Below are 130242 nucleotides of genomic sequence, written 5' to 3'. Positions count from 1 at the left end.
TCAATTTCACTGCATTAGAATTATGAAGGATGAATTGTGTGAAGTTCTTTTCTTATTCAAGAGGTTAATAAAGTAATTATTTCCAAATGCCGATACCAAAATTCATGCCGCTAGTTCTACATTCTGGATTTCTACTGTTAGTATAGATCTCCCAGGGTGAACAGGAGGTCAAGCCAAGGTGTCATTCATTGATAAAAGGCAGTAGATGATTTGATGCAAGTAGGTGACCCAAAAGCAAGCATTTAATTGTGCACCAGTGGGGGGTGATGTGCAGGTAAGGAGATGAGTCCCACTGAAGGGTCTCAGTCCAAAACATCAACTGTACTCTTTTCTATAGATGCTGCCTAGCCTGCTGAGTTCCTCCAGCATTTTGTATGTGTGTTGTAGATTTAATTGTGCAAAAGCCCTGTTTCATCAGATTGTAATTAAGATGTTCTTGAATCAAGAATTGTAGTTTGTCTGTAAATCACCCAAAACCATAGGACATAGGGGCAGAATTAGGCCATTTGGCCCATCATGTCAGCTCTGCCATTTGGCCATGGCTGATCCATTTCCCTCTCAATCCCACTCTTTTGCCTTCTCCCTGTAACCTTGCACACCTTGACTAATCAAGAATCTTTCAACCTCCGCCTTAAGTAAAACCAATAGCCTGGCCTCCACTGATTCACCACCCTCTGACTCAAGAAATTCCTCCTAATTTCTGATCTAAATACGTTTGTAGATGTCCCTCTGTTCTGAGGTTGTGCCCCGATTCTAGACTCCCCCACTATAGGAAACATTCTCTCCACATCCACTCTATCCAGGCCTTTCAACATTCTCTGAAAGTTTTCGATGATTTTAAGTTCCCTGGCCCCCACTGCTTTATTTTCACCATGGATGTCCAGTCCCTATATACTTCCATCCCCCTCCATGAAGGTCTCAAAGCTCTCTGCTTCTTTTTGGATTCCAGACCTAACCAGTTCCCCTCTACCACCACTCTGCTCCGTCTAGCGGAATTAGTCCTTACTCTTAATAATTTCTCCTTTGGCTCCTCCCACTTCCTCCAAACTGAAGGTGTAGCCATGGGCACCTGTATGGGTCCTAGCTATGCCAGCCTTTTTGTTGGCTTTGTGGAACAATCCATGTTCCAAACCTATACTGGTATCTGTCCCCCACTTTTCCCTCGCTACATTGACAACTGCATTGGCGCTGCTTCCTACACGCATGCTGAGCTCGTTGACTTCATTAACTTTGCCTCCAACTTTCACCCTGCCCTCAAGTTTACCTGGTCCATTTCTGACACCTCCCTTCCCTTTCTAGATCTTTCTGTCTCTATCTCTGGAGACAGCTTATCTACTGATGTCTACTATAAGCCTACGGACTCTCACAGCTATTTGGACTATTCCTCTTCTCACCCTGTCTCTTGCAAATGCCATCCCATTCTCATAATTTCTCCATTTCCACTGCATCTGCTCTCAAGATGAGGCTTTTCATTCCAGGATGAAGGAGATGTCCTTTTTTTAAAAAAAGGACTTCCCTTCCTCTACCATCAACTCTGCTCTCAAATGCATCTCTCCCATTTCACGCACATCTGCTCTCACCCCATCCTCCTGCCACCCCACTAGGAATAGGGTTCCCCTTGTCCTCACCTACCACCCCACCAGCCTCCGGGTCCAACATATAATTCTCCGTAACTTCCGCCACCTCCAATGGGATCCCACCACGAAGCACATCTTTCCCTCTCTCCCCCCCCCATCTGCTTTCCACAGGGCTCTCTCCCTACGTGACTCCCTTGTTCATTTGTTCCCCCCATCCCTCCCCACTGATCTCCCTCCTGGCACTTATCCTTGTAAGCGGAACAAGTGCTACACATGCCCTTACACTTCCTCCCTCACTACCATTCAGGGCGACAGTCTTTCCAGGTGAGGCAACACTTCACCCGTGAGTCGGCTGGGGTGATATACTGCGTCCGGTGCTCCCGATGCGGCCTTCTATATATTGGCGAGACCTGACGCAGACTGGGAGACTGTTTCGCTGAACACCTACGCTCTGTCCGCCAGAGAAAGCAGGATCTCCCAGTGGCCACACATTTTAATTCCACGTCCCTTTCCCATTCTGATATGTCTATCCACGGCCTCCTCTACTGTAAAGATGAAGCCACTCTCAGGTTGGAGGAACAACACCTTATATTCCAACTGGGTAGCCTCCAACCTGATGGCATGAACATTGACTTCTCTAACTTCTGCTAATGCCCCACCTCCCCTTCGTACCCCATCCGTTATTTATTTATATACACACATTCTTTCTCTCTCTCTCTCTCTCCTTTTTCTCCCTCTGTCCCTCTCACTATACTCCTTGCCCATCCTCTGGGCTTCCCCCTCCCCCTTTCTTTCTCCCTAGGCCTCCTGTCCCATGATCCCCTCATATCCCTTTTGCCAATCACCGGTCCAGCTCTTGGCTCCATCCCTCCTCCTCCTGTCTTCTCCTATCATTTCAGATCTCCCTCTCCCCCTCCCACTTTCAAATCTCTTACTAGCTCTTCCTTCAGTTAGTCCTGACGAAGGGTCTTGGCCCGAAACGTCGACTGTACCTCTTCCTAGAGATGCTGCCTGGCCTGCTGCGTTCACCAGCAACTTTTTTGTGTGTTGCTTTCAACATTTGATGTATTTCAGTGGAATCTCATCCCTCATTCTTCTAAATTCCAAGTACAAACCTAAAGCCATCAAATGCTTCTCATACAATTAGCCTTTCATTCTTGGAATGATTCTTGTGACCTTTCTCCGAACCCTCTCTAATGTCAGCACTTCCTTTCTTAGATAAGGGGCCCAAATCAGCTTACAATATTCTAAGCGAGGCCTCACCAGTGCCTTATAAAATCTCAGCATTACAGCCTTGTTTTTATATTCTAGTCCTCTCAAAATGAGTGCTAATATTTCATTTGCCTTCCTCACCACTGACTTAACCTGCAAGTTAGCCTTTATGGAAACCTGCACATGGACTTCTAAGTCTCTTTCTGCCTTGGATTTTTAAAGTTTTCTCACCTTTTATAAAACAGTCTATGCTTTTGTTCCTTCTACTAAAGTGCATGATCATTGACTCCCAACACTGTATTCCATCTCCCACTTTTTAACTCATTCTCCTAATCTGTCTATGTCCTTCTGCAGTCTGTCTGCTTCCTCATCACTACCTGCCCCTCCACTTGTCTTTGCATCATCGGCAAATTCCACCACAAAGCCATCAATTCTATTGTCCAAATCTTTGACATACAATATTAAAAGAAGTGGTCCCAACTCCAAGCCACTTGTCACCAACAGCTAATCAGAAAGGGCTTCCTTTATTCCCACTGATTGCCTTCTGCTAGAAATTCAAGCAACACACATCAACGTTGCTGGTGAACGCAGCAGGCCAGGCAGCATCTCTAGGAAGAGGTACAGTTGACGTTTCAGGCCGAGACCTTTCGTCAGGACTAACTGAAGGAAGAGCTAGTAAGAGATTTGAAAGTGGGAGGGGGAAGGGGAGGTCCGAAATGATAGGAGAAGACAGGAGGGGGAGGGATGGAGCCAAGAGCTGGACAGGTGATTGGCAAAAGGGATATGAGAGGATCATGGGACAGGAGGCCCAGGGAGAAGGAAAAGGGGGGGGGGAACCCAGAGAGGGACAGAGGGAGAAAAAGGAGAGAGAGAAAGAAAGAATGTGTGTATATAAATAAATAATGGATGGGGTTCGAGGGGGAGGTGGGGTATTTGCAGAATTTAGAGAAGTCAATGTTCATGCCATCAGGTTGGAGGCTACCCAGAATATAAGGTGTTGTTCCCCCAACCTGAGGCTCCAACTTAACTCTACTCACCAGGATTCTACATCTTCTGATCCTATGTCACCTCCTCCTAAGAATTTAATTTCATTTTATACCAACAGAATCACCCCGCCTTTTCTGCCTACCTGCCTGTCCTTTTGATACAATGTGTATCCTTGGATGTTAAGTTCCCAACTATGATCTTGTAATGTTGAATCAGGTTCGCGGGTCTGGCAAGTGAGACAGGAAATGTACTGAATTTGAACAGGTATATTAATCATTTACTTACAAACAGTTAAAAAAAAAATTGACCAAGCATTCATGTTCCTCAAGTTACAAATCTGAAAGTTAAATGCTCAACAATCACTTGTACATTCAATAAATGCACTTAGTTAAAAGTGTGTGCAGAGCATACCTTCCCAATTGTCATGTGCATCCTTGCCTTAAACAAGGGAAGAAGAGAGCAAACCCCTTCCTTGTGCTATTTGAAACTGGACACTAGGTATCTATCCAATGGGAAAAGCAGCTGCAGCTTCCAAGCTAACCAATTACGATGGGAACAACTTCCAACAATCAGAATAAGGCACACCCTCCCAGGATAGAACACCTTTCAGCCACAACTTGGTGATGCCCACAACGTCTTACCTGCCAATCTCTAACTGCACTACAAGATCATCTATCTTATTCCACATACTAAGTGCATTCAAATATATCATCTTCAGTCCTTTTCAGTTTTGTCCCCCTGTTACATTTCAGCTCATCCCACTGACTGCAATTTTGCCCTGTCATTTGTCTGTCCTTTCTGACTGTCTCACTACATTTATGAGCCTCTGGTAAGGTGACAATGGCAAATTCTGAACAGTCCTTTGAATTTGTCTACCCAATCAGTGGAGTGTGAGAAACTATTCCAAAAATGCATCCTTAGCAAAAGGAGAACATCATAACATATTTTTTTTTGCTTCTTCCTGTTAAGTCCACTTTTATTGTTCTTTCCAAGAGTCTATTCAATTAATCAGTTTTCCAAAATGTATTTTATAAGACTTGGAGCAGAAAAAGGCCATTTGTTTAAAAAGTTTGTTTACCGTTTTTGAAGATATGACTGATTATCTGTCTTGGTGCCCTGTTCTTACACTCTCTCCACTTCCCTTTATTCTATTAATACCCAGAAATGTTGATCCATTTAATTGAGCTCAGTAACCTGCTTCTTTTTGTCAACCACTTTTTAAGATGATGCACTGTGATTACTGATCAATTACTCAATATAATAATTTCTTTTGGTATCTTCTCTCTATCTTTTTTCTCGTTGATTTTTAAAATCACCATAGCCTAAAAGGAAATTTGTAAAATCTTGCACAAACTCCAGACTGGAACAGGGAAAAGTATCTTGCAGGCCTTGAGTTTGGAGGATTATTGGAGCAAGAAAGTCCCATCAGATCACCATCAGCCTCCTCTCCCACTGCACACAGAGGAAGGCATTGACTGCATGAGCAATTTCCACATGGAACTCAATCCACACAGAGGGACCTACTCCATCCTCTGAACAACTGCCTGGTTCAACTGTAATTAGCTGACAGGACCTTCACATTCTGCTTCTCAAAACACTAGCATGGATCATAAGCACATTCATGAATGTATCTCTGATTATATTTAGTGAAATAGCTATTTTCAGTGGTGGGCAGCTCATCTGGTGTCTCTTGAGAGGAGCTGATTTTTTTTTGTGCTTTGTGATTATCTTTTCCACCTATCACCTCTCAGCTTCTTACTTCATCCCACTCCCCCACCCACCTGGATTTGCCTATCACCTTCTTGCTTTTATACTCATTCGCTTCCCCCACTCTCTTATTCTGGCTTCTTCCCCCTTAATTTCCAGTCCCAATGGAGGGCCTTAGCCCAAAACATCAATAATTTATTTATTTCCATAGATACTGGCTGACCTACAGAGTTCCTCCACCTACTTGGGTGTGTTGTTTGTCCTCAGACCAACCATGTTCATCAGATGATCTTCCCTTTGCGATTGGTAATCCTGGCATGGTAGACTTTCAATAAGATGAGCAAATTGTATGCATACACAATTTGTTTGATGTATTTTTGGCATAAAAACCACCAATAGAAATCAAGAGTTCCTTCAATCTTTACAAATTTCTCAAGCTCATCAGTATACAATGTTTAACACAGGGGATCCCAACCTGGGTCCCATGGACCTCTCAGTGGTAGGGATGGTGTCCACGGCATTAACATGGTTGGGAACTCCTGGTTTAACATCTATGTGTCGACAATGAGCTGTTGCAGAATACACAAGAATCAACAGAAATAAGCTTATTCAGATTCTTGTTGAGCTGAATGAATAACTTTTCTATTTCTCTGTTAGCAAAGTTAAAAATTAGAATACTCCAGAGTATTCTCTAACCAGGCAGTATGTTCAAGTTGCTCAGCTGGTGTTTCCACTGAATGAATCCAATCTGGCATTGCTGACTTGGTCCCTTGAGACATAAAGTCCCTGATAACATAGAGCTGCCACTTCTAACAAAATCACAATCGGGTTTATTATCAGTGACATATGTTGTGAAATTTGTTGCCTCGAGGCAGCAGTACTGCACAGTATATCAAAACACTATATATTACAATAAGAATATATATAAATAACCTGGTGCAAAAAGTCAGCAATATGGTGAGGAAGTGGTCATGGACTATTCAGAAATCTGATGGAGGAGGGATAGAAACTGAGTATGCATCTTCCGGCTCCTGTACCTCCTCCTTGACGGTAGGAATGAGAAGACAACATGTCCTGCACATTGAGGGTCCTTCATACTCCCTTCTTCAGGCTACTCCCCCATGATGGAGCTGGTTGAGTTTACAATCCTGTGCAGTGTCCCCTCCATACCAGATGGTGATTCAACCAGTTAGAATGGTCTCCGCCATATGTGTAGAAATTTGTCAGAAACTTTGATGGCCGACAAATCTCCTCAAAACTCTGATGAAACAGTGCTGGTGTGCCCTCCTTGCAATTGCATCTATGTGTTGGGCCTATGGTTCATGAATCAGTGATGTTGGCACCCAGGAACTTAAAGCAGCTCACCCTTTCCACTGCTGATCCCCGGTGAGGACAGGTGTGTGATCTTCTGACTTCCACTTCCTGAAGTCCACAATCCTTGGCCTTATTGGCATTGAGGGTAAAGATGATGTAACCCAACCAGCTGATCTATCTCACTCCTGTAAGCCTCCTTTTCACCATCTGAGATTCTGCCAACAGCAATTGAGTGGTGCCCGGTCACAGCCATGAGTGTACAGAGGGTAGAGAAGTGGGCGAGGCACTCATTCTTGAGGTGTGCCTGAGTTGCTGATCAGCAAGGAGGGGATGTTATTTCCAATCCACACTGACTGTGGTCTCCCGGTGAGGATATAAAGGATCAACTTGCAGAAGGAGGTTCAGGTTTTGATGATAGTTGATTAGACCTGAGGAGGTGATGATGATGAACGTTGCTGCTGTGTATTGATCACATCTCCTGATGTAGGTATTGCTGTTGTCCAGATCATCCCAAGCCAAGTGAAGAACCAGTGAAACTGCGCTCACTGTAGGTCTGTTGTGTCAGTAGTTTAAAACAGCACTCAAAGATATTCAAGCAGCAAAGTCAACAAGTGAAGGGGAAAATCTGAATTATTTTCTCCTGCACATGTTCAAAAAGCAAAAATCAGTTTTAGTGCAAGTTTTTTTAAAATCAAAGTCAGTAATTACCTGTGAATCTAATCCAGTTTTCCATATAGACTCTACTTTTAAATATCTTCAGTTCGCAATAATCCTGAATAATTCAAACCTGGAGGAGACCGCTCAAGTCAATGTGTGCTGCGCTCTTTCTATTGGGGGCCATAGCAGATTTCCTGTTCCCAGCCACACCTGGCCCCACCTCTTACCCCATGATATCCAGCATTTGCCTCACTGATAAGAATGCAGGATTTGCTTTATTTATCACATGTACATTGAAACAGACAATGAAATATGTCATTTGTGTCAATGACCACAGACTGGTGAATTGCTGAGGTCAGCTCACAAGTGTCGCCATGCTTACGGTGCCAACATAGTATGCCCACAACTTACTAACACTAACCTGTACGTCTTTGTAATGTGGGAGGAAACCCCGAAAAAACCCGTGCAGTGACAGGGAGAATGTACAAACAAACAGCAGTAGGAATTAAACATGCAAAATTGTGGACCTGAGGGCAAGATTGCTGTATTGGAGGGAAATGAGAACCTGTTGAATTCCATGTCTGACTTAAGACAAGGTTTTCTCCCAGCACACCAGATACAGTGATCATCCCTGAAGGCTTCTTGATTTACAGAATGGACTGAACTGTTGATTCGGAAAAGGCAAAAAGAGGAGGTATGTGTTTCATGATAAGCTCTCGGTGGTGCTCCGATGTGGCAGTTTTGTTGAACTTATGTTCCCCCAGATTTAGAACACCTAATAGTCAAACGTCATCCTTTCTGTTTACCTAGAGAGTTCTCATCTGTGATCCTGACTGCACTTTACATGCCACCAGCGGCTGACCATAATCAAGCACTTGCACTACTGTATGATGCCATCTCCTAACAAAAAACAGTCCATCCCACACATTTCAAATCATAGTTGGAAACTTCAACCAGGCGTGTGTGAAGAAAACCCTGCCCAATTACCATCAGTGTATAACCTGTAGCACCAGAGGTCCCAATATACTGTGAGCAGGTTTGGGTCCCTTATCTTGGAAAGATGTGCTGAAACTGGAGAGGATTCAAAGGAGGTTCATGAAAATGATTCCAGGATTGAATGGTTTGTCATTCCAGGATTGAATGAAGAACATTTGATGGCTCTGGGACTGTATTCACTGGAATTCAGAGGTATGAGTGGTGACCTCATTGAAACCTATCGAATGGTAAAAGGCCTTGATAGAGTAGAGGTAGGGAGGATGTTTCCTGTGGTGGATCAGAGGACACAGTTTCAGAATAGTGGAGTGTCCTTTTAGAATGGAGATGAGGAGGAATTTCTTTAGCCAGAGAGCGGTAAAAATGTGGAATTCTTTGCCACAGGCAGCTGTGGAGGCCAAGTCTTTATGTACGTTTAAGGTAGAGGTTTATAGATTCTTGATTGGTCAGGGCATGAAGGGATACGAGGAGATGGCAGGAGATTGTGGCTGAGAGGAAAATTGGATCAGCCATGATGAAATGGCACAGCAGATGTGATAGGCCAAATGGCCTAATTCTGATCACCTTATAGTCTTGCATTGAACCACTGTTGCACTAAACCACTGTTGCACCAAGATAAGGAATACCTACCGTCCATGCTCAGACCACATTCCAGTAAATTGGATCATAGGCAGAGGCTAAAGAGCAAAGCTCCAGAGATTAGAAGGTGGTCATGGGAGTCAGAGGACCGGCTATGGGATTGCTTTGAGACAGTTGACTGGGCCATGTTCAAAGGCTCTTCTGGGGATTTGAAGGAATACACCATGGCTTCAGTAAAATAGTTGTAGACCAGTGTGTTCCCACAAAATCATTCAGAGTCTTCCCCAATCAGGATCCCAGGATGAACGATGAGATCTGAATTCTGCTGAGATTCAGATCAAATGCATTCAAGTCTAGTGACCAAGAAAGTTACAAGAAGTCCAGATATGATCTTTGGAAAGCCATCTCACAGGTGAAGTGGCAATTCTGGACCAAAACTTGAATCAACGAAGGATGCCTGACAGTTGTGGTAGGGCTTGAATACTATCATTTCTTATAAAAGTTAAATCAAGTCACGTAAGAGAGAGTGAGATTTCACTGCATGGAGGAACCATCACGAGCTCTCCGATGACCTTCTGATTTCAGTCTCTGAAGCTGATGTGTGAACAGCCTTCAGGAAGTTGAACCCATGAGAAGCATCCAGCCGAGATGGGGCAGTGCTGACCAACTGGCTGGTGCGTTCACTAAGAATTTTAACCTCTTGCTTTGGCAGTGTGTGGTTTCCCCTGTTTCAACCAGCCTTCAATAATACCCGTGCCCAAGAAGAACATTGTGACTTGCATCAATGACTATCACTTACATCCACAGTGATGAAGTGTTTTGAGAGGTTGGTGATGAAGCATATCAACTCCTACCTAAGAAGTGGCTGAGATCCACTCCAATTTGCCTACCGGAGCAACAGGTTCACAACGCTTACCATCTCATTCGCTCTTCACTCAACTCTGGAACATCTGGACAGCAAAGATGCATACATCAAGATGGTCTTTATCGACTAGAACTTACCATCATCCCTGTAAAACTATTCAATAAGCTCAAAGACTTTGGCCTCAATACCTCCTTCTGCAATTGAATCCTGCAATTTGCTGACTTGCAGACACCCTTCAGTTCAGATGGAGACAACATCTCCTCCACAAACTCCATCTGCACAGATGCACCACAAGGCTGTGTGCTTTGCTCTCTGCTCTAATCGCTTTACACTTATGACTGTGTGGCTAAGCACAGCTCCAGTGCCATATTCAAGATTGCTGAAACCACCATTGTCGTAGACCAAATCAAAGGTGGTGACAAATCAGCATAAAGGAGGGAGATTGAAAATCTGGCTGAGTGGGGTAATAACACAACCTCTTTCTCAAAGTCAGCAAGACCAAGTAGGTTACTATAGACTTCAGGAGAAGCAACCCAAAGGTCCAGAACCAGTCCTCATCTGAGGATCAGAACTGGAGAAGGTTAGCTACTTTAAATTTGGTGGGACTCTCTTGGGCCCAGCATGTAAGTGCAATAATGAAGAAAGCAAAACAGCATCTCTACTTCCTTAGAAGTTTGAGAAGATTCAGCATGCCATCTAAAACTTCAACAAACTTCTGCAGATGTATAGTGGAGAGTATATTGACTGGCTGCATCACAGACTGGTATGGAAACACCAATGCCCTGGAATGGAAAATCCTCCAAAATGTAGTGGATTTGGCCCAGTCCATCACGGGTAAAGCCTTCCCCATCATTGAGCACATCTACACGAAATGCTGTTACAGGAAAGCAGCATCCATCATCAGGGGCCCCTATCACCCAGGCCATGCTCTCTTCTCACTGCTGACATCAGGAAGAAGGTACAGGAGCCTCAAGACTCACACCACCGGGTTCAGGTCCAGTTATTACCCCTCAACCATCAGGGTCTTGAACCAGCAGCGATAACTTCACTCACCCCATAACTGAGCTGATCCCACAAGCAACAGACTCACTTTCAAGGGCTTTTCATCTCAGGTTCTCGATATTTATTGTTTATTTATTATTGTTATTCTATTTTTTGTATTGGCACAGTTTGTTGTCTTCTGCACTCTGGTTGAACGCCCTAGTTGGGTGGTCCTGCATTGATTCTGTTTTGGGTTATTATTCTATAGATTTACTGAGTATGCCCACAAGAAAATGAATCTCAGGGTTGTATATGGTGATATATCTATAGTTTGATAATAAAATTCACTTTGAACTTTGACTGGATATGTCCAGCACTTCCATAGAAGGGTAAAATCCAACTTCTGGCTTGAATTTTAAAGCTCTAAAGTTACATGGAACCTCTAAGAAGCTACAGAGTGTACAATTGGAGAACTGTGCCCAAATCACATCCTGTCCCTTGAGGGCACAGATATACTTTAGTTAGGGTGAGGTTATTTCAGTAGACTGGATAACTTGGGATTCCTTTCCATGGAAGGGGGATGGTTGAGAGGAGACTTGGCAGAGATCTGAAAACGCTTGTTGAATTAAATTTTTTTGAATTTATTGAGATACAGCATGGAATAGGCCCTTCTGGTCCTTCGTGCCTTGATGCCCAACAATCCCCCAATTTAATCCTGGCCTAGTCACGAGACATCATGCAATGACCAATTAATCTATCTACCGGTACACCTTTGGACTGTGGGAGGAAACTGGAGTACCCGATGAAAACTCTCACATTTATGGGGAGAATGTACAAACTTCTTACAGGCAGCGGAAAGAAATGAACCTGTGTTGTTGGTGCTGTAAATTGTTATGTTAGCCACTATGCTTAGGGTAAAAGTGAGTTCCTCCAAGAAGTCCACAATCTTGTTATAGGGTTTGGAGGCTTGCATATCTCAATAACCTCAAGAGCTATGTTGCCTGAAGTCAGGGCCTTGTGCTTTGACTCTACCAAATAGGTCAAAGGGTAGAGGCCAGACCAAAAGTGGTCCACTGGTCCTCCAGGTTCGGGGCGTCAGTTCAGGGCTAACAACCATGTCGGGTAAAACAAAATTGTGACAGAAACAACAATGAAGAATCCTCCTACATCTGTGTGTGACGGTATTCCTGGAGTCTATGCTCAGAGGTTGTGTGGCTGACAGTAGTGAACACTGAGAGGAAGCAACTGAGATGAAGGAAGCTCTGAACACCACCAAGACCAAGAGCAAAATTTGTTTTGATGCCCAATGACAGACAGAGAAGGAGGACCTTCATTGCTGTCCTAAGTGCCAGCAGTGTAATGGGCAGTAAGAAGTTAGAAGTAATGCGGGGTGGGGGAAGAGACAGATCTTTTTACCTCAGCAGGGGAGCCCAGGACCTGAGAATAAAGTTTTTACATGATTAGTGAGGGATTTGGGGGCAAAGTGAGCACACAAATGTTATGCGCTGAGTTTGATTTGGAATTCAGTCCCTGAAAATGTGGTGGATACAGGTTCTGATGTGACTTCCAGCAGAGAATTCAGGGAGAAAAATCATGTTTTTTTAAAAAAAGTCATGGCTGTGGGGAAAATATTGGAGTGATGATACTGATTGGATTGTTCCTCAAGGATTCCACTAATGATGAGGGTAAATGACTGCATCTCCTGCTGATAAAATTCAATGAAAGGGAAAAGATTTGCTACTGGATTATTAGATGACTGTAGCAGATGTGGTGTTGGTGGTGGGGTTGGTTTTAAATGTTTCAAGGGAAAGTGAGTGGTGAAAACAAAGAGTACTAATGCTCAGGTTTAGACTGGAAGGAAGACTGGAGAGGTTGATGGGAGTTAGTCAGAATATCAAGGGTAGCAATGAGGTTATGAGGAGCAGGTACAGAGTAGATTGATAGTGTGTGTTAATGGGGTGTAGGATGGTACGGAGAAAGATCAGAGAGATAGTAGAGGACTTCAGATGGAAGGGGATTGAATCTGTGGATTATGGCAGGACAGGTTTGGGGGCTTTCCTTTCCTTTCTTGTAGATGGAACAACATTTACAGGTATGTCTGATTTAAGGTTAGTTATCTAGATCGATGCTCTTGAGGAACATGAACATTTCTTGGTAATGTTACTTTAAATCTGTGAAGATGGTAGCTTGTTATGTGATCCATTGGTCAACAGGGTGTCACTATAGCTTTCTGCAGAGTACCTAAAACACCAATTAGATGTCCGCAGTGGACATGTCCATTTTACATCCAGGAAGCTATATGGTTGTGTTAAACCTAGAGGTTTGACTGCATCACTTTGTCTTTAGGTTTTAAACACATCCATGTAGCTTTCCAATATACTAAGAGAAGAGCTGGGAGTTTCTTTCAATCTCTTTGGATGGAGAGCAGTTGATTAAAATCCATCCGAATAATTGCTTGTATATGTAGCTTCATCATGCTGAGTGACTTGGGGAGCAATGGTGCTCCAACAACCTTGCACTCAATATCAGTAGGACCAAAGAGCTGGTTGTTGACTTTAGAAAGGGTAAGATGAGGGAACACAATCCTCAAAGAGGGATCAGAAGTGAAGAGAGTGAGCAATTTCAAGTTCCTGGGTGTCGAGATTTTTAAGGATCTAACCTGGTCTCAACATATCGATGCAGCTATAAAGAAGGCAAGGCAGTGGCTATATTTTATTAGGAGTTTGAGGAGATTTGGTTTTTCACCTAAGACACTCAAAAACTTCTGCAGATGTACCATGGAGAGCACGTGGATGGAGGGCTACTGCATGGGATTGAAAGAAGCTACAGAAAGTTGTAAAATTAGTTAGCTCCATCTTGGGTACTAGCCCTCGTAGCATTCAAGACCTCTTCAAGGAGCAGTGCTTCAGAAAGGCAGCGTCCATTATTAAGAACACTCCCCCCCCCCGGCCCCCCAAATCACCCAGGACGTGCCCTCTTCTCATTGTTACCACCAGGAAGAAGGAATGGAAGCCTAAAGGCACTCAGTCAACAATTCAGGAACAGTTTCTTCCCCATCCCACCCCCCACCATCCAATTCCTAAATGGACACTGAACCCATAAACACTACCTCACTTTCTTTAATACTTCTGTTTTTGCACTATTTTTAATTTAATTACTTAAAGTGTAAAACCTGATTCTGATTCTGGTGAGCAGCACCTAATTGGTAAGGCTGATAAAGTTTAATGACAGAATTTACTGAAAGATCCACACATTTAGTATAAGTGCCTGGAGCCCAGAAATTGGAGCACCGTTGAGAAGAACAGCTTCTATTAGAGGAGGTGAGTAGCATTCCACTTTTGTTTTGCCTTACTCTTGTAGCTGTTTAGCAGGCTTGAGGCCCAATAAGGAGTGGGCCTTTCATGTAAAGCAGGGGCAGACCTTAACTCATCAAAAGTAAAGGTCAATGATATATTCATATCAGGTATTGTGATAGAAATTATGTCAGTCTTGCATTTTACATTGATTGGCCTTGCTGCACAAATCCAGTAGACATTGTGAATTCCCTGTGCCATTAGGTTTCTGAATGGACAATGAACCTATGTTCACTATCTCTCTAACTTCTTTTTCCCTCTCTTTGCACTACTTGTTTGTGTAATGCCATGGTTCATATTTTTACTGTTAGGCTGTATGTTTTTCATTTAGCAGTTCTGTAAGAGTAGTCTGTTCTGCTGTCAGCCTTTTTGGGTTATTGTTGAAGATGAGGAATGTGTGCCACCCAATTAGGATGGTAGAATTATGGGGAGATTTTCTTGGTGAGGGACACTAAGGTTGGTCTTGGGGTTTGTTTCTGATTTGGTGGGAGATGAAGAAAGAAGACGTTGGGGAGAACCGGTCGTAGGATACGATTCAATGAGAGACCTGTTTGTTTGAGATAGATTGCGAGCGATGTTTGGAAGATGGTGTCTGTTTTCACACAGACCGAAGACCCAGTCTGCGAAGTAACAGAGAAGTACAAGATGAGCTCCAACTTGTACACATTTGACTGTTTAATTAGAGTGGGCCCTTTTTGTTTTTCTTTACTAACTCTTTAGTTAAGATTCATAAATGTAATTTATTTAATCATGTGCAACATACTGTTTGTTATTTCATGGTACTAATTTGTAAAAGGATAGCAAATTACACAGCATCCACACAAACTGCAGTTTGGGCGGGAGAGCTGTCTCAGTCTCATGAGTTTGGCGGGACCAGATTATCCAGCCAGGGAAACCATGGGGTGTTTTTATATATATATATATAATATTTTAAAAAATTTATGTCTCCCACTGTGCTGCTGCCCCAAAACAACAGATTTCATGACAGATGCTAATGATATTAAACTTAATTCATATACAGAGAGGACTTCACATAAATTCACAGGATTCTGTTATGTATCAAAAAATTTGGTTATTGGGGTTCCCATGAAATTTTTCTTTTTCAGATAGCATTAAAAAAACTGTTGTTATGTCATAGATTTAATGACCACGCTGTCACTTCTAGCCATAATTTACAGTGGCAGAGAGTCCTCCATCAGAGGGCAGCAGCCTCTGTTGGGCTTCTCAAGTGAGGAATGCCTTGTATTTCTGAGTAGGATTTATGACCTGTCACTAGGGGGTGCAATTTTCACAGTTATCATAAAACAACACTAACTTATTGGACAAGATGCCATTAGATTTAATCTGGAATTACAATTTGCTTTTGATTTTTTTTCTAGTTTGACAATTTACAATCTGTATTTCCTGCTGATGTGAGGTATCGAAGGACTCAGTTATAACTGGAATAAGGATTTGATATTGGAATTTGACAAGGTATTTTTTTGATTTAGAAACATAGAAAACCTTCAGCACAATACATGCCCTTTGGCCCACAAAGTTGTGCCAAACATGTCCCTACCTTAGAAATTACGAGGCTTACACATCGCCCTCCACTTTTCTAAACTCCATGTATCTATCCAAAAGTCTGTTAAAAGACCCTATCGTATCCACCTCCACCATCATCACCGGCAGCCCATTCCACGCACCCACCACTCTCTGCATAAAAATAAATCACTCCCTGATATCTCCTCTGTACCAACTCCCTAGCACCTTAAACCTGTGTTCTCTTGTGGCAACCATTTCAGCCCTGGGAAAAAGCCTCTGACTATCCTCACGATCATAGTCATACTTTATTGATCCCGGGGGAAACTGGTTTTCGTTACAGTTGCACCATAATAATAAATAGTAATAGAACCATAAATAGTTAAATAGTAATTTGTAAATTATGCTAGTAAATTATGAAATAAATCCAGGACCAGCCCATTGGCTCAGGTTGTCTGACCCTCTAAGGGAGGAGTTGCAAAGTTTGATGGCCACAGGCAGGAATGACTTCCTATGACGCTCTGTGCTGCATCTCGATGGAATGAGTCTCTGGCTGAATGTACTCCTGTGCCCACCCAGTACATTATGTAGTGGATGGGAGACATTGACCAAGATGGCATGCAACTTAGACAGCATCCTCTTTTCAGACACCACCATGAGAGAGTCCTGTTCCATCCCCACAACATCACTGGCCTTACTAATGAGTTTGTTGATTCTGTTGGTGTCTGCTACCCTCAGCCTGCTGCCCCAGCACACAACAGCAAACATAATAGCACTGGCCACCACAGACTCATAGAACATCCTCAGCATCGTCCGACAGGTGTTAAAGGACCTCAGTCTCCTAAGGAAATAGAGATGGCTCTGACCCTTCTTGTAGACAGCCTCAGTGTTCTTTGACCAGTCCAGTTTATTGTCAATTTGTATCCCCAGGTATCTGTAATCCTCCACATGTCCACACTGACCCCCTGGATGGAAACAGGGGTCACTGGTACCTTAGCTCTCCTCAGGTCTACCACCAGCTCCTTAGTCTTTTTCACATTAAGCTGCAGATAATTCTGCTCACACCATGTGACAAAGTTTCCTACCATAGCCCTGTACTCAGCCTCATCTCCCTTGCTGGTACACCCAACTATGAAAATTTCTGAAGATGACAAGACTCTGCAGTAGTTGATGTCCGAGGTGTAAATGGTGAAGAGAAAGGGAGACAAGACAGTCCCCTGTGGAGCCCCAGTGCTGCTGATCACTCTGTCGGACACACATTGTTGCAAGCACACGTACTGTGATCTGCCAGTCAGGTAATCAAGAATCCATGACACCAGGGAGGCATCCACCTGCATCGCTGTCAGCTTCTCCCCCAGCAGAGCAGGGCAGATGGTGTTGAACGAACTGGAGAAGTCAAAAAAACATGACCCTCACAGTAGTCGCTGGCTTGTCCAGTTGGGTGTAGACACGGTTCAGCAGGTAGATGATGGCATCCTCAACACCTAGTCGGGGCTGGTAGGCGAACTGGAGGGGATCTAAGTGTGGCCTGACCATAGGCCGGAGCAGCTCTAGAACAAGTCTCTCCAGGGTCTTCATGATGTGGGAGGTCAATGCCACCGGTCTGTAGTCATTGAGGCCGCTGTGGCGCGGCGTCTTCAGCACAGGGACAAGGCAGGACATCTTCCACAGTACAGGAACCCTCCGGAGCCTCAGGCTCAGATTGAATACATGGCGAAGTACTCCACATAGCTGAGGGGCACAGGCTTTGAGCACCCTGGTACTGACACCATCCGGTCCTGCAGCCTTGCTTGGGTTGAGACGTTTCAGCTGTCTTCTCACCTGTTCAGCTGTGAAGTCCACCGTGGTGGTTTCGTGTGGGGAAAGGATATAGTCATGAGAGCAGGGTGGGAGACTGTGAGGACGGGTAGGAGGGGAGAGTGGAAAATGTGTTGGTTGGGGGCCGACAACAGATGGCTCATGTGGGCGATGGGCAGGGGCCACAATATCAAATCTGTTAAAGAACAGGTTAAGTTCATCGGCCCTGTCCACACTGCCTTCAGCTCCTCTGTTGCTAGTTTGCCGGAACCCAGTGATGGTCCTCATTCCCCCTCCAGACCTCTCTCATGTTGTTCTGCTGGATCAATGCCTCTCATCATCTTACACACCTCTATCAGGTCACCTCTCATCCTCCGTCACTCCAAGGAGAAAAGGCTGAGTTCAGTCAACCTGTTTTCATAAGGCATGCTTCCCAAACCAGGCAACATCCTTGTAAATCTCCTCTGCACCCTTTCTATGGCTTCCACATCCTTCCTGTAGTGAGGCGACCAGATCTGAGCACAGTACTCTAAGTGGGGTCTGATCAGGGTCCTATATAGCTGCAACATTACCTATTGGCTGCTAAACTCAAACCCACGATTGGTGAAGGCCAATTGATGCCTTCTTAACCACAGAGTCAACCTGCACAGCAGCTTTGAGTGTCCTATGGACTCGGACCCCAAGATCCCTCTGATCCTCCACACTGACAAGAGTCTTACCATTAATACTATATTCTGCCATCAGTTTGACCTACCAAAATGAACCACTTCACACTTATCTGGGTTGAACTCCATTTGCCACTTCTCAGCCCAGTTTTGCATCTTGTCAATGTCCCGCTGTAACCTCTGACAGCCTTCCACACTATCCACAACACCTCCAACCTTTGTGTCATCAGCAAACTTACTAACCCATCCCTCCACTTCCTCATCCATGTCATTTATAAAATTCATGAAGAGTAAATGGTCCCAGAACAGATCCCTGAGGCACACAACTGGTCACCGACCTCCATGCAGAATATGACCCGTCTACAACCACTGTGGGCAAGCCAGTTCTGGATCCACAAAGCAATATCCCCTTGGATCCCATGCCTCCTTACTTTCTCAATAAGCCTTGCATGGGGTACCTTGTCAAATGCCTTGCTGAAATCCATATACACTACATCTACTGCTCTACCTTCATCAATGTGCTGAGTCACATCCTCAAAAATATTCAATTAGGCTCGTAAGGCACGACCTGCCCTTGAGAAAGCCATGCTGACTATTCCTAATCATATTATACCTCTTCAAATGTTCATAAATCCTGCCTCTCAGGATCTTCTTTATCAACTTACCAACCACTGAAGTAAGACTCACTGGTCTATAATTTCTTGGGCTATCTCTACTCACTTTCTTGAATAAAGGAACAACATCTGCAACCCTCCAAACCTCCGGAACCTCTCCCGTCCCCGTTGATGATACAAAGATCATCGCCAGAGACTCAACAATGTCCTCCCTCGCCTCCCAGAGTAGCCTGGGGTACACTTCACTGGGTTCTGGCGACTTACCGAACTTGATGCTTTCCAAAAGCTCCAGCACATCCTTTTTCCTAATATCTACAAACTCAAGCTTTTCAGTCTACTGCAAGTTTTCTAGATCTCTAACATTACCTAGCTCTCTGAACCTTTTGTAAGCTGTTATTTTCTTCTTGACTAAATTTATTACAGCCTCTGTACACCACGGTTCCTGTACCCTACCATAACTTCCCTGTCTCATTGGAACGTACCTATGCAGAACTCCACACAAATATCCCCTGAACATCTAAACCCCTTGCTCTAGGGAGCTGCCAATCAATATTTGGGAAATTAAAATCTCCCATCACGACAACTCTGTTATTATTGCACCTTTCCAGGATCTGTTTCCCTACCTGGTCCTCGATATCCCCGTTACTATTGGGCGGCCTATTTAAAAAAAACACCCAGTTAAGTTATTGACCCCTTCCTGTTCCTAACCTCCACCCACAGAGACACAGTAGACAATCCCTCCATGAAGTCTACCTTTTCTGCAGCCATGACACTATTTCTGATCCACAGTGCCACGACCCCACCTCTTTTGCCTCTCTCCCTGTCCTTTCTGAAGCATCTAAAACCCGGCACTTGAAGTAACCCTTCCTGTCCCTGAGCCATCCAGGTCTCTGTAATGGCCACCACATCATAGCTCCAAGTACTGATCCACGCTCTAAGCTCATCCGTTTTGTTCACAATACTCCTTACGTTAAAATAGACACATCTCAAACCATCCATCTAAGCGCGTCCTTTCTCTATCACCTGCCTATCCTCCCTCACACACTGTCTCCAAGCTTTCTCTATTTGTGAGCCAACTGCCTCTTCCCCAGTCTCTTCAGTTCGGTTCCCACCCCCCAAGAATTCTCGTTTAAACTCTCTCCCAGTAGCCTTAGCAAACCTCCCCATTTGTTCAAATCATTAAATTTGATGATTTAATGTCTGTTGAACTGCCTCTTAGCCACAGCAGCATAAAATACCCCATTTTGCAATACCAGGTTATTATAGAAATTTTCCTAACTTTGCTTCCATAGAAAATAAAACCAAGAGCTGGTTTGTTAGGGCTTCATCATCATCTCTGCAAGTTTAAGTCTTCTGCTGATACAGTGGTAGTTAAATTTCCCTCTGCATATACAGTATTTGGTAGGAAGGCAGCATCAACCAGTTTGCCTTGACTGCAAAGAATATTCAGACTTGATAGAAAAGAGTCTAGTGGAATTTCTATTTTTGACTTTGGCTGATGTAACTGGTCTGTAAATATTGCACGTAATATTTCCTTTAAATTGTACTGAAATTGCTACAAATTCACACTGAATGCAAATTGCATTGCAACAATAAGTGTATGGAATTTGGGTTTGGGGAGCTGTAAGGTAGAATCAAGGCATTTTTCAAAAAAAATGCTCTGGATCTGGTCTCAAAGACTTCTAAACAAATCTCCATGCTCAGAGCAAGCACTTATTGTGCTGTAGTCTGCGCACCCCTGGATTGGATAACCCAGTGCCCGCTTGGTCCACCTGAATGGCTGAGGCCTTGATCAATGCACAATCGTTCAACCACAGGTAGCAATCCTTGTTTCCAGAATGGTTTCGGCAGCTAGATGTGCAATGCTCCCAGACTGAATTGCATAGCTAAACTTTTAAATCTGTGAATGCTTTTGAATAATTTTTAATATTTTGACTGTCACACTATTAAAGATTTAAAAATTAAAGTTAAATTGGCTAGTCACAAAAAAAAACTCACAACTTATTCCAAAAATACTCATTATATTCAGGCAGCATGTACGGAGGGGAATAAGCAGTTGACTTTTTGGGCTGAGACCCTTCATCAGATCTCCCCCAACTTTCATTCCTCTGCCTCGATCACATCTGAAACATCGGAACCCTGGAATATTAAGCTGCCAGTCCTGCCCCTCCTGTAGCCAAGTTTCACTAATTGCTACAACGCCATAATTCCACGTGTCAATCCACGCCCTCCACTCATCCGCCTTCCCCCCAATACTCCTAGCATTGAAATGTATACACCTCAGAAGATTTTTACCACCACTCACAACCTTTCTATTAGTGGATTTGCTTGAACTTTTAACATCATTTATTTTCACCCCAGCCACACTGTCAGCTCTGGCACTTTGGTAGCCATCCCCCTGCAAATCTAGTATAAAGCCCCCCCAATAGCATTAACAAACGTCCCTGAAAGGATATTGGTCCCCCTGTAGTTCAAGTGTAACCCATCTCTCTTGTACAGGTCCCGCCTGCCCCAGAAGAGGTCCCAATTATCCTGAAATCTGAAACCCTGCCCCCTACACCAGTTCCTCAGCCACTTGTTCATCCTCCAGAGCATCCTATTCCTACCCTCACTGGCACGTGGCACAGGTAGCAATCCAGAGATTACCACCCTTGAGCTCCTGCTTTTCAACTTCCTACCAAGCTCTCTATACTCACTCTCCAGGACCTCCTCACTCTTCCTTGCTATGTCATTGGTACCGATGTGCACCACGACATCTGGCTGATCACCCTCCCACTTCAGAATGTCATGCAAGCAATCAGAGACATCCTTGACCCTGGCACCCGGGAGGCAACAAACCATCCTGGATTCTCTGTCCCGACCACAGAACCTCCTATCTGCACCCCTAACTATCTGCATCTGTATTCCACAGATTCACTGCTGTCTGGCTAAAGAAATTCCTTATCTTTGTTCTAAATAAATGGCCCTCTCTTCTGAGGCTGTGCCCTCTGACCTAGACCCACCCACTATAGGAAACATCCTCCCCATATCCACTCTGTCTAGTTCATTCAATATTCAATAGATTAGCTCACACCTTCACGTCTTCCTGCTCAAAGCAAAACTCTGTAGTTTTTCAGTCACTCATAACTGCCCACCACTAATGAGTGGTAACTGCACAGTAATGTAACACATACTCTTGCCAGTGCCTTTGCTTTTGAAATGCTTTTAAATAGATTTTCTTTGTCCTACATCACAGAATCGACGCTTGTAAAAGAAAGGCAGCCATGTTTCATTGAAATAAATAGAATTAGTTCAGATCTGGCACTTTGCTTTCCACAAGTCTGTGAAAATATTTCTCAACACTGAACTGTACCTCTCCAAGATATGCCAACAAGAGCAAGTCGTGGGCAGGGAATCCAGCAGTGAGTAATTCACTCCGCAAAGATCGTTTGCCATCTGCAAGGGTCAAGGCAGGATTGTGATTGAGTCCTTCCCATTTACCTGGATGAGTGTAACTTCAACAACTCTCAATAAGCTTAGTATCATACAGGCTACAGCAGCCTCTTTTGCAGGAACCCCATCCATCATTATTCACACACTTCAGCACTGATGCAGAGCAGCAGCAGTTTGTACCATCTGTCGGGTGCATTTCAACAACTCGGCTGACTCCTTGCATGGCACCTCCCAAACCCATGGCTTCTACATGCTGGAAGGGGCAAGGCTGGCAAAATCCTGGGAGCAATACCAACTAGAAATAGTTGAATGGTGCCTGAGGGAGGAGCTTCTTCAATCAGAGGGTGGTGAGAGTGTGGAACGAGCTCCCAGTTCAAATGGTGGCTACATGTTTGATTTCAACATTTAGGAGAAATTTGGGTAAGTACATGGATGAGAGGGGTACGGAGGGCCATGGTTCAGGTTCAGGTGCAGGTTGATGGGGCTTGGCAGAATAACAGTTTGTGATAGACCGCTCAAAAGGGCCTGTTTCTGTGCTGTAGTGCTCTATAACTCTATAAGGTGCCCTCCAATTCACATGTCATTCTGAAATGGAAATGTATCATTGCTCCTCCTCTGAGCCGAAATTGTGGAACACCCTCCACATATTAATGGCCCTCAAGGACTGCAGCAGTTCAAGAAGAAAGCTTGCATCCTGACTCAACCTGCGAAGCTCACATTCCTTGAATGAATTTAAAGAAAACTTCAGCCACCACATTCCGATAAGTACTGCTAACATTTGTGCTAGGTGGAAAACATCCACACTTCCTGTCTGCAACATTTAAAACATGGCATACTTTGATGGGGTGTGTTTCTTGTAACTTTTCGATATTAGACTAGTTACAAGCAATTTATAGTCTTCAAGGTTAGGTGACTTGCTTCACTCCACAGATAGGTTATGGATTTATAATTCTTTAAACATGATTTTTCTGAAGCTGGAATTTAAAAAGACTTCTGTAATTTTTTTTAAAAAAAGGGACTGGTATTGAACGATAGTGATTATAATTTGCGACATCACTTGCTACCCGTAATGTCAATCTTGCACGCTACCAACTTTACAGACTACTTCGGCTCATTGGTCACCTCAGCCTTTGGCTTGGACATTGTGATAAGTTGTTATTGATTGATTTTGCAAGCTCTGTGCATGCTCAGTATGTGGACTAATTTAAGTTTCGTCCAATTGATATTCACTTCTGGAACAAACATTTCAGAAACAGCTTCTTTCTCTCTACCATAAAATTTCTGAATGATCTACTAACCCACAAACACAACCTCATTATTCCTTTAATTGTGGCATTTATTTTTCGTAATTTATGGAACTTTGCACTGTACTGCTCCTGCAAAACAACAAATTTCATGTCATAGGTCTGAATTAATCAATCTGACTATTTAAAATACTGTATTATATTGAATCACTGTTATTTATCCTCTTTGGACAAGTGGAAACGTCCTAATTTATTTATAAGACTTTTTAAATATATAAATTTTTTTGAAAATACAAGTTGTATTTTGCCAGGAAGTATACTAAAAATACTTGGGCAGATGCCTTTATTATATCCATTGTCCATGTTACAAATTTATAATTTATTGGTTTTTGCACAACAGGAAAATAAAGAAAGCATTACAAACTATTGCACATTTACAATATAAGAATTAACAGTTTCATTAAAAGTCTTTTGCTATACCCGATACATGAAAATGGTATTTCAGTTCGTCTGGAACGGAAAAGGCTACGTTTTCTCTTCATATAAATCCAGAGACACCTTACACATTTTTTTTTTCTCTGGAAGTTCACTGGATTGAAAAATGCACATTTGTTTCACAATTCATCTCAATTCCATAGACATTTATATAATGGAAATATTGAACAGGCTTTTTGGAGTGATTTTTTTTTTTCACCTAACCTGACACGAACATTTTACATTGTAAAGAATCTGACCCAATTCATTTCTGAAATGTAGAGCTGGACTTTAAATTCCAGGATGTTATCTTTTGAAAGTTTATATATCCTAATCTTGAGGAGAATGGTTAGTAGCGGAGACAGATGGAATTAGTGAATAATACAAAATCTTTTATAAATGTAATGCATAGGCAATTCACCCTCTGTACTATAGTCAATGTGATTTATTTTTTTTTCTATCAGAGTTTGGATTTATTGTTGTACTATTTGAGGACTTTGCTCATCACACAATTATAAAATCTATATGCAGTAACATTTCTTAAATGATACCTTTTTAATAGGTGCCATGTGGAGAAATCAACATTTTCACTCCAATAAAATCAGGAATGGAGGTGCTACCTCTTTACTTTTTTTTAAAAACAAGATCTGTCTTTTTCTTTTAAATACACGACTCAGCATACTAATACCATAAAAACAATCCTCATATTTGCCTCACACTTTCTGTATTCTTAGTTAGTCAGTAATTGCAGGTTAAATAGAATGCTTTGTTGAATATTACAAAGTCTGTGTAAACAGAACAGCTTTTGATTCATTTGGATAGCCAAATTATAAATGAATAGAATTACAGAAAATAAGTTCTGAAATATACCTGAATCTTCTGGAATCGTCAAACTGACGATTGTCGTTGCTTTTAATTGATTATTTCTAGATATGGCAATGATTACTAGTAAAACTTTCCTCTATCATATCAGTTTTTATTACAATATTTATTTCCTAAATTGGAAAGGCCTGCTGACTTTACACATTTATGAGCCATGAGTGCCCCATTTTTAGTTGTTGGCATAAGGCAGGGTTCCCAACCTTTTTTATGCCATGGACCAATATGATTAAGCAAGGGGTCCATGAATCCCAGGTTGGGACACCCTGGGATAAGGTATAACAACTATTATGAATGAAGTACTGGCAAACTTCCACTGACAGTTAAAGTACCCACGAGCCACCTTTGGCTACTGTGTATCACTCATCCAGCTAGGTCCAAATTTGAGACATATCTGCAGGACTTCTCTGTTTCTGTGAAGTACCATGTGGGTATCATGGGAGAGCTGTGTAGTGATTAGGATCAAAGATTAAATATCAATCACCTGGAGTTCACTATACCCCCACCCGGCTAGCCATCTTGCATTAGAAATTTATTTGCAACTGGCACTGTTTTCATAAATGAATTTCAGAACATGTTGATACAACTTCTGCTTCCATCCATTGCTCTTCAGAGCAGTCAGCCTTCATACCAGCCTAGATTAAGTTTTGCATAGAAGAGATAGTGCGAGTGGGTGTGGTCTTATTTTGTTGATGTTGCCTAACATTCTGTTTGCTCAAGGAAGAAAGAAAGGCTATATACATAGTGCTGTTTTGAACTTCAGGATTTTCATAAATGTTTCACAGACAATGAATTGCTTTTCAAATGTAGTCACTGTTGCAGCAATTGCAGGAGTGAACTGTGCAGGAGTGAACGTGCACAGCAAATGCCCATAAAAGCGATTTGTTAATAATCAGACCATTGGATTTAGAGATGAGGGTCATAGGTCAACTTCTCTGCATTTCTCCAAAATAATGCCGGTGATCCTCAAAATCATCATAGGTGGCTTCTTCATGTAGAATTGTGATATACAGGTTTAATCTGCTAATTTGATTTTTCCATTTTAATTTCTTCTATGGTTGCTGCTGGTATTGCCCCTCTGTGGCTGTGTAAAAGTCTTCGAGCAGTCCTTTCAGGTATTCAAATGTCGGACGGTCTTCAGCGCTGTTTTTCCAACAATCCTTCATGACATCATAAAGCTCCTGTGGACATTCTTCAGGTCGTGGCATACGATAACCACGCCCAATAGCGTTTACAACTTCTGTGTTGGACATGCCTAGATGAAAGAAAAGTAATTTTTCTTAGACAATGTCAGATTTAAAAATATAATTAAAAGCATCAATAAGTTTGCTTCTGATAAACATTAAGACACAAAATAAATCCAATGTCCATTGAAGTGCCTGAGTGATAACAGTTCAAATATTACTCATGTAGTAGAACTTCTAAAGTTGTGCGTGTTATTCAGAAAAAGCACAGGTAGATGGGTCCAGGATCAGATAGTTAACAATCAAAAATTTATGATATTGGCTGCATATTTTACCTCAGATGATTTTAAAAAACATATACTATATAGCAATCTGCAACAATATATGTAGTTTAATAAGTGCTCGCTCCATTTTATGTAGTTGTACTTAAAATAAAAAGATTAGGTTTTGCCTTTGGAAACCAGGCGACAGGACTAAGGACACACCATATCCTTTGTTGCACCAGTTTTAAATTTTACTTCTCCAGAAGATTACCCCAAGGCAGTGATGCCTTTTTGGAATGAGCACTGGTTACGGTGTCAAGGTAGATCAAGAAATGCAAAAGAACAGCAGTGATCTCTTCTCTGCCAGGGAAACTGTTGGGATCAGAAAAAGTGCCTCTCAAAATCCTGAGCCCAAAGGAAATATTGGTGTGCAAGTTCTTGACTTAATTCTCTAACACTCCAGCTTTCCCTCAATTAGGACTTTGCTGTCAGAACAGTTTCCTTATGAAAAGCATGAAGCCAAGTTGTTAAAAATGGGGTAAGTTGTACACCCAGAATCAGACTTTCCTCAGTTCTTATTCTGGCATGAACTCAGTGTCCTGAATGGCTTCCATCTATATCATAAGGAAGTATGAAACTATACATGATGTTCTTCATGTTCAAGGGGGATGCAGCAAATACAAAACCATAGCAAGCTGTACACTATTCACACTGAGGCCTCACATACATAAGCAGTGGGCTAGAGAGTGAGGAACACAAGTTATGTGATATTGCTCAGAAGAGCAGCTAATGAAAGAGAGTAAGTGCAGTGTAAAAATAAATCCCTTCTTGTATCTCTACTACTTCCTCTTTCTGCAATTTAAAATAGCTTTACTTTTCTCATTTTAAATTTTGATGAAGTCAGTTGACCAAAAGGTTAACTTTGCTTTTCTCTTTGTCTGTTTCTCTCAGTCTGTTTGCTTCATCTGAGGAGCTAAAGTCATGAGGTAATTATAAAAAAAAGAATGAGCTCACTAAACAAACCAGGCAAAATTATCAATGATCAACACACGCACAAAATGCTGGAGGAACTCAGCAGGCCAGGTAGTAACTATCAAAAAACGTAAATGGTCAACATTTCAGGCCAAGACCCTTCACCAGTACAGGAAAATTATCAATAATCTAAACAAAACATAGATATGCAGAAATAGTAAAAGTTATTATCAAATATACAGAAGAGTACTATGATGTATTCAACAAGATGATGTGCACTATATGTTAAAATAAAAATCTCATGTGGTCTGTACATAATGTCTGTGTGGTGAAAAAGGCACAATAGCTCCTCTTTCACCTCAGCTGGTTGAAGAAGTTTGGTATGGGGCCCCCCCAAATTCTAAGGACTTTCTTTTGGGACACGATTGAGAGCATTCTGCCTCCACGGGACTCTGCAGGGAGTGGTGCAGACAGCCCAGTGCATCTGTAGATGTGAACTTCCCACTATTCAGGACATTTACAAAGACAGGTGTGTAAAAAGGGCCTGAAGGATCATTGGGGACCCGAGTCACCCCAACCACAAACTGTTCCAGCTGCTACCATCCGGGAAACGGTACTGCAGCACAAAAGCCAGGACCAACAGGACCCAGGGCAGCTTCTTCCACCAGGCCATCAGACTGATTAACTCATTCTGATGCAACTGTATTTCTATGTTATATTGACTGTCCTGTTGTATATAATATTTATTATAAATTACTATAATTGCTCATTTGAAAAGAGATGTAATGTAAAGATTTTTACTCATGTATATGAAGGATGTAAGTAATAAAGTCGATTCAATTCATTTCAAAATGTTATTATTTAAAATAACAGCTGGATACATTTGAAATAATATTGTATTTGATGGCAGGAAATGATTGGTAAGTTGATGGAGAAGATCCTGAGAGGCAGGATTTATGAACATTTGGAGAGGCATAATATGATTAGGAATAGACAGCATAGCTTTGTGAAAGGCAGGTTGCACCTTATGAGCCTGATTGAATTTTTTGAGGATGTGAATAACCACATTGATGAAGGTAGAGCAGAAGATGTAGTGTATATGGATTTCAGCAAGGCATTTGACAAGGTACCCCATGCAAGGTTTATTGAGAAAGTAAGGAGGCATGGAATCCAAGGGGTCATTGCTTTGTGGATTCAGAACTGGCTTGCCCACAGAAGGCAAAGAGTGGTTGTAGATGGGTCATATTCTGCATGGAGGTCAGTGACCAGTGGTGTGCCTCAGGGATCTGTTCTGGGATCCCTGCTCTTTGTGATTATTTTATAAATGATCTTGATGAAGAAGTGGAGGGATGGGTTAGTAAATTTGCTGATGACACAAAGGTTGGGGGTATTGCGGATAGTGTGGAGGGCTGTCAGAGGTTACAGCGGGACATCACTAGGATGCAAAACTGTGCTGAGAAGTGGCAGATGGAATTCAACCCAGATAAGTGTGAGGTGGTGCATTTGGTAGGTCAAATACGATGACAGAAAAGAGATTTTTTACGGTCTCAAATAAGTACATTTCCTAAAAGTCCTGATAAGAATCTATTAGATGTAATTTTTAATTTGAAATCTTTTTATAATGGATCTATATCTAATATTTATAATATACTGTTGGGAATGAGAAGTGTTCCTTTACATAAAATTAAAAATCTTTGGGAGCAAGATTTACAGACTTCAGCTTGTGAGGAAACTTGGAATCAAATTTTTTAATTGGTCAACACTTCATCATTATGTGCTCGCCACTCTGTCCTACAATTTAAAGTGGTCCATAGGGCCCATATGACCAAGGATAAGTTCTCTCGTTTTTAATTTAGATATATTGCCGTATTGTGATAAATGTAATAATGGAGAAGCTTCACTCATTCATATATTTTGGACATGTCTGAGTCTTGGAAAATATTGGAAAGAAGTATTTCAAACTTTCTCAATACTTTTCAAAGTAAACTTTGAGCCTAATCCTTTGACTGCTTTATTTGGTATTATTTGAGGAAAGGATATTATTTTGGAGCCATCTGACTTGCACATTTTGGTTTTTATTTCTCTTACGGCCAGAAGGACGCTCTTGCTTAAATGGAAAGATGCGGCCCCTCCTATTCACGCTCAATGGCTACGTGATGTGATGTCACGTTTAAATTTAGAGAAGATTCGATGTTCAATCTCTGAATCTAGCCAAGACTTTCAAGCATTATGGGGACCTTTTTTGAATTATTTTCAAAACCTTTGATTTGCTGTTAAAGCACAGATGATGACTAATTTTTTTTTTTCCTTTTTATCTTTACTAATCCGCTTCGGTCTTGGTAGTGGGTTAGATTTTTTTAATATAATAAAATTACTATATTTCAATGTTACAAATTAATTTGTATGAATATAGGGTAAGGAGCCTTTATAATGTATATTTTTGTACTCTTATGTAAAATTAATAATAAAATTGGAAAAATAATATAGTATTAATGTTAAGACTTGGTAGTGTGGCGGATCAGCGGGATCTTGGGGTCTGAGTCCATAGGACACTCAAAGCTGCTGTGCTGGTTGACTCTGGTTAAGAAGGCATTCGCTGCATTGGCCTTCATCAGTTGTGGGATTGAGCTTAGTAGTTGAGAGGTATTGTTGCAGCTATATAGGACTCTGGTCAGACCCCACTTGGAGTACTGTGCTCAATTCTGGTCACCTCACTACAAGAAGGACGTGGAAACAATAGAAAGGGTGCAGAGGAGATTTACAAGGATGTTGCCTGGATTGGGGAGCATGCCTTATGAGAATCGGTTGAGTGAACTCTGCTTTCTTTCCTTGGAGCGACAGAGGATGACCGGTGACCTGATAGAGGTGTATTAGATGACGAGAGGCATTGGTCATGTGGATAGTCAGAGGCTTTTTCTCAGGGCTGAAATGGCTAACAGGAAAGAGCACAATTTTAAGGTGCTTGGGAGTAGGTTCAGAGGAGATGTCAGGGGTAAGTTTTTTTACACAGAGAGTGGTGAGTGCGTGGAATGGGCTGCCGGCAATGGTGGTGGAGGCAGATATGACAGGGTCTTTTAAGAGACTCCTGGATAGGTACATGGAGCTCAGAAAAATAGAGGGCTATGGGTAACCCTAAGTAATTTTTAAGGTAAGGACATGTTCGGCATAGCTTTGTGGGCGAAGGGCCTGTATTGTGCTGTAGGTTTTCTTTGTTTCTATGAAATATATTGTGGAAATTTACTGATGTGGGTTCTGTCAATATAAACTTGATTCAGAATGCGAAGGGATTACTACATAAATGATTGGTTCCATAAGATCTTTAGAAGATCAGAACAAAACCAAAGAAAATTATATGAAAATGCTATTCTTATGAATAAATGATTGCTTGAAATTTGGCTGTGTAGTAGGATGAAGGATTGAAAAAAATGGAAATCTTAGATGACAAGTTTTTTTAAACCAATTTGCATTATTCTGGTGGTTGCTGTGTGTAAGTGATCTTTATGCTGTGATTCCACATGCCGACTATGTTGTCTCTCCAGTACTTCTGATGCCTGCTTCCTGAGGCCCTCGGGTATTTCTGATCCCTGCTACGTATGCTGCATTTTATACTTGAGCAGCAAAAAATGAAACATTTTTAAAAACGCTCCAAAGAAGCTCAGTTCCAGGAAGGTCTTTTGTTTTAAAAAAAAGTGTGAATTAACCTAGATTCTGTTGAAATTTTACTGAAGTAGATCATAGCACTAATACCAAGAACAGAAGAGTAAAACAGGTTGTTGGTGATCTTGTGGCAATTGATGGAGCTTTAGTTCACTGAATATCAATGCTTGTGTTAAATAGAAAATAACCCAGGGCAATTCTGAAACAACTTTTCATTAATTGCCTTGGAATCAAATACAATGTTTCACAAAAATATATGCAATTGTAAAACAATAAAAAATAAATTTGGTGTTCATCCATGGGAAGGATTTCAATACATCATAGGAGAAAGAGAAAAGAAGATTAGACATCAAGCATGAAATAATGCACTACTTTTTCAATTGGAGGCTTGTCCAGTTGTTAGGCTTAAGGAATTAAAGGAGCATGTAACTTTAAGTCATTTCATATTTTTTCAAAATTTAGTTACAAGTGATTAAGAAAGAAACTGTCTCAAAATACCCCAATCATTTTGAAAGATATTGTTTTCCTATGTTTGTTTACTTCTCATAACAAAACGGGAATTCAGCTTATTCTAGTTCTCAGAACATCCCCAGGAGTCCCATTTCCCCCACTTACTTGATGGTAACATTTTCTCTAAACATGTGGTTTAGCTTCTAAGCACAGTAGAACCAGTTCTACTGACAGGAGAAGGGGCAAAGGTGGCTTAAAACCAGTCGCTTCAGGCAGATTGGGCTTGCCAGCTCATCTAGGAGAAGGAAAACTGAGCTCAAGCCTCCACTATCTTGCAGCTATACCCACTCATGAGGAAGAGTTCGGGAGTAAACCCCAAGGAGAAATCTAGTGCTGGAGTCCCTAAGGTAGTCCTACATTGACTTCGATGCTGACTGGCAACTCCTGCAACACGACTGGTGCCACATAGTATCAGCCTCTGCCGCTGAGTGGAGGGGGATGGCCTGCTACATGGGCAACAGCTTGCTCTCCATATTGGCTTGCGTATGGACACTTGGACGGCTAGGACAGAACATCCGTAGTTGACCCCGACCGACATAGGGTCTCAATTCTATAGATTGACATATTTAACTGCACTTGTACAGGAATAAAATTCCAAAGGCATGAAGGATATAGTATGAAAAGAATGTCCTTCAGTCCACTGTGTCTGTGCTGACAAAGAAAAAAGTTTACATTAATTCTTTTTTACATACTTCCCGTATACTCATCAGAATCCCATCCCCCAGCACCATCACTAAACATACACTTACACACTAGGGGGAATTTACAGTGGCTAACTAGCCTACCAATCTTTGCAACATGGAAGGAATCTGGAGCATGCACAGGAAACCTATGCAAACTCTACACAGATATGACCTCGGGTTGGGATTGAGCTGAACCACTGGTCTTTAGCAGCTCTATTAGCTGTGTGGCTATGCCACACTAAGAATGCAAGATCTAGTTTATTGAAGGTCATTATCTTATAGGGGGATGTATTAATCTCAGAGGAGTTTAGATTATATGTCTTTAACCTCTTGCTTCGGCAGTTTCAGGTACCCATCTGTTTCAAGCAGGCTTCAATTGACATCTATGAAGAACCTGGTGGCCTGCCTCAATGACTAATATCCAGTAGCACTTGCATCCACTGTAAGGTTGAGAGGTTGGTGATGAAATATACAAACCAACTCCTGCCTGAGAGCAACTTGGATCCACTCCAGCTTGCCTACAGTCACAACAGGTTAACAGCAGACGCCATTTCATTGACACTTCACTCCATCCTGGAACATCAGGACAGCAAGGGTGCACACACAGAACTTAGAAATCTACAGCACATTACAGGCCCTTTGGCCCACAATGTTGTGCCGACCATGTGAACTACTCACATCAGGAAGATTTTCATTGACTACAGCTCGGCATTCAATACCATCATCCACACAAAACTAAACGATGCGCAACAAATCAAAGCCTCCTTGTGCAATTGGATCCTCAGTTTCCTCACTTTCAGACCCCAGTCAGGTCAGATTGACAACATCTCCTTCACAATCTCCATCAGCAAGGCTGTGTGCGTCTCCCTCTGCTCTACTCGCTTTACACTTAAGACTGTGAGGCTAAACACAGCTCCAATGCCATATTTAACTTGTTGATGATACCACAGTCTTGGCCAAATCAAAGGTGGTGATGAATCAGCATATTGCAGGGAGATTGAAAACTTGGCTGAGTGCTACAACAACAAACTCTTACTCAATGTCAGCAAGACCGAGGAGCAGATTATTGATTTCAGGAGGAGGAAACCAGAGGTTCCTGAGCCAGTCCTCACCCAGGGATCAGAGGTGGAGAGGGTCAGCAACTTTAAATTCCTCAGTGTCATAATATCAGTAGATCTCTCCTGTGTCTTGCATGTAAGTGCCAATATGAAGAAGGCGCCTCTACTTTCATAGAAGTTTGTGAAGATTCAGCTTGTCATCTATAACTTTGACAAAGTTCTATAGATGAGTGGTGGAGAGTAAACTGACTGGTTGCATCACAGTCTGGTATGGAAACGCCAAACAGAACAGCCTACAAAAAGTAGAGGATACGGCCCAGTCTATCACAAGTAAAGCCCTCCCCACCATTGAGCACATCTACACAGAGCACTTTGGCAGGAAAGCAGCATCCATCATCAATTACCCCCCCACTGCCCAGACCTGAACTACCAGGTTCAGGAGCAGTTATTACCCCTCAGCTATCAAGCTCTTGAACCAGGGGGGATAACTTCACTCACACATCCCTGTTCCCACTGAACTGGACTTAATTTCAAGGATTTTTCATCTCATTCTTAATTTTATTGCTGATTTATTAATATTATTTCTTTTTTTTCTCTTTGCAGTGTTTGCAGTTTGTTGATTTTCATTTGCACATTGCTTGTTGTTCACCCGGTTGGGTGTGGTCTTTCATTGATTCTATTGTGTTTTTTGTATTTACTGTGATTGCCTGCAAAAAAATAAACCATAGGGTTGTATTTGGTGGCACATACTGTATGTACTTTGATAATAAATTGACTTTGAACTTTGAATGTTAAAAGCAGGCCTTCCTCTCTGTAGAAGAAGGATTTGAAATCACTAGTGCTGGGGAATCCCACAATGACTGCTTGGTAAGGACTGAGGAACTTGTAGCTTGATCTGGTGCTGGAGCCACATGATTCTGAGAAACCCTGCTATAGGCTGAAAAATTCTGCGTTCATTGCAGCTCTGAGCTTGGCCCGAAACTATTTTTTACAGTGTTAGTGGTAAAGTTAGACTTCCCTAGTAGAGTGTGTCCGGCAGAAGTTGAGGTTATACTGATAAAGATGATAATTACACTAATTTGAAGAAAAAGACACAAATTCTTTCAGAAACAACTAGGGTGTGACAGAGAATTTTTATAACAGTAGAAACCTATCAATATGCAGGCATGTTCCTGGAAATTCAAAATACTCTGGGGTAGCAACTGAATTAACAAATATAAAGGGGGCCTCTGGCACAGAGTCTGGCCCTGTTGCTCAGAAGGGCAGGGAAAGGAAGAGGATGGCAGCAGTGATAGAGTACTCTATAGTTAGGGGGTCAGACAGGCGATTCTGTGGACACAGGAAAGAAGCACGGATGGTAGTTTGCCTCCCAGGTGCCAGGCTCTGGGATGTTTCTGATCGCGTCCACGACACCCTGAAGTGGGAAGGAGAACAGCCAGAGGTCGTGGTACATATTGGTACCAATGACATAGGCAGGAAAAGGGAGGAGGTCCTGAAAGCATACTACAGGGAGTTAGGAAGGAAGTTGAGAAGCAGGACCACAACGGTGGTAATCTCAGGATTACTGCCTGTGTCACGTGACAGTGAGTATAGGAACAGTGAGGTGGAGGATAAATGCATGGCTGAGGGATTGGAGCATAGGGCAGGGATTCAGATTTTGGGATCATTAGGACCTCTTTTGGGGCAGGAGTGACCTGTACAAAAAGGACGGTTTGCACTTGAATCACAGGGGGACCAATATCCTGGCGGCAAGGTTTGCTAAAGCTATTGGGGAAGAGTTCAAACTACGATTGCTGAAAAGGCAGAGGAAGAGGCGATTGGCTCACAAGTACAGAAAGCTTGTTGACAGTGCGAGAGGGAGGATAGGCAGGTGATAGAAAGTGACGTGCTCAGACCGATGGTTTGAGATGTGTCTATTTTGTTGCAAGGAGTATTATGAACAAAACAGATGAGCTTAGAGCATGGATCAATACTTGGAGCTATGATGTTGTGGTCATTACAGAGACTTGGATGGCTCAGCGACAGGAATGGTCACTTTGAGTGCCAGGCTTTAGATGTTTCAGAAAGGATAGTGTGGGAGGCAAAAGAGGTGGGGGTGTGGCACTGCTGATCAGAGATAGTGTCACGGCTGCAGAAAAGGAGAAAGACATGGAGGGATTGTCCACTGAATCTCTGTGGGTGGAAGTTAGCAACAGCAAGGGGTCAATAACTCTACTGGGTGTTTTTTATAGACCACCCAATAGTAACAGGGACATTGAGGAGCAGATAGGGAGACAGATTCTGGAAAGGTGTAATAATAACAGAGAAGAGCTGTACTTGATCTGGTATTGGGAAATGAACCTGGTCAGGTGTCAGGTCTCTCAGTGGGAGAGCATTTTGGAGATAGAATTGTGATCACTATCTCCTTTACCATAGCATTGGAGAGGGATAGGAACAGAGAAGTTAGGAAAGAGTTTAATTGGAGTCAGGAGAAATATGAGGCTATCATGCAGGAACTTGGAAGCATAAATTGGGAACAGATGTTCTCAGGGAAACATATGACAGAAATGTGGCAAATATTCAAGGGATATTTGTGTGGATTTCTGCATAGGTATGTTCCAATGAGATAGGGAAAGGAAGGTAGGGTACAGGAACCGTGGCGTACAAAGGCTGTTGTAAATCTAGTCAAGAGGAAAAGAAGAGCTTACGAAAGGTTCAAAATACTAGGTAATGATAGAGATCTAGAAGATTATAAGGCTAGCAGGAAGGAGCTTATGAAAGAAATTAGGAGACCCAGAAGGAGCCATGAGAAGGCCTTGGTGGACAAGATTAAGGAAAACCCCAAGACATTCTACAAGTACGTGAAGAGCAAGAGGATAAGACATGAGAGAATAGGACCAATCAAGTATTGCGATGGAAAAGTGTCTATGGAACCGGAGGAGATAGCAGAGGTACTTAATGAATATTTTGCTTCAGTATTCATTACAGAAAATGACCTTGGCAATTGTAGCGGACTGAAAAGATTGAGCATGTAGATATTAGGAAAGGGGATGTGCTGGAGCTTATGGAAAGTATCAGGTTGGGTAAGTTACTGGGACCGGATGACATGTGCCCAAGGCTACTGAGGGAGGCGAGGGAGGAGATTTCTGAGTCTCTGGCAATGATCTTCGCATAGCCCATAAAATTATAGACCGGTGAGTCTTACTTCAGTGGTTGGTAAATTGATGGAGAAGATCCCGAGAGGCAGGATGTAAGAACATTTGGAGAGACATAATATGATTAGGAATAGTCAGCATGGCTTTGTGAAAGGCAGGTCGTGCCTTATGAGCCTGATTGAATTTTTTGAGGATGTGAATAAACACATTGAAGGCAGAGCATTAGATGTGGTGTATATGGGTTTCAGCAAAGCATTTGACAAGGTACCCCATGCAAGGCTTATTGAGAAAGTAAGGAGGCATGGAATCCAAAAGGACATTGCTTTGTGGATCCAGAACTGGCTTGCCCACAGTGGTTGTAGACGGGTCGTATTCTGCATGGAGGTTGGTGACCAGTGGTGTACCTCAGGGGTCTGTTCTGGGATCCCTACTCTTTGTGATTTTTATAAATGACCTGGATGAGGAAGTGGAGGGATGGGTTAGTAAATTTGCTGATGACACAAAGGTTGGGGGTGCTATGGATAGTGTGGAGGGCTGACAGAGGTTGCAGCTGGACATTGATAGGATGCAAAACTGGGCTGAGAAGTGGCAGATGGCGTTCAACCCAGATAAGTGTGAGGTGGTTCATTTTGGTAGGTCAAATATGATGGCAGAATATAGCATTAATGGCAAGACTCTTGGCAGTGTAGAGGATCAGAGGGATCTTGGGGTCCAAGACCATAGGACACTCAAAGCTGCTGCGCAGGTTCACTGTGGTTAAGAAAGCATAAGTGCATTGGCCTTCATCAATTGTGGGATTGAGTTTAGGAGCCGAGAGGTAATATTGCAGCTATATAGGAGCCTGGTCAGACCCCACTTGGAGTACTGTGTTCAGTTCTCGTTGCCTCACTACAGGAAGGATGTGGAAACCACAGAAAGGGTGCAGAGGAGATTTACAAGGATGTTGCCTGGATTGGGGAGCATGCCTTTTGAGAATAGGTTGAGTGAACTCGGCCTTTTTCTGCTTGGAGCAACGAAGAATGAGAGGTGACCTGATAGAGGTGTATAAGATGATGAGAGGCATTGATCGTGTGGATAGTCAGAGGCTTTTTCCCAGGGCTGAAGTGGTTAGTACGAGAGGGCACAGTTTTAAGGTGCTTGAAAGTAGGTACAGAGGAGATGTCATGGGTAAGTTGTTTTTTTTTGTGCAGAGAGTGGTGAATGTGTGGAATGGGCTGCCGGTGTTGGTGGTGGAGGCAGATACAATAGGGTCTTTTTAGAGACTCCTGGACAGGTACATGGAGCTTAGAAAAAGAGAGGGCTATGGGTAATCCTGGGTAATTTCTAAGGTAAGGACATGTTAGGCTCAGCTTTGTGGGCCAAAGGGTTTGTATTGTGCTGTAGATTTTCTATGTTTCTATCTATGTTTGTAAAAATAGAGCATTCTGGAAGAGGCTAAGAAAGTGAGACAACTACAACGGAGAGGGAAACAGAGTTGGTGCTTTAGATTAAGGATTCTTCACGAGAAAATGGAAAAGTGAGGACACAAGCATGTTTTAAATTGCAGAGGGGAATAACATGGAGAAAAGCAAGGGAAATGTACAGCAAATCTGAGAAAAAAAATGATTTTTCCCTAAAAATTTCTGTAATTGCCCAGAACGAATATAAGATGCTGTTTGACAAACTTAAATAATGTGTTGGTGAAAAGTGTATAAAGCCAAAGATGAAAAGGTTAGCGGGGAATTTCTGATAGTGAACTAAAATAACAGATGATTAGAATCTTGCCTGGAATGGAGGGCTGTAGTTATAAGAAAAAACCGTATAGACTGGGTTTATTCTCATAGATGCATTTGAGGCTGAGAGTGACCTAATGGAGGTTTACAAACTTAGGGCAAATAGGCAGTGTTTTTTTAATCCCAGGACAAGGTGCATGGTGAAGAATAATAATAATTTTTTTTTATATACAGTGGGTGTTCTATTTCGAATTGCATTAGTTATGTTGTATTGAACTCTCTTGCACTGAACACAACTTCTGACGCTTATGGCCCAAATGTTGTCTTCCATTTGAAACATTGCTAACCATATAATGTTTGTTGAAATTATTTTATAGGATTATCTTCTGTTCAGGCTTATTAGCAAGCGCTATAGAAGTCACAACAGAAGGTTTGCAATGGATTTTGACTTTTTGCTACTTTATTTTTGATAAAATCTCCTCCTATCTAATGATGGATAAAAAGCTCTTAGACAGCACTAATACAATTCTATGTGCTCTAATATACTGTCAGCAAACTCAGGTTTGGTTTGATTCGATCTGTGCAGACTTATCTGGGGTATCATAATTGACTTCAGTACTGAGGAGCAAGAGCAAAGGCATGATTTGTGAGATTGTTAATGGAAGATCTCAACTGGAAATTTTCATATATGAATGCTGCACTTGTACTGCATAGAACATAACAATGGTATTCTTTAATCAAAGCCAGTTATAGGTTTTTGTAAGGGTACTACCTTGATCTACCAGTGGGACTGTCATGTGGAAGCTACAGTGTAAATGAGAAAAGAAAGTGGAAAGCAAAGAAGTTTTGCAAGAGAAAAATATTGACACTGGATTTAGTTTCACAACCAGAAAATTATCATATGGTGTCCAGCAATATTATAAGAGTGAACAACAACTGCTTAGTGTTGACATTCTTACCTGGATATGGAATTTTGCCGTAGGTGACTATTTCATACAGGAGTATTCCAAATGACCATACATCTGACTTAATTGTAAAAGATCCATAGCTTATAGCTTCAGGTGCAGTCCACTTAATTGGAAATTTAGCTCCTAAAACAGAAAGTATACAACTTTTGTTATGTTGCAAGCACCTGTCTGGATGATATAGTATCTTCACAGTCAACAATCATCAAGGATGCTAATTATATTCAAAGTAATTTTTAATGAATGAGTATTTTGTTAACAGAATACCTTTTGTTTCCAAGTACAAAGTACCTGAATGTTCATTGAAATGAATAAGTTAGGGTTATTGGACATTGACAGTAGCTTCTGCCAGTAGTTCAGTACTTCCTTTTAACTACTCCTGGGTTAAATGAATAGGAGGATGACTAGAGTGAGGGTAGGACTGATCAGGGATACAAGAGGAAACGTGCCCAGAGTCGGAGGAAGTAGGGGAGGTCCTTAATGAATACTTTGCTTCTGTGAGAGGGACCTTGACAAATGTGATGACCATGCAGAATAGGCTGATATGCTGAAACATGTCAACGTTAAGACAGGGGATGTGCTGGAACTTTTGAAAAACATTGAGGTAGGTAAGTCTCCCGAGCTGGATGGGTGTATCCCAGGTTATAAGAAGCGAGGGAAGAGACTCTCCATTGAAGCTGTCTCTCCTGCTTAGCCCCTTCCAGATTGTTCTGTTTTTCCTTCTCTTATACTTGTTAATTTAACTGTTACCCCAGAATACTTCGAATTTGATTTTGAAGTATACTTTCAGGAACATGCATATTGTTAGGTTTGTACCATATTACAAAAAAACATTTTCTCTATCAAGAATGGTAATAGGGATAATCCTGGGAATTATAGATCAGTGAGTCTTACTTCAGTGGTGGGCAAATATTTGGAGAGCACTCTTAGAGATAGAATTTATGAGCATTTGGAGAAGCATAGACTGACAGTTTATGCATGGCTTTGTCAGGGGCAGGTTGTGCCTCACGAGCCTGAATGAATTCTTTGAGGAAGTGACAAAACATGATAATGAAGGTTGAGCAGTGGATGTGGTGTATATGGATTTGAATAGGGCATTTGATAAGGTTCTCCATGGTAGGATCATTCTGAAAGTCGGGAGCCAATGGATTCAGGGAGACTTGATTGCAAGGATTCAGATTTTGGCTTGCCACAGAAGGCAGTGGGTGGCTGTGGAGGAGCACATTTTGTTTGGAGGACAGTAAGCAGTGGTATTCTGCGGGGATCTGTCCTAGTATCCCTGAGCTTTGTGATTTTTGTAAGTAGCTTAGATGAGAAAGTGGAAGGGTGGTTTAGGAAGTTTGCAAATGACATGAAGTTTGGTGGTGTTGTGGATAGTGTAGGATGGGACATTGACAGGATGTGGTGCTGGGTGGAGAAGTGATCTGTAAAATTGTGAAGTGATGCACCTTGGAAGGGAATTGAGTTCAAGAGCAGTGAGATGATGTTGCAGCTATATAAATCTCTGGCTAGACCACACTTGGAGGATTGTGTTCAGTTCTGGTCCCCTCATTGTAGGAAGGACATGAAAGCTTTAGAGGTAGTGCAGAGGAGATTTACTAGGATGCTGCCTGGATAAGAAAGCATATCATATGAAGCAAGGTTGAGCGATCTGGAGTGGAGGAGGATCAACTGTAACTTAGAGGTACAAGATAATATGCGGCATTGATAATGTGGACAGTCAGCACCTTTTTCCTAAGGCAGAAATGGCCAATATGAGAGAGCATAATTTTAAGGTGATTGTGTATGGGGGGGGGCGGGGGGGAGGATGGGGTAGGTGGGGAATGCTAGAGGTAGATCTTTTTTCAGTGAGTCATGGGTGCATAGAACACATTGCCAAGGCTGGTGGTAGAGGCTGACACATTAGGGACATTTAAGCAACTCTTAGATAAGCAAAATTTTGCCAATTAGAATAAGCCAACATCATCACAAGATGTCGTTTGAACAGATAAATAATATTTCATTCTGTGGCTAAAATTTTCTGTCACTTTTTATTTTTGCAGATTGCTGATTTTACATAGAAACATAGAAAATAGGTGCAGGAGTAGGCCATTCGGCCCTTCGAGCCTGCACTGCCATTTATTATGATCATGGCTATTTTCATGATAAATAACATAAAACAATTATAAACTTGCAGCTAGTTTAAGGATTACATTTAAACCATTCGATTCACAACAGTCTGGGAAAAAAACAATTGGCGGAAAATTAAAGCAGTTTAGGTATTAAAGATATATTCATGTTGTCCTTAGGATCCATAAAGTGAAAGCAGATCTTTAGGCACTGAAGCATACCCTTTATGCGTATCTAACAAAATTGGAGGATGGGAACATTGAAGGAAAATTCCTCTTAAATTCCCAAAGCACCACTGGAAAAATGTCAGATATTTTTCCATATATAACCTAGAAGATAAATAACTCATTAGTTATGGCCATTTATCATTAACCATTTTAGTTTCTTTATATTGTTGATAGTTTAGTGGAATTAGACATTCATAAAATTGCTATCAGTTTTGTAGCTCAGGCAGTTGAAATGTACCTTCTTTGGCTGTGTATTCATTATCTTCAATTATTCGTGCAAGGCCAAAATCGGCAATTTTGCACATCAGGCTGTCAGATACTAGAACATTAGCTGCTCTAAGATCTCGATGGATGTAATTCTTTCTTTCAATGTATGCCATTCCCTCTGCAATCTACAAGAGAGCAAAGTACATTTTAGGGGTTGCCATATCAACAAAGCAGTGCCATGTAAGATTGTAAACAATAGATGTGATGGCTGCAAAGTAACCCGATCTGCTATACCAGTTCATAGGAGGATCTAATTGAGCAAGGAAAATACTGTAGAATAGTAATGATGATTAAAATGGAAAACTGAGGATTAAATAACCCTTCAGTGGGCTTTATGCACTATTGATCCACACTTGGTTTTACAATACACAATGAGCAAGCAAAGGAAACAGAAAACAGGAACTTTAAAAATCCGCTGTACAAGAAAGAGCATTGAAAGAACTTTGTATGCAATGTCAAAATTGCATTTAAAGAATTAGGAAGGTTCAGCCTATGAAATGTAGTCTGTCCCCTTTGTTTTTGTTCATAAATCTCAATATAAAATGGAAAACAGCAGTTAAATCCAAGAGAAGCTTCTAATACATGGGGTAATACTTTTGCATAATTAGTGACAGAATCTGTTAACTGTGGATATTTTCACATAATTAAGAAAAGGAAATAATTAAAGATCTAAACCGAGAACAGAAGTGCTGGAAAATTTCAACAGCTCAGCCTCTGAGAAAGAGAAACACTTAACATTGTAGATATAACTAATTTATCCCGCAATAATGCAGTAAACAAGTGTACAGAGTTTAAAGTTACAAAGTAGTTTGGATGAAAATGATTTTCTGCATGAAACACCAGACATTAAGTTACCTACTTCAACTTCATGGACTACCAGTTTCATGTTACCTTGTCAAGACAATGTATGAGAGATATTGTGAGCTATGCTTAATGACCAGCAACAAATTAGCAAAGGATGGCTCAGCAAGGACACAATGACATGACAAACATTAACAACCAGGAATAATATATCAATTGAATGACCCCAATTCAACCGTTGACTGGTCATCTCACAGAATTTTGAATTCCATTTTAGAACCAGGATCAAATTGCCGCTATAACATCATCTTTTTCTTAGATAATCCCTTACAATTGATGATGACTTGCTTAGAACTAAGGAGAAAGGGGAACTTATCAAGGACAGAGAGGAAGATAGAACTTGTTGGAAGGAACACTTGAAAGAGCTCCTCAACCATCTATGATTCTGGGAAGACCAATGAGACCAATGCGGGATGAATTTGGAGCAAGAGGTACTTGATGGGAAGGAGATGTGGGTAGTTAGGAAGATGATAAGCTTCCTCTACCACTTACAATGAGCTTCTGTGTGGTCCCAATAGACTTCAGGTTCTTAATGCCACCCTGAATTCTCCTCTATTTTGAGCAATCAAAATCTAAGAAGTGCCCTGAGTTAGTGGATATTGCAGTCTTTTAAGGGGACTCTGAAAATATTCTAGTACCTTTGCCTCCTTCCACTAACTACAAAGGAGCCTAGAATTTATTTCGCTAAAAAATAGATTAGAACTTTCATCATTATTCAAAGGAAAAATGATAGCTCTAATCAGAGTCAAATACAAGGTTCCAACAGAAGATTCAACAACCTAGAGCCCAGATGGTGGATAGAAAGAATGTAACAGGTCCAGCAATTTACTAATAACCATGATCTGCAGAATCTACAGTGCGTATAAGGTCATCGTCGGCTAAAGCATCCAAGGGACCTCTTGTTTAGAACTAAGAGGAGAGGGGAACTTTTCAAGAACAGGGACGAAGATAGCACTAGTTGGAACGAACTCCATCAGAGTTTCTCCATCATAACTTTGTCCTTGAAAAGAATGCAGTCTGTTGAATTCCACACCAAACTCTTAACTCTGACTTTTCCACCACGCTGAATGACTATCTGTGAAAAAGGCCTTGTCCCAGCTGAAAAGCTAGAAGGCCCAATGAGCAGATAGCATCGTGCTGATGTTCTAAAGCATGGTAGAGAGGAACTTTACTTCCTGCATATATGAATAAGTGATAGGTTTGTGACTAGAGGAAACACCAGGGAAACTCAGAGACATTGTAATCATGACCATTCACAAAAAGCAAGGCAACTCTAATAACAACAATTATATTGGGGTATGGGATTCTATTTCTCATGCTCCTCAACTTTAAAAAGGTATGGTGTGCCTACAATATCTATAGGTAAAATATACTCTGAGATGTGTTATTGAATTACCCTGTTCCTGGATGTGATTGTTGATTTCTGTTGTTAGATACAGTACCATATACCAGCTTGGGGTAGTAGCACAAAGCTATAATCAGGAATGGCAAAATCAGTCCAGTTCTTCAAGTTGTTACTTAATGGGTATAATCTTCTATTAGCGGTATCAGGTATGACTCAATTATTTTAATTCTATAAGCTCCTTGAAATCAATAGTTTAGTGATCCCATCTATGCTGCCACAGGGAAAAAAAAATGCTTTTAAATGTGCTGTCTTCCTGTACCTGTAGAATTCTACCCCAGTTTGAATGAACAGTTTCAGAAAAGCACTGAGAAAGATCTAACACATGTAACTACTTTAAACAGAAGGGATTCTGCAAATGCTGGAAATCCAGAATAACACACACACAAAATACTGGAGGAACTCAGCAGATCAGGCAGCATCCTGAATAAAGGAATAAAGAGTCAAGGTTTCAGGCCAAAGCCCTTCACCAGCACCTATGTAACTTTTGGCAGCCTTTTCTGTGAGCATATATTTTATCCTTTTTTAAATAGGAAGAAAATAAATTGAAGTATTAAGGCAAATATTACAATGATTTTGACAAATAATGCTCTATTTCCATATTTTATTCAAATGGATAATTGCCCTCATTCAACTCTAAAACTGCAAGTCACATTTGGATTATCACATCATGGCAGGAACTATGAACAGCACACGTACGAGGGTTGATTGGTAAGTTCGTGATGTAAGGTAGAAGGAGTCAATTTTAGAAAACCTAGCGCATTTATTTTTCAACATAGTCCCCTCCTACATTTACACACTTAGTCCAGTGGTCGTGGAGCATACCGATCCCTTCTTTGTAGAAGCTGGCGTTTTGGACCTCCAGAAGTGGGTTGTATAATTCATCTCGTTCTACCTCAGGTCGCGAACTTATCAATTGCCCCTGCTGTGGACCACTTGGATGTCCAAGACGCTCTTGTTACATGCACGTGCAGTTCAACTCTTTGAGTGGTAATGCAGAAAGTTTGAAGTTAATAACTCATCTTCTTCTACCTTAGGCCACAAACTTATCAATCACCCCTGCTGTGGACCACTTCTACAAAGAAGTTGTATGCTCCACGACCACTGGACTAAGTGTGTACATGTAGGAGGACTATGTTGAAAAATAAATGTGCTAGGTTTTCCAAAATTGACTCCTTCTACCTTGGGCCACGAACTTATCAATCACCCCTCGTACAATATTGGAGCTACTCAGCATCTCTGGAGGGGAATAGAAAGTCAATGTTTTGGGCCAAAGCCCTTCATTAGGACTGGAAAGGAAAGGAAAGGGGAAGAAGCCAGAATAAGGAGGTGGGAGAGGGAGAGGAGCAGAAGTTGGCAAATGGGGTGGGGGGAGGTGGGTGGGAGGACAAAAGAAAGGGAATTATATGAGAAGCTACAAAATGATAGGTGACAGAGGCTGAAGGAGGAGAAACATGACAGGAGAGGAGAGTAGACCATGAAATAAAGAGAATGAAGTGGGAAACCAGAGGGAGATGATGGGCAGGCCACGAGTGCGGGGGAGGGGAAGAGAAGGGCTGAGAGGTGGAGGATACTTGGGGAACAGAGATGAGTGATTACTGGATGTTAGACAAAATGGTGTTCATTCCATCATGCTGGAGACTATGACCAGAAAGAACATGAGGTACTGCCCTTCCAACTTGCAATTGACCTGATTGTGCCAGTAGAGGAGGCCATGGACAGATGTGTCAGTGTGGGAATGGAAATTGAAATGGGTGGTGACTAGGAGATCCTGGCTCTTGTGGTGGACAGAGCATATGTGCTTGACGAAGCAGTCTCCTAATCTGCATAGGTAGTCTCGCAAATGAAGCACCACATCACGTGGAAGGACTGCTTGGGGCCCTGAATGGTGGTGAGGAAGCAGGTATGGCACTTGTCATAGTTGAGGGTTAAGTGCCAGGAGGGAGATCAGTGGGTAGGGATGAGTGAACCGAGGAAACATGAAGAAAGCAGGGTGGTGCGGAGGAGTCAAGGATGTGCTTTGTTGCTGGATCCCGTTGATAGCAGAAGCTGTGGAGAATAATGTGTTGAATATGGAGACTTGTGGGGTGTTAGGTGAAGACAAGGGGAATTCTATCCCTGTTGTGTTGGTGGGGATGGGGTGAGGGCAGACTTGCTGGAGGAGATGCAGGTGGTGGCAGCATCAAAAGTAGTGGAAGGGAAACACGCTACTGGGGGGGGGGTGGAAAGAGGGCATTTCGGATGCCCTGGAATGGAAAGCATCCTCCCAAGAAGTGGAGCCGGAGGAACTTGGAGAAGGGAATACTGTTTTCACAAGTGACAGATTGGGAAGAGGTATAGTCAAAATAAATGCGAGAGTCAGTGGGTTTGTAAAAGATATCCATAGATATTGTCTCTGGAGATGGAGACAGAGAGATCAAGAAAGAAGAGAGATGTCAGAGATGGATCATGTAAATTTTAGAGCAGGGTGGAAGTTGGAGGAAAAGTTGGTGAAATTGACTATCTCAGCATGGGTGTAGGAAGCAGCTCCAGTGCAGGTGTCAATGTAGTGGAGAGAGAGTTGATGAGAGTTTCCATGTAGGCTTGGAACATGTACTGATCCCACTTTGCTGATGAAAAGGCAGGCATAGCTACGGCTCATGCAGGTGCCTTTGCTTTCCCTCATTCTAGTGGCCCTCTCAAATCCTTCCCTTCCCTCTCCTGCCTCAGGACCTGCTCATCACCTCCCTCTGGTTCCCTTCCCTTTACTCCATTGTCCATTGTCCCCTCCTATCAGATTCCTTCTTCAGCCCTTTCCCTCTTCTATATATCACCTCCCAGTCTCTCAAATCATTCCCTTTCATTCCCCCATTCCCTACCCACCTACCCCCATGCCCCCCCCGGTCCCACCTAACACCTGCTGGCTTGTACTCCTCCCCTCTGCCCACCTTCTTGTTATGGCTTCTGCCCCTGCCTTTCCAGTCTTGATGAAGTGTGTCTGCCTTAGGCTACTTATCTCCCTCCATAGATGCTGCCTGATCTGTTGAGTTCCTCCAGTATTCTGTGTGTGTTGCTCAACTGCAGAATCTATTTCTCCACGACAGGAACTATACTTCTGTGCACTGCTTAGTACACGAAAGCATGTAAGTGAAAAACTTGTGTCTTTATTCAGAAAGAGGATATTGTATTACAGAAACAGCACTGTCAAATGGAAACCCTTTCAATATCTCTGCTTCCTAAAGTTCTGTAAATCTTTTTTGCATATCTCTGGCAGTGTAATACAATCTTTGTGAGGGTGTAATTAAGGGAGACCCTGCCGAAAACATGCAAGGGCTGCTTTGCCACTGGTTAAAGGGGAACAAACTGAGCAGTTGCAGCCTCTGGTAAAGAGTTTCAGGAAATCCCTCCTCCAAAGTCGCAGTTTTAATTTATTCCTCCCTCTCCTCTTAACACCAGAATGGGACTGAACAGGAAAGGAGATGGGAGGGAGTGAAGGCAATGGAACAGATTTATCAATTACAATTGTAGACTAGTTTACGCTTTGCTACGTTGATCAAGTAGCAGGGCCTTGAAATTGTATCACATACAGTACGCTTCAGTGATATTTAGAACAGCACATCATCACTCTTTTTCCAGTTCCTCTTTTGGGAAGTACTAATGGAAATTATGATCACAGTGTTATTTTTGCTAACTGACATGTTTGAACAGAAGTAGCAAAGTTATTATTAGTGGTGAAATGACTAGAAATCTTTTCTAAAGTACTAAAGAACTCCTAAAAACATGATTTTTCTACAAAACTGTCATCTTAGTATAGCAATGACTGCTTTCATTACCAACTATAGTTTCCATCTAGAACGGGAGTTGTTTGGGGAAAGGTTCAGGGGGGACTGTGAACTTGGATGGGGGGGGGAAAATAATTTTGTCTTTATTTTCCCTAACCTCAATCTGAAATTTAGTATTTTCTTCAATTATTAATGTAGGCAACAAACCACAGTACTATAAGCAGCATCTGTGACTTTGTCACCAATAGAAATTATAGATATTCTCATATCACATTACAGTTGTTACAAATATATCAAAATAACATTTATGGCAGGCTCATCACTACTTCAAAATTAGACCCGCCGCTAGATTGGACATGATCGCAGTCTTCCTGTCTGCAGATGGTAGTGCGACGTAGCTGGTCACCTATCGGGCAGCCCGGCGATTAGATGTCCACCATGTTGCTTTGTCAAAGACCTTCCCACAGTTTAATGTTCTTATTGAAGCTAAGTGACAACAGCTGTCACACTGATATGTTTTCACTAAAATAAAATTTAATTTGAACTTGCCTATATTTTAAATGTATAGGCTTGTTTTTTTAATGTGTCAATAAAAAAGCACATATCCATCCTCCCGCCACCCCACGAGGAATAGGGTTCCCCTTGTCCTCACCTACCACCCCACCAGCCTGCGGGTCCAACATATTATTCTCTGTAACTTCTGCCACCTCCAACGGGATCCCACCACTAAGCACATCTTTCCCTCCCCTCCCCCTGCCTTTCTGCTTTCCGCAGGGATCGCTCCCTAAGTGACTCCCTTGTCCATTTGTCCCCCATCCCTTCCCACCGATCTCCCTCCCGGCACTTATCCTTGTAAGTGGAACAAGTGCTACACATGCCCTTACACTTCCTCCCTTACCACCATTCAGGGCCCCAGGTGAGGCGACACTTCACCTGTGAGTCGGCTGGTGTGATATACTGCGTCCGGTGCTCCCGATGTGGCCTTCTATATATTGGCGAGACCCGACACAGACTGGGAGACCGTTTCACTGAACACTTGCGCTCTGTCCGCCTGAGAAAGCAGGATCTCCCAGTGGCCACACATTTTAATTCCACGTCCCATTCCCATTCTGATATGTCTATCCACGGCCTCCTCTACTGTCAAGATGAAGCCACACTCAGGTTGGAGGGACAACACCTTGTATTCCGTCTGGGTAGCCTCCAACCTGATGGCATGAACATCGACTTCTCTAACTTCCGTTAATGCCCCTCCTCCCCTTCTTACCCAATCCCTTATTTATTTTTTTTCCCTTTCTCTTTTTTTCTCCCTCTGTCCCTCTCACTATATCTTCCACTGATGCTCCCCTCTCCTTTCCTTTCTCCCTAGGCCTCCCGTCACATGATCCTCTCCCTTCTCCAGCCTTGTATCTTCTTGACAATCAACTTTCCAGCTCTTGGCTCCATCCCTCCCCCCTCCTGTCTTCTCCTATAATTTTGGATCTCCCCTCCCCCTCACACTTTCAAATCTCTTACTAGCTGTTCTTTCAGTTAGTCCTGACGAAGGGTCTCGGCCTGAAATGTCGACTGCACCTCTTCCTAGAGATGCTGCCTGGCCTGCTGCGTTCACCAGCATTTTGTGTGAGTTGCTTGAATTTCCAGCATCTGCAGATTTCCTCATGTTTGCGTGTTAGTACTATATCACAATTGTTTTTTTAAAAAAATGTGATAACTGTATTCCAATATAATTGGTTTCTTTTGTAATCCTACACATCTTATTTTATATATTTAAATACATTATTCTGAGAATGGGGCTGTCCATAGGCTTCACTGGATTGCCAAGGGGGTCCATGGTTTAAAAACGGTTAAGAATCCCTGCTCTCGAAGGTGACATAAACAAACAAATAAAATTAAAGCAGATCCCTGGAAAAGTTGTTACCAGTCCAAATATCCTTACAAAGTCCTCCTCATGAATTGCTGGGGGACAGATGCAGAGCAAGCAACCACCTGATAATCATACCAACATCTCAGAGCCCTGTATCATAATACCTGGTCATATCCCATTCCATAGACAAGATGGACCCAACCCAGGTGGCAACAAAATAGTATATTGGCAGAAGAGAGTACTCCAAGAATCGTCAGCATTAGCTCTGGACTTCTTCCAGTGTTATGACATTAGGTCACTTGCAAAGAGGTGTTCTGCCTACAGTGGATAAATAAATTAGTCCTCCTTCAGGCTGATCAAACTTTGAAAGTTGGCATGAGAATGATTAGAGCACAGATTCCATTCTGAGTGGAGGATTTCAGCTCTCCATCATCAGGAGTGCCTGAAATGGCCCGTACCTGAGGGTGCAACAGCAACAGTACGTCCCTGAAGTACCAGCCATTTCAACAAATGGGGTAAACCTCAATGACATCATCCTCACCCATTCATCTCTCTGTGATATCTTTACCAGGGCTCCAAACAGTCTGCACAAAGAACCATTGCCACTTACTTCATGGAAGTCATGAAAGGCCAATAAATGCTGGCTTAGCTGGTGACAGCAAAGGTAAAGTGCTGAATGATCTATATAATAAAGGAGTGGTTAAAGTACAATCACTGAAATAATTGTACTGTATGTGAAGTGAAAGTTAGGTGCATCATTCAGATTCTCTTGGCAGCTCTGACTCAAAACCCACAGTGTAGTTCGCTAATATCATAAGCAGATCATCTGCAGAACACCTGTAGAAATTACTGTTACATATGATCTATAAATAATAGATTTTTTTTGCATAATCAACCACCATTATGGGTTTGTGGGGCTGCCAACTCTTGAGAAATAATAGACTTAACATTAGTAAAGCTTCAAGCAGCCCAGTAGGCTTCAAATAGAGCTTTGATATCCTGGGAACATTCACCCCATTAATTTGAAAGGGCTCATGTCGTAACAGAGAAACGATAACATATGAACTCCATACATTAGTTATTCTCTACAGAGAAACGATAGCACATGAACTCCATATGCCAATTATTCTCTCCCAATAGATAAGTACAAAATAGATTAGCAATGGTAAGGCAGTCAGGTTGATCAGAATTTTCAACCACAAAACCATTTGTTACTTTGACACTACGCCCATGAAATTCCAAGGAGCCACATGTCTGAATTAAATGGTGCAATAACTGTACACGAAAAACTAACGTGCACACCGTAGCCTTCCAATATCTGCTTGGTCTAATTTTATTTTATTTCTCATTTAATATTTTTTCTTAGCCTTTATTTTAGCTAAATATAAATTACAGCGCTCTCTATATCTCTGTATTGTTCACTGCACTGTCGCAAAAAGGTAAAATGACTAATTCACATTTTCCTCTGCTCTTCAAACAACTTCTAGCCTTTCATACAGTCTCACACATGGAAAGTAGAATGCCTGTGAAACTTCCAGTAACTGGCACAGTAACAAAGTCTTAAAGACAAATCAAGCAAGAAATCGCTAGAGTTGGCTTGCTCCGTTTCGCAATGAAAAGGAATGGCATCTGACCCGATTTAGACCAAATGTAGGTATCGACAACAAAAAATGATTTTTTTGCAATATGACTCGGGAATAGAATACTAATTTCAGTTTGTTCATTACATTGTATCCAGAGGATCATGGAGATCTTTGGTATTTTGTGAATATTCTGAGAAATTGTAATTTCATTAATATACAACAGCTTCCTGTCATTAATGGAGAAAATCATTCTAATAGTCAAAGATATACTCAGCCAAAAAAATACTGAAGGAAAGATTTTAGAAAGTAAGTTAATGAGAACAAAAGCTTTGTTTTTACAAAGGTAAAGGGTCAAAGATTTAGGGATGGAATTCCAGACTGAAGGCATGGTTACAATAATAGTCTTAGAGCAATACATGACAGGAGCAGGTCCATGCCAACCAAGGTGCCCACCTAAGCTAGTCCCATTGACTCCGATTTGGCCCATATCCCTCTAAACCTTTCCTATCCACATATTGATCCAAATAACTTTTGAATATTGTTATTGTACCTACCTCAACTACTTTTTCTGGTGGCTCAGTTCATAGATGTTGTGTGAACAAGTGGCTTCAGGTGCCTTTTAAATCCTTTCCCCATTACATTATTTTCCTTTCCCTGGAGAATCTGAGTATTCATCCTATCTATGCCCTCCATGAATGTATGCATCTCCATAAGGTCACTCCCAGATTCCTACATTCCAGGGAATAAAGTTTTAGCATGCCTTACCTTTCTCTCTCACTCAGGCCAACAAATTTAGGCATCATTCTTTTAAATCTGGGCTGAAAAGGTGGAAAGGATTGCAGGGAGTGGGATAAGGAGGTTGGTGGATGTGAGAAACAGCAGGGAACTGAACGGATTTAAGCAACAATAGGAATTTTAATTCAAACATATTTAGTAGTCAATGAAAGTCAGCATACCCTCAGTAGGGACTTTATTAGATAGATCTGTGCACCTGCTTATTAGGCAAATATCTAATCAGCCAATCATGCAGCAGCAACTCAATGCATAAAAGCATGCAGATATAGTCAAGAAGTTCAGTTGCTCTTCAGACCAAACATCAGAATAGCAAAGAAGTGTATTCTAAAGGATTTTGACCATGGAATGATTGTTGGTGCCAGAAACTGCTGACCTCCTGGGATCTTCCAGACACAACAGTCCCCAGAGTTGACAGTGAATATTGTGAAAAATGAGAAAACATCCAGTGAGCAGCAGTTCTGTGGGCAAAATTCCCTTGCTAATAGAGAGGTCAGAGCAGACTGGCTCAAGCGACAGGAAGGCAACATCAACTCAAATTATTTAGAACTACGATGAGCTGAAGAGCATCTCTGAATGCACAACACACAGTGGATGGGCTGCAGCAGCAGAAGACCTTCAATGTACAGTGATACTCTCAGTGGCCGCTTTGTTAGGTACCTGCTGTACCTCAAGGTGGAACACACAAACCAAAAGTAAAATACAGACACAGCCCCAGTGCTGACCCACCATCAACCTCAAAATATCAAACCTCAAGGGAGAGCAAGTACTCTACACATTTTATTTAATAAAGTAAGGCGACAGAGAATTAACTCTTCCAATGGTCCAGCAAATCAACACTAACGAAATATTCACTATTAGTTATGAAGAACCTGCTGAAAAGCTGGGAATGAGTGTGGAATCTTGTTCCTGCAGAACAATGCCCACCATTGCTTAAGGTCACCAATCAGCACCTGCCAAACCATTGGAATGGTATTCCAAACCAATCAACTTCATTCACAGTATTCAGTATCTTTTATCACCATTCCCACTTTCACAAAGGTACTTCCAGAAATTATAGAGCTGATACCAGGATGTTGTAAATCAAATGGAAAAGGTGGAAGCTTCAAGGGAAATCCTTTCTGTTCTCCCTGGATCTCTGCTCCCTAAAATCTTCACCTATACTCTCTGCCACCTGACTTAATTCTTTAATACACTAGCTGCTGCATTGTCTCAAAAGATATGCCATGCATGTCATAACTCATTCTAAGGTAAGTTCAACCAACATCGAGTGGTCACAAGCTCTGGGATTCCAATTCCAACCTCTCTACTCTCTTTAAAAAGTTCACCTATGATTAATATTTCACGTGACATGGACTTAAGCTGTACAGTTTATTCCATAAAAACTTTATAGTGTTTCTGAGCAAAACTGATAGTGCAGCTATGGAAACCTCACCAATAATAACAAGCTGTCGGTATCCACTCAGCAACCACTTTATTAGGTACACCTCAACACCCTGCTCGTTAATGTCTCATCAGCCAATCATGTGGCAGCAACTCAATGCATAAAAGCATTGTAGGCACGGCCAAGCGGCTCAGTTGTCATTCAGACCAAACATTGGAATGAGGAAGAAATGTGATCTATGTGACATTGAGAGTGGAACAATTGTTGGTGCCAGATGGTGGTTTGAGTATCTCATGGGCTTTTCAAGCCTAACAGTCTCTAGAGTTTATAGAGAGTCATGTGGGGAAAAAAAACAAAAAGAAAACATCCAGTGAGCACAAGTTATGTGGGTGAAAATGCCTTGTTGATGAGGGAGATTAAAGTACAATGGCCTGACTAGTTCAAGCTGACAGGAAGGCGACAGTAAATCAGATAACCACTTGTTGCAACAGTGGTGGGCAGAAGAGCATTTCTGAAGGGAAAACACGTCAAACCCTGAAGTGGATGGGCTACAGCAGCAGAAGACCATGAACAAACACTGGCTGTCCATTTTATCAGGCACCAGTGGTACCTAATAACGTGGCCACTGTGTGTAGATGCAGGGTTTGACGTGCAAGTTAGTTTTCGGGCAATAGGCAACATGCTTTACTTTGCATTCCCAACTCACTAAATAACCAAGCACCCGGATTCTCAGTTTTCAAAATACTAAACTGAGAATTCATGAGTGTCTTCACAAAAGGCCTTGACTGTTATGATTGCAAGGATCAGTACAGTACCATGTTCTGGGCACATTTAAAAACTTTTCTTCTGTTTTCCTCAGGTTAACCTTGGCAGAAAATTGAAGTCTTCCTGAATATGATGTGCAGGTAAATGAGGAAATAGTGTTTGATCCTTTTTCTGACTTAACTTCTCCAAACAATAACAAAAAATCATCAGTGGTGGATTGTAGAGATTTTAACCAAAACCCAGGTGAGGATTTCAAATGCAGATGTTCTGTTAGTACAGTACAGGAAAGAATTTGCTTTCAAGTTTCAACCTTTTCCGTTTCATAAGGATATTCTGGTATCAGTTCAGCCAACAACCGGAAGCACATTTATGAAAAAGAGAGAGGTGACGACAAGACGCACTATATCCTGTTAGTGAATTAGTTGATTCCTATTACTCTTAGGCTTTGTCAGATCCTGTACAAGAAAGGATTATGGCTGAATGGAAAGACAAATACCACTCCCACATAATGAACAAACCAGGTCCCACAAAAAGGCAGTGTACTCATTTGTCAAATGGACAATAACTCCAGATTCAATGGCATTTTTATGGCCAAGGCTCCTACTACCAATGTTCTGAGAAGGGGTGTAGACATCACCATTTACCAGAAACTCAACTGAACTGACCACACAATAGGAGTGACACATCTTCTGACTGCCCTATATCTTTCTACTATCTACAAGGCGAAATTAAGAACATGATTGAATACACAGAGGAAATACACAATAGGACAGAGCAAATAGTCTGGACTGAGGCTCCATCAATGTACATTCCCGCCAGCACCAGTAAACTGTGGCTACACCGTGCACCAACTACAAAATGCATTTACACAGACTGTTCTGACAGTAACTCCCATTCCAGTGACCTCGAACGCAGGGAGGATTAGGACAACAGATGCATAATAGTTGCATAGCTAATAGGTCTTCTGCCTCATAGTGTTAGAGACTGAGTTCTATCTCGACTTTAGCTGATGGGTGTGTGAGGTTGACATGTTCTTCCCCTGACCATATGATTTTCGTCTAGGTGCCTTGGTTTCATTCCACATAAACTTCAGGTTGGTATGTTAATTGGCCACAGTGAGTTGCCCTTAACGTGCAGATGAGTGATAAAATTTAGGAGGGACTGATGGTAATGTGAGATTAATTTAATTTAGGATTAGTGTAAATGGATGGTTAATTGTCCGAGTGGATTCAATAGGCCGAAGGGTATGCTTCTATGCTGTTTCCCTCTTTGACTCTATGATCACCACCTGCAGGCTCCACAAGTTGCACACCATCCTAAATTGGAAGTACATCACTTGTCCTAATCCCTGGAATTTCACCAGAAGGACCATAATGGTGAGCTGCCTCCTTGGACCACCATGTGCTCAAGGACAATTAGGGATGAGAAATAATTGTTGGTCTTTTAACCCCACAAATTAATTAAAAACCTTAACAAGGAGCAAGAAAATACTACAGGTAAATAGATGCCATGGGCACACCTGATTGAGGTAAAGCAATCCTCAGTTCAATGCAGACTTCTGGTGCTGTCTCTAGTGTGTGTGTGCATGTGTCTGTGTCTGTGTCCGTCCCCTCCAGGTGCTCTGATTCCCTAAGCATCCCCAAAATATCTTCAGTTTAGCAGGTTAATTAGCAATTATAAAGTTGCCCCTGGTGGAGGTGGGTAGAATTAATAGAAATGGTAATAGATGACAGGGAAAATTGGTTGGGGAATGGGATTGCTATGTGAATCAGCATCGACTGAATGGCCTTCATCTATATCATAAAGAAAAATGGAACAGAGTCTATTTAGCAGTTTGTCCCTCTGTCTACATGGATTTGGCTAGATCACAACAACTAATTTAGAACCTGTGGATTAAGAGTACAACGTTGATATCATAGTTTCTTCTTCTGTTACCTTAACCTTCACTGCATTGAAATTGTGATTCTCTAAAGCTGTATACTGTAGCAATTGACATTCTGCCATTTTGAGACAAAGGAAAATGTCTGACACTTATGAAAACCTACTTGAATACAGGTTAATGCCATCGACAGAGGAAAGGAATGTAAATAGGAAGAGGAACATTCAGAAATGCTTGAATGAACTCTAGCCACAAAGAATTTTTGCTGAAGAATTCAGCCAGCCCATTAGTACCAGACACCTACGGGAGGCTGGAATGCAGAGGTAGATTGAACAGTGTTCAAGGGGAAGTGGGAGCAGGAAGACTAAGTGGCAATGTGAAAGCATGGGAGATGGATGAAAACTCCCAGAAACACAGATTCTGCCAAATTTAACAGCAGCAGCTCATCCTTTTCAAAATGTTGTATTCTAGCCAAAGAGATGTGTTTCCTAGCAAAAGGTGACTGAAGTCAGTCCTATTCATTTGAATTGAAGTGAGAGGAAGTCCGCATTTTGGAGGGGGAGGCGGGAAAAGAACCTGGCTGATAGCTATCTGTTTCACTGGGATCTTTCCACAAAGCAGTCTCTTTCTGAAGTCAAAACTGTCAGCTCCATTTAAATGGATTCATTGAATTCATGGAAAGTCAGCATTAAATTTAAATTAGATTCCCAAATGTGCTGGTCTGGATTTAAATATTATAATGAATTCTTTGGCATGGAAAGCTACTGGCATGCAAATACAGCCGGTAGTTGTTGGAGTGACAACAGACACATTCAGGACAGATCTGGGCATTGATTAATCTATTGACGTTTTACTGACTGGTGCTGAGAATGTTGTGATTGAGCACATTTTGCTCTGAGGTGAAAGCATGGAATAACATCAATCTTAACTACTGGCCTAAGCATCTTGACAAGAAATTAACTATGGAAAAAAAAAGTCTAATAGTTACAAAGCCTGGCATTCATAATCTATGGTCATCAAGAGAACTGCTATTTCCCAAAAAAGCACCTTTCTGGAATAAAAAGCTAAATGCCATCACTGTGGTAATGAAAGGAGGAAATCAGTTTGATATTGCTTGGACATATAAGACTTTGAAAAAACTGAACACACTTTATATAAAGGCACACAGAAGATTTGTTCTGTACAAAGCTAAACATTTAAAATGGGTATTATTTTATGTTATGTACCCCTGGGGTTCCTTTTTGGCTGTGGACTGTCACTTTAAGGCACAAGAAAGAACTGAGACTAACTTATGGATTTCTGCTAAGAGAGAGAAAGGGGCAGAATCTGTCTTTCAGCTCATGTTTACACTTTTACAAGGACACTGACTACTGTCAGCTTTTGGGTTGCCATGAAAAGAGAGAGGTGGAGTTATTTGATGGACAATTGATGTTATGGTTTCTCTGCAGCATGTTTACACTTTGCAAGGACACTGGCAGCTTCCAAGTTCTTACGGATAGGGAAGGGAGGAGCTGCCTGATGGACAGCTGGTGTTCAGCCTGGGGAGATAAATAGAAGGTCAGCTGTTAGACCCACAGACACATGGTTTTGGACACTGAATGAGTTTTGTTGGGCCCACAGAAAAAGTGGGTTTTGGAGGATCGATCGGTGGGTCGATCAGTGGCTCTCGCAGTGTGAAAAGGGTGTGACCGGTGGGGAGTTATTCGTGTGTCCGACCCTCGCCTGGGTTGATAATTCCACCATAGAAGAACGGTCCCCTTTGTTGTGGTCACAGTCCGTGACTTCTAAAGGATTTCGGAGGACAATGGGAAGATCAACAGCGTCAGCTCACCTGAAGACTCAAATCTCTCCCTCTCTCTCTCTCGCTCTCTCTCTTCACCCCCCCCATCACTACTCAACTCAATACCACGAACTGAACTGAACTTTACCCATCATCGTAAGACTATCTATTTACCCCTAGACTTGAAGAAGCTTGGTTTTCATATATTTCCACACTTAAATATAATCATTGCTAACCTGTTTGATATATCTGCATTTATATTACTGTATTGGATAGTTACTAATAAATACCATTAGTTAATAGCAATACCAGACTCCAAAGTGTTTTCCATTTCTGCTGGTTCTTTAACCCGTCACGGGGTGTGTGACACATATTTCCATAGAATTACTGACCTGTGCTGAGAAATCTATCATTTTTGGTAAGGTAAGTCTTCTTCCTTCATCAGTCTTCAGGAAATCTAGTAAACTACCTGTGATTCAAAACATGGACTCAATGAACAAAAGGTTTAAAAGCAGCAAGTAATTGTTTATTTGCAAAATTTCAGTCTTTAAATTCCAGGAATTAAAATATTTTGGTTCAATAAATTAAAGAAGTGAATTCTGAAGTTATATAATAACATTTATTTCTTTGGTATTTGACTGCCATTTGTAAGAATTACTGAAGTAATAGAAAATGAAGAACACATTTTTGTATTTAAATGCAAAATGTGCACATGGCCTTTTTAGAATTTATAAGCCATATATAGGCATCATTCTAATTGTTGCTCTCAGGGTTAGTGCATCCTGGTGCTGAGAGTGTCAGCCCTTCCTTAGTCAGTTGCAGCAGCCTTCTCAAGTCAGAAGGCATCCAGGATTGATACTACCTAATGGTATGGAACAGCATCTCATGTTCCACTTGCGTGGCTTAAATTCCAATGGTTAAGAACATAGCATTTTCCAATTTAAGGTAACGCACACCCATCCACCTACTGCCTTTGTTCACCTTCCATCCCCTTGCCCTCCCCCATTTGGTTCCAGCTCTTACCTGTCTCTATCAAACTCCACCAACCCCCCTCCCCCCCAGACCTTCATACTTTATATGCTGATATTCCCCCTCTCTCCCCAACCTGATGCAGGGTCTCAATACCAAACATCAACCTTTTGCCTCCAAAGATGCTGCTCGCCTCACTGTGATCCTTTAGCAGATCCTATGTTGTATAACTCTAATTCAGTACTAAATTCCAGCAAGATCAGGGATGTGGTTATTTCACAGTAAGCATACTTTAGAATTAATTACAGAGAGTAAGCCAAACCTTTGAGGAATCATTGACCAGCTTTTAGAGTCCAAACTGACCTTTGCCCATAAATTCAGCAATAATGTAGATTGGATCTCCCTTGGTCACCACTGCATAGAGCCGCACCAGTCGATCATGTAAGAGCTTCTTCATCAGATTAGCCTCTTCGAGGAAAGCTTCCACAGACATGCTGCCTGGTTTCAAAGTTTTGACAGCTACTTTTGTAGTATTGTTATAGTAACCTGAAACAAAAAGCAATACAAGCTCTGAAGGAAATCCAGCAAGGGCAAATTAATCCACATCTTCTACTACATTGTTCCAAGCCACTTTTTGTTTATTAATATAAATTTAAAAAGTATTACATAGGATTTCAGTTAATTGGGATGCATCAGGACCAGTACATTTTGGCCCAGTTAAGTAGGTGCCCTATTTAACCACAGTTTCATGGAAATAGCTAAAAAGGTATAATAAGAAGACAACCCGAGAAACAAATTTAGAATTTAAATGAAATGCAAAACAGTTTAGAAGTCATACTACAATATTATAAAACTGTATCAGTACCTAATAGTTATCCACACAGAAATTAATCCAATGTACACAATGAACAAAATCAACACAAGCACCTAGAACAGATGATAATGGGTTGCCTTCATACAATGCTTTCAACCATTGCATCCTCCAAATCTTAATTTTCATTGTAACATTCAAGATAGTTGTTTATACCTTTAAATTCTTTGTAGTTTCCAAACTTATTGAAGTAGTGAAATGGTTTCATTTTCAATCCCTGCCGTTTCTGGCATCTGCAGCCTGAATGCTTGAAGCTGCAGTTAGCAAAACAATTTGGCACTGTCTTGCTGCCTATTTCTGGCCAACCATAAGTGACAAAAATCACTGCTTTTTGAACACAAACACACGCAGCTGACTTGATTTTAAAACTGTTCGCTCGTAGCATGGTGTAGCATCTAACAGCGACGTAGGGTGCAAATTGTGCTAGTTGGAACTTATTTGGCAACAGTCTCCTGCCCCAATTAAGTAGCATAGTGTCCCAAATAAATGTAAGGAATCCTGGCAATTTTCTCAGTTAATTTTTGTTCTTTAAGAGTTGTCCCAAATAAGTGGTTGTCCTGATTAAATGATGGCCTAATTAACTGGAATCTATTGTATTTATTTATCTCTATTGACATCCACATGAAACCTCCAGATACGCTTAGAAGATAATTAGAGCAGATAATTGTGTTCAATGCCAGGAACCAAGGATACTATAGGACGGTGTCACAAGCAGTTCCGTGGTCTTGCATGATTAAGGTCCATCAATCTGTTTTCAAATATGGCCTCTACTGGAACTGATTTGGATACTCCACCCACCCTCATACCCAAAGCAAGGCTGCAAGGGTCTCATCACAACTCAGCTTGTATCCACTGCCAACTCTCTGGCCAGGCCATTGATCAGAATGTTTCATTCCCTCTTGAAAGCCAAGGTGGCAAACACAATTGAAGGTGTCAACGTCCATGTACCCCACCCTCCTGATTGTATCCCACTACCCCTTCAAATCCTCTGATCTAGTAGCTGGAGATGACTCCTTTTTATTTATCATTCACACCACTATCCTTGTGTCTTTTTTCTTTTAGGAAGCCAACCAGTGACAGGATACTGCGGGAGGAGAGAGAAGCAGGGCGCTGCGCATGCGCAGCCCTCCAATGAAAAATGATATCGAAACTGTTAAATAGGGGCCGTGGACAATTCTGATTTGATGGAGATGGACGTGAAAGCACAGAGGAACATCTGGAGAAATTTCTGAAACGCTCATTCGCTGCTGTCATTACTGCACGTTCGGGAATCAAAATCCTCGGCCTCAAAATCCCCGGCTTTGCCTGCTGTTGGCGACCATGAAGGAGGTCGAATCGTTCGGATAGAGATGGTGCTCAGTACTCTGTGTAGGAGAGCTGATCAGAGCTCGAAGTTTTCGGATGACTCAGAGTCGGACCATGGTCGGGTATGGCAGGGAGAGTTTTTCTTCCTTCTCTCCGTCTGTGTGAGATGTGGGACATTTGAGAGACTTTGAACTTCTACTGTGCTCATGGACTTCTTCATCAAGTTATGGTATTGTTGCACTGTTGTAACTATGTTATAATTATGTGGTTTTGTTAGTTTTTTTCAGTCTTGGTCTGTCCTGTATTTTGTGATATCACACCGGAGGAAATATTGTATTATTTCTTAATGCATGCATTACTAAATGACAATAAAAGAGGACTGCGTGTCTTCATAGTCTAATACCTTGGCAGCAGCAATGAAGGGAGCCATACCGTGAAACTTAATAGATGGTTGTGTAGGGAATGCATGTAGTAATGCTGTAAATGGGTGGCCGGTGTCTTGGATCTTACAGTGGGCAGCCTGCACACTGAATTCTCCTCTTATGGGTAAGATGAAAAACTGGATAAACCACCTATAGAGGTTAATGAGTAATCACAATGAAACTCCAGGTCCGTTAGAACTGCCAGGGATATGTTCAATGAATGAGGATCAAGGAGAAATCAGCAGCATCTTGCACATGACTTTGAAGAGAACTTGTGAAATCCTTTCTGGGATGGAATTAGTAGTCAACTCTTTTTGCCCACTTGTGGACTCCAGCATGATGCATGCTGATGCCACAGTTACCATGACAGCAAGCAGCAACATTTACAAACATTTGTAAATAGTTTTTGATCCAAGGGGAGGAAATAAAACCTTCTAACTCTGACTCCTTATCTTTTTTTCTCCACCCTGCTGAAGGGTCTCAGCCCAAAATGTTCACTGTACTCTTTTCCATATAAGCTGCCTGGCCTGCTGAATTCCTCCAGCATTTTGTGTGTGTGGCTAGAGGACAAGGTGAGAGGGGAAAGATATAAAAGGGATCTGAGAGACAACTTCTTCACAGATACTGTTGTGTATATAGAACAAGCTGCCAAAGTAAGTGGTTGACTAGTGGTGCTCTTCAGGGGTCAGTGTTGGAACCACTGCTTTTCAGTGTTTCTCATGATTTAGATCATGGAATTGCAGGCAAAGTTTGTGGATCATACGAAGATAGGTGGAGGGGTAGATAGTGCTGGCGAGGCAATGCGATTGAAGCAGGACTTAGACAAATTGGAAGAATGGGCAAAAAAAGTGGCAGATGGAATACAAGTGGTGGGAAATGGATGATGAAGCATTTTGGTAAAAGGAACAATGGTGTAGACTATTATCTAAATGGGGAGAAGGTTCAAACATCAGAGGTGCAGAAGGACTTTGGAGTCATCGTACAAGACTCCCAGAAGGCTAATTTGCAGGTTGAGTCTGTGCTAAAGAAGGCAAATGCAATGTTGGCATATATTTCAAGGGGGTTAGAATATAAAAGCAAGGAGATAATGCTGAGCCTTTATAAGATACTAGTCAGACTGCACAGAGTACTGTCAACAGTTCTGGGCCCCATATCTCAGAAAGGATGTATTGTCATTGAAGAGAGTCCAAAGGAGGTTCACAAGGATGATTCTGGGAATGAAGGAGTTAAGATATGAGGAGCATTTGGCAGCTTTGGGCCTGTACTCACTGGAATTTAAAAGAATGTATGGTGATCTCATTGAAACATACCGAATGTTGAAAGGACTTGATAGAGTGGATGTGGAGAGGATGTTTCCTATGGTGGGGGTGTTAAGAACTAGAGGGCACAACCTCAAAATTGAGGGGTGACCTTTTAGAACAGAGGTCAGGAAGGTTTTTTTTAGCTAGAGAGTAGTGAATCTGTGGAACGCTCTGCCACAGACTGCAGTGGAGGCCAAATCCATGGATATATTTGATCTTTTCTTGATCGTTCAAGGCTTCAAAGGATATAGCAAAAAAGACGGGTGTTAGAGGTTAAGTGGTATCTAGGATCAGCCATGATGGAAGGGCGGAGCAGACTCAATGGGCTCTCAATGGCCTAATTCTGCTCCTATGTCTTATGGTTTTAGCCTCTTGAAACAGGTACAATAATAACTTTAAGAAGACATTTGGATAGGTACATGGCTAGAAAAGGTTTAGAGCAATATGGGCTAAATGTAGGCAAATGGGATTAGCATAGATGAGCATCTCGATTGGCATGGATGAGTGGAGCCGAAGGGCCAGATGTGATTTATATTTTGAGTAGGCAAACGTACACACCACATACATTATGTGAGTCCATATGTTTGTGTGGTAGCAAAGAGCGGAATCATCAAAGCACAAAATACAATAGCCATTAGTATAGGAGGAAACTCAGTATCACAATGGATTCAAACATCTCCTTCTTTTAGAAAGAAAAATACCATGAATTTTTTAAAGAAAATTATTCTAAAGAATTTGATTCCTTGTTAAACATCTCCCCTACTGGAGGAAGTAGTTTCTCTGCATCTACCTGACTGGATAAAACATTTTAAAGACTGCAGTTTGACCACTACAAGGATGCATAGTGGTGCAAGTGGGAAAGCTGCTGTCAGCATGGACACCACCTTGGGTTCAATCCTGACCTCTGGTGCTGTCTATGTGGAGTTTGCACAATCGCCCTAAGTCCTATGTAGGTTTCCTCCCACCTCCCATATGGCTGAGGGCTGATAAGTCAACTAGCACTGTAAATTGCTCAGAACATAAGTGTTTGAACTAAAGGCTATGTAGGGTGAACCAGTTAGAAACAAAGAAACATAGAAAACCTACAGCACAATACAGGCCCTTTGGCCCACAAAGTTGTGCCGAACATGTCCCTACCTTAGAAATTACTAGGTTTACCTATAGCCCTCTATTTTTCTAAGCTCCATGTACCTGTCTAAAATTCTCTAGACCCTATCATATCTGCCTCCACCACCATTGCCGGCAGCCCATTCCATGCACTCACCAATCTCTGAGTAAAAAACTTACCCCTGATATCTCCTCTGTACCTACTCCCCAGCACCTTAAACCTGTGTCCTCTTGTGGCAGCCATTTCAGCCCTGGGAAAAAGCCTCTGACTATCCACACGATCAATGCCTCTCATCATCTTATACACCTCTATCAGGCCACCTCTCATCCTCCGTCGCTCCAAAGAGAAAAGGCTGAGTTCACTCAACCTATTGCTGGAAAAGTTAGAGTTATAGAACATAGAAATTTACAGCATATTACAGACTTTTCAACCCACAATGTTATGCTGACCATGTAACCTATTCTAAAGACTGCCTAAAATTTCCCTAGCGCATAACCCTCTATTTTTCTAAGCTCCATGTACCTATCTAAGAGGCTCTTAAAAGACCCTATCGTATCCGCTTCCACCACCGCCGCCAGCAGTGCATTCCACGCACTCCCTACTCTCTGTGTGAGAAAAATTACCCTCGGTCCCGGTACCTATTTACAAGCACCTTAAATCTATGTCCCCTCGTGCTAGCCATTTACCTTTTTCATCTTGCTATCTATATTATATTCTGTCTTCAAATTATAAAATGAACCACTTCACACTTATCTGGGTTAAAGTCCATCTGCCACTTCTCAGCCCAGTTCTGCATCCTATCGACGTCTCACTGTAACCTCTGACAACCCTCCAGAAATCACAAAGAGGAGGGGTTGCAGAACAGATCCCTACGGAGCACCACTAGTCACCGACCTCCATGCAGAATACAAACCACCTACAGCCTCTTTGCCTACTGTGGGCAAGCCAAGTCTGGATCCACAAAGCAAGGTTTCCTTGGATCCCATGCCTCCTTCCTTTCTGTCGCATGAGCCAGCATAAACTTGATGGGCCAAATAATCTCCTTGTATGTCATAAGGAAGTATGGTGTCTTAAGTTTTGCAAGACACAAGCCAACTTTATGCAATTTACTCTTCTGATTCAATCTTTTATATTTTATTATCAGCTGAGCCAGTCTTCACTTCCTTCAAAGCCAATGCAGCTTCCTTGAGCTGTGATGCAGAACACTGAATTCAATATTCCAGATGAGGGCTGGCCACTCTGCTCAACTAATGCATCACATCCTTCCCTTTATGTTCTGGCACAGGGAGTAGGAAAAATGTCTGTCAGAATCCCACCTCTGAAGTCTTATATAAATTCAAGCAATGCCTTCATTCAATGAAAATATTGATTGGTTACTTCTTATATCATACTATGCTGATAGACTTCTTCAATACCATAGGTTTGGGAGACTTCAAACCGCAGCACTAAAGAACACATAATTTTCAGATTCATTAGTAATGTGCCCCTTTTCTTCTGTATTTATTACCAATGACTTTTGTCTACACTTTATCATCCATCTCCACCTTCAAATATTTTGTTTGGCATATTATTAATTAAAAGATCTTCATATCTGCATTTATAACTTGCCTTGTTATCGAGCATTCATCTTTCCTTCACCAGCTTATCAACATACTTAATCATTTAATTTTCTGCCATAGAAGTTGTTCCTCTGGATTTCCTCTGCTTAAAGCCATTTCCTTGATTAGGATTTTGATCCTCCCATTTATACACTCCTCCAGTTTACTGTTAACTTTCTTAAACTTGGATGGATTATAAGAAGAAAGCTGGAAGGAGAGAGAGAGAGAGAGAGAGAGAGAGAGAGAGAGAGAGAGAGAGAGAGAGAGAGAGAGAGAGAGAGAGAGAGAGAGAGAGAGAGAGAGACGGAGGCAGAGAGAGAATGTGTGAGTGTATGGGGTCGTATATGGATAGTGGAACGGGAATATCTTTGACAGAGTGATCAGTTTGGCATGGTGATGTGCCATTTATAAATACAGGATCTGGATGTTTTTCTATATTAAAGAAGCTACATAAATATAACTTTTGCAATTATTATTTTAAATTAATTTTTTATTGTTATTCAATAACCATTCATCTGTACTGGAGCTTTTAGTTCTATTTACTCCCCCCACCAATTAATATTTACTTTAATTATAATTCAAATAAGTGCACAGAAGGCAAATAATGATTCATTTGCATCAACTGGTCAAAACTGACTTCAGAGTATATTTGTGAAATCATCTGAGCTTTAGCAGCAAATAGAGAGTGAAACTAGCTGAAATCCAAATAAGATGAAAGCTTTTCAACAAATCATTCTTTTAAACATGCTGGAATATAAACACTATCAGATAAAGTGTAGTTCAGGAAACTATTCTGTTCTCAGTAAGTCAATATCAGATTACATCCAATAAGAACTATGTTGCCTTAACATGGAGATGTTTCTCAAGGTGTTTCTCAGAAATACAGTCAGAAACGGATAGTACCTACCGCATACAAGCAAGCAAGTGTCAAATACAATGAGTCATACCTTGCTGACCTGAACTAGTTATATATAATGATATTTACATTCTCCCTAGCTCTGAACCAACTTGATCAGGAGAGGGATGTCTATCTTACTGATGCAATGGGACGGGATAAGCTGTGGATAAGCTTTAAGGACCATCTCTGGAAGCTTTGATAGGTGAGAGCGATCAGAGTTCTTAAAATGTCTCTGAACATACATTTAAGACTTTTTGTAAATGCTATACACTGTAAATACTTGCAAGATTGAGATTCATTTATTTATCACATGTGCATTGAAACATACATTTAAATGCATCATTTATGTTAACAACCAACACAAACTGAGGGTGTGCCATGGGCAGCCTGCAAGCGTTGCCACAGAACCTTATACTAGCAGAGGACCTAGAATCTTATACTAGGTCCTCTGAAATGATAATGCTGAGGAATTTAAGGTTGCTACACTCTCTGCCTATGACCCCCCCAAAGAGGTCTGGATCATAGTCCTCTGGTTTCCACCCCCTGAAGTCAACAATCAGCTCCCTGGTCTTGCTGACATTGAGTGAGAGGTTGTTGTGGCACTACTCAGCCAGATCTCAATCTCCCTTCTGTATGATGATCTATCACCACCTTTGATTTGGCCAATAATAGTGCTGTCATCAGCAAACTTAAATATAGCATTGGAGTTGTGCTTAGCCTCACAGTCATCAGGATAAAGCGAGTGGAGCAAGGGGACTGATGGTGATTATGGAAATGTTGTTGCCAATCTGAACTGACTGGGGTCTGAAAGTGAGGAAATTGAGGATCCAGTTGCACAAGAAGGTAATGAGGCCTAGATTTTGCAGCTTATTGATTAGTTTTTAAATGATGATGGTATTGAATGCAGAACTGTAGTCAATCCTGATGTAAGGATTTTCACTGTTTGGGTGTTCCAGGTTTGAGTGAAGGGACAATGAAATGGCGTCTGCTGTTGATCTGTTGTGATGGTAGGCAAAATGAGCAAATCCAGATGGCTCTTCGGGAAGGAGTTGTTAAGTTTTGTCATGAACCTCTCAAAGCAGTTCATAACAGTAGATGCAAGTCATCGTGGCAGGTTACAATATTCTTCTTGGACACCAGTATAACTGAGGCCTGTTTAAAGCAGGTGGGCACCTCAAACTGTCAAAGCGAGAGGATGTCAGGAAAACTCCAGCCAGTTGATCAGCACAGTTCTTTAGTTCCCAGTCTGGTACCCGATCTGGGCCAGATACACTCCATGGGTTCAGCCTCCTGAAGGATGCTCTCATGTCAGCCTCAGAGTCGGAAGTCACAGGGTCATCAGGGCTGTGGGAGTTCGAGAGGGTGGTTGCATGTTTCGTCAGTCAAAGCGAGCATTGAAGGTATTGAGCTTATCTGGAGCAAACCCCCGTTGGCACATATGTCATCTGGTTTTGCTGTGTCGTGGGTGATAGCATTCGAGCCCATCACAATTTGGTCCAGAATTGCCACTTCACATGTGGGATGGCTTTCCAGAGGTCATTGCTGGGTCCCTTATACTTGGTCGCCAGACCTGAACGCCACTGACCCGGCCCTCAGCAGATTGCAGATCTCTTGGTTCATGCAGGACTACTGGTTAGGGAAGACTCTAAGTGATTTTGTTGGGACACAACTGACTTTATAAAGTCTGTGACAACTGTGGCATATTCATTCAGATTCTCTGATGACTCTTTTAACATGGCCCTGTCCACTGACACAAAGCAGTCCCATTGCCACTTCTCTGCCTCCTGCAACACTTCTTCACCGTCCTTACCTCTGGGGCCTTGCTCTTTAGCCTCTGCCAGTCTGTATGCAAGTAGGAGGCCAGCCAGATGGTCAGATTTCCCAAACTGTGGTCTAGGCATCGAACAGTAGGCATTCCTTATGGTATTATAGCAATGGCCAAGTGTTTTGGGACCCCTGGTGCTGCAGGTGATATGTTGATGATAACTGGGCAGAGATTTCTTCAGGAAATCTCTGGCAATGATTTGAAAGGCGTTGGTGTAGGCTGTTTATTGTTTATTTATTGATGCATGTTTAACATCGGCCTTTGGTGGTATATAAACTGCAGTCAGGATCATGGAGGAGAACTCACTTGGTAAGTAGATATCCATCTACCAGCGTCGTTTGTCTACATTGTCGCTGGCCTTCAGATACTGAGGAGAGACCTTAGAATCCGGCTTGACCTCTAATTCCCCACATCTGTGTCTCTTTTAGTCATCCATGCCATGTATAGTAAAATAAAGAGCCTTCAGGCTGACTTGACTATATAAGGCTGACCGCTAACTCTCCTCTCTGTCCCCAAAACCATCCCTATGAAGCTAAAAAAACAGCTAAGTCAGAGCCATGACCTTGATGAAGCCATCTTGTTTCATTGCTGTTGTACTGCAGAACATTGTAGGCATGCGATGTTGGCACTGGACTGTGCAGTGACACTTGTGTGCGGTCTCAAGCACATCTTTATGATGTGTTGGTTGTTAATGCAAACGATGCATTCCACTGCATGTTTTGATGTACTTCTGATAAATAAAAGAACCTGAAGATTTATAAAATAACCTTTAGGATTAAAACAGAGTTAGACACAAATACTAAAAAGATTGCTTTCTTCTCCACAGTCCCGTACATTCCATTGAAATTTCAATGATTCTGCTCCAGGTCTAACTTGTTAAGGAATGTAAGAGCACATTCCTCATTTCATAAATTGTTGGGAAATCCTGGGAAAACTAATGCTTGCTTTTCAGTGGCAGAGTATTTTGACAGATGCAGGCTTATATTGTCAGCACAGCCTGAAGGCTCTTTACTTTACTATAAATGGCACGGATGACTAAAAATTGCTAGATTTATCTCAGTAAAGTATCATGAAATTTGTGTAATATTTTTATGGGAATGATCACTTATTCAAACCAAAAGTTTTTTTTATCTCTGTTCTGTAATTGCCAAAAAAATCAGCACATGCCACATCTCTGTCCTTAGTTCTATATGAGTTATTAATGAAATAGATCCCAGCTGCTGCTTGTCGTTCACACACAAATAAGTGCTCACACTCAAATTAAGCTACAACTGGAATGAGTGAAGTATGATTTAAAAAAAAGATAAATTTATAAGGTTTGTTTTGAAAATTATTAATACATCATTACCTTAATTGGAAGAAAAACAAATGGAAGCTGTTGAACATTGGCATTCTGGGTAGTTAATATATTTTTATTTATTCAGTTTTCAGGATCTGGCATTGCTGATAGGGTCAGCTGCCTTCTGGAATTGTTGTGGAGGAGAGAGATCTGGAATTTCTAAGTCAGCTTGAAGTAGAACTTAATAATGCAGGTGCACCCATACATTGGCTGCCTTTGCCCTTCTTGATGATAGAGGAGTTGATGTTGGAGCAACTTTGGTGAAGAACTGCTGTACATTTTGTAGAAGGTACACATAGGAGCCACAGTATGTTGGTAGTGGAGGGAATGCATGCTTAATTAGTGAATAGGGCAATAGTCAAATATTTTCTGCTTTGAGCTGGGTGGTGTTGAGCTTCAAGAGTTCATCCTACACCAATCCACTGCACTCATAACTTGTGCTTTGTAGTTGGTTGGAAGGGTTTATGATATCAGGTGCCAAGTCTGTTGCTGCAGGTTAACCAGCCTCCGAGTTTCTATTGTAGCCACAGTTTCTGATTAGTCTAATTGAGTTTCTGTTAATGATGGAGGATTTAGCTATTCTAACACGACTGAATACAAAGGGGACTTGGCTAGGCTCTCCTTATAGGAGATGATTCTATTTCCTGCCACTATTGTTCCTGCAAATTCTCAGACATTAGTACATCATTATTACAGACTTCCAACCCAAGCACACACAGAGAGACTTCGAGACTTCGAGACTTCGAGACTTCTGCTACTAGCTTCTGCTTCACATCACCAATCCAATGTTGGATCCAATTTTCCAGCTTGCTTTGACCTTCTGGATCACGCTACCATGCAGGATCTTGTCAAATGCCTTACTAAAGTCCATGCAGATAACATTTACTGCCCTGCCTTCATCATTCTATTTGGTTGCTTCCTCAATGAACACAGTCAATTTATTGAGTTAGAATTTCCTCCTCAAAGTCGAGCTGACTTTCCCAAATCAGTCCCTGCCTTTCTAAATGATCATATATCCTGTGGCTTGGAATTTTCCAGTAACTTTCTGAAACTGATGTAAGGTTCACCATTCTGTAGGTACAAGGCTTATCCCAGCTGACCTTAAATAAAGGAATAATATTAGCTATCTTCCAATCTTTTGGCATCTTGCCTATGGTTAACAAGGGTGCAAAAAATAAAATCTCTATCAGAGCCCCAGCGATCTCCTCTTTTGTTTCCCATAGCAGTTTGGGATTGATCTCACCGGGCCCCAGTGAATTATCCACTCTGTTTTGAAAAACATAAGTATATTCCTCATCAGTATATTTTTCCCTGAACTCGATCATCCATGACCTCCTTGGTAAATACAGACAAGCTGTGTTCATTTAGGACCTCACCTGCAATGCCTGGCTCCACACACAGATGACCTTTTTGGCCCACTGTTTCGCTGGCTATCCTCTTGCGTCATAGTAGTGTAGCGGTTAGCCCGACATTATCACAGCTCGGGATGTTGCGTTGGAGTTAAGAGTTCAATTCCAGCCTCTCCTGTAAGGAGTTTGTACATCGTTCCCATGGAGTGTGTGGATTTTCTCCAGGTGCTCTGCTTCCTACTCACAGTCCAAGGGCATACTGGTGAGTAGGTTAATTGGTCATTGTAAATTGTCCTGTGATTAGGCTCGGGTACAATTTGGGGGGGGGGCTGTTGGGTGGTGCAACTCAAAAGGATGGAAAGGCCTGCTCTGTACTGTATCTCTAAATTTAAAAAATATTCTGTGAGTTTATCATACAATTGTTTAGGATTCTCCTTAATCTTACCTGTGAAGGGTATTTTATGATCTGTCTGCCCTCCTGAATTTCCTTTTTTACATTCCTCAAGGGACTTACTTGATTACTTTTGCCTGTACAATAGGTTCTAAAGGCAATGTAAGTATCCATCGCTGACACTGCCCATCTCTCTGCCACTATACTCTAACCTGCGTGCGGGACAACATCCTTTTAGAAACTGTGATGGACGACACTGGCATATTTGCTGTAAGGTACTATTCTGTGGCAGCTTTATAAAGGTGCTACTTGAGTGGTCTGTGGGATAACTCTGCCCTTTTAAACACCACTCTTCACATGCCTTAGGGGAAGGATGATTTTTCTCTGGCTGAACTTGGTGCTTAGGTCGGCATCAGGTGGTCTATTCCATTTTATTCGCTATTTGCAGTAATGCTACAACCAGCTGGTTTGCTTGGCCAACGTTCAACTGCATTAGGAGATCTGGAGTCGCAAACACGCCAGACCATAAAAGAATGGCAGGCAGGCTTCTTCTGAAAGTCATCGGTGGAAATGAACAGGTTTTATGACAATCCAGTGATTCTGTCTTTATTGATACCAATGATTTTTAAATTTCCAGATTATTAAAAGACTTTAAATTTTATACCTGTGATGTTGAAATTTGATCTCTAGATTGCTGTGTCCAGACCTCCAGATACTGGAACTTAACCTTAAATTGCCAGCTAAAGGCTGGTTCTACTAAGACCAATGGTTTGATGTGCAATAGTTACAGATCAATACCATAGCAAGTACGTCAGTTCTGACAGTCTTTTAAAAATAACCAGTTTTCTTTGTTGTGTGCAAGTCATGCAAAGAAAACCGAGAACGCAAAGGAATAGTCAATGGACATAGCAAACGGAAATGTACAACGTCATTTTATGCAATGCAACCGTTGTAACAACAATCCCAAAAGGAAGAGCTTCACCCAGTGGACACGTCAACTTTCCTACGCAACTCAGAGGAAACATCCTGTCCTTCAGACTACTCTGCACATTTGATGTCTAAGCTTCCTGGAATACTGGTTGCTTTACCAGTGATAGCATGTTGTGAAATCAGTGTCTGCTCATTTGTGATTTCGTCCTGATCTCAAATTGGGGAACAAACAGCCAGAATATACATCATTTGAACTGCTGAAATATTGAACTATTCAGGTAAATTATTGAAGGATTAAATTTAAAACTTCATCCATATTCCATTTGAGTGGATTATCTGAGTCCATGGTTTCTCATTACTGATTATTACTGCATTTTTAAAATCTATCGAGCTACACTTTAAAAAATGTGTATAACATGTCCCCTTTTTAGTGATTTTAATATAAATATTATCCCATAACCTAATTGATCTGCACCTGTTTAAATAGCTGCATTGTATTCACCTTATAGTTATCAATATTCAACAAGCAGTAATCAGCAATCTGCTCAATCTGAGCAAGAAAGTAAGCAAATAAATAGTGAAACAACTAAACTGGGTCATAATTATTGAAAAGAGATACACAAGGTAAGACAATACTTCATGCCATACAAGTTTAGTTAGTGTACATCTATATATACTCCGAGGCAGCAGTATGAACAGTTTATTTCAGACAAGCTTTTTATTACTCCCCCAGTGTGCCAGCAGTAAATTAGGTTTAATCATTCCCTCCACCCCCCCCCGCCCCCCGTATATTTACTGTCTATATGAGCTCAAGGTTACATTGTAATCCATGACCAAGTCCAAAAATACCATCTACTGGGTCCTTTCATAGAAATTAGATTTCAGCTTATTCTGTCTCCAGAGTGTTGATCTTTTTCCAGTCTTTTCAATTTCAGGGTAAGTAATGAGAAGAAATGTAGTCCTGAATTATGATAACATTGAACATTAATTATATTTTCTCTGACTCCTAGCTCACCGCCCTGCCCATCCAGCATGGTACATATTCTACGTGTAAACTCGATAGTCATGAGGTAAGATATTCACTGTTCTCCTTGTTTACTGGAAGATTAGATACAAAAGGCCTAAAATCCAATGGGCAGATGTTTTACTCTGTCACTGCATTACAAAGCACAGTCCTGCTTATGTACCTACACACCTGGAAACCAAGTTCCAAGTCATCAATGACTCTTACATTGTAACTCGTGAAAGGGAAACCTTCCATGAAACCTTCAGTAGAAAAAGGACCATCACCAACTTGCCTCTGCCACACAGCACCACATGACAATCCAGATGCCAAAAGTTACCTTCCATATCTCACGGGTGACCTCTCAGCGAGGAAAGACACCAAAGACAAAATTCATAACCGTTTTCTGTTCACTAGCACAGCCCTTAACCAAATGAAGGAAAGAAAGCTTCAAAATCCAGACCCCAAACCTATAATCAAGGTGATAGTCTACCAAGCAGTGAACCTCATCCTCCTGCATGCTTCAGAGACATGATCATTCTACAGTTGGCACCTGGAAGCTCTGGTGAACTATCACCAATATTTTCTTTGCAAAATTCTCCAAGCTGGTAAAATAAACAAACCATCCTCTGACAGGCTAACATCTCCAGCTCAAGGCTCTGACTGCATTCGGCCAACCCTAGTGAGTTGAACTTCACACAAAATTGTATTCCTGATGCCAGATTCCACATCCAAGCTCTCTACTCCAAGCTGCACCACAGGAAGAGATTCCCAAGAAGAGAAAATGCCTTTCCGAAGAAGTGTAGTATTCTCACATAGGAATGCCTGCCCTATGACTATCTTTAAAATGGAGCACCCTATAAGGTACTAAGCAGCCTGAACTAAAGGCCATTGGCAAAGCAGAAAGTATTTGCAAAAATCACAACTTTCTCACCCACACCAGTAAGATCCTTTCATTCCATCTGTGGATCTCATACCAGATTCTTCATTTACTCTGAACCCAGAAAATGGAGTGGAAACAGTTCATCTTACACCTTTATTCCTTCTACCAAAGTGCATGACCATACACTTCCCTACACTATATTCCATTTGCCCCAGCTTTGCCAAGTCTCCCAATCTCTAAGTCCTTCTGCAGCCTCCCTGCTTCATCAACACTATCTGCCTTTCCACCTGTCTTTGTATCAACCACAAACTTGGCCACAGAGCCATCAATTCTGTCATCCTAATCATTAAAATATAACATGAAAGGAAGCGGTCCTAACACCGACCCCTATGGAGCACCACTAGTCACTGACAGCCAACCAGAAAAAGCTCCCTTTTATTTCCAGTCCGCCTCCTGCCAATCAGCCAATCTTCTATCCATGCTAGTATGATTCCTGTAATATCATGGACTTTTATCTTGTTTAGCAGCTCATTGTGCAGCACTTTATCAAAGGACTTCTGAAAATCTAAGCCAACAACATCCACTGATCCTTTAAGGAAACCATGCTGACTTTGGCTTACTTTATCATGTGCTTCCTGGTACTCCAAAACCTCGTCCTTAATAAAAGACTACAACATCTTCCTTACCACTGAAGTCAGGCTAACTGGCTTATATATTTCCTTTTTTTGTCTTCGCCCTTAAGGTGTGGAGTGACATTTGCAATTTTCAGTCCTACAAACCATTCCAGAATCCAGTAATTCTTGAAAGATCACTACTAATGTCTCCACAATCTCTTCGGTTACCTCTTTTAGAACCCTATAGTCCATATGAACCAGATGACCTTTAGACCTATCAGTTTCTCAATCACCTTCTCCCTAGTAATAGCAACTACACCCACTTCTGCCTCTGACACACTCAAATTTAAGGCTACTGTAGGTGTCTTCCACAGTGAAGACTGACACAAAATACCTATTAAGTACATGCGCCATTTCTTTGTTCTCCATTACTATCTCTACAGCATCATTCTCCAGCAATCTGATGTCTACTCTCACCTCTCTTATACTCTTTATATATCTGAAATATCTTTTGGTACCTTCTCTTTACGTAATTGGGCACCTTACATTCATATTTCATCTTTTCTCTCCTTATTGCTTTTTAAGATGCCTTCTGTTGATTTTTAAAATCTTCCCAATCCTCTAACCTGCCAGTAATTTTTGCTATGTTATATACCCTCTGTTTTGTTTTTCTGCTATCTTTGACTTGTTAGCCATAGTTCTGTCTTCCTCCCTTTAGAATACTTCATCTTTGTGATGTATCTATTCTGCACCTTCCGAATTGCCCTCAGAAACTCCAGCCATTCCTGTTCTGCCGTCATCTTTGCCAGTGTCTTCTTCCAATTGACTTTGGCCAGTTCCTCTCTCATGCTTCTGCAATTCCCTTTTCTCCACTGTACTATTGATACATCTGACTTTAGCTTCTTCCTCCCAAGGGTTCCTATACCTTAATCTCCCTAATTAAATCTGGTTTCTTACACAACACCCAATCCAGAATTGCCTTTTCTCTGGTGGGTTCAATCAAAAGCTGCTTAAAAAAATCTTGTAGGCATTCTACAAACTCTTTCACTTGGGATCTAGCACCAAATGAATCTTTCCAATCTACCCGCCTATCGAAATCCCCCATGATTATCGTAACATTGCCCTTTCTAGATGCTTTTCTATCTCCAATTTTAATTTGTACCCTACTTTCTGGATACTGTTTGGATGCCTGTATATAATTCCCATCAGAGTCCTTTTACCCTTGCAGTTTCCTAACATTATCCACAAGCATTCTACATCTTTCAATCCTATGTCACCACTTTCTAAGGAGTTGATTTCATTTTTCAACCAATAGATAGACCCCAACCCCTTTTTCTACCTGTTTATCATTTCAATACAATGTATATCCTTGGACATTAAGATCCCAGCAAATTATCTTCTTTCAACCACGACTCAGTTATGCTCACAGTGTTATACCTGCCAATTTCTAATTGTGCTAACAGATCATCTACCTTATTCCATATACTGTGTGTATTCAAATATAACACCTTCAATTCTGTATTCATCACCCTTTTCAATATTGTTGTGCTGATTCTGATGCCAATTTAAAACTAAATGTCACCTTTCTTTGTGAAATTTTACTAATTTCTATTAATTGGTGAAATTTTAACATTTAAGTAGGAGATTTTGGAGAAAGAGGCTATCCAAGAGGACACAGCCGTAAGACAAAGAAATCAGGATTTGGCAACCAGAATAAAAATACTATCCCAAAACATTGTATCACTCCATAATAACCATGTATAAATCTTAGAAACATAGAAAACCTACAGCACGATACAGGCCATTCTGCCCATAAAGCTGTGCCGAACATGTCTCTACCTTAGAACTACCTAGGCTTACCCATAGTCCTCTATTTTACTAAGCTCCATGTATCCATTCAGGAGTCTCTTATCGTTTTCACCTCCACAACCAACACCGGCAGCCCATTCCACACACACACCACTCTCTTCATGTAAAAAAAAACACAAAACAACAACAACTTACCCCTGACATCTCCTCTGTACCTACTTCCAAGCACCTTAAAAATATGCTCTCTCATGCTAGCCATTTCAGCCCTGGGGAAAAGCCTCTGACTAGCCACATGATCAATGTCTCTCAATACCTTGTACACCTCTATCAGGTCACTTCACATCCTCAGTCGCTCCAAGGAGAAAAGGCCGAGTTCACTCGACCTATTCTCATAAGGCATGCTCCCCAATCCAGGCAACATCCTTGTAAATCTCCTCTCCACCTTTTCTATGTTTCTACATCCTTCCTGTAGTGAGGCAACCAGAACTGAGCACAGTACTCCAAGTGGGGTCTGACCAGGGTCCTATATAGCTGCAACATGACCTCTCGGCTCTTAACTTCAATCCCATGATTGATGAAGGCCAATGCACTGTATGCCTTCTTAACCACAGAGTCAACCTGCGTAGCAGCTTTGAGTGTCCTATGGACTCAGACCCCAAGTTCCCTCTGATCCTCCACACTGCCAAGAGTCTTGCCATTAATGTTATATTCTGCAATTTATTTGACCTCCCAAAATGAACCACCTCACACTTATCTGGGTTGAACGCCATCTCTCACTTCTCAGCCAGTTTTGCATCCTATCAATATCCTGCTGTAACCTCTGACAGCCCTCCACACTATCCACAACACCTCCAACCTTTGTGTCATTAGCAAATTTACTAACCCATCCCTCCACTTCATCCTCAAGGTCATTTATAAAAATCACAAAGAGTAAAGGCCCAAGAACAGATCCCTGAGTCACCGGCCTCCATGCAGAATATGATCCATCTACAACCACACTTTGCCTTCGTGGGCAAGCCAGTTCTGGATACACAAAACAATGTCCTCTGGATCCCATGCCTCCTTACTTTCTCAATAAGCCTTGCATGGGGTACCTTGTCAAATGCCTTGCTAAAATCCTTATTCTCTACATCTATGGCTCTACCTTCATGAATCTGTTTAGCCACATCCTCAAAAAATTCAATCAGGCTCGTAAGGCACGACCTACCCTTGACAAAGCCATGCTGACTATTCCTAATCATATTATGCCTCTCCAGATGTTCATAAATCCTGCCTCTCGGGATCTTCTCTATCAAATTACCAACCACTGAAATAAGACTAATTTTCTGTATGTAACTTCCCAGTAACAAATTGGAATTAGCTTCCCAAAAACATTCAAAGACCTGATTTAAGATAAACCTCCGAACACTTACTTCAAAATGATAATATACATAGTTAATTGTATAATGGACTACAAAGTCTACTTACCCATCCATACTTCTCCAAACTGTCCAGCTCCAAGTTTCTTAACTAACTTCACAGATTCTCGTGGAATTTCCCAAGCATCTTTATCCCATGGTTTTTGTGGCTTAGGACTAAGACAGGGTGATCCAAGCTTCCGGCACAGGCCATCAGACTGTTCTAATGAATAAGACAATGAGTGATCAATTAGTTTATTCTGAAATATCTTCTATAGTTGCTGCAACCTCAGTTGTCAGCTTCATTATAAGGTTCCCACAACTTTGCAATGAATGAAAAACATTCTTCAGAATAAAATAAATACCAGTTATAGATACATACATATCTGCATGCAGTAGATTGTCGATGGGATTGTTAGTAGAAACCTAATCAGCCCATAATCTTTTTTTGAGAAAGAAAGCAGTAGTTAGAGAGGTATCCTGGCCTTGATTTGACTGCCTTTTAGTGGGAAATTCTTCTACATCTCCTCCTGACCACCCAGCCCCACCCTTCCCTATGTTGGCAAGAACTTTTAGTATGTGATCAGATTTTCTTGCGCAGTATTTCCCTCCATAACCTTTGGGAAGCTCAGGACCCTCATACAAAGAAGCACAAACACAGATGTTCGGTTCTTCCTGAGGTGTGCTCACAGGAATTTCCTGTCTGTGTCCCAATGATGAACTTGTTTTGGAGTGCAGTGGAAAATTGCCAGCTGGGATTATATTGGGGAAATTGTCTCCTGAACCTGTACAGATTCAGCAACCTCATTCACTTCAATGGAAAGGAATATTTACTACAGAAATGATTATTTCAGGTAACCTATTTAAATACAATTTAAATGAAAATAAATGTGGTTTAATCATTTAGTGCATTTCTGGTTTTTAAACTTATATTCTTTAAAATATAATCAGAGCATTGAGAATAGGAGTTGAGATGTAATGTTGAAATTGTATAAGGCATTGGTAAGGCCAAATTTGGAGTATTGTGTACAGTTCTGGTCATCGAATTATAGAAAAGATGTCAATAAAATTGAGAGAGCACAGAGGAGATTTACTAAAATGTTGCCTGGGTTTCATCTCCTAAGTTACATAGAAAGGTTGAACAAGTTAGGTCTTTATTCTTTGGAGCGTAGAAGGTTGAGGGGAGACTTGATAGAAGTATTTAAAATTATGAGGGGGATTGATAGAGTCGACGTGGATAGGCTTTTTCCATTGAGTATGGGGGAGATTCAAACAAGAGGACATGAGTTGAGAGTTAAAGGGCAAAAGTTTAGGGGTAACATGAGGGGGAACTTCTTTACTCAGAGAGTGGTAGCTGTGTGGGATGAGCTTCCAGCAGAAGTGGTTGAGGCAGGTTCGATGTTGTCGTTTAAAGTTAAATTGGGTAGATATATGGACAGGAAAGGAATGGAGGGTTATGGGCCGAGTGGGACTCGGTGGGAGTAAGAGTTCAGTACGGACTAGAAGGGCCGAGATGGGCTGTTGCCATGCTTTAATTGTTATATGGTTATATAAAATAAAGCATATATTTTTAACAACACTACTAATTGTAAAACTTTGTATTTTAAAGTTAGTAAATACAAAAATTCACCAGTATGAATTTTGTTTGACATCTTTGACAGTCTGTCAGATATCTGGGAATATGGTTTGGCCAACTTTCAGATTTTATATGAGCAAAATGTATTCAAGCCAAGAATAGATGGGCAAATTAGAAACAAAATGAGTAAGTTTCAGTTCAAACAAAAAAAAATGGGCAAACACATTTTGGAATTTTATCTACTTAAATAATTATTTCAAGCCTTGGATTTGTTTCAGATACATACAGTATGTATTAATTAACATTGCAGATATAAAATACACCATCTGTTAACACTTACTTTGATAATGTTTAATTAGCTCATTCAGGTCAGTAAACATAATTCGAGGAGAAATGTAAAATCCTCCATTATCCAAACATCGAATCTTGTAGTGTTTAACCACATCACCCATTTGAGGGTCAGCATCTCTCATTGACAGTGAGTAGCTACCTAATAAACAAGACAAAAGAGAGGTTATATGTAATACAAGTAAGTCATATTGTGTTAAAATAACATTAAAACATGCTTCCTCAGTGAGATATGAAAACTGCAGACAAAGTTATGGTCATACCTTTTGATGTTTCACTCTCCCTAATGAGGAATGAACCAGCTTTATTTCCAGGTGCTAACAACTGTCTTTCTGAATCTTTGCGGCTGATATCCTTAAAGAACCACCTCAAAAATAACAAGAGTGTGAACATTTAATTTGCATGTAAGGTTAACCAAAAATGAATTGCACTTTCTTGAAGTTCAAAAAAGTAACAACATACTCCTCAGTTTCCAGCGTGTTGACCACTGCTACGTAATTACTTGGAATATATCCCTCTTTCCTAGTTGATAAGGACTTGGCTTTCCACCACTCACCGTGCCTGGAAGAGAAATAACAGCGTAGCACAATGTTAAGTGTTAAGACATGGATTGTACATTTTCTGCATAAATAAATGCGAGATTAACCTCCAACAATAGATACTGTATTTTCAGACACTGAAATCTAATAGTCAGGCTTGGCAGCCTGAAGCAAATTTTGGTCCAACCAGCACTAAATTCACCCTCAAGTTCTGCAATGGTGAAATAAATCTCATTGACAAGAATAAGGAGATGTCAAGATGTGTTGAACATTTCTCATAGCTTCACAGTGTTGGCGCGTGACCAAGTAGTTAAGGCGTTAATCTACTGATTTGAAAGTCACAAGTTCGAGCCTTGGGTGAGGTAGCGTGTATGTCCTTGAGCAAGGCACTTAACCACACAGTGCTCTGCGGCAACACTGGTGCCAAGCTGTATCGACCCTAATGCCCTTCCCTTGGACAATATCGGTGGCGTGGAGAGGGGAGCGAGACGCAGCATGGGCAACTGCCGGTCTTCCATACAACCTTGCCCAGGCCTGTGCCCTGGAAACCTTCCAAGGCGCAAATCCATGGTCTCATGAGACTAACGGATGCCTATAAAACAACCACCTACTAGACATTTCAAGTGGTGTGTCTGGTCACTTCTATTATAAATCTACTACCATAATTAGACAGTGACCTCCGGCCAAGTAACATAGCAAGGCTCTAGCAACACAAGTCAGTGGAAAGCATAGGAGAAATGGCATCCTAACAAAAATGTAGGAATGGCTAGTCTAATACATTATCATCTCCTTACACAACAGACAGTAACTGAAAACATATGTGTGGGTAGAAAGAGGTTTAGAGCAAGGGTCAAGGGGATGCTTTAAAGGGATTCCCTTGTAAAATCAACCGTGGTGCCACTCCATTCCTTCTTAGCTGTACCAATCCAGGTCTCGGTCTCATGAAAACCTTCTTTTGCCATGAAGAACCTGCACCTTTCATTTGAACAAGTGATAGTAAAACATGTTTTATGGTCACTGAGAGTGTGGGGACATTTCTATTATGATGCAAATAGTTCAGTTTATCGACATTCAACCATACACATTTATACAGCCAAACGGAACAGCGTTCCTCTGGACCCAGGTGTGTGTTGTGTGTGTAAGTGCATAGAACTTACACACACAACACAAGGCAGTATTAGCAGAGATAAATTAACAAATAATAAGTTACATTTCTGAGACAATTAAAAATGTAAACAATATAACGCTACTGGGATGTCATACGTGATGGAACCTGGTTGGTGACAGGGAGTTCAGTGCCTTTACAGCCTGGGGGAAGAAGCCATTTCCTATCCTAACATCCTGACAGTAAGGAGTCAAAGAGATTGTTGGACGGATGGGAGGGCTCATGGATAATACTAAGTTCCCTGCATGCGCAGCACTCTTGATAAATATTTCTGTTGGGTGAAAGAGGGACCCTGCTGGTCTTATCAGCAGTCCTCTCTATCCTTTGTAGGGACCTGCAGTGAGGTGCCTTGCGATTCCCGTACCAAGTGGTGAGATGGTGATGCAGTTGGCCAGGACATTCACAGTACTGCTGCTGTAAAACTGGGCTTAGAATGCTTGGGGGGGGGGCGGGGAGGGGGGTGGAAGGGAGCCTCACTCATCTCAATCTCCTCAGAAAATGGAGACACTGCTGTGCTTTCTTGACTGAAGAGATGGTGTTGAGGAATCAGATGAGATCGTCTATTATGTGCACTTGCAGAAATTCAGTGCCCCTGACTCTCTACACGGAGGAGCCCTTTAATGTGCAGTGGGGAGTGGTCAGCCTGCACCTTCCTAAAGTCCACAATTTCTTTGGTCTTGACCATGTTGTGACTGAAGTTGTTATGCTCACTCCATTGAACTGCCACCCACACACACAGCAAACTCAGAGTTTTTGATTAAATGGTCCTATAAAAACATTGCACTGCGCACAACAATTGCCAACATCCTTGTACAACTTCTGATAAGTATCTACTTGCTTTGTTACCTTTGGTGCAATTCTAAACTTTGATTTCAAATTATGTAGGGATTTACAAAGTGAAATACATAATTTCGATGATAGTCTCTGAGAAAGACTCATTTTCTAATATTTATTTCTATGAAGAAGAAAATTCTTCTTCTTCCAAAAGGACATGATTCAGCACAGCATTCAAATGGCTAGAGATCAAACTCATGTGATATACTGACATTTAACAAGTCAGCTGGTGTCAAAAGGATATACGTTGCTAGTCAGTAAATTTCTGACACCTCATGAAAGCTTATGTGCATATGCATCTATTTGTATACATATTTAAAGATGTAGAATCACACATATTTGAACATTGCAATAAGTGGGGCAACAGTGAATAAGAATTAACAAGGCTGCTGTTCCCTACACCTGCAACAGTTTTAAATACTGAATTGCCTTTAGCACAATAAAATGTACAAAATATCAATTACGGGAGTACATGACAAATGCTGACAGGAGGATTAGGAGAAGTAACAAAAAATTATGGTCAGAACTTTGAAACACTTTGAAAGTTAGGGAAGGAAGTGGCTAAGCCAGTTTCATGCTTTCTCAAAATAACTGGTGTCAAATCTTTTCTCTTCCTCTTTTCCAACTATGTATACAAGCCATGGACTGTACAGACTGAACAGAGTGACCCCCACCCTGCAGTCCAATAATAAAATTTATCAGTCAGCATTTTTAAGCATGGGTGGATGGTTGGAAATCACAGATGAAGTCACTGAATGTGAAACAGTGCATGTCTGGTTTGGGAGAAAATTAGCTCAATTTTCCAGAGAACATGTGACGTTGTACAGTAAAAGGTGCCATTTGCCTTCGTAATTCCCGTTTTTAGATGCTGTGATACAGCACAGTATGAAAAAGCAAAACAACTTTTATCTGCTCCTGCTGTACATGGGAGGCAAGGACAGACTTGCAAAGGTTTTTAAAAGCAGAGTAAATGCATTGGGATCATCACCTCTGTTTTGACCCAAGCAAATCTGATATGAGTTATGAAATTTGTGTACGAGTGATTTTATTGAATGGCTCAATAAAGTGAGCTGTAAAAAAAGTACTAACAATAACACCCTGCTCAAATAACCTGAAGATGATGCCATTTTCCTATTGATTATTTTTATAAAGATAAATTGTGCAACTATAAACCAAGTGGTAGAGTGTAATACTGAGTTATTTGAAATTAAGTGTCTTTTACACTACAACATAAGAGTATAGACATGGGATTCTGGTCATTTCGCCCATCAAACCTGTCCCACCATTAATCTGATCAGAGCTCAGGTCTCATTTCCACTTCTGTGCAAGGTTCCATTAGCCCTCAATTGCCCATCTTTCAAAAATAATTATCTATCTCATCTTGAATGAGATAGCCTCTTTGGCTGACTTACATAGAGAATTTCAAACATTCATTACCCTCTGTGAGAAGAGGTTCCTATGTGCTTTGATTTTAAGAAATATCTAAACAAGTATCCTGCTTTGTCTATTTAAGGTCTTCATCTTTTAATGAGGTCACCACTCATTTTTCTAAGCTCCAAAGACTACAAAACTGGCATACATGAGAAAGCAAGCTAATAAAGACCAGACTGGATAAGGACAATAGATTTCCTTCTCCAAGGGGTATCAATGAATCAGATCTACTTTTCCACCAATCTAGTTGATTCTGTGATACTAGTTGTGAAATTTGCTTTTCATTTCAAACTTGCTTAAGTATTCACCCATTGTTCTTTTCCTATTTCTATGGAATATAAGTCTAGCCACTGATGAGATGAGGGCAACATTCTCAGCTCAGAATTAATTAATTTGCCAGGGTTTACTCAGTCATGGTACCTGAGGTCAGTGTATTTTTTGAATTTGAATGAGAAACATATTTTTCTTGCTCTTTTTTTTGTTCTTACTCCTCAACAGCTTTGTAACCCCACCCAGACTTTGTACAACAGTTTAACTTGCATTTACTCTCTGCAGGCACATTGAGAAAAAAAAAGAACTTCTTGCAAGTTAGTTTTTGTGATTTCAGGGAAGAAGTACAGTATAGGGGTCAGGTCCAGTGCAACTTGATCTTTCACATCACAGAAACCAGCCTCCCCTCCATGAACAGTAGGCAAGACATGCTCTTTAATAAAACAATTCCAACACTCTTGGACTCACTACTGCGATATGGGGTAGATAAACTTCTCGGCCTCACACCAGTTGTGGTAGTCATATCCGTTGTTTCACAATCCCATTCATTTGAATGGGATAATTTTCATCAAATATGCAAACTTAACTGCTTTTGTTTATTTTGTTGTATATTTATTTCTTTAATTAATTGATATTAGGTGTTTTAAAATAATTTATTTTAAGATTTAAATCTATTTCAACTGATCAGAGAAATGTCTGTGGTCAAACCATCCTGGGGCACGGCTCCAGTTCTTCTGCCTGAGACCTAGTCACTGCTCAAGAGCCAATCCATGCTTTGTGGAATGCCTGAGCCAGTGAGGCCTCCAGGCCACAAAGGATTAGTGCAGCCATTGGGCAGCGCTGAGCACCATACATGTCATTACAAGGTAAATTAGATTGCACTGTACTTTACAGAATAAATGTAAATAGTCTAGTCTATCATCATGTGGACAGGAAACATCATTAATGAGATTATGCTAGATGAAAAATACAGAGGAAAACAGTTGAATGCAAACAAATTGTGAAAAGCAATTATTCAGTCATGAGATGCAGTACACAAAAAAAACCTGCAAGCCATTTCTGAACAAACAGCACAGATTGTCAGGCAATTTGTTCAGGCTTCTGTGATGTTATTGTTGGGATGAAAGGCACGCAGAACTAGATTGTGGTTTGCTGAAGAAACATAGGCTCTACATTCGGCACAAAAGCAAATTTCGAGAGTGGTAGGGGTAGCCCTCCATTTGGACTACAGAGCAGCAACACAGAGATATTCTCTGAAAGAAATGAATGGAATTGGATTTATTCCTAGTTAATTTGAAAGTGTGAACTCCGACATATTCCAGTGAAATAATAAAGAATAATGGACTCTGAAATTTGGAAAATCTAATCTCACCAATTTTTTTATTTGCACAGGATTTTCAGTGTAATTTATTTCTTTCAATAGTACTGTCATTTAGTATTGTTTACTGATGGATTAACTAAACTGTTTTCAACCTCAACTGAGAATTAATTGGTTCCCGATGAGCAAAAGGATCCTTAACATGAGTATAGCAAGGGGTGTGGTGGTAGTGTGGATAAACTGCAGCTTAATGTGAAAAAGACTAAGGAGCTGGTGGTAGACCTGAGGAGAGCTAAGGTACCGGTGACCCCTGTTTCCACCCAGGGGGTCAGTGTGGACATGGTGGAGGATTACAAATACCTGGGGATACGAATTGACAATAAACTGGACTGGTCAAAGAACACTGAGGCTGTCTACAAGAAGGGTCTCTATTTCGTGAGGAGACTGAGGTCCTTTAACATCTGCCGGACGACGCTGAGGATATTCTACGAGTCTGTGGTGGCCAGTGCTATCATGTTTGCTGTTGTGTGCTGGGGCAGCAGGCTGAGGGTAGCAGACACCAACAGAATCAACAAGCTAATTCGTAAGGCCAGTGATGTTGTGGGGATGGAACTAGACTCTCTGACGGTGCTGTCTGAAAAGAGGATGCTGTCCAAGTTGCAGGCCATATTGGACAATGTCTCCTATCCACTACATAATGTACTGGTTGGGCACAGGAGTACATTCAGCCAGAGACTCATTCCACTGAGATGCAACACAGAGCTTCATAGAAAATTATTCCTGCCTGTGGCTATCAAACTTTACAACTCCTCCTTTGGAGGATCAGACACCCTGAGCCAATCGGCTGGTCCTGGACTTATTTCCTGGCATAATTTACATATTACTATTTAATTATTTATGGTTTTTTTACTATTTAATTATTTATGGTGCAACTGTAATGAAATCCAATTTCCCCCGGGATCAATAAAGTATGACTATGACTATGACTAAGCTCCCACTACCTATTAAATGCTCCCAATGGCGTGCACCTCAGATAGCTTCTGACAACCAAGCCCAGCTCCTGACTTTCATGTGTGGCTTATCTACTAGACCCAGTGGAGGTGTTTCTACTGACAGGAGACGAGGCAAAGGCGGGTTACTGGCACCCTGGAATCAGTCACTTTAGGAGCTGGGGTTTGTCATCCATAGTTGGCAGCTCATTTAGGAGAAGGAAAACTCTGATGTCAAACCTCAAACAAGAGAAAATCTGCAGATGCTGGAAATCCAAGCAACACACACAAACTGCTGGAGGAACTCAGCAGGCCACGCAGCACCTATGGAAAAAGAGTACAGGCGACGTTTTGGGCCGAGACCCTTCAGCAGGACTCAAAACTCTGCTGCCTTGTGGCTGTACTCTCTCACGGGGAAGGCTTTGGGAGTAAAGCCCGAGGAAAAATCCGGAGCTGCAGTCCCTAAGGCTGTCTTACAATGAGTTCAAAGCTGACTGGCAATTCCTGTGACGCCACTGGTGCCAAATTGTATCGGTCTCTGCCATTCCTTTGAATTCATCTGCTGTGTGGAGAGGGGGAATCTGCTGCATGGGAATGCTTGGTCTCCATATCGTACTGCCTTGCATATCACAGACAGCAGGATCACAATATCCATGGTTGACCCCAGTCAGTGGAGGGCCTCAATGAGGAAAGATGAATTCCACACAATCGGTGTGTTGTACTTCATCTGAACTTATAACGAGGCCATCATTTAATATCCATTCCTCATTATCATTAAGGTAATGGTGGGCTGCCTTAGACCATTGCTGTTCTGATGGTGGAGGAACTCCCACAGTGCTACTGCTCCTATAATGAAGGTAGGGCTTTGCTTGGGAGATCAACTTAAGGCGGTGACTTTTCCCTGTCTGTTCTGCCTTTCGCTTCTGAGTTCTATATCTAAAGTCCTGGAAGAATATTAAAATATGCTAATGCCTAGTTGATATTCTCATATCCTTCCAGGACTTTAGATGTAGGCATAATATTTCCCCTGGCCGTGGTGTCTAGAAACTTTAACAAAATAGCAGACTGGCTATTTAAGATCAGAAATGAGATTGCCAGTAAATTCAAGGCCTATCAATAGATGTTTGGATAAAATATATGGATTACTGTAGAAGCATTGCCCTGATTTAAAATAAAATTGCCTTTAATTGCAGAGCAGGCATTCCCTACTTCTGTTCTCTGTGCTCTTTTTAAAAAAAATAATTAATTGAATTAGTCCAAGCTCTCAGGAGGAGAGCATTGGACAATCTAACTTGCTTCATTTTTGCACTCAGCCTTCATTGAAAGTAAAAATGTGCACCCAGATCATTCTTCCCACTCAGCGGAAGAACATAACACATTTTGTAGAATTTTAACCATTTTGATTGGCCGTAGGATCTCTTTGCTATGACTATTTTTTTGCTTTTTAGTAAAAGGACCCTCTTGGAAATTTGTTCATTTCAACCTCTCATTCTTCTAAACTCAAGAGATCCATACACAGCATTTCCGATGCAGGTGTCACTGTGGTCAAATATAATTGGAGCAAGGTGTCACTGCACTCCAGTATTATTAGCATGCAGTATACATATCCCTGAGATGTAGTTTCACCAGGAAAGCACCTCATTCAAGGCAGATCTTGCTACACTATGGATGCACTTCTACATTTCTTATTGAAGCATGATTGAAGCACTAGGCTTGTTGACAATGGTGAAGCGAAGGATTTTCTGGATTAACTTACTGTATCAATGAGCTGGTGGTCATAATAGGCTAAATGATTTTGGTTACAAACTGAAATATAACTTCAGAAAATGTAGAGCAGATTCCATATTACAGATATCTGGCACCTGATGATTTAGAAATCCAGCATCTATTGTATGTGTAGTCTGGACTGTGAGCTGGATGCAGCATGCAAGTAGAGTCCGCAGCCAGAGTTGGAGTTGGAATCAGGAATATTGGTAAGATTTTGACTGAACTCAACTTGGAGGCCATTTTGCTCTTTTTTTTTGCTCCCTTTAAACTTGCAGCATTTATTGGAAAATTTATTATACAACTGTTTAAACAAATGATGTAAATGTGCATTTGGGCATGAAAAGGAGTACATCCAACAATCTGGAAAATCAGCAAAGTCCCAAGGGTTCTGTGTTATCGAAACTCTACTTTATTTACTTCATTACTTTGGATGTGCATGAAGGTAGGTAAGCTACTGATGCAGCATACAGTAATTGTTAAAATACCTCTGTAAATACTTCACTTTTGACCCACATTCCCCCTTCCAAGAATACAATTGCTCTAATCGCAGTCACTAATTACTTGTGTCTGGATCTTGGGTATGGAGAGAATTGATTTTCTGTCCACAATTGTATATGTTGCAGAAAGGGACAGTGTGCAAAAGCAAGACAGCAGAATTACAGAGCAACGAAAATAATATCAATGCTCCTTATTTTCTTCCTGCAGATAAGTCTAACTGAAGAAGGAAGTGGCTACTTACTCTTCAAGCACTTTTAGCTTTTCACCTTTTTTGAAAGAAAGATCATCATCATGGTTTCCATCGTATGGATATAAGGCAATAACAACTTTGCCATCAGTCTCTGCTCAGACATATAGAAGGCAGGTTATTAATTTCATTCCACATCAAGAAACAATTATCCACACTGAAATTTGTTTTGTAATACAAGTTTACCTTCAAATTTCTGAAACTTCTGCCCAGGTAAAAGATGAGTATCCCTCTTTGAATTCTGCAACAAGATATTGTTATTCAAGAATGCCAATATTCTGAATGCCAAAATGTTTAAAGTGGTGCAGCTCATTAATTCAAACCACCTCACCAAATCAGATGATGATCATTGGATTTTGTTTCCCACATATCAATATACAAAGCAATCAATTGATTATTAGCTTCAAATGATGTAGTAACGAGAAAACTGCTCACAAGCTCTGCTTGGAATTAAGAAAGCATTATATCGTGTGGTATTGCAAATGGATCAGCTGAATAGCTGATCCATATCACATGCATGCGAATCATTCAAAATACAAAAGAAACAAGAGCATGCTTTTAATACCATAGGTGTAAATGCATTAATTCCATTGCATAAAGAAACAAGAGCATGCTTTTAATACCATAGGTGTAAATGCATTAATTCCATTGCATAGAAGGTACAATTCTGTCTGCATTGCTTTTCATATTAAAACAAGGTTGCATGATTATATTAAAATAAAGAGATATGCAGACAATTGAGGAAAAATGTTTTCCCCTCCCAAAGCATACCTTGCTCTGCTTCAGTGATCAAGTTTGACGGGGGCATTGAAGAACTAGAGTTATAATTATTTAATTACTATACTCAAAAAGTTACAGCTAGAAGTCTCTAAAGAAATTATAGAGCAGTGCTCTGTATAATTTGATAAACTCATATTTCCAGTAACTGGCCAGTCCCATCTCCCTTGAGGGGCACATTCACACAGAGTAGGAGAAAGGTGAGGAAAACACTGCATCCATATACTTGACACCACCAGGCTAGTACCACCACTGTCAAACAGGCTTGCCTTTCTACCTGGCAGTTAGGTCGCAGAAATGTAGAGAAGCAGTGTATCAGTCTATTCCACAAAGCTCTGATGAGAATCAAGACAGTAGAGTGTAGGTGGGAACACCTGTATGGATCCTCATGGAAATGCTCATTGTATTATTGGTAAATTCCAAGAGCTGTCAAGGAAAGTGGCATATTCCAAATCCATCCTGGACGCACAGTTCAAAGGTTTGCAGATCGTGTTGGCAGGCAGCGATAGATGATGGAAGCTAAATCCTACTCAATGGGAGAAGCCAGACAGAAGCTTTGCACCACAGAGGAAAGCAGGCCCATTCTCATGGCAACTTTTGTGCAAGCTTGTAGATAGGGGGAGGGTCCTCAAAAGAATTTCTATTCAGTCATGTCGGCATCAAAGTGTATCACTTTGTTATTGAACACCTGTTCTTCCACTCTCCCGTCCAGCTTTGGGCAAGGATGGGGGGGGAGGGAGGTGCGAGTGGAGAGTTTGATGACATTGACCAGGTCCACCCTGTCTGATGGCAAGATTTCTGTTGGTGCAGTGGAAGAAAATGATGCATCCAAACACTCTTTGGAATGCAGAACAAAAATCCCTGTAGAGCTATGGACATCCCTGACTCACACCCAATGGCGTTTACAGTGGTGGTCCTAGTGGTCACTATACATGTGAGCAGTGCACAGACAGAATCAGAAGATATGATCAAGTCTTTTGAAAAACAGTGGCTGATAAATGTAGAGGGCCAGATGTTGAATGGAGTCTAAATTTCCTGGAAAATGGCACATCATTGAGCCTATGGGAAGTCTGCATTCCTTGCAAATCCTTCTCCCTACTAAACTGATGGCCTCTGTTCTAGAATGAGCCAAAGTCCATCTTGCTAAGGTAAAAACATCAGCGTCCTCCCTAATGTCGTAGTGCACAGCAGACTGGGATAGGTTAATGAGCAATGAGTTGTAGGTAGGCTTTTCAGGATGTCAATGATCTTGACCCCCATGGGCAGTTTAGACCAAGCACATTGCTCCTCAGAGAACAGGAGGAAGGAAAATGACTAGTATTTGGGAAGGGGATCAATGGAAACAAACCCTTCTTCCATAACACATTCATCATTGTCCACAGACACAGCTTTGTGTCGTGCAGCACATCCACTGGAACCACTGCATGTTCCCATGGCAATGAAGTAACTGGACTTGTTAATGTGGCTCTGTGCTCATTCTATGGCATGATTGCAAACTTTGGGAATGGGATCTCTAAGCCTATTTCACGTAATGAAAAGGCATCAAGAAGAAAGGAGCAGGGTGAAGACAAGGCAAACCAACTCACATTGGAGGAAAATAAAGTAGCATGTTCTCTGCAAGTATTGAGAAGTTCTTTCCTCCAAAAGGAAAGAAAACTGTGTAAAACTGTTTTTCTTGAATGGCATCAAAGGATATGAAACTTCAAATGAAACAAAGCTCCAGTCAGATACATCATCACTTTGACTGAGTTAGCAGATATTAGGGGCTGAATGGCATAATTCATTTTATCTGCAATGATTTGATCAAGATGCAAACCCACTGGAGAATGGCAAGGTAAGTGGTGGCAAAGTCCTGGGAGATGTTTAACCAAACAGAATGCTGTTTGAGATTAGGCCTTTTTTTTAAAATCACAGTGGAAGATGCAGCAACAGATTAAAGTTCTTGCATGGCATTACAGAGAAGATGGGTGGATTGAAAAATGGTACAACTTGTTTTCCCACCTTGTACTCAAGAGGGGAGATACTGCATGGTTAAAATATTAATCACACGGCGGCCATATAACAATTTGTGAGCACATTTTGGTTGAGATGATACCAGGGAAGCTGGTAAAACAGAATTTAGATAAATATATATCAATGGAGTAGGCATGCTTAGATGAAGGGAATACCTTAATATGTGAATCAACTATGCATTAAATAATATAGAGCACTGATTATTAGTAATGGAAAATTAATTGGTAGATGAAATAAAATCAAGTCAAATCTTTAATTATAATTCATAGGTTTGGAATTGGGACAATGAATGTTTAAGTAGGTCAGTCATGCATCTGCCTGGCTTTTTGCAATGATGCTTTCCCTTCACTTCTCTACTTACTGGCACTTGTGTATTGGATGTTGGATCTCTCACATAAATAGTTGGTTCAGATTTACGTACTCGATTTTCTTTCAGTTCTTTTGGTTCTTCCGAGAAGTTCTTTGACTTTATACATCCCATATTTTCTGTAAAACAATATATTATTGAGGCTCTGCAAGATTTAACTGCTGTTCATGCCACATATTCCAAATATTCCGCAAGAAATCGAACTAGGTAAAACTTATGTTGTCATGAGCATTTAGGGGTGAAGTTTTGGCTGTGATTGAACCATATTGAAAATAATGTAGATTGATGTGTAAAACTAGCTACTGATATGCTGCTATACAAGATTAATTTGAGATCACTTTGTACATTAAGAACCATTTTCCAAAAATATAGATTTACAATTCACACTTTAGCATTTATTTCTAAAGCTCACCCTACCACATTGGCAAAAATGTTGATAATTGGATATAAAGTCCCCGTTTTCCTCAATTTCAAAGCTGCTGTTGATAACAGATCAATCAAAATACTATCTAAGTCACTCAGCAACTGATCTTGGGTGGCCTTTTCACATCTAGGAAGTAACTCTCCTTATCAACCCTTTCCCGCCCTCTCATCTGCCTCTTCCGCAACTATTTTAGAACATAGGACATAGAAAACCTACAGCACAATACAGGCCCTTTGGCCCACAAAGCTGTGCCAAACATGTCCTGACCTCAGAAATTACCTAGGCTTACCCATTGCCCTCTATTTTTCCAAGTTCCATGCACCTACGCAGGAGTCTCTTAAAAGACCCTATCATATCCGCCTCCACCACTGTCGCCAGCAGCCCATTCTAAGCACTCACCACTCTCTGTATAAAAAACTTACCCCTGACATCTCCTCTGTACCTCCTTCCAAGCATCTTAAAGCTGCCCTCTCGTGCTAGCCATTTCAACCCTGGGAAAAAGCCTCTGACTATTTACATGATCAATGTCTCTGATCAGAAAAGGCAGCGTTCACTCAATCTATTCTCATAAGGCATGCTCTTCAATCCAGGCAACATCCTTGTAAATCTCCTCTGCATCCTTTCTATGGTTTCTACATCTTTCCTGCAGTGAGGCGACCAGAACTGAGCATAGTACTCCAAGTGGGGTCTGACCAGGATCCTATGTAGCTGCAACATTACCTCTTGGCTCCTAAACACAATCCCACGATTGATGAAGGCCAATACACCATATGCCTTCTTAACCATAGAGTCAACATGCGCAACAGCTTTGAGCATCCTATGGACTCGGACCCGAAGATCCCTCTAATCATCCACACTGCCAAGAGCCTTACCATTAATACTATATTCTGCCATCATATTTGACCTACCAAAATGAACCACCATACACTTACCTGGGTTGAACTCCATCTGCCACTTCTCAGCACAGATTTGATTCCCATCAATGTCCCGCTGTAACCTCTGACAGCCCTCCACACTATCCACAACACCTCCAACCTTTGTGTCATCAGAAAACTTACTAACCCATCCCTCCACTTCCTTGTCCAGGTCATTTATAAAAATCACAAAGAGTAGGGATTCCAGAACAGATCCCACTTGTCACCGACCTCCATGCAGAATATGACCCATCTACAACCACTCTTTGCCTTCTGTGGGCAAGCCAGTTCTGGATCCACAAAGCAATGACCCCTTGGATCCCTTGCCTCCTTACTTTCTCAGTAAGCCTTGCATGGGGTACCTTGTCAAATGCCTTGCTGAAATCTATATACATTACATCTCTACCTTCATCAATGTGTTTAGTCACATCCTCAAAACATTCAATCAGGCTCATAAGGCACAATCTACTTTTGACAAAGCCTACCTTTGACTATTCCTACTCATATTATGCCTCTCCAAATGTTCATAAATCCTGCCTCTCAGGATCTTCCCATCAACTTACCAACCACTGAAGTAAGACTCACTGGCCCCAATGTCATTTTCAATCTTTAATCTTTCCTCTCATTCTGATCCACAGTACAATAGTGTCAATGCATATTCCTCACCAAAATGTATTGACAAAAGTCATTCAAATCAGGCATGTTCTAAATATATATTTTGCATCTTTACATAATACAATAAAAACTCAAAAAAATTGTTTTAATTACACAGAGAATGATTGTAAGCATTGGAATGCCAAACTCTTTAGATTTCCAGTTTAGGCAATTTTACTTCAATGAGCACAGCCTGACTAGCATTTATCACAATTAAAGTAATGATTTATATTAACTTTCCGATTCACATTAATATTTGTCAGTTCTTACCACACATTGACATTTCCTGAGATTGCATTCTAATCTTTGACACTCAGTGAATGAAGACACTGAGAAAAGTTCTGCTAACTGGAATTACATTTTCTTTGAAGTCGAATTGTGATCCATCTTATGTTATAGTTTCTTGATCCTGATGTAACCTTTATAGAGAAAGCAATGTGCACTGTTTCTTCAGGATAAGAGCAACAACTGGTATACAAAATGTGCACTGCAGATGCTGTCTGTGCATCTCCATTCAAAAGGCTTCCCACAGAAGTTTGACAATGTGCTTCTGTGAGCCCTTCGGTGACGTGTAGAGATTAACAGGGAACTGCTCCAGGCTCATCTACCAGGGAACCAAGCAAGGAGAAGTAACAGAAATGTAGATCAACTGTGCACTGCAAGTAATTTCATGAGCAGAGGCATGAATAAAGTCATGATGTCAAGGATAATTCTAGGAGTGAGAGGGAAGTAAACCAAAGGGAGAAATGGATAAAAATGGATTTTATGATTCTGGTTTAGAGCAGCAACTAGAACACGTTTAGCCAAGCACAGGATAAAGTGAAGTTACACCTGGTTTTGTTGAATGGGTGAGCTGTTTTGGGTGGGGTGGGATTGGAGAAGAAGGGACCAGACCTTTGACAGGCACCCCTCTTATGCCTTTCTCAGATCTTTGTTGTGCAGCAAGACTGATATCACAGATTATTGACTTTATAAGTCTTATGCACAAATAACAGGATTGAAATATTCTTTAAGGAAGAGCTAGGTCTATTCTCTGCCGATCACTTTAAATAAAAAGTATTATATTCTGGAAAGGGAATCAGAACAACGTAACCTGTTGGACTTCAGTTATCTAAGAGGAAGTGTGGTGAATTTCCCAAATTTGTTTCCCCATTGAAGTGTTTCTCGTTATTCATTTTAATAATTAATAATTGATTTATTGTCTGTGCAGAATGTTACATATCTACAGGTGGGTGAGGAGAGCATGCATCATGATGCATTCAGTATTGTGGTGCTGTGGGGTAGGTTGGATGGAACAGCTGTATTTTTACTTATTTTTCACTGAGGATTCTGAAATGTATTGGTGTTGAGCATTTGTGGTTTGAAACTATGCATTTGCATTGATTATAATAATGGGGAAGTTACAGAAAGCAAATACAGTAAGAAAATATATGTTTGTTAAATATCGTGGCTAACTGTCTCCCTATTTCAGAGGCATTTAGTAGATGGTCACTTGAACAGTCACACAGGAAGGCAGCAGTAGAGACAGGGAACACAGGGAAAAAAAGTGCTGAGGAAGAGATTAACATCACCCACTCCCCCGCTCTCTTTTGGAGTTGCAGAGCGATGAAGGTCAATGTGGGGAGAGGAGGTCTGGCACATAAATTGAGACTTGTAACTCGAAACAGGAAACTTAAAATACGCAGGAGGCCTTTATATTGTGGGAAAGTAATACTGAGCTTAAACAGCAGCCCCTAAAAATTGAAAGGCCATACATGTTTAAGGGGACATTGAGCCTATTCAGACATATGTTTTGACACCCAGGGAGTTAAGTGGGTAAGTTAAGATGTAGCCCAACTACATATATATGAATCTAGCTTCATCTGAGCAGATGTCTCAATCTAGCTTCAAAAGGGTTTTAGAAGTGCATGAAAAAGACGCCTTTCAAAGTTACAGGCCTCCATTTTTATCACCTCCCCCCCCAACATAAAGCTTAAATAACTTCACTCTCCTGTGCCTGCTCATATCAGTTTTAGTTGCTGCTCCATCCACACTATTCCCATCACTTCTATTCCCATCACTTCTATTCCCATCCATTTCCTCCCTCTGATTGACTTTCCAATTACTCTGAGTTTCCTCTTTGACTTTACTCATTTTCTTGCTTTTGAAATCATTACACGTAATGTACAGCACTCTACCTCTCTACTTTATTGTCATTGTTTCTGAACTTTCTCTGTGATTTGCACCTTCAAAGGGCTTATTAAGATAAATACCTATACCTCCTCCAGAACAACAATCCCAATTGCCCATTAACTTGCTCACTACTGATCACCCTGCCAAATAGGAAATCTAGTAATCATCTTTCCAGTGTCCTCCTTAATTCCTACCCACCACGACCACCAACCCCCAAGCCCCAGTGTCAAATCTCTGAACCCTGACAATTAGCCACATTTCCCTTCAAAATATTTGACCACTGTGAATGAAGGCTTGCTAATCTTATTTTGGATGACTTCACTGTAAACGCTGGCATTCAGAGAAGACTGTATGTTCTTTAGCACAAAACACTGCAAGTGCAGCAAGTAATTTGTATGCATTTTAGGTCACCGACCTACAGGAACAATACCAATAAGATAGAAAGAGTACAGAGAAAATTTACAAGGATGTTGCTGGGATTTGAGGACCTGAGTTATAGGGAAAGGTTAGAATTTTATTGCCTAGAGCATAGAACGAGGGGAGATTTGACAGGAGTATACAAAATTAATGAGGGGTATAGAGAGGATAAATGTAAGCAGGCTTTCTCCAGATGTTGGTTGAGCCCAGAACTAGAGGTCATGGGTTAATGGTGAAAGGTGAAATGTTTAAAGGGAACTTCTTCACTCAGAGGGTGCTGAGTGTGAAATGTCCTGCCAACAGAAGTGGTGGACACAGGTTCGATTTCAGCACTTAAGAGAAGTTTGGATAGGCATATGGATGGGAGGGGGTATGGAGAGCTATCCTTCAGGTGAAGGTTGATGGGACTAGGTAGAATAATATTTCAGCACTGACTAGATAGGTCAAAGAGCCAGTTTCTGTGCTGTATTGCTCTATGACTCTATTTGGAAGTAATTCATCTCTAGGGAAAGGAAGCAATAATCGATGGCTAATTAGTCATAGTCATAATCATACTTTATTGATCCCGGGGGAAATTGGTTTTTGTTACAGTTGCACCATAAATAATAAATAGTAATAAAACCATAAATAGTTAAATAGTAATATGTAAATTATGCCAGGAAATAAATCCAGGACCCGCCTATTGGCTCAGGGTGTCTGACCCTCTAAGGGAGGAGTTGTAAAGTTTGATGGCCACAGGCAGGAATGACTTCCTATGACGCTCTGTGTTGCATCTCGATGGAATGAGTCTCTGGCTGAATGTACTCCTGTGCCCAACCAGTTCATTATGTAGTGGATGGAAGACATTGTCCAAGATGGCATGCAACTTGGACAGCATCCTCTTTTCAGACACCACCGTCAGAGAGTCCAGTTCCATCCCCACAACATCACTGGCCTTACGAATGAGCTTGTTGATTCTGTTGGTGTCTGCTACCCTCAGCCTTCTGCCCCAGCACACAACATAAAGGATACCTCCCTGCCTGCTGTGACGTCCCACTATCTTCTTTCATTCAAAATGTTGCAGTCATATTTTGGAGATTGCCAAATATAATCCAATCCCTCTGGCACTCTACTTCCTAGAGCATGGCATCTTCTTCCACTTCTGTTATCACATATAAAGTCCTTGTTCTACTACTCATACAGGTAACAAAAGTTGACCATAAGGTATCTCAACTCTTTGCTTCTTGCTATCTAGTGACTTCTCAACCAAAGATTTCAAACCTTACCTCAATTTATCTCCTGAGCTTACTGCTCTCCTCCCTTAATCATCCTCTCCATATTCAGAGCCATCTCTTTTAACATTAGCATTTCATATACTCATACTATATGACTGGGTTCCAGCAGGACGCAGGCCCGAGAGCAGGGGATGAGCCAATATTTGGGTGCTGAAATGGACTTGGAGGCAATTCAAAGCCGTAGAGTTGAGGCAGTGGGGCCCAGTCCCGAGAGCAACAAACAAGCCGGTGTTTGACTGATTTCAGCACCAGGCCGAATCAGGGTGATGGATTCCAGGCCTGAGAGTGTATCGAAGTGGCGGGGCGCAGGTCTGAGAATGAGGAATGACCTGCTATTTGGCAGATTTATGTATCGGGCCAATTTGAAAAGGTTGGGGCCAGAGACAAGTGATGGGCTGATGTTCAACTTGCTGCTCTGCGCTGAACTGAGGCTGTGGCCTGCAACTAATTGGGTTCCAGATCGACTGTGACTGGCTTTGTGGTTTTGAACTTACTTTTGTGAACTTCATTTCCGGATGTTATTTGTTTACTTTTATCGTTTGCACAATTTGTTTTTTCTTCCTGCAGATTGTGTGCTTGATGATATTGTTTAAATGAGTTCTACTGGGTTTCTTTGTTTTGTGCCTGCCCGAAAGGAGACAAATCTCAAGGTTGTATAAAGTATACATACTTTGATAATAAATGTAATTTGAACTTTAAGATCAGGTCTGATCAAATCCTTTTATCACTATCTCCCCACAACCCTTTTCCCCTCCTAATCAGAATTCCTGCAGTTCCAGAAAAGGATTAAAACATTTTCAATCCCATTAAAAACTATCTTCAGTTTTTCATTTACCCCAACCTCAGCTCCATATTTAACATGTATTCCTTCTTGTCCTATTCAACTCATGTCCTTCCAACAGCATCGTGCTCGCATTTCCTCCATTCATAAAGTAACATTCTTTAACATTTAAAGAATGAGGCAGTTCACAGCCCCAGACCCTAGATCACTCAGGTCCTTCACCCATTTTTGCTACAAAAGATTGAGATATTTAATTAACTGTGCCTGCAGTCTCCTCTTATCAGTTCCACAAACTCAAAATCATCTCAATGTTACCACTCTGTTAACCTCAAACATGGTACATTGGTTTCTTTCCCACCTCTCCTCAGGGCCTCACCAACTGCATCTTATCCACTGGGGCGATCCTCCAGTTCTCTCAATCCTTTTCTCTAAAGAGAGAAGACCAAGTAGGAATAAACTGGCTATTTTTGGGAGGCTGTGACAGTGGGTTGCCATAGAGATCCATGCTGAGACTGCAGCCATTCACAATCTATATAGACAATCTGAATGAAGAGGTCAACTGCAATATATCCAAGCTTACTGAGCTACAAAGCTGGCTACCATTGGATAGTGGGGGAGATTCTGTCAGGTAAAGGGGCACATACAAGGCATACAAGGTTACTTGGGGAAATGTGAGGTCATCTGTTTGGGGAGAAAATAGTACACATTTTTAAAATGGCATAAGATCAAAAGTGTTGGTGTTCAGAGGAACACATACAAAATGTTGGAGGAATTTAACAGGTCAGGCAGTATCCATGAAAAAGAATAAACAGTTGACGGTTTGGGCTGAGACCCTTCATCAGGACTGGAAAGGAAGGAGGAAGAAACCAGAATAAGAAGATGGGGGAACAGGTAAGAATACAAACTAGGAAGCCAGCTGGAGGGGGTAATGGAGATGAAACGTGAAGCTGGGAAGTGATAAGTTTAAAATGTAAGTTGCTGAAGAAAAAGGAATCGGTTAGGAGAGGACAGTGGACCATGGAAAAAGGGAAGGAGGAGGGCCATCGGGGGAGGTGAGAAGTTGGTAAGAATAGAAGAGGTAAGAGGTGAGCCGGGGGGGGGGGGGACAGGAAAATGAAAGGTGAAGGAAGAGGGAGTGGGAAAAATTGCCAGAAGTTAGAGAAATCAGTGTTCTTACCATCAGGATGGGGGCTACCCAGATGGAACATGAAGTGTTGCTCCTCCTACCTGAAGGTTGAGCATTTGTGGCAGAAGAAGAGGCCATGAACCAATACAAGACCATAAGGCCATAAGACCATAAGACATAGGAGCAGAATTAGGCCATTTGGCCCATCAAGTCTGTTCCACCATTCAATCATAGCTGATCCTTTTTTCCCCTCATCAGCCCCACTCCCTGGCATTCTCCGCATAACCTATGATGCCATGGCCAACCAATAACCTATCACTCTCCACCTTAAATACACCCAATGACCTGACCTCTACAGCTGCCTGTGGCAATAAATTCCACAAATTCACCACCCTCTGATGAACGAAATTTCTCCACATCTCTGTTTTAAATGGATGTCCCTCTATCCTGAGGCTGTTCCCTCTTGTTCTTGACTCCCCCAACATGGGAAACATCCTTTCTACATTTACTCTGTCTTGGCTTTCAACATTCAGGAGGTTTCAGAACAGAACAGTTTTGGGGTCCTTATCTAAGAAAAATTGTGCTGGCATTGGAGAGGGTTCAAAGAGGGTCACAAGAATGATTCTGGGAATGAAAGGGCTATCGTGTGAGGATCGTTTGATGGCTCTGGGCCTGCACTCAGGGTGAGGCATCACTGGTGCCTTATAAAGCCTCAGCAACATATCCCTGGTCTTATATTCTTGACCCCTTGAAATGCACATGCCTTCCTCATCACTGACTCAAACAGCAAGTTAACCTTTAGGGTGTTCTGCACAAGGACTCCCAAGTCCCTTAGCATCTCAGATTTTTGGATTTTCTCCCCATTTAAAAAATAGACTGTACATTTACTTCTTCGACGAAAGTGCATGACCATGCATTTTCCAACATTGTATTTCATTTGCCACTCTCTTGCCCATTCTCTGAATCTGTCTAAGTCCTTCTGTAGTCTTCCTTTTTCCTCAGCACTACCTGCCCCTCCAGCAATCTTTGTATCATCTGAAAACTCAGCAACACAATCACCTATTCCATCATCTAAATCATTGATATAAAGCATAAAAAGAAGTGGTCCCAACACCAGCCCCTGCTGAAGACTGGCAGCCAACCAGAAAAAGATCCTTTTATTCCCACTCGCTGCCTCCTACCAATGCCAACACTCTAACCATGTTAGTAACTTTCATCTAGTGTCATGGGCTCTTAACTTAATAAGCAGCCTGATGCGTGGCACCTTGTGAAAGGCCTTCTAAAAGTCCAAATATACAACATCCATTGCATCTCCTTTATCTATTCTACCTGTAATCTCCTCAAAAAATTCCAACAAGTTTGTCAGGGCAAGATTTTCCCTTAAGGAAACCACATTGACTTTGTCCTATCTTGTCCTGTGTCACCAAGTAATCCACAACCTCATCCTTAACAATTGACTCCAACACCTTCTCAACCACTGAGGATAGGCTATCTGGTCTATACTTTCCTTTCTGCTGCCTCCCTCCTTTCTTAAAGAGTGGAGTGACATTTTCAAATTTCCAATCCTCCAGAACCATGCCAGAGTCCAATGATTCTTGAACGATCATTACTAATGCCTCTACAATCTCTACCACTACCTCTTTCAGAACCCTAGATTGCAGTTCATCTGGTCCAGGTGATTTATGTACCTTTAGATCTTTCAGCTTTTTGAGCACCTTCTCCCTTGTAATAGTAACTGCACCCACTTCTCTTCCCTTACACCTTTCAACACCTGGCATACTGCTAGTGTCTTCCACAGTGAAGACTGATGCAAAATACTCATCTAGTTCATCTGTCATCTCCTTGCCATCACTCCCCCCCCCCCCCCGTTATTTTTTCTCCGGCCTCATTATCTAGCTGTCCTATATCCACTCTCACCTCTCTTATTTTTTTATATATAATTGAAAAAGCTTTTTCAATCCAACTTGATACTGTTTGTTAGCTTGCCTTTATATTTTATCTTTTCCCTCCTAATTATTCTTTTAGTTGCTTTCTGTAGGATTTTAAATGATTCTGAATCCTCTATCTTCCTGCTAATTTTTGCTTCGTTGTATGCCACCTCCTTTGTTTTTACATTAGCCTTGACTTCCCTTGTCAGCCATGATTTTAGTCTTTTACCATTTGAGTACTTCTTTGTTTTTGGAATACATTTATCCTGCACCATCCTCATTTTTCCCACAAACTCAAGCTATTGCTGGTGTCATCTTTGCCAGCAATTTCCTTCCAATTTACTTTGGCCAACTCCTCTCTCATACCATTGTAATTTCTTTTATTCTACTGAAATTACCACTGATCCACTGATAAGATTATTTCTTCTGTTCTGTGCATTGAGATATAACATTCTGAGTACTGTATCTGTGGCCTTTTTGATTCTGCATTCCTAATGCACTGATACTTATCTTGCTGGCTGCAATTTTGTCCTATCATCTGCCTGACCTTCTTGACATCTGACTGCATGCTGTCTTTGCTTTTTTAACATCCAATCTATCCGACGTCCCTTTACTCCAGTTCCCATCCCCTTGCCAAATTAGTTTGAACCCTCCCCAACAGCTCTAACAAACCTGTCCACGGGAATATCGGTCCTGCTCGGGTTCAGGTGCAACCCGTCCCTTTTGTACAGGGCCATACCTCCCCCAGAAGAGTTCCCAATGATCCAAGCACCTGAAACTCTGACCCCTGCACCAGCTTCTCAGCCACGTATTTATCTGACAGATCATCCTGTTTCAAACCTCACTGGCCCTTGGCACAGGTAACAATCCAGAAATTACTACCTGTCGGAAGGGGAATGGGGATTGGAATTAAGATAGTTAGTCACCAAGAAATGCTGCTTGTTGTGGATAGAGAAAAAGTACTCGACAAAGGGGCCCCCCCCAATCTACGTTGGATCTCACCAAGGGAGAGGTGGCTGCATTTGAAGCACCAGGTACAGTAAGCAACCTAAACAGATGGTTCGGCGCAGCCAAGAAGGGCCAAAGGGCCTGTTTCTGTGCTGTAGTTTCTATGGTTCTATGGTTCTATACTTCACCAGGAAGGAGGGTTTGGGGCCCTAACAGGAGGTGAAAGGGGTGGAGGTGAATGGGCAGGTGTCGCACTCCTTCTGTTTGCAGGGATAAGTGCCGGGAGAGAGATTAGTGAGCAGGGACAAGTAGGGAGTGTTCAAAGGAACTATTCGTCGTTTTCAGGAAGTCCTTCGAGTGGACTCAATAATTAGGAAGGCAAACAGCTAGCTGATTCCTATTGCAGCTCACAGCTTATGATCCTAATTGTTCCACATAAATATGACCATGGTGAGACCATATCTGCAATTTGTTTACTAGCCTGGAGTCCCTGTACAAGGAGGCTAACGTTTATAATGGAGGAAACCTTGCAGAAGTTCAGCAATGCAGTGTGTTTGTTTTATGAGGGAGGGATTAACAGATTAAGCCTAATCTAAGGTTAAAAGAATGACGTGCCCCTAACAAGGATTTGACAGGGTTAATGTAAAGATAATAATTTCCTGAGCCAGGATTTACATAACCAGTGGTTACAGTCTTAAAATAAGTCTGAGAGAAGATGAAAAGTGGATAAGGTATCTTGAATTATCTTCTCAAGAAGGCTGTGGAAGTTAGTCACAGTATATACAAAACAGAGATGGATTTTTAGATATTGACCAATTCAAAGGATGTGGGATTAGTGCAGGGAAGTGATGTTAGGGGTAAAAGATAAACTACGATTTTAAGGAATTTGTGGAGCTAATGTGAGGGAAAACAGATCCTACACTTGCTATTAATTCTTATGTTCCTAACTTGCTACCCCACAAGTTCCCTTCTAGCACCCTGATTCAGCTGGTGTTGTTGACAGAACCACCCCCTCCCTGTCCAACCGACATAAAGGAATCTTCTCTCACTTCAAATCTTTGTCCCTCACTTGCTCCAGTCTGAAAGCTTGTTGTTGTTGTTCCTTTTGGCACCTTGTGGTACATCAGGCAGCAACTTTGCTGTTTCTTTAGCATTTGTCTGTTTTTTTGTTTACGAGGCCGAGCTGCTAGCTCGATACTCAACCCAGGATGGTTGGAAAGCGTGCAGGGAGCCAGCTGGACCACACACCTTGAAGTCTGGTGTGGATGCCACTACGCCATCGGCTGGCTAGTCTCAAAGGTTTCTTATCTGAATATTCCTGAGCTAGCCATACAATCTGGTACGCTCAATCCAAGAATCAATCAATCAATACACGTCTCCAAAGCTTTTGACATCTCTGAGATCAATAAGATTCATATGCAGTTATCATTCTGCCAGTTTTCTATTTTTTTATACAAGAATGTTTTATTTTGAGAGGCTACATAAAACTTTTGGGTGGCGGGGTGAAGAGTTGTCTGTACCAAAAGACGTGTAAGGTGCTCCTTCCCTCTGGTAGCCTGCAAGGTGTAGCACTTCCTTAGCAACCCCCTCCCCCCCCCCCGCATCAGGGTCATGAGAAGCCATGGAGGTGGGAAGGTGGTGGATGGTCAAATGAGCAGCTGGTGCATATCCCAGCTTCTGTCTATGCAACCACTGGCTCCAGGCAGGCAATCTCTGAAAAGCATTGATTATGGGGCTGGGGTCGCCTGCCTTGTAAGACACTGCCCAGAAGAAGGCAATGACAAACCACTTCGGTAGAGTTTTGCCAAGAACAATCATGATCGTAGGTCATGAATGCCCACATCATACAATGCAACACATAGAGCAGCAGTGTTCTGTACTGCGTGTGGGATGTGGGAAGTCTGGGAGACCTCTGGCAAATACACCTGCACCAGGTGCACTGAGCTGCAGATCCTGAAAGAACGTATTCATGAACTGGAGCTGCAGCACGATGACCTTCGACTCATACAGGAGAACGAGGAGGCGATCGGCAGGAGCTACAGGGAGGTAGTTACCCCCAGGATGCAAGAGACAAGCAACTGGTGACTGTCAGGAGAAAGAGGGGAAATACACAGCCAGTGCAGAGTACACCTGTGGCTGTTCCCCTCAGTAATAATTATATAACTTTACATACTATTAAGGGGGATGCCACAGTGACCGGGTCTCTGGCACTGAGTCTGGTGTTGTGGTTTAGAAGAGCAGAGAGGAGAAGAGGACCTGCAGTGTTGACAGGAGATTCTTTATTCAGAGGAACAGGGACGAGGTTCTGTGGGCACAATAGAGACACCCGATAGTATGTTGCCTCCCTAGTGTCAGGATCAGGGATGTCTCGGATCGTGTCCATGGCATTCTCAAGGGTGAGTGTGAACAGCCAGAAATCTTGGTACATTTTGACAACAATGATATACATAGATAAGGTGAGGAGGTCCTGAAGAGAGATTTTAGGGAGCTGAGGAACAGAACCTCAAGAGTAGTAATCTCAGGATAGCTGTCTGTGCCACGTGCCAGTGAGGGTAAGAATAGGATGAATGTGTGGCTGGGAACTGGTGTAGGGGGCAGGGGTGCAGGTATATGGATCATTGGGATCTCTTCTGGGAAGGTATGACCTGTACAAAAGGGATGGGTTACACCTGAACCCAAGGGGGACCAATATCCTTGTGGGCAGGTTGGCTAGAGTTGTTTTAGTTGGTCTAAACTAATTTGATAGGTGGGTGGGAACTGGAGTGATAGTGCTGAAGATGCAGAAGTTGGTTTACGTACAGAGGGAATGTGTAGTGAGATTCCCAGCAAGGAGAAGCTGATGATAGGGCAAAATTGCAGTCAACAGGATGAGTTGTAATGTAAAAGGTGGACAAAATTGACAAGGATGAATACAGGACTGAAGTTGTTATATTTGAATGTGCACAGTTCACGGAATAAGGTAGATGAACATAGCACAGTTACACATTGGCAAGTATATGTTGTAGACTCACTGAATCATGGCTGAAAGAAGATTATAGTTGGGAGCTTAGTGTCCAAGGATACACATTGCATCGAAAGATAGGCAGGAAGACAGGAGGGTGGCAAGGCTCTGTTGGTAAAAAAATTAAATTAAATCACAAGAAAGAGATGACCTAGGGTGAGAAGGTGTGCATGCCAAAAGGGCAATGTGACAATAGTCATGGGGGTTTTCCATATGGAGGTAGGTGATGAAGTCCAACAGAAGGAATTTCTAGAATGCCTATAAAATGGTTCCTTAGAGCAGCTTAGGGTTGAACCTACCAGGGGATTAGCTAATCTGATATGGGTGTTGTGCAATAAACCAGAATTGATTAGAGAGTTTAAGGTAAAAGAACTCTCAGTGGTAAGTGATTATAATATGATCAAATTCATGCTGAAATTGAAGAAGGAGAAGCTAAAAACAACTGTAACAGTATTACAGTGGTGTAAAGGGAATTACAGAGGCATGACAGAGGAGTTGGCCAGAATTGATTGGAAAAGAACACTAGCAGGGATGATAGCAGAGCAGCAATGGCTGGAATTTCTGGAAGTAACTCGGGGGGCACAGGATATATACATCCCAAAGAGGTTGTGTCATCTTGCTTTTATTCCTAAAGACAAGATGACATAACCGTGGCAAACAAGAGAAGTCGAAGGCAACATAAAAGCCAAAGAGAGAATATATAATACAGCAAAAATTAGTGGTAAATTAGAGGATCTGGAAGCTTTCAAATACCAACAGAAGACATGGAAAAAGTCATTAGGAAGGTAAAGATGGAATACTAAAGTAAGCTTGCCAAAAATATTAAAGAGGATACCGAATTATTTTTTCAGATACATAAAGTGTAAAAGAGAGGCGAGAGTGAATATCAGATCGCTGGAAAGCAATGCTGGAGGGGTTGTAATGGGGGACAATGAAATGGCAGATGAACTAAATAAGTATTTGGCATCAGTTTTCACTGTAGAAAACAGTAGTAGCATGGTGGAAGTTCCAGTTGTCAGCGTCATGAATTGTGTGAAGTTACTATTACTGGGGAGAAGGTTCTGAAGGTAGATAAGTCACCTGGACCAGAAAGGTTCTGAAAGAGGTGGCTGAAGAGATTGTGGAGGCATTAGTAATGATCTTTCAAGATCACTAGATTCTGGAATGGTTCCTGAATACTGGAAAATTGCAAATGTCACTCCACTCTTCAAGAAGGGAGACAGGTGGAAGATAGGAAATTATAGTTAGTCTTTTAGTCTAACTTCAGTGGTTGGGAAGATGTTGGAGTCGATAATTAAGCATGCAATTTTGGAGCATTTGAAGGCACATGATAAAGTAGGCCGTGGTCAGTATGATTTTCTTAAGGCAAAATCTTGCCTCAAAAATCTATTGCAAGTCTTTGAAAGAATAACAAGCAGGATAGACAAAGGAAAATTGGTTGATGTTGTGTACTTGGATTTTCAGAAGGCCTTTGACAAGGTGCTATGCATGAGGCTGCTTAACCCAAGTCTATGCTTGTATCTTATCTTCCATAATTTTATTTCCTGGTTATTGATTCTTGCCAAAGTACTGAAGTACTAAGTTCCACCTTCCTCTATGTAGTGCTTAAACTGAAAGGGCACCTACACTTCAGGGATCCCAGTTGCAGGTTGCCAAATATCTAACAATTTCTGAATATCTATCAATTTAACCATCAATCATATCCCTATAATATCTTGGAAAGAATTTATAATAGCTTCTCTCCAGCAGAACTAATTCTGGGACATCCCAAGGATTTATTATTAACATCTGAATTTTACCCACATCTGAATTTTGCCTGAAAATTATTCTTGAGCAATGCCATCTGAAAACCCAACTTAGGTTTCCATGGTTAACTTACCATAATCTCTCAACCCTCTTTTCTTGTGCCAAGTTGTCAGACCCTCTATTTTATATCCAATCTTGAATAAACAGGAATATACAATATAAATAATTGGGGGACTAAAGCCATTAATTTTTGTTTCTGCTACATAGTCATAGTTATAGTCATACTTTATGACTATGACTATGTAGCAGAAACAAAAATTAATGGCTTTAGACACCATTCCTACGTTATAACAAAACCAAAGTTAAATTTGACAGCAGGCACTACCTGACTTACTGAGTATTTCCATCAATTACTCTTTTATTCCATTTCCGAGCCTGAGCTCCATTGCCCTCCTTGGCAACTGCCTGGGCCTGGGCTGGACTGTTCATAACTTGACTGAGAAAGCTTCAGACTATGTTTAACTGCTTCACGTAGACTGACAATTTTCATAGCCGTCACAACCAATATCCAAACCTCTGCTGGCTTTGCATTTGTTCCAATAAACTTTTGCCTAGTCTCCGTCAAAGTCCTGTCTGCTTAATCTAAGGTTACACAGAATCCTGCTACCCATGATCTAGCATATCATTAAATTCTATTCACTAATCGCTTTTTTCTTGATACTCTACATGACAGAGATACCCGCATGGTGTGTTGCCTCCCAGGTGCCAGGGTACGGGATGTCTTGGATCGGGTCCTGAATATTCTAAAGGGGGAGGGTGAGCAGCCAGTTGTCTTGGTACATGTTGGTACCAATGACATAGATAGGAGAAGGGAGGAGGTCCTGAAGAGAGATTTCCAGGAGTTAGGAAGGAAGCTGAGAAGCAGGACCTCCAGGGTAGTAATCTCGGGATTGCTACCTGTGCCACGTGCTAGCGAGGGCAAGAGTAGTCGGATCAGGCAGATGAATGCCTGGCTGAGAGACTGGTGTAGGGGGCAGGGCTTCAGATTCTTGGATCATTGGGATCTCTTCTGGGGAAAGTATGACCTGTTCAAAAAGGACAGGTTACACCTGAACCCGAACGGGACCAATAACCTGGCGGGAAAGTTTAATAGAGCTGTTAGGGAGGGTTTAAACTAATTTGGCAGGGGGATGGGAACTGGAATGATAGAGCGGAGGGAGGAGAAAACAGAAATAAATCTAAGATAGTGAGCAGTAAAGATGTCAGGAAAGACAGGCAGGTGATGGGGCAAATGCGTAGCCATTGGGATGAGTTGAAGTGCAATAAAATTGCAGTGAAATCAAAGCAAAAAGTATCAAATACTGGACTTAAGGTGTTGTACTTAAATGCACGCAGCATAAGGAATAAGGTGGATGATCTTGTTGTACAGCTACAGATTGGCAGGTATGATATTGTGGCCATCACTGAGACCTGGCTAAAGGATGCATGTCTCTGGGAGCTGAACGTCCAAGGATACACGGTGTTTCGGAAGGATAGGAAGGTAGGCAGAGGGGGAGGCATGGCTTTATTGGTAAGAAATGATATTAAATCATTAGAAAGAGGTGACATAGGATCGGAAGGTGCAGAATCTTTATGGGTTGAGCTAAGAAATTGCAGAGGTAAAAGGACCCTGATGGCAGTTATATACAGGCCTCCAAACAGTTGCAGTGATGTGGACTACAAATTACAATTGGAAATAGAAAAGGCTTGTCAGAAGGGCAGTGTTATGATAATTGTGGGGGATTTTAACATGCGAGTAGATTGGAAAAATCAGGTCGGCACTGGATCTCAAGAGAGAGAATTTGTAGAATGTCTGTGAGATGGCTTTTTAGAACAGTCTGTTGTTGAGCCCACTAGGGGATCGGCTGTACTGGATTGGGTATTGTGTAATGAACCGGAGGTGATTGGAGAGATTGAGGTGAAGGAACCCTTAGGAGGCAGTGATCATAACATGATTGAGTTCACTGTGAAATTAGAAAAAGAGAAGCCGAAATCTGATGTGTCGGTGTTTCAGTGGAGTAAAGGAAATTACAGTGGCATGAGAGAGGAACTGGCCAAAGTTGACTGGAAAGAGACACTGGCGGGAAAGATGGCAGAGCAGCAGTGGCTGGAGTTTATGCGAGAAATGAGGAATGTGCAAGACAGGTATATTCCAAAAAAGAAGAAATTTTCGAGTGGAAAAAGGATGCAACCGTTGTTGACAAGAGAAGTCAAAGCCAAAGTTAAAGCAGAGGGCCTACAAGGAAGCAAAAATTAATGGGAAGACAGAGGATTGGGAAGTTTTTAAAACCTTACAAAAGGAAACCAAGAAGGTCATTAAGAGAGAAAAGATTAACTATGAAAGGAAACTAGCAAATAATATCAAAGAGGATACTAAAAGCTTTTTCAAGTATATAAAGAGTAAAAGACAGGTGAGAGTAGATATAGGACCGATAGAAAATGATGCTGGAGAAATTGTAATGGGAGATGAGGAGATGGCAGAGGAACTGAACAAGTATTTTGCATCAGTCTTCACTGAGGAAGACAGCAGCATACCGGACACTCAAGGGTGGCAGGGAAGAGAAGTGTGCGCAGTCACAATTACGACAGAGAAAGTACTCAGGAAGCTGAATAGGCTAAAGGTCGATAAATCTCCTGGACCAGATGGAATGCACCCTTGTGTTCTGAAGGAAGTAGCTGTGGAGATTGCGGAGGCATTAGCGATGATCTTTCAAAAGTCGATAGATTCTGGCATGGTTCCGGAAGACTGGAAGATTGCAAATGTCACTCCGCTATTTAAGAAGGGGGCAAGAAAGCAAAAGGGAAATGATAGACCTGTTAGCTTGACGTCGGTGGTTGGGAAGTTGTTGGAGTCGATTGTCAAGGATGAGGTTACAGAGTACCTGGAGGCATATGACAAGATAGGCAGAACTCAGCATGGATTCCTTAAAGGAAAATCCTGCCTGACAAACCTATTACAATTTTTTGAGTAAATTACCAGTAGGCTAGACAAGGGAGATGCAGTGAATGTTGTATATTTGGATTTTCAGAAGGCCTTTGACAAGGTGCCACACATGAGGCTGCTTAACAAGATAAGAGCCCATGGAATTACAGGAAAGTTACATACGTGGATAGAGCATTGGCTGATTGGCAGGAAACAGAGAGTGGGAATAAAGGGATCCTATTCTGGTTGGCTGCTGGTTACCAGTGGTGTTCCACAGGGATCAATGTTGGGGCCGCTTCTTTTTACATTGTACATCAACGATCTGGATTATGGAATAGATGGCTTTGTGGCTAAGTTTGCTGATGATACGAAGATAGGTGGAGGGGCTGGTAGTGCTGAGGAAACAGAGAGTCTGCAGAGAGACTTGGATAGATTGGAAGAATGGGCAGAGAAGTGGCAAATGAAGTACAATGTTGGAAAGTGTATGGTTATGCACTTTGGCAGAAAAAATAAATGGGCAGACTATTATTTAAATGGGGAAAGAATTCAAGGTTCTGAGATGCAACGGGACTTGGGAGTCCTCGTACAGGATTCCCTTAAAGTTAACCTCCAGGTTGAGTCAGTAGTGAAGAAGGCGAATGCAATGTTGGCATTCATTTCTAGAGGAATAGAGTATAGGAGCAGGGATGTGATGTTGAGGCTTTATAAGGCGCTGGTGAGACCTCACTTGGAGTACTGTGGGCAGTTTTGGTCTCCTTATTTAAGAAAGGATGTGCAGACGTTGGAGAGGGTACAGAGAAGATTCACTAGAATGATTCTGGGAATGAGAGGGTTAACATATGAGGAACGTTTGTCCACTCTTGGACTGTATTCCTTGGAGTTTAGAAGAATAAGGGGAGACCTCATAGAAACATTTCGAATGTTAAAAGGCATGGACAGAGTGGATGTGGCAAAGTTGTTTCCCATGATGGGGGAGTCTAGTATGAGAGGGCATGACTTCAGGATTGAAGGGCGCCCTTTCAGAACAGAAATGCGAAGACATTTTTTTAGTCAGAGGATGGTGAATCTATGGAATTTGTTGCCACGGGCAGCAGTGGAGGCCAAGTCATTGGGCATATTTAAGGCAGAGATTGATAGGTATCTGAGTAGCCAGGGCATCAAAGGTTATGGTGAGAAGGTGGGGCAGTGGGACTAAATAGGATAAAATGGATCAGCTCATGGTAAAATGGCGGAGCAGACTCAATGGGCGAATTGGCCTACTTCTGCTCCTTTGTCTTATGGTCTTATGGTCTACATTGACTTGCATTTAAAAGAATCCTCTAATTCTGAAGATATTCACTATTTTCCAACACTTCACTTCTAAGGCCTAGCTTTCTCTAACTATAATTGCCTCGAAAATTGCACCTCTCCTGTCAATGTGAAGCTTTTAAGCATGGACACTTTTAACTTCTCCATCACTGCCTGCTGAAGTGTTAGCTCTTAAGGCACTAATATTTAAGACTTTCCCTCTACGCTGTTACAGATAATTTTACTTCCCTAGTAAAGAACCTCTTTACCTCTTCAGTTTCCAAACCTGTTCAATCACAGGGCATTTATCACAGCATGGTCTGAAATAGAATAGTTTGCTCTTAATTTTGTTACACTACAGCATGGCTCCAATTTCAACATTGTACGCACTGTAGCAAGGTGATATGTAGGCTGATGGACTGATGCCGTACGTGGAGGATCTAACAAGAGTGGGGCACATCTGAGCTGACTAAGTTATTCAGTGAAGATAATTTTCAATGCTTATTGGGGTCCTCATGAAAGGAAGGACAAGAGAATTAAGTGCATGTTATTAGTCCTGACTATTACTACATTTCAAATACAAATAATACAGCAGGTCACTATACAGAAATTACTTCAGTATGAATCAAGCTGTGATGGCATTTGCTGCCTACTGTTACTGCAGAAAACTCAGCTAAAGTAAATTCATACCCCATCAAATAGATATGTTAATATAATCCATTTGCCATTAGCAATTTCCTCAGCAGTAATATTATATTCTATTTCATGGTTCATTCATGAAAAATTCCTAAATTTGCCACAATCTCCCCACAATACAACTGCCAACTCTTATATGCAATGTGTAAATATACAACATGCATTTATTTTCAGTTTCAACATAATAATTTGCAGATTATTTATCAACCATTTTATTACTTACTAACGTAGGGAATACATTTAGGAAACCTTAATTAAGAGTATGTTTAGCTAAAGAAAGGAATTCTCCTTTTTCAGTTTAACATGTTCTCTCCATAACTTGATTTCATACAGTACATTAAATTGGAATTTGTCTTTTTATGAACTGGTGGAGATCACATTGAGAGTAATCAACTTCTAATAGTATTTTGATAATTACTGTTTCAGGACTTTTTAAAAAATCTCAAGCTACCTATACCATTCAAAATCTGACTCTGATAAACTCACTAACGTCAAAGGATAACAGATATCCCACAACATATTCCCACTGGAATGAGAAAGAAAAATTTAAGCACAAATATAAATTTGCACAGTTTTCCATACTTCTAAAATATCTAATCCTTTCACTTCTCCTGCTTTGGTTTAAAGTTAAGGACTGCAATCATGCTTAAACATTACAGAGACTTCACTAGAAGGACTGAGGAAGTCTTCCAGCAATTCTTGTTAGTTCTATTTTACATCTCAGATTAAAACCACAGCAAACTGTTGAGGCCAGTTCATTAGCTATGTTTAAAAGGAAGTTAGATATGGCCCTTGTGGCTACAGGGGTCAGGGGGTATGGAGGGAAGGCTGGGTTCTGAGTTGGATGATCAGCCATGATCATAATAAATGGCGGTGCAGGCTCGAAGGGCCGAATGGCCTACTCCTGCACCTATTTTCTATGTTTCTATGTTTCTAAAACAAAGTTGGTGTTTAGCATTTTTGTACTTTTTAAATTGGCTGCCCATCAGCAGATTGAAATCAAATATTATAAAAGGATATTTTACACAGAAGCTCTAATAATTTAACCAGAATGTTTTCACTTCTTTATGCATTACTGGGAAGTGGAAGAAAAATAAGTGCATAAAAATAATCCCAAAAAAGTATTGTCTGAATTTATGTTCACTGGCTATCATCCATATACAAGAACTTTAATGCTAGAAACACTGGAGGCATTTTGGTGTCAGCTCAAGTTAAATTAATCCAGTTAAATAAATCACTCTGCCCAAACTACAAGCCAATTTTTAACATACAAAGCAACCCTGGTGCTCTTCCTTCCCTCTTTCTTACGATCCACTCTCCTCTCTTATCAGATTCCTCCTGCTCAGCCCTTTGCTTTTTCCACTTATCACCTCCCAGTTTCTTACTTCATCCCCCACCCCCCATCACCCACTTGGTTTCTCCTGTCACCTTTTAGCTTGTCCTCCTTCCCCTCCCCCACCTTATTCAGGTATCTTTCCCCTTCCATTCCAGTCCTGATGAACGGTCTAGGCCCAAAACATTGACTGCTTACTCATTTCCACATATGCTCACTGCCCTGACCTGCTGAGTTCCTCCAGAATTTGGTATGTGTTGCTTCAACATACAAAATACACCTAATTTCTCAAAATATTTGTTCTGCCCCTTCCAAGTGAGATCAAAGGAGGACAACTATGGGTAATATGCACTGAAGATCCCATTAAATGTTGAAGATAACTGACCAGTTAATCGATGGGATTTATTGACACAGTATTCATTGTCTAATCTTTTTCTACGAGGCCATGGATATCTTTAATATTGACCCTGCATTACTGGATCAAGCAAAAGAAGCATGGCTTTACAAGTTTGTCCGTACAATAGTCCTATTCCACCGCTGAACTGGTAATAGGGTCTTGGGATAGGACTTGAAGCAATGGATTTGGAGTTTTGCTCTAAACAAGAATAGAGTATCTAAATATTGCTTGATTTAATCTTTATAAGTTCTGTGAAAGTCACTAGTACCAAACAAAAACATAATAGGCAAACAGCTAGCTTTTCTTCATATACAGGAAGATGTCTTCCATCAACCGCCTCAAAATGCGATATAAATTCTGAAGGTAAACAGGCATTTTATACTTAGAATCAATAATTAGAAGCTTCAGGAAGAGAAATCCATATTACTGCTAAAACGTCATTGTGTCTACTGTTTGCAACTTCAGTGATATACTTGGTCCCGATCTGAATCCATATCTACTCCTCACCTGATTTACCTCCTAACTCACAATAAGTTGTTTTCTCTAATCAATAATAAGACTTGAATCGGCTCAAACTCCAATGACAACTGAGACACATGCTCTCATTTGTGCATAGAAATGTTGTCACATGTCAGTATCACAGTAAATCCTCAGCAGCACATCTCACTAACAACCATGTTTCACCTAGTCAGCTGCACAGACTATTTCCATTGTCTTGATGTGCTGCCTGTATTTGCAGTTATTTTCACATCAGCCTCTGGAATTTATTCACCAGACCTCACAAACAATACTGATAAACTACATGGCCATTTGTATTATGTCCTTATTCAATTGACAAATGTCCCTATCACAGTTTTATCATATTCACAGTGTGTTTCAACACACAAGTTTGTAATAAATTATCTTTGGTATCTTTTGATCACTTCTATTGAAAAAGAAATAAATGATTGGAGCATTGATAGGTTCTTGGTAGTAAGTGTGTCAAAGGTTATGGGGAGAAGGCAGGAGAATAAGGTTGACAGGGAAAATGAATCTGCCTTGATGGAATGTTGGAGCAGACTCGATGGGCCAAGTGGCTGAATTCTGCTGCAATGTTTTATGGTCTATGATCTAAGTTAGGCAGATAGAAAGGCAGTATAAATATAAGTGACATTTTACTGCACTGAACTGGATTACATTCTGCAATTCTTGTCTGATGAAACACAAAGTCCACCAGGAATCATAAATAAGAGCAGACAATCAGATATCTTCTTGTACCAAAGAGTTTGGTCCTTGAATTTTCTTTCTTTTGTTTTCTATTCTTTATGAATATTCAATCAAATTTCTCCAAATGATAGAACATAAAATATAGAATATAGAAATTTACAGAACATTACAGGTCCTTCGGCCCACAATGTTGGGCCAACCATGTAGCCTACTCTAGAAACTGCCTAGAATTTCCCTAGCACACAGTCCTCTATTTTTCTAAGGGCCCTGTACCTACTTAAGAGGCTCTTCACAGACCCTATGTATCCAATGATGTTACACTCCCTCTCTTTATCCACTTGAAGCATGGAATTTCTTACCAAAACTGGAATTTATTTTTGAGTGAATCATTTGATATTTCAGCTTGATACAGTCTTTAGACAAAAGGGAATCACAGAAAGCCACTTCAGTGCTTTCAAAGAGCCTCTGATGAAGCAAATGTGAGGCTTACAACTTTAGAATGATGGATCAAATCACATGAATTCTGATTAATATACCATTAAATGCAAAAAAGTGTGACAAGAATACACATAGATAAGATGTTAGCTGTCCTGTGTGATCAGCAGTTGGTCTGCCACCTGTCTTCAGGAGAGAGAGCGAGAGATAAGGAAAAACAATGGAGCAGCATCTGGAGAGGTGTAATGAAGGGATGGGAGAGAGAGCTGTCTAGAGCGGCTCCCCCTTTGAACCCTGAACTGTTTGAAGTGATGGACAGGCGATACCCCAGCAGGGGGATAAAAAGGGACAGGTTCGCTAAGGCAAGACACACACGACACCCGAGGTAACGAGACCCTGGAAGCAGTGCGCCTCTCACAAGTCAGTGGGAAGCTTTTGGACGGCTGATCGCGGGATCAAGCCATAAACGCACAGGGTGGAAAGGCACAATCGGCGGGAACCTGGTGTGTGTCCACCCTTGCCTGGGTGCCAGGTTCAGCGCAGGGAAACGATCGTATCTGGAAACGGAGGGGTCACCGTCAGTGACCTCAGATGACATCACAAAGGGCTCGCACGAAAGCTGACTGCAAAGGTCTGTGTGTGGAAGCTGTGTTGAATATTCATTCATTTTGCTCTCTCTCCTTCCCCCCCCACTGTCCATCGCCATGGCAACGATTACTGCGAACTGAACTAAATTGAACTGAACTTTGTGTCACTTCAAAACTGGTCATTTACCCCTAGACAACGATAGAGCTTGATTGATCCTGTTATCTTAATTCTGTGCACATGTGTGTTTATCATTGCTGAACTGTTGCATTTATTATCCTTTTGATTAGAGTACCGTGTTGCGTGTTTCTTTAATAAAACTTTCTTAGTTCTAGTAATCCAGACTCCAGCTGAGTGATCCATTTCTGCTGGTTTGGCAACCCAGTTACGGGGTACGTAACAAAAGCAAATCAGGTAAAGTAAAATTAAATGGAGCTAAGGCATATCGGTCAGAGCAAATTAGGGGATGGATGGTGGGGGGGAGGGGCGCTGGAGTAATATTGATGTTTTCTCTCAAAACTGTGTATCTGCATTATTTTGAATTGAATTAATAAATTAAACAGTAATTCCCAAACAATACCAAGATTTTTTATGGAATGGAAAATGGCCCTCATATGAGTTGAGGTAGAATCTGGGAGCTCAAGGTTTACATGTGATAATTATAAACAAATGACTACCACATTTCCCATCACCTAGGTTCCAGGAAATTGCTTTTCATTCAAACATATCACAATTGGAAAAAATAGTTGCGATGAGACCCTCCTTATAGTATTTATTGTCATTCAGATAAATCTTTATATAATGTAACAGGAAAATTGCACAGTCTAACTGGAGCTAAACCAACATTTCCAGTTGTGATTCCTTATTTCATTTTCTCTTCTTTCATTCTTCAAATGTTCAAAATGCTGCAAATACCTTGTTGCAGCTCTATTTACTGAAATGCCAATTTTCAAAAAATTATTTATCCATATCCTACATTTTCAGTTCTACTATACATTGTTCAGAATTCTTCTTTGGGTATTTCTTGTGTGTTGTTCCAAAGACCAGTACTGGCAACTTTGTGTCATGGCCGTGTGGTTTACAGAAATTCACCCTTACAAAATTTATCAATCACCACCCAAAAGCTGAGAAATGAAATTTCTCTCAAGGAATTTGTATGGTATAACAGTAAATAGATCTACACAAGGTTTTTTTTTCACATTTCTTGATACACATGCAGATGACAGCTTTGCAATACAGAAAATCACAACAAGGACTGTTTTCTAGAAATGCAACAGCCCTCCCCCCCACAATTGATTTGTGAATCACCAGTATAAACTTATCCACATTAAACTGTGTCTGGTACTGGCCCTCTATCAGGCTGCTTTCTTCCTCTCCTCAAAGCCACTCACAGTCTTCCTCACCTGGTCTCCCACTTACATCAGCAACAGATTTCAACATGTTTCTCTCGTCATAATCCAATAATTATGTATTAGCTATTTGCTTGAACTCTTTGTTTTCTAACCATTAGCTAACTTTAAATTGGATCCTTATTCTGTCATATTGACCCAAGACCTGAATGTTAGCAACTCAGTAGAGGCCCATCAAATGATTACTTATAGTTTTTTTAAACATTTAGCAATACAGCACAGTAATAAGCCTTTTCAGCCCAACAACCCCCTGCTCCACAATTACACCCATGTGACCAATTAACCTATTAACCCCTAAGTCTTTGGAATATGGGAGGAAACTGAAGCACCCAGAGGAGACCCATGTGGTCACAGGGAGAATGTACAAACTCCTTATAGATGGCAGTAGAACGAACACGGGTTGCAGGCGCTGTAATAGTGCTACGCTAACCACTGCACAACCGTGCCAGTCAGTACATCGGCTTCAATTGTGTTTAAGTTGCCTTGAGGAGTGGAAGAGCTCTTTTACACCCCACTAGGAATACTTGGGCCACTTTTGCTCCAAGCTATTCGCTGAAGTGGGAATTGGATAAATAGAGTAGAAGCGGTAATAGTAGCCTGATGGACCTATGGAAATACACATTTATCCAACTCCCAGAACTGTTTATTGCCATTTTGCACCAGATGTCAAGACTCAACATTATGGTCCCCACTAGGTGCCTAAACTCAATTATAGCTCAAGGGTGAAAAAGCCAAATTATCTTGTTGTTCACTCATCTGGGATGTTAGTGCACTTCAATTCCACACAAACAAATAAGATAAACCCAATGTATCTCTAAGTAAAAGATATAGGAAAACAGATTATTATCTAAATGGTGGCCGATTAGGAAAAGGGGAGGTGCAACGAGACCTGGGTGTCATTATACACCAGTCATTGAAAGTGGGCATGCAGGTACAGCAGGCGGTGAAAAAGGCGAATGGTATGCTGGCATTTATAGCGAGAGGATTCGAGTACAGGAGCAGGGAGGTACTACTGCAGTTGTACAAGGCCTTGGTGAGACCACACCTGGAGTATTGTGTGCAGTTTTGGTCCCCTAATCTGAGGAAAGACATCCTTGCCATAGAGGGAGTACAAGGGAGGTTCACCAGATTGATTCCTGGGATGGCAGGACTTTCATATGAAGAAAGACTGGATGAACTGGGCTTGTACTCGTTGGAATTTAGAAGATTGAGGGGGGATCTGATTGAAATGTATAAGATCCTAAAGGGATTGGACAGGCTAGATGCAGGAAGATTGTTCCCGATGTTGGGGAAGTCCAGAACGAGGGGCCACAGTTTGAGGATAGAGGGGAAGCCTTTTAGGACCGAGATTAGGAAAAACTTCTTCACACAGAGAGTGGTGAATCTGTGGAATTCTCTGCCACAGGAAACAGTTGAGGCCAGTTCATTGGCTATATTTAAGAGGGAGTTAGATATGGCCCTTGTGGCTATGGGGGTCAGGGGGTATGGAGGGAAGGCTGGGGCGGGGTTCTGAGTTGGATGATCAGCCATGATCATAATAAATGGCGGTGCAGGCTCGAAGGGCTGAATGGCCTACTCCTGCACCTATTTTCTATGTTTCTATGTTTTCTATATTAGTGACCTCCACTTTAACTTCAGGCATGGACCATATGGGCCAAAATATCTGTTGATGTGCTGTAGTACATAAGACTCTATGTGGGGAGTGAGGAGAATTAAGAATATAAGCACTGCTGTAGGAGTGAGATTTGGGCTGCTTTAACTCCCAAGTCACTTGCCAAAAAGAAGCCAATCGACTCAACTTCCAAAACCATCTAGCGGGAGTTCCACCTTAGATAAGTTGGGGAATTTAGAAGACATTGTGCTGCTTCTCCAGAAAGGGAAATTCATTGAAAATTGTCTGCTTGAGATTCCACTAGGACAGATTCTCCTCCCAAGATCTGAACCTGACAGTAAAACTACAATGGTCTCTTCTGATAGACTAATTGGTAAGACTACACAAGGGACCCAGTGGCAGCCAAGTCCGATGGACTATGTATAGAGGAAATATGCAAAATTTGAATGAGGACCCCTTACTCTCACTTCCGTTAAAAATCCCAAATGGTAAGATCATAATGACTTTCTGCCAGGTAAATAATTTGAGCATTGAAATTATATTGTGACATTTGCTCACATTACAATCAAGAGAAGGGTCTGGGCCAGATGATATTTACTGATCTCTCAAAACAATTGGCAGCCAGCTTTAGAACAAAATATTGGGTATGAATGAATGAAAAGATATGAAGCTTCTACTTCTCTAAATAGCACCTTTCCTCTTGTTTTCAGACAATATAGTTTTTGGAACAGAAAGGGAGAAAAAGGATTTCAGAAAATATATTATTTAGCTTTCAACTCAGAACTCTAATGACTATAGACAATGACTCTAATGACAATGACTATAGATGCTGCCTGACCCACTGAGTTCCTCTAGCATTTTGTGTGCGTTGTTTGGATTTCCAGCTTCTGCAGATTTTCTCTTGTTTGTGATAAGACCATAAGATATAAGAGCAGAAGTAGGCCATTTGGCTCTTCAAGTCTGCTCCACCATTTCATCATGGCTGATCTATTTCCCTCCTAACCCCCATCTCCTGCCTTTCCCCATATCCCTTCATCCCTGACTAACTAAGAATCTATCAACCTTTGCCTAATGACTTGGCCTCCAAACCTGCCTGTGGCATTGAATTCCACAGATCCACTGCTGAATATAAAAGAAATATTTTGATTCCACTGCTAAGAGCATTTAAATCAATGTTGAAAACACATTTAGTGCACTGAGCAAATAAAACTAAACACAAAACAGATAATCCATCTTAACCCCCAGAGAATAACAGCACACTGCCCTGAAACTATAAATAAAGCCAGAATAAGGAATTGAAAGTCCGAACTAACATAAAGCATCTTCGTGCCATCATCTCACCATTAAAACGAAGGCCTTTCTTTAGATTAATCAAGCAAACTAATATTCTCTCATCATTCTTTTTGAAAATTATATCCATGAAAGTCTAAAGCTTTCCTAAATAAGCTATTTTTCAGTAAAATCAAAAATGGGAACAGCCAGTGATAGAATCAATTTCTATCTCTGGTTGCACCCTCACCTTCAACGGGCACTGAGACAAGGAATTTAGGTGAATTATTCTCTTGTAATATTATCACCACCCCTGACACAATGCTTATCACAATGAAGCATAGCTTGGCAGACCCTGCAAGTACCTTACTATGAGGCTGGAAAATATTTGTGCTATTTATCTTTTACTATGTCCCGGGTAAACAAGATGATTAGGAAGTAAATAAGTTTTAAGAAATAACTAGGAAGGAAACAGAAGTGGATTTCCTTGGCTTCAAAATGCAGGCCAGGGCATTGCTAATCTAGCAGGTAATTTTATCTGGAGGAAACAGAAACTCTGACCTGAGCTTCACCAGAACATTAATTATTTTGTAAGGGCCATGCGTAACAAACTTAGTTTAACAGCTGGAAGAACCCGGAGAGAAAGAAAAGTAACTTCTAATATGAAAAAGGATCTAGTGCTTTCCTGGCATATATGACAAATAAACTCTTCTCGGGCTTCCAGCCAGACACCTGTACCTGGCTGGAAGCTCGAGAGGTGTTTATTCATTACTTCTAATACCTTTATTCCAATAGACCTCAGAAGCAAGGAATTTATTTTTTATTTTAATGTGTTATATTTTATAAAAGGAGATGCTGCTAATTTAACAGTAAAGGAAGTGGTGAGATGGTGACAGCTGGACACGTGATGGCAAATGGCAGATAGAGTGCACTGTAATCATATATGCAAAATATATTTGCATATTAGGGCTCTGCAAACAGTACAAGCCAGGTGTTTCAGAATATGTCTACACAAGGCAGTGGAGCACTTCTACACAGTTTAAAGGGAACCAGTTAATCAGGTCTGTGCTGCTCTGCATTTTGCCATATAAATCTTGTGTCTAGCTAGGCTGTGTGGTGCGTGGCCAAGTGGTTAGGGCGTTGCACCAGCGATCTGAAGGCCATGGGTTTGAGCCTCGGCCGAAGCAGTTTGTGTGTCCTTGAGCAAGGCACTTAACCACACAATGCTCCAGTCTATCCAAAAAAATGCTGGGGGTTAACCTTGCGATAGACTGGTGTCCTATCCTGCGGGCGGGGGGGGGGCGGGTCTCATACTCTCAGTCACTTCACGCCACAGAAACCGGCATAAGCAATGACCTGATGGGCCACAAGGCTCGTAACAGACTTTAATCTCAATCTAACTAGGTTCCCGTTAAAGTTTCTAATCACCAACCTTAATGCCACATTTTGTCCCCACCCAATCACAATTCAAATCCACTGTCCTCAGCATCCCCATCGACTGAAGCTCTGAAGCCCTTAACCCTGTTCATGCATTCCCCTTACCCCCACAAAATATAACTTCTCTAAGCTTTTCTGTTTCCTCCGCAATGGCAGAGCTCTCATGCACAGTTCCTGTCAAGTCCACTGAACCTTTTGAGATATAAGACTATTTCAAAACCAGAGTATCAAATCAATGAAGTTATGCAAAATGCTTACAAGAAACTAGTATTGCCTCTGCTGAAGTAGTGTCTTTACTTCTGGACAAATTTGCATGTGGCAAAGTAGACGTGAATTAGCTAAGATAGACTGGCAAATTATATTTAAAGGGTTGACGGTGGATATGCAATGGCAAGCATTTAAAGATCGCATGGATGAACTACAACAATTGTTCATCCCAGTTTGGCAAAAGAATAAATCAAGGAAGGTAGTGCACCCATGGCTGATAAGAGAAATTAGGGATAGTATCAATTCCAAAGAAGAAGCATACAAATTAGCCAGAAAAAGTGGCTCACCGGAGAACTGGGAGAAATTCAGAGTCCAGCAGAGGAGGACAAAGGGCTTAATTAGGAAGTGGAAAAAAGATTACGAGAGAAAACTGGCAGGGAACATAAAAACTGACTGTAAAAGCTTTTATAGATATGTGAAAAGAAAAAGATTGGTTAAGACAAATGTAGGTCCCCTACAGACAGAAACAGGTGAATTGATTATGGGGAGCAAGGACATGGCAGACCAATTGAATAACTACTTTGGTTCTGTCTTCACTAAGGAGGACATAAATAATCTTCCGGAAATAGTAGGGGACAGAGGGTCCAGTGAGATGGAGGAACTGAGGGAAATACATGTTAGTAGGGAAGTGGTGTTAGGTAAATTGAAGGGATTAAAGGCAGATAAATCCCCAGGGCCAGATGGTCTGCATCCCAGAGTGCTTAAGGAAGTAGCCCAAGAAATAGTGGATGCATTAGTGATAATTTTTCAAAACTCTTTAGATTCTGGACTAGTTCCTGAGGATTGGAGGGTGGCTAATGTAACCCCACTTTTTAAAAAAGGAGGGAGAGAGAAACTGGGGAATTATAGACCGGTTAGCCTGACATTGGTGGTGGGGAAAATGCTAGAGTCATTTATCAAAGATGTGATAACAGCACATTTGGAAAGCGGTGAAATCATTGGACAAAGTCAGCATGGATTTGTGAAAGGAAAATCATGTCTGACGGATCTCATAGAATTTTTTGAGGATGTAACTAGTGGAGTGGATAGGGGAGAACCAGTGGATGTGGTATATTTGGATTTTCAAAAGGCTTTTGACAAGGTCCCACACAGGAGATTAGTGTGCAAACTTAAAGCACACGGTATTGGGGGTAAGGTATTGATGTGGATAGAGAATTGGTTGGCAGACAGGAAGCAAAGAGTGGGAATAAACGGGACCTTTTCAGAATGGCAGGCAGTGACCAGTGGGGTACCGCAAGGCTCAGTGCTGCGACCCCAGTTGTTTACAATATATATTAATGACTTAGATGAGGGAATTAAATGCAGCATCTCCAAGTTTGCGGATGACACAAAGCTGGGCTGCAGTGTTAGCTGTGAGGAGGATGCTAAGAGGATGCAGGATGACTTGGATAGGTTAGGTGAGTGGGCAAATTCATGGCAGATGCAATTTAATGTAAATAAATGTGAGGTTATCCACTTTGGTGGCAAAAATAGGAAAACAGATTATTATCTGAATAAACGCAACACACATAAAAGTGGCTGGTGAACGCAGCAGGCCAGGCAGCATCTCTAGGAAGAGGTGCAGTCGACGTTTCAGGCCGAGACCCTTCGTCAGGACTAACTGAAGGAAGAGTGAGTAAGGGATTTGAAAGTTGGAGGGGGAGGGGGAGATCCAAAATGATAGGAGAAAACAGGAGGGGGAGGGATGGAGCCAAGAGCCGATTAGGAAAAGGGGAGGTGCAACGAGACCTGGGTGTCATTATACACCAGTCATTGAAAGTGGGCATGCAGGTAGAGCAGGCGGTGAAAAAAGCGAATGGTATGTTGGCATTCATAGCAAGAGGATTCGAGTACAGGAGCAGGGAGGTACTACTGAAGTTGTACAAGGCCTTGGTGAGACCACACCTGGAGTACTGTGTGCAGTTTTGGTCCCCTAATCTGAGGAAAGACATCCTTGCCATAGAGGGAGTACAAAGGAGGTTCACCAGATTGATTCCTGGGATGGCAGGAATTTCATATGATGAAAGACTGGATTGACTAGGCTTATACTCGTTGGAATTTAGAAGATTGAGGGGGAATCTTATTGAAACATATAAAATCCTAAAGGGATTGGACAGGCTAGATGCAAGAAGATTGTTCCCGATGTTGGGGAAGTCCAGAATGAGGGGTCACAGTTTGAGGATAAAGGGGAAGCCTTTTAGGACTGAGATTAGGAAAAACTTCTTCACACAGAGAGTGGTGAATCTGTGGAATTCTCTGCCACAGGAAACAGTTGAGGCCAGTTCATTGGCTATATTTAAGAGGGAGTTAGATATGGCCCTTGTGGCTAAAGGGATCAGGGGGTATGGAGGTTCTGAGTTGGATGATCAGTCATGATCATACTGAATGGCGGTGCAGGCTTGAAGGGCTGAATGGCCTACTCCTGCACCTATTTTCTATGTTTCTATGTAAAAGAGTCTTCATACGAGAGGCTCAAGAAGCAGTCATTGTCCTCATCAGGGTAGAGAAGATATAGTGGAGTAAAAACAGAAAATGCTGCAAATAATCATGTCAGGCAACACCTCTGAGGATCAACATTTCAGTTTGAGGAACCTCTGTCAGAACTGAAGGGACCTAAACCTGAAACATTAATCACTTTTCCCTTTCCAGTGATGCTGCATTGAATTCACCAGCATTTTATTTTTTATTGCAGATTTCCAGTATCTGCAATTCTATTACTTCCATTTAAGGTTAAGATTTACGAAGCTATTCAAAATTATGTATAATTTTAAGAGAATGTGTTTCTATTGCCAGATAGATCAGTAATCAGAGGCCACATATTTAAGGTCATCAACAAGAAAGACATATGACATAATATTTTCTTTTAAAAGCATAGTGGAAACTTTCAAGTAGTAATTGGTTAAATATTTGAAGGGATGAATTTACACATTATAGCTAAAGAACAAAATTGAGATTAATTGGAAAACAGTTAATCCAAGCAGTTGCTACAGAACAAAATGTTTCTGGCTGCATTCAGTGTTTATCATTTTCACTGTAAATGTGATATTGAATCAACTCCTGCCTGAGAAGCAACTTGAATCTTCTCCAATTTGCATAATGGAGCAACAGGTCCACAGCAGATGCCATTTCATTGGCTCTTCGCTCAACCCTGGAACATCTGGGCAGCAGTGATGTATATGTCAGCATTCTCTTTATCAACTATAGCTTGTTAATCAATACTATCATCAGCTCAAAACTAACCAATAAGCTTTAGCATCTTGGCCTCAACACCAATTTATGCAATTGGATCCTCAATTTCCTACTTGTAGACACCAGTCAGTTTGGATTGGCAGCAACATCACCTCGACAATCTCCATCAACACAGGTGCACCACAAGGCTGTGCTTATCCCCCTGCTCTTTGTGCTTTACACTTATGACTATGAGGCTAACCACAAATCCAATGCAATATTTAATTTGCTGATGATCTCACTGTCGCTGGCTGAATCAAAGGTGGTGATGAATCAACATATAAAAGGGAGATTGAAAATCTGACTGAGTGGAGTCACAACAACAAACTCTCACTCAACGTCAGCAAGACCAAAGATATGATTATTGACTTCAGGAGGTGGAAACTAGAGATCCATGAGCATCATGAGATCCCTCATCAGGGGATCAGAGTTGGAGTGGGTCAGTAACTTTAAGCTCCTTAGTATTATTGTTTTAGAGGACCTGTCCTAGGAGAATCATGTAAGTGCCATTATGAAGAAAGAACAGAAGCACTCCTACTTCCTTAACAATTTCTGGTGATTTGGCATGACATCAATGACAAAATCCTATAGATATGCGGTGGAGAGTATATTGACTGCTTGCATCACAATCTGGTATGGAAACACCAATGCCCTTGAACAGAATATCCTACAAAAAGTAATGGATACGCCCAGTCCATCACGTGTAAAACCATCCCCTCCGCTGAGCACACCTACATGGAGAGTTGTCACAGGAAGGCTACATCCATATCAGGGACCCCCACCACCCACACCATTCTTTCTTCTCACTGCTGTCATCAGCAAGAAGGTACAGGAGCCTCAGGACTCACACCACTAGATTCAGGAACAGTTATTACCCCTCAACCATCAGGCTCTTAAAGCAGTAGGGATAACTTCACTCACCCCATAACTGAGCTGATCCCACAAGCAATGGACTCACTTTCCAGGGCTCTTCATCTCACGTTTTGATATTTATTAATTACTTATTTATTATTATTATTTTTCATTTGCTTTTGCACAGTCTTTCATTGATTCTATTGTGTTTCTTGGATGCATGCAAGAAAACGAATCTCAGAATTGTATATGGTGACATATATGTACTTTGGTAATAAATTTACATTGAACTTTGAACTTGTATACCATACGTATCTGCTGATACTGACAAAGTAGCTACATAATTTGTTTTATGGCATTTTTCAATTAGCCGATATTCAGAAAGAATAACTGCTTGTGGGAAAGTGACATCCTCCTGATCAATAAAAGAGCTTTTGATTGAATACCCCTTCTAAAGAAGAGCATTTCAGCAAAGAAGCAACTGTTTAGTTGTGTAAGTGAACTGATTATCCTCAGACTGGGAGAGGAGGCTACCACTGAATTAAGCTAATATGAGAAAAATACACACTTATTAATTTAATCTAAAGTGGCTGAACATTTCAAATTCAAACTGGTTTACAGACTAAGTGACAATAACAGTGGTCATTCACATTTAACCATAGAACATAGGATAGCAAAGCATGATGTTGTGTTGACATCTTAACCTAGTCCAAGATCATCTAATCCTTCCCTCTCATATAGCCCTGAATTTTTCTTTCATCTATGTGCCTATCCAAGAGTCTCTCAACTGTACCTAATGTATCTGCTTGGACCACCAGCCCTGGCGGTGTGCTGCATGCACACACCACTCTCATTATGCCCTCTCGTATTAGCTATTTCCACCCTGGGATTAAGATGCTGACGGTCCACTTGATTTATGCCTCTTATACGCCTCTATCAAGTCGCTGCTCATCCTCCTTTGCTCCAAAGAGGAAAGCCGTAGCTCATTCACCTTTTTTCATGACATTCTTCTCTAATCCAGACAGTATCCTCTTCTGCACCCTCTTTAAAGCTTCCATTTCCTTACTCTAAAGAGGCGATCTGAACTGAACATAATACTCCAAATATGATCTAACCAGAGTTTTATACAGTTTCAACATTAGCTTGTAGCCCTTGAACGCAATCCCCTGACTAAAGAAGCCAAACCATCATATATCTTCTTAACAACCCTATCAACTTGTGCAGCAACTTGATGTGGACCCCAAAAATCCCTCTTTCCTCCACACTGCTAAGAATCCTGCCATTAACTCTGTACTATGCCTTCATGGTTAACCATCCAAAGTTTCTAACTTCATACTTTCCCAGGTTGAGCTCTATCTGCCACTTCTCAGCCCAGCTCTGCATCCTATCAAAGTCCCATTGTAGTGCATTTTCTCATTTTATTTCTGATTTCCAGGACACGAAATTGTGAGGAGGAATGGGGAGATGATTGATAATTTAACAATAGGGCAAGCCTGAAGGGTCATGCCCAGCTCCTTTGAAAATCCTTTTAAAATTAATTAACTAATAATTTTAAGTCAACTCCATACTTTTATTAAAACCCATTTATCGGTATCATGAAAGGTATAATTGTTTAATACACGTGTAACAAACTAAAAAGATCCTCAAATAGTGAATAAGATGTGTTTCAGGATTTTATTACAAGACTAGTTGACTAGGAAACAGACTTTGCATAAAAATAATGTAATTCTTTTGGTGTTTATTTTCTTCCAAAATGATTTTCTCTAACACTCCAATGATTCTAAATGCAAATTTAGCAATTCCATAATATGCTTCAGTGGACTGCGCTATAGGACCCTAACAAGTAATTGATAATTCTGAATGGATTCAATCTCCTTTTTTTTGAAAATGCTTCATGGTAAGGAGGTTGACTTTTTTCACTGTCTTTCTCAAATGTTATAAGCACCTTTATGTATCCTGTTCAGTTCAAACGCAGTTTTACCTGACAGTGACTCTCCCAAGAATTCATTTGGCATTCTTAAATTGTCCATCAAGGTCAGCCCAGCGTTCCCTTTCTGTATCACCAAACAGCAACATTGAAAATGTCCATAAGCATATCTAGATGGGAAATATTCCTCTGCGCACTAACCAGCTAATGTACAACTCATGGTCACTCTATAGGATATAACCATCAAATGAAAATATTAAGTTTGATTTTTGCCTTTGTTAGACATTAGAAGGGAATATAACATCTGTACTGTTTTCACTTTAATATCTGATTTTAATGTTATTTTATTTTAATCATCTTATCAGTAGTAGTTTTAAAAAACAACTGAAATGTTTTTGAAAATAAGCATTTAATTAACCTATGTAACAATAGCTTGCACCCATTTAGTCTTTAACATCGCCAAGCATTCCAATCTGCTCCACAAGCTTACCAGGCAAAGAATAAGTAAAGATCAAATTTCAATAATCATTCTACAGCAGAAAATATAGTTATATCTGCATTTCCAACACCATTTTCTGAAAAAGTAGAAGCTTAAAATTACCTTGTAAACTTCTGGTTTTATGTCGCTATGTTCTTAGGTGCAGTTCAACCAATGTTTACTGTGATCTTTTTTTTAAAGCGTTAACCAATTTGGTTTAAAATAAAATCTTCCAGTATTTTGTCATTACTGGAGGAAACACTTTAATGCCTTTTGTGTCCGCGAGCTTCAAGAATAAACATTTAAAAATTCACTTCTTCTGGTAGTTTACATATTCACAATGAATTGCTCTATGCATTATTTTAACACTGCCATTAACCTTTTAACATTAAAGTACTGAATATTTTACAGAAGAGATAAAGTTCAATGCATTGTTCACTTCACTCATACAGAAACAGTTCAGAAACTGAAATTCACTTACTTCCTCGATGTACAAATGGGAATCAGATAGAATTGGCTTTATGGCCGTACCAAATGTTAATTTTCAATGGATTCAGGGGAAATTGTCCTCATGTAGATTTCCTATTATTTAAAAACACACACCAAAATTTCTGTGACATTGAGAAGAAACCACTTGAGAAAGCTGCTTAATCCACTCTGTGGCACAACTAAAATTAGGGAACTAACTGGTGCTTTTTTTTTCATACACTACTTCCTGGTGTTTACATAAATCAAATAACCTCCCCAGCCCAGACTGGCTACACAATTTGCATGAGTCTACAGTAAATTACCCAGCCTACTCTTTACTAAGACACAACCTTGACAGTTTTGGCTGAGATACAAGTGAACTTCAGTCCAGTTATTTGGCTACAAAACCAGTGAAACAGTAAATAAGCGTAAGAAAATTCAGTTCAAAGCTTTCATACATATATTAGCTAGAAAGGCCTCTGTTGTAATAATTTCATTCTTACTCAATTTCCAACACACTATTTATGGTCTCAAAAAGGTAATTATTAACAGAAAACAACAACATGACTCCAAGGCCAAACTCTGTATCTGGAAAGAAAGCCTATCATGCATTTTCATGTGATGTCAAAACACTAGGATAGAAATGACTTTTTTGCCATGCAGAAATGAGTCAGGAACTTATAGGACATAAAACAACCTTTAGATTCAGGAGTTATTCAAGCTTGAAGAAAATGCTTCATTAACATTATTTTTGTTCAGCCATATTAACACAAACTAAAATCATGCTTATTGCAGATACTTAGGAATTCTACATGCTATGTAAGTCTACTTGATACTCATCGGTCTTCTTTATTACCACCATGGAAACTGTGACAAAAGCAGGAAAAGCAAGTTTACAGTATTCTTAAAATAGTGAAGGAAAGTTTCCGTTTGGGTGTAATTGATAATTCATGCATAAATTGTGCTTGAATGCATGTTCATTACAAGAAGTAGAATCTTTTATTCCAGTTCCTGCTCAAACATATTTGCATATCACCACAGACAAAAAACTTCCACAAACAATGACATCAGCGCAGTGTATTAGAAAAATAATCTTTCCCTGCTCAGATAACACAACATTGCTTGGTATATTTAAATGGGATAGAATGACATACCGTAGCTGAAAACACATGTATGTATATTTTTTAAAGAAGTGTCTGAGCAATGGAACTATTTACCA

At 41.2% G+C, this 130242-nt stretch overlaps 1 protein-coding gene across 2 annotated transcripts; it reads right to left on the bottom strand.

Moving 5' to 3' along the window:
- Positions 1 to 23703: 23703 nt before the first annotated feature.
- lyn (LYN proto-oncogene, Src family tyrosine kinase) lies at positions 23704 to 129291 on the bottom strand. Of its 2 annotated transcripts, none has more exons than XM_063063808.1 (13): positions 129037 to 129291; positions 91866 to 91930; positions 88841 to 88895; positions 88649 to 88748; positions 80059 to 80157; positions 79860 to 79963; positions 79589 to 79738; positions 77743 to 77895; positions 58993 to 59175; positions 58053 to 58129; positions 41564 to 41717; positions 38984 to 39115; positions 23704 to 26106 (listed from the first exon to the last, which is right to left on the bottom strand). In XM_063063808.1, exons 2-13 carry the CDS (start codon positions 91923 to 91925, stop codon positions 25904 to 25906), a joined length of 1470 nt encoding a protein of 489 aa, XP_062919878.1. In that variant the 5' UTR covers positions 91926 to 91930; positions 129037 to 129291; the 3' UTR covers positions 23704 to 25903. The 2 variants fall into 2 exon arrangements, with proteins under 2 accessions (XP_062919878.1, XP_062919870.1); XM_063063800.1 differs by having other exon boundaries at positions 91806 to 91930; positions 129037 to 129290.
- Positions 129292 to 130242: the final 951 nt, after the last annotated feature.

The sequence above is a fragment of the Mobula hypostoma genome, chromosome 1 (assembly GCF_963921235.1).
Source record: "Mobula hypostoma chromosome 1, sMobHyp1.1, whole genome shotgun sequence".
Taxonomy (NCBI): Eukaryota; Metazoa; Chordata; class Chondrichthyes; order Myliobatiformes; family Myliobatidae; genus Mobula; species Mobula hypostoma.
This window is presented reverse-complemented; position numbering and strand designations above follow the sequence as displayed.

Bases quoted from the DNA above. Each gene is read 5' to 3' on its own strand.
- lyn (XM_063063800.1), bottom strand. From the start codon at position 91,925: ATGGGATGTATAAAGTCAAAGAACTTCTCGGAAGAACCAAAAGAACTG. The intron at 88,749-88,840 runs GTAAACTTGTAT...ATGTCTGAGCAG, and splicing joins GAAGTTTCAGAAATTTGAAG to AGACTGATGGCAAAGTTGTT. The intron at 59,176-77,742 runs GTAAGTAGACTT...TTTTTGTTTCAG, and splicing joins GTTTGGAGAAGTATGGATGG to GTTACTATAACAATACTACA.